The following is a 144,179-nucleotide window of genomic DNA, read 5'->3' as shown; positions in this document are numbered from 1 at the left end:
TTAAGGTTCGGTGACGCTAGGGTTATAGAGATATTAGTATGCGGTAACCCGAAAGTTGTTCGAAGTCCCGGATGAGATCCCGGACGTCACGAGGAGTTCCAGAATGGTCCGGAGGTAAAGAATTATATATAGGAAGTGCTATTTCGGCCATCGGGACAAGTTTCGGGGTCGCCGGTATTGTACCGGGACCACCGGAAGGGTCCCGAGGGTCCACCGGGTGGGGCCACCTGCCCCGGGGGCCACATGGGCTGTAGGGGTGTGCGCCTTGGCCTATATGGGCCAAGGGCACCAGCCCCAAGAGGCCCATGCGCCAAGAGATAAGGAAAGGGAGAGTCCTAAAGGGGGAAGGCACCTCCGAGGTGCCTTGGGGAGGAGGGACTCCTCCCTAGCCGCACCCTTCCTTGGAGGAAGGGCCAAGGCTACGCCCCCCCTCTCCCTTGGCCCTATATATAGTGGGGGGAAAGGAGGGCAGCATCACCTGAGCCCTGGCGCCTCCCTCTCCCTCCCGTGACACATCTCCCTCCTCCCGCAGCGCTTGGCGAAGCCCTGTTGGAATCCCGCTACTTCCACCACCACGCCGTCGTGCTGCTGGATCTCCATCAACCTCTCCTTTCCCCTTGCTGGATCAAGAAGGAGGAGACGTCGCTGCTCCGTACGTGTGTTGAACGCGGAGGTGCCGTCCGCTCGGCGCTTGGATCATCGGTGATTTGAATCACGACGAGTACGACTCCATCAACCCCGTTCTCTTGAATGCTTCCGCGCGCGATCTACAAGGGTATGTAGATCCACTCCTCCCTCGTTGCTAGATGACTCCATAGATAGATCTTGGCGACACGTAGGAAAATTTTGAATTTCTGCTACGTTCCCCAACACATCCAAGGAGGAAGGTTATACATACATAGAGTCACGGGCCAGGTGCTGTGATTGCTGCTCTGCTCCTCGAAAGGATTAATGCCATCCGCGCTTAAAGCAAACCATACGTTTCTTGGGTCCTTTGCAAACTCATCCCAGTACTTTCTCTCGATTTTTCTCCACTGCGACCCGTCAGCGGGTGTCGCAACTTCCCGTCTTTCTTACGGTCCTCGCTGTGCCATCGCATCAACTTGGCATGCTCTCCGTTTCTGAACAGACGTTTCAACCGTGGTATTATAGGAGCATACCACATCACCTTCACAGGAACCCTCTTCCTGGGGGCTCGCCGTTAACATCACCAGGGTCATCTCGTCTGATCTTATACCGCAATGCACCGCATACCGGGCATGCGTTCAGATCCTTGTATGCACCGCGGTATAGGATGCAGTCATTAGGGCATGCATGTATCTTCTCCACCTCCAATCCTAGAGGGCATACGACCTTCTTTGCTGCGTATGTACTGTCAGGCAATTTGTTATCCTTTGGAAGCTTCTTCTTCAATATTTTCAGTAGCTTCTCAAATCCTTTGTCAGGCACAACATTCTCTGCCTTCCACTGCATCAATTCCAGTACGGTACCGAGCTTTGTGTTGCCATCTTCGCAATTGGGGTACAACCCTTTTTTTGTGATCCTCTAACATGTGATCGAATTTCAGCTTCTTCTTTTGACTTCTGCATTGCGTCCTTGCATCGACAATGACCCGGCGGAGATCATCATCATCGGGCACATCGTCTGGTTCCTCTTGATCTTCAGCAGCTTCACCCATTGCAGCATCATTGGGCACATCGTCTGGTTCCTCTTGATCTTCACCAGCTCCCCCCGTTGCAGCATCGTACTCTTCTTCTTCGCCGTCTTCCATCATAACCCCTATTCCTCCGTGCCTCGTCCAAACATTATAGTGTGGCATGAAACCCTTGTAAAGCAGGTGGGTGTGAAGGATTTTCCGGTTAGAGTAAGACATCGTATTTCCACATTTAGTGCATGGACAACACATAAAACCATTCTGCTTGTTTGCCTCAGCCGCTTCGAGAAACTCATGCACGCCCTTAATGTACTCGGAGGTGTGTCTGTCACCGTACATCCATTGCCGGTTCATCTGCGTGCATTATATATAATTAAGTGTGTCAAAAACCATTACAGAACATCATGAATAGATAATTAAGTGACCAAATTAATAGAAGTTCATCATCACATTAAAACCAAAGTACATACATAGTTCTCATCTAACAACATATAGCTCTCCAGAGCATCTAATTAATTAAACCATACATTGAAACTATGTAAAACATTTTAATGCGAAAACAAATGCGATCATAATCGCAACCAAGGTAACAATTGATCCAACGGCATAATGATACCAAGCCTTGGTATGAATGGCATATTTTCTAATCTTTCTAATCTTCAAGTGCATTGCATCCATCTTGATCTTGTGATCATCGACGACATCCGCAACATGCAACTCCAATATCATCTTCTCCTCCTTAATTTTTTTATTTGTTCCTTCAAGAAATTGTTTTCTTCTTCAACTAAATTTAACCTCTCGACAATAGGGTCGGTTGGAATTTCCGGTTCACATACCTCCTAGATAAAAAAATCTATGTCACGTTGGTCGGCATAATTTTCATAAACAATAAATGAACCAATAGTTATAAAGATAATATATACCACATCCGAATCATAGACATGACGAGGGCCGACGGGGGCGGATACCAAAACCATCGCACTATATAAGATGCAATAATAAAAGGTATAAAATAATACAAGTATCTATCTAAACATACAAGTAAGAATATTTTTCCTTTCAGAAAGAAGATAAGAACAAGAGGCTCACCACGGTGGTGCCGGCGATGAGATCGGCGCGGGTGATCGACGGCGGTGAAGACGGGGATGGGGCGTGATGGACCGTTAAACGTAGACAAATATTGAGAAAAATGGAGCTTGGAGGTCGAGCTTGGAGAGGAGAAAGCTTAAGTAGTGTGGCTCGGGCATTCCATCAAACACCTTGTGTGCATAGGAGGTGAGCTAGAGCACCACCAAGCCCTCTCCCCTCGGCGGCCAGAAAATACAGAGCAGTGTGCTCGACTCTTACGCGAGGGGGTATATATAGGCACCTCATTGGTCTCGGTTGGTGGCTTGAACCGGGACCAAAGGGCAGCCTTTGGTCCCGGTTCAAGCCACCAACCGGGACCAATGGTGGTGGGCCAGGAGCGAGGCCCATTGGTCCCGGTTCGTCCCACCAACCGGGACCAAAAGTTCCAGACGAACCGGGACCAATGGCCCACGTGGCCCGGCCGGCCCCCTAGGCTCACGAACCGGGTCCAATGCCCCCATGGGTCCCGGTTCTGGACTAAACGGGGACTAATGGGCTGACTCGGCCTGAACCTTTGCCCCCTTTTCTACTAGTGATAGTCTCCGCCAAGCCACACGACCCGGTACGCACTGCAGCGACGTCCTCGAGCTCTTCTTCAACCTCGGACGGCCGAGATCTTCGGTGCCCGTTCGACACCTCCGACACCTCCCCCAAGCCGCTAAGCTGCTGTGATGAACCACGGTGAGCTCCTACGTAGTTCTCCTCTCTCACCTGCGTCTAATTCGTCCTCTAACCGTGCTAGCCACCGGAGCCGAAATCTCACCGCCGCCGGCCATGTCGCCGCTGTCGTTTTAGCCACTGGAGCTTGCATCTGAGCGCGTCATCGTATTGAGACCATCTCTAGGAACTCGTAGCACCCACGGATTCGCCCTACCGTGGCCTGTAGTGTTCCTCCGAGCATGCCCGAACTTCGGCCGCCGCATCGCTCGCCGCCGTCATCACTGTAGGCTGCGCCAGCTTCCCTCGCTTGCTCCTCTGGACGCGGATCAACTCCAGCTACCAAACGCGTCTGCCCGTGGATCAACTAGTGTTATTTGCAAAAAGGTAGGCTCATAATTAGTGGTTTTTGGCACAAAATTGTAGAATTGTGGCTTTTGCAACCCTAGCCTTTAATGTCTATGTTTTTGCAATTCACTTCTTTGGTTGCAAACTGATTACCATGCTCTGCTGTAGCACTGCTATTCCTTTTAATACTCATCAAAGATGCCACTTCTGGGCCTTTTTTGACTGCCTTTTTAATTTAATTTAATTTTTGAGGCATTTTTATTTAGTTTAATAGAAACCAGCTTACGTTGTCAATTGTACACAACCTGTTTTCATCACACTCGGCCTGTTATCATCTCAAAAAATGCCACTTCTGGATACTTTCGACTCCTTTTTTCATTTTCATTTATTTATTTTGGCATGTTTAGTTTGTTTTAATTTTTTGAGGTGATTTTAGTTTAATTTAATGTTAAAACCATCTTACATTATAAACCATACATAGCCTGTTTTTTTTAGGGGTACCATACATAGCCTGTTCAAATAACATTTTCATCACACTCGGCCTGTTTTCCTTGATGGACCTGAATAACTGCTTAAGAAACAAAACTGGCCCAGTAACGGTGAGCTTTTACAAGGTCTGGCCCGTCATATATGCCGGTGAGAGCCAGTTGATTGTGAACTCGGTTCTCGCCGCCGCCTCCTCGGGCGCCCGCGCAGCGCCGCCTCATCGGACGCGTTGATCGGGTCAGTACGCCTTCCTTCTTTCTTAGTTTCTTCTCAGTCATAGTAATGGGAATTGGAGGGTAAACCCTAGCTAGCTAGCTACTTAAAAGGGCACCAGATCGAGCTAACAACTAACTGATTCCATCGGATCATGCCAAGATGTGGTGTTAATTGTGGATGATTCCCACCAAGACGCTGCTCTGTGCGTGATTCGATCGGCCAATCGGTTGTTAGATTGAAATCTTGTCTTGTACACAGAAATGGCTCGATTTGTATGTGATTTCTGCATTGATATCTTGAAGTATTGACCGATGCACCTCCCTGGATTAATGCAGCTAACCTGTTTGGCGAAATGTCGGCGCCAGCATCTACTCCCTGTGGTTCCAAGAGCGCGCGAGGCACCTACAGTGGTGTTGACAGGCTCAGCAGCCTTCCCAGTGAGCTGCTCCACCGCGTGATGTCCTTCCTACCCATGCCGGAGGCCGTGCGCACAAGTCTGCTCTCGCCGAGCTGGCGCTATTTCTGGGCATCTACGCCAAACATCCGCATCGACCACCACAACTTCATGGATGACAACGAAAAGATGGAGAAGTTCGGGGACCACCTGCTGCTCTTGCGCGACAGCACTGCTTCCTTGGATGAAGCCCGGATCATTGACCACACGGTTGCTAGTACCACATGTACTGTGTGGATTCGTCATGTCATCATGCACAAAGTTCGTCACCTCCATGTTTCCGGATTGGGCCATCTGGATAGCTCAGCCATGCCTCCTTCTAACCACCTCAAAACAATCAGGCTCCAATTTGTCATATTGGGACATGGGCTCTTTAGGCCGCTCAACTACGACTGCCGAGTGCTTCAACTTCTACAGCTGGAGGATTGCGTTTTGGTTGACCTGAAGGAGATCTCATCCAGGTCACTCAAGGTTCTGCATATCATTAACTGCCTTATCACCGGGAGTCTCCTGATTTGTGCTAGCAATCTTACCCATCTCTCTATCCTAGACATGCATAGTCATTCCGGAGCTATATTAGTTAGGGATCTGTCTTCTCTAGTAGCAGGCTTTGTTAGTGTAAGGACAATAGAGGGCCATGGTCTACTTGATGGCCTCTCACAGGCCACAAACTTGGAGTTGCATGCACCATTACTTGAGGTACGAACTAGTTCTTTTTCTTTTCACATTCATAAACGTTTAGATGAATATATTTCATTCCTTAGTTAGATTTTCTTATGTAGTTGCTTCTCGGGGTCTAAACCTTAACCTTTTCAGCTTACTTATTTCCCCTCCTACGAGCGGGTATTATTTTAATAAGCTAGCATGGAAAAAACATGAAATGGTCAAACTATTTGATCATTTTGATTTCATCTGGGATGAATATGAAGCTTCTGTTGCAGAGAGGTTTGTGGATATGCCCAATGTTCAGCAACCTGACAAGCCTAGTGCTGGGCAATTGGTGCATGGCTGCTGATTTCGACGCGCTGCTTCGCATTCTCCAGCGCTCGCCCAAGCTGAAGGAGTTGACCTTTAAGCTCGAAAGGGTACTCACTCGAAACCATCTCTAAATACGAGTTGATCTGCCATAACAGTGGAACCCCTTACTGATCCTTCCACCTTAATGTTGACACTCTACAGGTGCAATGTATAAGGTGCATGCATTCTGGATCTACTTTGCCACCATCAGGAGCAGCGTTAAGCTTGGGCTCCCACCCTTGCATTGAGAGGATCAAGATCTGCTGCTCGAAAGAAGATCCAAGTGTCGGCGTGCTGGTGGAGGCGTTGCAACCGATTGTTGGTGATGTGAAAATCAGCATCAAGCATCTCTATTAATCAAGACATTGTTTTGTTTTGGGCACCTGCCACCTTAGACCAGTGCTAAGTTAATGTGCTAAGATGAAGTGTTCCTGAGGTAAACTTTCAGTAAACCAGAATAGTCAGTTGACTCCGGCCTACGGCCGCGGAGGAGGCTGGGTCAAGCTCCCTGCTCCTGTATCTCTCGGAATGGATTGGGTAATTAATCTGTAATTTAGCTCCCGAGCCCTCACAAAGACACTATGTGTTGAATTGGGCTTACTACCTCTCTCTCGGTTTACAAGGCATGCGTGTACCCCTAGGTCGTCAATTTGACCAACCTAATACAAGTCATATATTACAAAAAATATACCAACATAAACTTCGAAGTTTCTACTTTCAAAAGGTATAATTTTTGTGTTATATAGTTTATATTAGGGTGATAAAATTGACAACCTAGGTATACGCGTAGGACTTGTAAAGTGAAACGGAGGTAGTAAATTCATGCGTAGTTTACCTCTTGAATGTCAATATCTTATGCCTGAAATAGTTTACATGTTTCCATTGGCAAGCCTAGCATGATTGCCCTTAGAGATTCTGAACATGCCAGGCTAATGAATATATTCCTATATATGCCCCTGATGCTAGATAAATCATATTTGGCACAAAAAATTTCGACAATGGCTAATCACAGTTCAGAATGCAATCATCCGATTGAACAATAGGGTGCACCATCTTAACTTGAGGAACAAAACAATGCGCTGGTGCCCAACATAACAGTTACTCTTGTATCATACTACAACACATTCCTTCAGCTGCAGACTGACAACATGTTTTCTCCCACGCTTTTATCAGAGTGTGTCTTTGTTGGAAATATGCCCTAGAGGCAATAATAAATTAGTTATTATTATATTTCCTTGTTCATGATAATCGTTTATTATCCATGCTAGAATTGTATTGATAGGAAACTCAGATACATGTGTGGATACATATACAACACCATGTCCCTAGTAAGCCTCTAGTTGACTAGCTCGTTGATCAAGAGATGGTTATGGTTTCCTGACCATGGACATTGGATGTCATTGATAACGGGATCACATCATTAGGAGAATGATGTGATGGACAAGACCCAATCCTAAGCCTAGCACAAGATCGTATAGTTCGTATGCTAAAGCTTTTCTAATGTCAAGTATCATTTCCTTAGACCATGAGATTGTGCAACTACCGGATACCGTAGGAATGCTTTGGGTGTGCCAAACGTCACAACGTAACTAGGTGGCTATAAAGGTACACTACGGGTATCTCCGAATTTGTCACTCCGTGTGACGGAGAGGTATCTCTGGGCCCACTCGGTAGGACATCATCATAATGTGCACAATGTGACCAAGGAGTTGATCACAGGATGATGTGTTACGGAACGAGTAAAGAGACTTGCCGGTAACGAGATTGAACAAGGTATCTGGATACCAACGATCGAATCTCGGGCAAGTAATATACCGGTAGACAAAGGGAATTGAATACGGGATTGATTGAATCCTCGACATCGTGGTTCATCCGATGAGATCATCGTGGAACATGTGGGAGCCAATATGGGTATCCAGATCCCGCTATTGGTTATTGGCCGGAGAGGTGTCTCGGTCATGTCTGCATGGTTTCCGAACCCGTAGGGTCTACACACTTAAGGTTCGGTGACGCTAGAGTTGTTATGGGAAATAGTATGTGGTTACCGAAGGTAGTTCGGAGTCCCGGATGAGATCCCGGACGTCACGAGGAGTTCCGGAATGGTCCGGCGGTGAAGATCGATATATTAGACGAAGGGTATTGGAGCCCGGAAGTGTTCCGAAGGTACCAGGCTATGGCCAGCATGACCGAAAGGTGTTTCGGGAACCCCGGCAAGTGTTGGAGGGCCTCATGGGCCAAAGGGGAAGGGGCAAACCAGCCCACTAAGGGTTGGTGCGCCCCCCACACCCTTTCCCACGTTATTTGGGGAGGTAGGGCGCCTCCACCTGGCTTGGGAGGCAAGCCTCCACCTGCTTGGCTTGGGGGGCAAGTCTCCCTAGGATTTTCCCTAGGGAGATCCAATCTGCCTAGCCGCCCCCCCCTAGGGCGCCTCCCTCTCTCCCCTTGCCCCTATATATAGTGGAGGGGTGGGAGGGCAGCCGTGACCTCTCCCTGGCGCAGCCCTCCCTCCTCCTACCTTCTCCTCCTCCTCCATGGTGCTTGGCGAAGCCCTGCCGAAGAACCACGAGCTCCACCACCACCACGCCGTCGTGCTGACGGAGCTCTCCCTCAACTTCTCCTCTCCCCTTGCTGGATCAAGAAGGAGGAGACGTCCCCGGGCTGTACGTGTGTTGAACGCGGAGGTGCCGTCCGTTCGGCACTAGGATCATCGGTGATTTGGATCACGACGAGTACGACTCCATCAACCCCGTTCACTTGAACGCTTCCGCTTAGCGATCTACAAGGGTATGTAGATGCACTCTCCTTCCTCTCGTTGCTAGATTACTCTATAGATTGATCTTGGTGATGCGTAGAAAATTTTGAATTTCTGCTACGTTCCCCAACAGTGGCATCATGAGCTAGGTCTATGCGTAGTTTCTATGCACGAGTAGAACACAAAGTAGTTGTGGGCGTCGATTTTGTCAATTTACTTGCCGTTACTAGTCTTATCTTGATTCGGCGGCATTGTGGGATGAAGCGGCCCGGACCAACCTTACACGTACGCTTACGTGAGACCAGTTCCACCGACTGACATGCACTAGTTGCATAAGGTGGCTGGCGGGTGTCTGTCTCTCCCACTTTAGTCGGATCGGATTCGATGAACAGGGTTCTTATGAAGGGTAAATAGAAATTGGCAATTCACGTTGTGGTTTTGGCGTAGGTAAGAAACGTTCTTGCTAGAAACCTATAGCAGCCACGTAAAAACTTGCAACAACAATTAGAGGACGTATAACTTTTTTTTGCAGCAAGTGTTTTGTGATTTGATATGGCCAAAGGATGTGATGAATGATATATGTGATGTATGAGATGATCATGTTCTTGTAATAGGAATCACGACTTGCATGTCGTTGAATATGACAACCGGCAGGAGCCATAGGAGTTGTCTTAATTTATTTATGACCTGCGTGTCAACATAAACGTCATGTAATTACTTTACTTTATTGCTAACCGTTAGCCATAGTAGTAGAAGTAATAGTTGGCAAGACAACTTCACGAAGACACGATGATGGAGATCATGGTGTTGGAGCCCCGAAGATGGAGATCGAAAGGAGCAAAGTGATGATGGCCATATCATGTCACTATTTGATTGCATGTGATGTTTATCATGTTATTACATCTTATTTGCTTAGAACGACGGTAGCTAAAATAAGATGATCCCTCGCAATAATTTCAAGAAAAGTGTTCCCCCTAACTGTGCACCATTGCAAAGGTTCGTCGTTTCGAAGCACCACGTGATGATCGGGTGTGATAGATTCTTACGTTCGAATACAACGGGTGTTGACGAGCCTAGCATGTACAGACATGGCCTCGGAACACATGCAGAACACTTAGGTTGACTTGACGAGTCTAGCATGTACAGACATGGCCTCGGAACACGGAGGACCGAAAGGTCGAACATGAGTCGTATAGAAGATGCGATCAACATGAGATGTTCACCGATGATGACTAGTCCGTCTCACGTGATGATCGGACACGGCCTAGTTGATTCAGATCATGTATCACTTAGATGACCAGAGGGATGTCTATCTGAGTGGGAGTTCATGAAATAATAAGATGAACTCAATTATCATGAACATAGTCAAAAGGACTTTGCAAATTATGTCGTAGCTTACGCTTTAGTTCTACTGTTTGATATGTTCCTAGAGAAAATTTAGTTGAAAGTTGATAGTAGCAATTATGCGGACTAGGTCCGTAAACTGAGGATTGTCATCATTGCTTCATAGAAGGCTTATGTCCTTAATGCACCGCTCAGTGTGATGAACCTCGAACGTCGTTTGTGGATGTTGCGAACATCTGACATACACGTTTTGATGACTACATGATAGTTCAGTGCGTAATGCTAACCGGTTTAGAATTGAGGCACCAAAGAAGTTTTGAAACATCGCAGAACATATGAGATGTTCCAAGGACTGAAATTGGGATTTCAGGCTAGTGCCCACGTCAAGAGGTATGAGACCTTTGACAAGTTTCCTAAGCCTGTAAACTAAGGAGAAAAGCTCAATCGTTGAGCATGTGCTCAGATTGTATGAGTACAGCAATCACTTGAATCGAGTGGGAGTTAATCTTCCAGATGAGATAGTGAAGGTTCTCCAAAGTCACTGCCACCAAGCTACTAGAGCTTCGTGATGAACTATAACATATCAGGGATAGACATGATGATCCTTGAGCGATTCGCGATGTTTGACACCGCGAAAGTAGAAATCAAGAAGGAGCATCAATTGTTGATGGTTAGTGAAACCACTAGTTTCAAGAAGGGCAAGGGCAATAAGGGATACTTCATGAAACGGCAAATCAGCTGCTGCTCTAGTGAAGAAACCCAAGGTTGAACCCAAACCCGAGACTAAGTGCTTCTGTAATAAGGGGAACGGTCACTAGAGCAGAATTACCCTAGATACTTGGTAGATAAGAAGGCAGGCAAGGTCGACAGAAGTATATTGGATATACATTATATTAGTGTGTACTCTACTAGTACTCCTAGTAGCACCATGGTGATAGATACCGGTTCGGTTGCTAAGTGTTAGTAACTCGAAATAAAAGGCTACGAAATAAACGGAGACTAGCTAAAGGCGAGGTGACGATATGTGTTGGAAGTATTTCCAAGGTTGATGTGATCAAACATCGCACGCTCCCTCTACCATCGGGATTGGTGTTAAACCTAAATAATTGTTATTTGGTGTTTGCGTTGGGCATAGACATGATTGGATTATGTTTATCGCAATACAGTTATTCATTTAAGGAGAATAATGGTTGCTCTGTTTATTTGAATAATACCATCCCGATCGTAGTGATACACATGTTCATGCCAAAAGATATAAGATAGTAATGATAGTACCACATACTTGTGGCACTGCAATTTGAGTCATATTGGTATAAAACGCATGAAGAAGCTCCATTTTGATGGATCTTTGGACGCACTCGTTTTGAAAAGATTGAGACATGCGAACCATGTTTATTGATAGATATGCATGAAGAAACTCCATACAGATGGATCGTTTGGACTCACTTGATTTTGAATCACTTGAGACATACAAATCATACCACATGGGCAAGATGACTGAAAGGCCTCATTCTCAGTAAGATGGAACAAGAAAGCAACTTGTTGGAAGTAACACATCTTGATGTGTGCAATCCAATGAGTGCAGAGGCATGTAGTGGATATCGTTATGTTCTTACTTCACAGATGATTTGAGTATATTTACTTGATGAATCACGAGTCTGAATTATTGAAAGGTTCAAGTAATTTCAGAGTGAAGTTGAAGATCATCGTGACAAGAGGATAAAATGTCTATGATATGATCATAGAGAAGAATATCTGAATTACGAGTTTGGCACAGAATTAAGACATTGTGGAAATTGTTTCACAACTAATACAGCCTGGAACACCATAGTGTGATGGTGTGTCCGAACATCATAACTGCACCCTATTGGATATGATGCATACCATGATGTCTCTTATCGGATTACCATGATAGTTTATGGGATAGGCATTAGAGACAACCACATTCACTTTAAATAGGGCACCACGTAATTCCGTTGAGATGACACCGTATGAACTATGGTTTAGAGAAACCTAAGCTGTCGTTTCTTGAAAGTTTGGGGCTGCGACGCTTATGTGAAAAGGTTTCAGGCTGATAAGCTCGAACCCAAAGCGGATGAATGCATCTTCATAGAATACCCAAAAATAGTTGGGTATACCTCCTATTTCAGATCCGGAAGCAAAAGTGATTGTTTCTAGAAACGGGTCCTTTCTCGAGGAAAAGTTTCTCTCGAAAGAATTAAGTGGGAGTATGGTGGAGACTTGATGAGGTTCTTGAACCGTCACTTCAACTAGTGTATAGCAGGGCACAAAGAGTTGTTCCTGTGGCACCTACACCAATTGAAGTGGAAGCTTATGATAGTGATCATGAGACTTCGGATCAAGTCACTCCTAAACCTCGTAGGACGACAAGGATGCGTACTACTTCAGAGTGGTACGTGATCCTGTCTTGGAAGTCATGTTGCTAGACAACAATGAACCTACGAGCTATGAAGAAGCGATGGTGGGCCCGGATTCCGAAAAATGGCTCGAGGCCATAAAACCTGAGAGAGGATCCATGTATGAAAACAAAGTGTAGACTTTGGAAGAACTACTTGATAGTCGTAAGGGCTGTTGGGTACAGATGGATTTTAAAAGGAAGACAGACAATGATGGTAAGTATCACCATTGAGAAAGCTCGACTTGTTGTTAAGATGTTTCCCGACAAGTTTAAGGAGTTGACTACGATGAGACTTTCTCACACGTAGCGATGCTAAAAGTCTGTTGAAATTATGTTAGTAGTTACTGCATTATTTATGAAATCTTGCAGATAGGATGTCAAAACATTGTTTCCTCGACGATTTTCTTGAGGAAAGGTTGTATGTGATACAACCAGAAAGTTTTTGTCAATCCTAAAAGATGCTAACAAGTATGCAAAGCTCAGGACTGGAGTATGCATCTCGGAGTTGGAATATACGCTTTGATGATGATCAAAGGTTTTAGGTTTATACAAAGTTTATGAGAAACTTGTATTTCCAAAGAAGTGAGTGGGAGCACTATAGAATTTCTGATGAGTATATGTTGTTGACATATTGTTGATCGGAAATGATGTAGAATTTCTGGAAAGCATGCAGATTTATTTGAAAAGTGTTTTTCAATGGAAAACCTGGATTAGGCTACTTGAGTATTGAGCATTAAGATCTATAAGGATAGATCAAAACGCTTAATAGTACTTTCATAAGAATACATACCGTGACAGGATTTTGAAGGAGTTCAAAATGGATCGGCAAAGAAGGAATTCTTGGCTGTGTTATAAGGTGTGAACATTGAGTAAGACTCGAAACCTGACCGCGGCAGAATAGAGAGAAAGGACGAAGGTCGTACCCTATGCTTGAGACGTAGGCTCTACAGTATGCTATGATGTGTGCCGCACCTGAAGTGTGCCTTGCCATGAGCCAGTCAAGGGGTACAAGAGTGATCCAAGAATGGATCACAGGACAGCGGTCAAAGTTATCCTTAGTAACTAGTGGACTAAGGAATTTTCTAGATTATGGAGGTGGTAAAAGAGTTCGTCGTAAAGGGTTACGCCGATGCAAACTTTGACACTAATCCAGATTATTCTGAGTAGTAAACTGGATTCGTATAGTAGAACAGTTATTTGGAATAGCTCCAAATAGAGCGTGGTAGCTGCATCTAGGAGATGACATAGAGATTTGTAAAGCACACACGGATCTGAAAGATTCAGACCCGTTGACTAATAACCTCTCTCACAAGCGAGATATGATCAAACCCCATGGGTGTTGGAATCATTGCAATCACATAACGATGTGAACTGGATTATTGACTCTAGTGCAAGTGGGAGACTGTTGGAAATATGCCCTAGAGGCAATAATAAATTAGTTATTATTATATTTCCTTGTTCATGATAACCGTTTATTATCCATGCTAGAATTGTATTGATAGGAAACTCAGATACATGTGTGGATACATAGACAACACCATGTCCCTAGTAAGCCTCTAGTTGACTAGCTCGTTGATCAAGAGATGGTTATGGTTTCCTGACCATGGACATTGGATGTCATTGATAACGGGATCACATCATTAGGAGAATGATGTGATGGACAAGACCCAATCCTAAGCCTAGCACAAGATCGTATAGTTCGTATGCTAAAGCTTTTCTAATGTCAAGTATCATTTCCTTAGACCATGAGATTGTGCAACTACCGGATACCGTAGGAATGCTTTGGGTGTGCCAAACGTCACAACATAACTGGGTGGCTATAAAGGTACACTACGGGTATCTCCGAATTTGTCACTCCGTGTGACGGAGAGGTATCTCCGGGCCCACTCGGTAGGACATCATCATAATGTGCACAATGTGACCAAGGAGTTGATCACATGATGATGTGTTACGGAACGAGTAAAGAGACTTGCCGGTAACGAGATTGAACAAGGTATCTGGATACCGACGATCGAATCTCGGGCAAGCAATGATTCTAACATCCGAAGGTACCAGGCTATGGCCAGCATGACCGAAAGGTGTTTCGGGAGCCCCGGCAAGTGTTGGAGGGCCTCATGGGCCAAAGGGGAAGGGGCAAACCAGCCAACTAAGGGTTGGTGCGCCCCCCACACCCTTTCCCACATTACTTGGGGAGGTAGGGCGCCTCCACCTGGCTTGGGAGGCAAGCCTCCACCTGCTTGGCTTGGGGGGCAAGTCTCCCTAGGATTTTCCCTAGGGAGATCCAATCTGCCTAGCCGCCGCCCCCTAGGGGAAACCCTAGGGCGCCTCCCCCTCTCCTCTTGCCCCTATATATAGTGGAGGGGTGGGAGGGCAGTCGTGACCTCTCCCCTGGCGCAGCCCTCCCTCCTCCTACCTTCTCCTCCTCCTCCATGGTGCTTGGCGAAGCCCTGCCGGAGAACCACGAGCTCCACCACCACCACGCCGTCGTGCTGACGGAGCTCTCCCTCAACTTCTCCTCTTCCCTTGCTGGATCAAGAAGGAGGAGACGTCCCCGGGCTGTACGTGTGTTGAACGCGGAGGTGCCGTCCGTTCGGCACTAGGATCATCGATGATTTGGATCACGACGAGTACGACTCCATCAACCCCGTTCATTTGAACGCTTCGGCTTAGCGATCTACAAGGATATGTAGATGCACTCTCCTTCCTCTCGTTGCTAGATTACTCCATAGATTGATCTTGGTGATGCGTAAAAAATTTTAAATTTCTGCTACGTTCCCCAACAGTCTTGGCATTTCTCTCAATGACGTATCAGCAGATCATTTTTGTTTTTGAAGAACACCAACATAGAGGCCTCTCAGGAAGATATCTGCCAACATACTCGTAGCATACACGCGAACAAAACAAAAGCATTCCATTCCTTGATGCGCAGCGCTGAATATTCTTGTTTGATTGCAGAGACTTCTGTGTAGACGTCCGGCATTGTTGGTTGATCTTTTGGTGTATCCGTGGAGCGTGAGAGACCAGCTTCAGGGCATCCTCTGCTTATGAAAGCATGAGAGGAAGCGGCCTCCGCTTCGGGGCGGTAGGGTGAACACATACATACCGATAAACAAGGGCTGGAACATGTAGCACGGCATAACTTATGATGTGGCCCATTGTTCACTAAGAGAGCACATTGCTTTCTCCGGTGTTTCCTCCTTTGCAGAACATACAACAGCGCAAGCGTTAACACAAGACTAGTCTGACATCAAACATTTGAGTACATAAGTCAACAGTAGTCTCGACTATGAAGAAAGCAACACTAACCTTCCTTGATATCTACTGATAAATTCGGTAAAAAGATATCGAACGCTTTCATTAACGCAGAGCCCATACGGCCATACGTTCTAGATCGTAGTAGGCAGAGATGGACAATTTTATCATTTTGCAGCCTGAATCCTGCACATTTATTTTTGTACTTTTTAGATTCTGGGAGACAATTGGCTAAATAACACCAGTTTTTTTTTTGATCAACAAACTAGGCTTTATTCAATCGTTGGTATTGCTACCGGTATTACAGAAGTATCATGTGGTAGCCCCAACCAAATATGGCGGCCATGATTTAACTTTACAGCATGCCTAGCTAGTTTATGAGGCTCGAAATTTGAGGCTCTAGATTCAAACTTAAAACAGCAAGAATTAAAAGAAGATTGCCATGAAATAATCTTTTTTACAACTGCACCATAGTTTCCGCCTGACTTATCTTTAATATGCTTCACCACCTCTTGACAGTCCGACGCAATCATGAGGTTCTGGAGCCCCAGATCTTCCACTAGCGATAATCCTTCTCTGCATGCCATAGCTTCGAGAGTAGGCGGATCAACCAGCCCTCTAGTAACAAGCACCAAGGACCCCAGGTATTGTCCGTTATTGTTCCTGCACGCCGCAGCAGCTGCACCAACTCCACGAAAGACAACAGCGTCAACATTGATCTTAGCAGAATCACCAGTGGCCGGAATCCATTTCCTTGGTGGTGCAGTAACTGGGATGTTCATATGGCACGCTATTGGATTCTTCTCCTCATCCAACTCTGATATGAAATGAGTGATGAACATGCATGTGGATAAAGGGCTTTGATTCAGCCCTTCATGGATCAGCTTCCGCCTCGCCCACCATATGGCCCATAGGGTAACTGCTACCTTGGTGAACTTGTCATGTGGAAGTTGTTCGATCATAGTAAATAACCACTTCTTTGCGTCATTTTCATTGTTACTCCGCAGATCATCAATTAGCTCCTGATCCACCAATGACCAAACACACCGAGCAGCAGTACACTCAAGCAAACTATGCTTCCAAGAGTCCGGAGTTCCACAAATGGCACAAGAGCTGCTTGTGGTCATGTTCCGATGCATTCTGACATCTTCCGTTGGGATAGATTGACGTGCAAGTCTCCACAAAAACCCTAGCTGAAAGCTATGTGATTTGGAATTTGCACGTGTTCTAAATTTTTGGAGAGAGGCTGAAATATGGTTTTTCTTACCCTAAACATGACACGTTTCAGATTAGGCCCAAGGCCCAGCCCAGCAGTAGCCCAACAAGGTCCCAAGGCCGAAGCCAGGCAGGCTCCTTGTTGGATCAGCGCCATGTCTCCCGAGACATAGGGTGCTATCCCGTAAGGCGCCTCCCTAAATGGGCCGGCCTAGGCGCGCAGAGGACACGACCTCGTCTTTTTGTTTTCACTTTTTTCTTTACTTTCATTTGTACTTATAAATATTCTAAATAAAATATGTTATGATCTCATGCAGAAGATCGGCACCCACGACACCCCTCGAGTCGCTCCCTTGGGCAACCTCAGGGAAACCCTAGCTGTTGGGCGAGCCCTTCCCCAACCCTCCTCCCTCCCTAGCCGCCGCCAGCATCGTCATCGGGCGAAGCCCGGCTGGCAGGGGCGGTGGCGGGGCTCCTCTTCCCTCTGTTGTTTTGCCTGGCACGGAACGACCGGATCGAATGAAGGCGCTAGGCTAGCGTGGGGTGCGGCGCCGTGGCGATGTGCACTCCTGGCGACAGCATGCGGTCGACGCGTCGACGACGTACTAGCGGCGCGGACTGGTGGCGGCGTGCTATGCAAGATCTGGAGGTTGCGTGCGTCGACGATTTTAGGTCGGATCCCTCTGAATCCTGTGCTTGGAAGCCGGAGGCCAGCGCAGGGTGCTGGCGTCTGTCGTTGGCTTCAGGTCAGATCTTCTGGATCTGGCTTGGCGGCCTAGTTTGGGTGATCCGACGTCTCGGTTGAGTTGTTGCTCTAATCCGGATGACCTTCTCGATCCTCCTCTTTGGAGGGTTGAGCACCCATGGCACTCTCGTCTGAGTATGTTTTGGTTGACGGCTCGTTGCCGGATTCGGTGAAGACGGAGGTTCGTGGCATAGGATGGGGACCAGAGGAAACTTTGGTTGACTGGTTCGGCCCAGCACCGGCGATGTATCTCCACGTTGTTACCCTCCTTGAAGGGCAAGCCGAGGTCCCTCCTATCCACCCTCGACACACTCCTAGACGAAAGTCCAAAATCTGTCTGGCGGCGGCGCCTTGCGCATCATACCCTCCATGGAGGTGCCATCTTGGGAGGCTTAGGTGTTCGAGGGAGGGTTGCGGTGGGCGGCAGGCTCCGCGTGCAAGAGCTACAACGGCCGCGATAGTGTGGAGGTTGGCAAGTGGAGTGGCGTCACATTCATCACTGTTGGGGAACGTGGTAATTTCAAAAAAATTCCTACGCACACGCAAGATCATGGTGATGCATAGCAACGAGAAGGGAGAGTGTTGTCCACGTACCCTCGTAGACCGAAAGCGGAAGCTTTAGCACAACGCGGTTGATGTAGTTGTATGTCTTCACGATCCGACTGATCAAGTACCGAACGCACGGCACCTCCGAGTTCAGCACACGTTCAGCCTGATGACGTCCCTTGAACTCCGATCCAGCCGAGTGTTGAGGGAGAGTTTCGTCAGCACGACGGCGTGGTGACAATGATGATGTTCTACTGACGCTGGGCTTCGCCTAAGCACCGCTACAGTATTATTGAGGTGGACTATGGTGGAGGGGGGCACCGCACACGGCTAAAAGATCAAACGATCAATTGTTGTGTCTTGGGTGCCCCCCTGCCCCCGTATATAAAGGAGCAAGGGGGGAGGTGCGGCCGGCCAAGAGGGGGCACGCCAGGAGGAGTCCTACTCCTACCGGGAGTAGGACTCCCTCCCTTTTCCTTGTTGGACTAGGAGTGGAGGGGGAAAGATGAGGGAGAGAGGAAGGAAAGGGGGGGCGACGCCCCCATCTCCTTGTCCTATTCGGACTATGGGGGGAGGGGCACGCGGCCCTGCCCTGGCCGCCTCTCCTCTTCTCCACAAAGGCCCACTATGGCCCATTAAGCTCCCGGGGGGTTCCGGTAACCTCCCGGTACTTTGGTAAAATCCCGATTTCACCCGGAACACTTCCGATATCCAAACATAGGCTTCCAATATATCAATCTTCATGTCTCGACCATTTTGAGACTCCTCGTCATGTCCGTGATCACATCCGGGACTCCGAACAACCTTCGGTACATCAAAACATATAAACTCATAATATAACTGTCATCAAAACGTTAAGCGTGCGGACCCTACGGGTTCGAGAACTATGTAGACATGACCGAGACACGTCTCCGGTCAATAACCAATGCTTGCAAGGCTTAAGTGATGTGCATTACCGAGAGGGCCCAGAGATACCTCTCCGACAATCGGAGTGACAAATCCTAATCTCGAAATACGCCAACCCAACAAGTACCATCGGAGACACCTGTAGAACACCTTTATAATCACCCAGTTACGTTGTGACGTTTGGTAGCACACAAAGTGTTCCTCCGGTAAACGGGAGTTGCATAATTTCATAGTCATAGGAACATGTATATGTCATGAAGAAAGCAATAGCAACATACTAAACGATCGAGTGCTAAGCTAACGGAATGGGTCAAGTCAATCATATCATTCTCCTAATGATGTGATCCCGTTAATCAAATGACAACCCATGTCAATGGCTAGGAAACTTAACCATATTTGATCAACGAGCTAGTCAAGTAGAGGCATACTAGTGACACTCTGTTTGTCTATGTATTCACACATGTATTATGTTTCCGGTTAATACAATTCTAGCATGAATAATAAACATTTATCATGATATAAGGAAATAAATAATAACTTTATTATTGTCTCTAGGGCATATTTCCTTCAGTCTCCCACTTGCACTAGAGTCAATAATCTAGATTACACAGTAATGATTCTAACACCCATGGAGCCTTGGTGCTGATCATGTTTTGCTCGTGGAAGAGGCTTAGTCAATGGGTCTGCAACATTCAGATCCGTATGTATCTTGCAAATTTCTATGTCTCCCACCTGGACTAAATCCCGGATGGAATTGAAGCGTCTCTTGATGTGCTTGGTTCTCTTGTGAAATCTGGATTCCTTCGCCAAGGCGATTGCACCAGTATTGTCACAAAATATTTTCATTGGACCCGATGCAGTAGGTATGACACCTAGATCGGATATGAACTCCTTCATCCAGACTCCTTCATTTGCTGCTTCCGAAGCAGCTATGTACTCTACTTCACACGTAGGTCCCGCCACGACGCTTTGTTTAGAACTGCACCAACTGACAGCTCCACCGTTCAATGTAAACACGTATCCGGTTTGCGATTTAGAATCGTCCAGATCAGTGTCAAAGCTTGCATCAACGTAACCATTTATGATGAGCTCTTTGTCACCTCCATAAACGAGAAACATATCATTAGTACTTTTCAGGTATTTCAGGATGTTCTTGACCGCTGTCCAGTGATCCACCCCTGGATTACTTTGGTACCTCCCTGCTAGACTTATAGAAAGGCACACATCAGGTCTGGTACACAGCATTGCATACATGATAGAGCCTATGGCTGAAGCATAGGGAACATCTTTCATTTTCTCTCTATCTTCTGCAGTGGTCGGGCATTGAGTCTTACTCAACTTCACACCTTGTAACACAGGCAAGAACCCTTTCTTTGCCTGATCCATTTTGAACTTCTTCAAAACTTTGTCAAGGTATGTGCTTTGTGAAAGTCCAATTAAGCATCTTGATCTATCTCTATAGATCTTGATGCCCAATATATAAGCAGATTCACCGAGGTCTTTCATTGAAAAACACTTATTCAAGTATCCCTTTATGCTATCCAGAAATTCTATATCATTTCCAATCAGTAATATGTCATCCACATATAATATCAGAAATGCTACAGAGCTCCCACTCACTTTCTTGTAAATACAGGCTTATTCAAAAGTTTGAATAAAACCAAATGCTTTGATCACACTATCAAAGCGTTTATTCCAACTCCGAGAGGCTTGCACCAGTCCATAAATGGATCGCTGGAGCTTGCATACTTTGTTAGCTCCCTTTGGATCGACAAAACCTTCCAGTTACATCATATACAACTCTTCGTCCAGAAATCCATTCAGGAATGCAGTTTTGACATCCATTTGCCAAATTTCATAATCATAAAATGCGGCAATTGCTAACATGATTCGGACAGACTTAAGCATCGCTACGGGTGAGAAGGTCTCATCATAGTCAATCCCTTGAACTTGTCGAAAACCTTTCGCAATAAGTCGAGCTTTATAGACAGCAACATTACCGTCAGCGTCAGTCTTCTTCTTGAAGATCTATTTATTCTCAATTGCTTGCCGATCATCGGGCAAGTCAACCAAAGTCCACACTTTGTTCTCATACATGGATCCCATCTCAGATTTCATGGCCTCAAGCCATTTCACGGAATCTGAGCTCACCATCACTTCTTCATAGTTCGTAGGTTCGTCATGGTCTAGTAACATAACTTCCAGAACAGGATTACCGTACCACTCTGGTTGACCTACGAGGTTCAGTAACAACTTGATCTGAAGTTTCATGACCATGATCATTGACTTCCTCACTAATTGGTGTAGGTGTCGCAGAAACTGGTTTCTGCGATGAACTACTTTCCAATAGGGGAGCATGTACAGTTACCTCATCAATTTCTAGTTTCCTCCCACTCACTTCTTTTGAGAGAAACTCCTTCTCCAGAAAGATTCCGAATTTAGCAACAAAAGTCTTGCCTTTAGATCTGTGATAGAAGGTGTACCCAACAGTCTCCTTTGGGTATCCTATGAAGACACATTTCTCCGATTTGGTTTCGAGCTTATCAGGTTGAAGCTTTTTCACATAAGCATCGTAGCCCCAAACTTTAAGAAATGACAACTTTGGTTTCTTGCCAAACCACAGTTCATAAGGCATCGTCTCAACGGATTTCTATGGTGCCCTATTTAACGTGAATGCGGCCGTCTCTAAAACATAACCCCAAAACGATAGCGGTAAATCAGTAAGAGACATCATAGATTGCACCATATCTAGTAAAGTACGATTACGATGTTCGGACACAGCATTACGCTGTGGTGTTCCGGGTGGCGTGAGTTGCGAAACTATTCCGCATTGTTTCAAATAAAGACCAAACTCATAACTCAAATATTCTCCTCCACGATCAGATCGTAGAAACTTTATTTTCTTGTTACGATGATTTTCAACTTCACTCTGAAATTCTTTGAACTTTTCAAACGTTTCAGACTTATGTTTCATTAAGTAGATATACCCATATCTGCTTAAATCATCTGTGAAGGTGAGAAAATAACGATATCCGCCACGAGCCTCAATATTCACCGGACCACATACATCTGTATGTATGATTTCCAACAAATCTGTTGCTCTCTCCATAGTTCCGAAGAACGGCGTTTTAGTCATCTTGCCCATGAGGCACGGTTCGCAAGTACCAACTGATTAATAATCAAGTGGTTCCAAAAGTCCATCAGTATGGAGTTTCTTCATGCGCTTTACACCGATATGACCTAAACGGCAGTGCCACAAATAAGTTGCACTATCATTATCAACTCTGCATCTTTTGGCTTCAATATTATGAATATGTGTATCACTAATATCGAGATTCAACAAAAATAGACCACTCTTCAAGGGTGCATGACCATAAAAGATATTACTCATATAAATAGAACAACCATTATTCTCTGATTTAAATGAATAACCGTCTCGCATCAAACAAGATCCAGATATAATGTTCATGCTCAACGCTAGCACCAAATAACAATTATTTAGGTCTAATACTAATCCCGAAGGTAGATGTAGAGGTAGCGTGCCGACCACGATCACATCGACTTTGGAACCATTTCCCACGCGCATCGTGACCTCGTCCTTAGCCAATCTTCGCTTAATCCGTAGCCCCTGTTTCGAGTTGCAAATATTAGCAACAGAACCAGTATCAAATACCCAGGTGCTACTGCGAGCATTAGTAAGGTACACATCAATAACATATATATCACATATACCTTTGTTCACCTTGCCATCCTTCTTATCCGCCAAATACTTGGGGCAGTTCCGCTTCCAGTGACCAGTCTGCTTGCAGTAGAAGCACTCAGTCTCAGGCTTAGGTCCAGACTTGGGTTTCTTCTCCTAAGCAGCAACTTGTTTGTCGTTCTTCTTGAAGTTCCCCTTCTTCTTCCCTTTACCTTTTTTCTTGAAACTGGTGTTCTTATTCTCCTCCATCTTGCAGCTATAGAACTTATTGGAGACTTCATATCTCTCAATCCGGGCATTCTTTTGAAATATTAACTTCAAATCCTGGAACATCTCATATGCTCCATGACGTTCAAAACGTCGTTGAAGTCCCGGTTCTAATCCGTAAAGCATGGCACACTGAACTATCGAGTAGTCATCAACTTTGCTCTGCTAGACGTTCTTAACGTCGTCAGTTGCATCTGTAGCAGGCCTGGCACCCAGCCGTGCTTCCAGGATGTAATTCTTCTGTGCAGCAATGAGGATAATCCTCAAGTTACGGACCTAGTCCATGTAATTGCTACCATCATCTTTCAACTTTGCTTTCTCAAGGAACGCATTAAAATTCAATGGAACAACAGCACGGGCCATCTATCTACAATCAACATAGACAAGCAAGATACTATCAGGTACTAAGTTCATGATAAATTTAAGTTTAATTAATCATATTACTTAAGAACTCCCACTTAGATAGACATCCCTCTAATCCTCTAAGTGATCACGTGATCCATATCAACTAAACCATGTCCGATCATCACGTGAGATGGAGTAGTTTCAACGGTGAACATCAATATGTTGATCATATCTACTATATGATTCACGCTCGACCTTTCGGTCTCCGTGTTCCGAGGCCATATCTGTTATATGCTAGGCTCGTCAAGTTTAACCTGAGTATTCCGCGTGTGCAACTGTTTTGCACTCGTTGTATTTGAACGTAGAGCCTATCACACCCGATCATCACGTGGTGTCTCAGCACGAAGAACTTTCGCAACGGTGCATACTCAGGGAGAACACTTATACTTTGATAATTTAGTGAGGGATCATCTTATAATGCTACCGTCAATCAAAGCAAGATAAGATGCATAAAAGATAAACATCACATGCAATCAATATAAGTGATATGATATGGCCATCATCATCTTGTGCTTGTGATCTCCATCTCCGAAGCACCGTCATGATCACCATCGTCACCGGCGCGACACCTTGATCTCCATCATAGCATCGTTGTCGTCTCGCCAATCTTATGCTTCTACGACTATCGCTACCGCTTAGTGATAAAGTAAAGCATTACAGGGCGATTGCATTGCATACAATAAAGCAACAACCATACGGCTCCTGCCAGTTGCCGATAACTCAGTTACAAAACATGATCATCTCATACAATAAAATTTAGCATCATGTCTTGACCATATCACATAACAACATGCCCTGCAAAAACAAGTTAGACGTCCTCTACTTTGTTCTTGCAAATTTTACGTGGCTGCTACGGGCTTAGCAAGAACCGTTCTTACCTACGCATAAAAACCACAACAATAGTTTTTCAAGTTGGTGCTGTTTTAACCTTCGCAAGGACCGGGCGTAGCCACACTCGGTTCAACTAAATTTGGAGAAACTGACACCCGCCAGCCACCTATGTGCAAAGCACGTCGGTAGAACCAGTCTCGCATAAGCGTACGCGTAATGTCGGTCTGTGCCGCTTCATCCAACAATACCGCCGAACCAAAGTATGACATGCTGGTGAGCAGTATGACTTATATCGCCCACAACTCACTTGTGTTCTACACGTGCATATGACATCTACGCATAAAACCTGGCTCGGATGCCACTGTTGGGGAACGTAGTAATTTCAAAAAAATTCCTACGCACACGCAAGATCATGGTGATGCATATCAACGAGAGGAGAGAGTGTTGTCCACGTACCCTCGTAGACCGAAAGCGGAAGCGTTAGCACAACGCGGTTGATGTAGTCGTACGTCTTCACGATCCGACCGATCAAGTACCGAACGCACGGCACCTCCAAGTTCAGCACACGTTCAGCCCGATGACTTCCCTCGAACTCCGATCCAGCCGAGTGTTGAGGCAGAGTTTCGTCAGCACGACGGCATGGTGACGATGATGATGTTCTATTGACGCAGGGCTTCGCCTAAGCACCGCTACAGTATTATCGAGGTGGACTATGATGGAGGGGGGCACTGCACACGGCTAAAAGATGAAACGATCAATTATTGTGTCTAGGCTGCCCCTTGTCCCCGTATATAAAGGTGCAAGGGGGAAAGTGCGGCCGGCCAAGAGGGGGCGCGCCAGGAGGAGTCCTACTCCTACCGGGGGTAGGACTCCCTCCCTTTTCCTTATTGGACTAGGAGTGGAGGGGGAAAGATGAGGGAGAGAGGAAGGAAAGGGGGGCGCCGCCCCCCTCTCCTTGTCCTATTAGGACTAGGGGGAGGGGCGTGTGGCCCTGCCCTGGCCGCCTCTCCTTTTCTCCACAAAGGCCCACTATGGCCCATTAAGCTCCCGGAGGGTTCCGGTAACCTCCCGGTACTCCGGTAAAATCCCGATTTCACCCAGAACATTTTCGATATCCAAGCATAGACTTCCAATATATCAATCTTCATGTCTCGACCATTTCGAGACTCCTCGAATTGTTAAGCGTGCGGACCCTACGGGTTCGAGAACTATGTAGACATGACCGAGACACGTCTCCGGTCAATAACCAATAGCGGAACCTGGATGCTCATATTGGCTCCCACATATTCTACGAAGAACTTTATCGGTCAGACCGCATAACAACATACGTTGTTCCCTTTGTCATCGGTATGTTACTTGCCCGAGATTCGATCGTCGGTATCTCAATACCTAGTTCAATCTCGTTACCGGCAAGTCTCTTTACTCGTTCCGTAATACGTCATCCCGCAACTAACTCATTAGTTGTAATGCTTGCAAGACTTAAGTGATGTGCATTACCGAGAGGGCCCAGAGATACCTCTCCGACAATCGGAGTGACAAATCCTAATCTCGAAATACGCCAACCCAACAAGTACCTTCGGAGACACCTGTAGAGCACCTTTATAATCACCTAGTTACGTTGTGACGTTTGGTAGCACACAAAGTGTTCCTCCGGTAAACGAGAGTTGCATAATTTCATAGTCATACGAACATGTATATGTCATGAAGAAAGCAATAGCAACATACTAAACGATCGAGTGCTAAGCTAACGGAATGGGTCAAGTCAATCACATCATTCTCCTAATGATGTGATCCCATTAATCAAATGACAACTCATGTCAATGGCTAGGAAACTTAACCATTTTTGATCAACGAGCTAGTCAAGTAGAGGCATACTAGTGACACTCTGTTTGTCTATCTATTCACACATGTATTATGTTTCCGGTTAATACAATTCTAGCATGAATAATAAACATTTATCATGATATAAGGAAATAAATAATAACTTTATTATTGCCTCTAGGGCATATTTCCTTCAATCATGTCGATGACAGTGGATCTTGGCGGCAAGGTGCAACTGAGTCTCGGCGATAGATGTGACGGGATGGACAAGCGAAGGGCAATGGTGCTCTTTGATGCCATGGCGACGGCGACGGATGGCCGGCCTGGCAAGGATGATGCGGATCTCCTTCCTAAAGATGGGTTAAGGGTCTGATGGTGGTGGCGGCTTCTAAAACGTGTGCATACGGTACATGCTTTATGTTTGTTGCACCGGGTGTAGACTCCTGATACGTTATGCAGATGGATCGGTGGTGCCTCCGGATCTAGGTGATGGGGAGTGAGGACACTACACATTATTGAATTTGTAGGTGTGAGTGGCGGCTTTAGGTGGTTTGATGTATGTTTTTTGTCGGATTTTTGTTAAATAATTAATAAAAATGGTTGCATGCATCGATTGATGCAGAGGCTGGGGGTTCAACCTCCTTTTAAAAAATATATAAAAAGATTTTCCAACAATATTTTTGAAAAAAAAATAACCAAGTATTTGAAAAATGTTAAATGTGTATAAAGATTTTTTTTCTCATGTATGCACAAAATATACAATGTGTGTGAAAGAGGTTGATCATGAAATTTAGAAATGTTCATCAAGCATTTGAAAAAAATTAAACAAATATTCAAAAAAGGTTGATGGCATTTAAAAATGCTAAAAGTGTATAAATGTTTTTGACCATGTATACAATCTTTTTAACGTGTATTTGGAGAATATTAATCAAGCATTTGAAAAAATGTTGAACATGTATAGAAAAAATATAGGCCATGTATTAAAAAAAATTAAAATTTAATTGTATTCAGAAAATGTGAAACTTGTATTTGAACTATGCTAATCATACTTTAAAAACAAATGCTAAATCTATATAGAAAAAATATTGACTATGTAATAAAAAATAGTTAATCTTGCATTTGAAAAAGTTTTAAATGTTAATCAAGCATTTGAAAAATATTTAAAATAGGTATATAAAAATGTTTAACATGTATTCAAAAACTGAGAAAGAAACAAAGAAAAAGAAGAAAACCAATGAAAACCATGAGAAAAAAGAAAAGCGGAGAAAGGAAACCGAAAAAGAAAAAAACATGAAACCGAGAAAGAAAGAACGAAAGACAAAGAAAAAAGAAAAACAGTGAAACCCGTGGAAGAAACAAATAAATATGAAAAAAAACCCTATCAAAACCTTGTAAGAAAGAAAGAGAACTGGTGAAAAAAGAAACCATAAAGCTGAAGAAAAGCACTGAAGAAATAGAGAAAGCCATAAGAAAGAATTAAAGAAAACGACAAAAAGAAAAAGAAAATGCCGGAAGAAACCAGTACGTCAACCACCATTGGCTATCTTATCATATCGGAAACAACGAACAGAGAAAACAGACGAAAAATAGGGCGACCCATTGCTGTGGCGGGGTTGAAAATGATTCAAGAGGAAAACTGGCTGTAAGCCAGATATAGCCTCTGTGTCCTTGCTGCTCTTACCCTGAGCCTGCGCGGCGACTATTTCTCGCTTTAAGCGAGCCGGTAGTTTACTCATTTGTGCGTGCGTATCTAATAAAAATAGCACATGAAAATGGGAGAAAATGAAGCGCAGCCGGGAATCAAACCCAGATCTCCTCGTAGGAGATGGGGACGCTAGCTACTCTGCTGTGTGTTGAGTTCATGATGTAATGTAGGACGCAACCTAATTAATGTAATAAAAGAGCCAATTTTCTCCACCGTTTTATCTGGGTTTTTTTGCGGGTTTCTCCATTTTTTCTTTTATTTTTGCTTCTCCTATGTTTCATGTTTTTGCATTTGTTTCTTCAGTTTTTTTGTTCTTTGTTTTTATTTTAATTCTTTTTTGTTTTTCATTTCTCTTGTTTTTTGGGTTTTAATTCTACATTTTTTGTATATGTCAATAACATTTTTAGTTAGTTGTTCAATAGTTTTCAAATACTCTTTCAACATTTTTTAAATAGTTGTTCAAATTTTTTTAAATATTTTTATATACATGATCAACATCTGCTCAAATGCTTTTTTAGCATTTTACAAATACTTGTTCGACATTTTTATAGACATGATCAACATTTTCTAAAATAGTTGCTTAAGATTTTTCAAAATCTTTGTTTAATATTTTTCAAATACCTGAAAAACATTATTCAATACATAATCGACATTTTTTCAAATATAAGTTCAACATTTTTATATATATGATCAACATTCTTTCAAATACTTGTTCTACATTTTTATATACGTGATCAACATTGTTTCAAATACTGGTTTAATATTTTTTGAATACTTGTTCAACAATTTTTAAATGTTTTTTGAAGATTGTTTTTTTAATATATATATTTAGAATATTGTAAAGTATAAAGAAAAGTACAAAAAAGGTAAAACAGAAAACGTAAAAAACAACAGGAAAAAGAGGCTGTGGCATCCCGTGCTCGTGGGCCTGCCCAGGTTGCTCGCCCGCTTCAGCGAATCTGGTTTCAGCGAGTCCGAAGCCAGACTCGCTGAAGGCGAGATATAGGCGCGCCCCCGTGCCTGCCGAGTCCCCGACCGCCGCCCAGCCGCACGGCCAGGCCGCCGCGGCGCCGCCCTGCCCCTCCCACATGTCTGCTGTTGGCCTGCCCGGCCTCCGCGCCACCGCGCCGTCCAGGGCACCTCTCCCCCGTCGGCGGTGCGAGCAGGCGTGAGTGCCCTCCCCATCCGACCTGCGGCCCCTGCCCGAGCTGCGTCCGCCGTTCCGCTGAGGAGCGCCGGGTCGAGCTCCCTGCTCGCACTGCTCAGCTGCTCCGGTGCTTCTCTTCCTCTCCGAATTGATCGGGTAACCTTTAATTTTAGCTCCCGGGTCCTGAAAAATGTCCGTGTTGAATTGAACTTAAATTGACAGAGTGCTTAGCGATACTCTACTCCTAGTTTGTCTCTTGAATTTCATAGAGTGCCTGACATTCTTCAATGCTAAGATCTGGATTCAGTTATGCGCTGCACCTATGACACACTGCTCCTGCCACTGCCACACACTACCCATTTAAGCTGTTGGAATATTAGGCAAGTTCATGATTAATTCCAGTAAATAATTCATGACTAGAAGAGATACTAGCATGCAAAAATCTAGCAAACTAGAAGAACAGCAAGACATGCATAACAGCAGCAAACACGTAACAGTAGCTGTAGAAACAGACATGAACAGAGGATGTTGGACGTACTGATCGTTAGCTATTATGGGTGCGATAGTGTTGATGACGATGTTGGCGACGATCTGCTGCTGACGGCGATGAATACGACGATGAGTAGCACCGCCCGACTTGGACGGAAAACGACCCGTGATGACGAATTTGAGCAGTCGCGCACAGCGCTTCCCAAAAACCTAATTCGTCCTCTCCCGATGCAGGATCGCAAAGACAAACGGTTCCGGAGACCTGCTCTCCCACGCGCCGATGCACGCCGGCGTTTGGGATGGAGTAGACTACGATGGCGGCGCAAGTTGTGAGATGAGGCAAAAACCCTAGGTGTTTTTCGGTGTATCTCTGGCCGCAGCCGGTAGCTGTATATATATTAGGACCAGAGGCGGTATTGTGTCGCGACCACAATCCCAAACCGACTCGGTTTCTAATTCGTATACTTACCGGACAAGAAATTAAAAACTTGTCTGCCAAGACATAAAAATAAAACGGCAAAAGGAAGCTGCGCTCCTGCAAGGAGACGGACCGGACTTCGGCGGACCATTCACGCGCATATCGCATGTACGCGCCGCCTCGCCTCGCCTCGCCTCGCCACGGCCCGGCCAGGCCAGGCGAGGCGAGGCGAGCGAGCGCGCGCGTGTGGTTTTTCCCTTTCTCTTCTCACACACCACTTAGAGTGGTAGAGAGAACCCACTATATAAAGAGGTCCAACTCTTCTTCAACTTCCAAGGTGGGACTAAACTTAGCACCACCACTTGCCATTTTACACATGGGCTTTGAGATTTCAGAAATTGCTATGGGCCTAGCCCATCAATTCTAACAATCCCCCACCAGATCTCAAATACCCATTTAGAGATTTGCCTTCTCTCACCACTTGTTTAATATACCAGTGTTTCAGCAGAGACTGTTAAGTTGAACTTCTGCCTAGAACTTTAAGCTACATCCATTCACAACTTGACAATGGACTATGCCTTGAATTGCTAGTTTTGTGTGAACAGGTTTCACTCAAAGTCTTAACCAGTACCTGACCGCCAGTAGGCTACCCCGCGGTTTGGAGCTTATACGTCATACTCCCTGGTCTCTTCGTGAGTTTACTAGAGATCACCCAAATCTCATAGACTGCGACGTTTACAGTCAGAACTCATATAGGTGTGTTCTTTCAAGACTGCTCTGTAGGACAGCATCTTTGCTAATTATAGCCAATAGAACCACATTAAGGCATGTTGCCGACCTGCCTTACAGATCTGAGCCTTACAGTTCTGAGAGTTTTGCATCTTCACTTGGAGACGATCATAAGTTATTACTCTCCTCAGTTAACCAATAGCTTGTTCTTCCCAGATCCTAATTCACGGGATCTCCGATCACGAAGGTTGGGTTACTACTATGGTGTAACATCTATGGGTCTCATGCCCATCTCCCTCGATGCAATATCTATCACATTTCGTGATAGTCCCTTTGTAAAGGGATCTGCCAGGTTTTTGTCTGTTTGTATATACGTAACAGTTATTACTCCGGAGTTTCTCAACTTCCTGACAGACTTCAAACGTCTTTTCACGTGTCTTGATGACTTTGCATTATCTTTAGAATTGTTCACTTTAGTGATAACCGTTTGGTTATCACAATTCATAAGAATAGCCGGTACAGGTTTTTCAACAACCGGCAAGTCCATCAAGAGCTCACGCAGCCATTCTGCCTCAACAGTAGCTGTGTCCAATGCAGTTAATTCTGCTTCCATAGTTGACCTCGTCAATATGGTTTGCTTGCAAGACCTCCATGACACTGCACCACCACCATGAGTAAATACATACCCACTTGTTGCGTAAAGTACATCAACATCGGAGATCCAATTTGAATCACTATATCCTTCTAGCACAGCAGGATGCCCTGAATAAGTAATTCCGTAACTCATAGTACCTCTCAGATAGCGCAAGACCCTTTCTAGTGCATGCCAATGATCATCACCCGGGTTGGACATGAACCTACTTAGTTTGCTCATAGCAAAAGAGATATCTGGTCTTGTAGCGCTAGCTAAGTACATGAGTGAACCGACAATTTGAGAGTATCTTAATTGATCTCTCGTTTCTTTCTTGTTCTTTCTGAGTGTCATGCTGGGATCATAAGGTGTTGGAGAAGGCTTGCTATCCATAAAACCGAATCGGTTCAAGACCTTCTCAACATAGTGAGATTGCGTTAATGTAATCCCACTCTCATCCTTAATAAGTTTGGTGTTTAGAATTACATCGGCTTCTCCCAGATCTTTCATGTCAAAACTTTTTGATAGAAAAGACTTGACCTCATTAATTGCATTAATGTTTGTACCAAATATCAGTATGTCGTCCACATACAAACATAATATGACACTATTGCCCCCACCATGGCGATAGTAAACACACCTATCAGCCTCGTTAATGACAAATCCTACAGAAGTCAAAGTTCTTTCAAACTTCTCATGCCATTGCTTAGGTGCCTGTTTTAGACCATACAAAGATTTTAACAACTTGCACACCTTTCTCTCTTCACCCTTTACCACAAACCCGTCAGGCTGATCCATATAGATCTCCTCTTCCAACTCTCCATTGAGAAAAGCTGTCTTTACATCCATTTGATGAATGATAAGACCATAAGAGGCAGCCAAGGAAAGTAACACTCGAATGGTGGTCATTCTAGCAACGGGTGAATAGGTGTCAAAGTAATCTTCGCCTTCTTTCTGAGTGTAGCCCTTGGCCACTAGCCGCGCCTTGTATTTATCAATAGTACCATCAGGCTTTAGCTTCTTTTTGAACACCCACTTACAGCCCACAGGTTTACAACCATATGGTCTATCAGTTAGTTCCCAAGTTCCATTAGAAAGAATTGAGTCCATCTCATTATGAACAGCTTCTTTCCAATCATCTACATCAGGAGATGCATATGCTTCTGCAATCGTCTTGGGTGTGTCGTCCACAAGGTATACAATGAAATCATTACCAAAGGATTTTGCAATCCTTTGTCTCTTGTTCCTTCTAGGAACTTCATTGTTATCCTTCTCAAGGACTTCCTCATGTGATTGTTCGAAATATTCATCAGTTGTACTAGATTCAGGAATTATCTCAGAAGAAAATCTAGCAATGCTATGCATATCTTTCATAGGAAATATGTTCTCAAAAAATGTTGCATCACGAGATTCCATTATAGTATCAACATGCATATCAGGTACTTCAGACTTTACCACTAAAAACCTATAAGCAATGCTCCGTTGAGCATACCCTAGAAAGACACAATCCATTGTCTTTGGTCCAAGTTTGCGTTTCTTAGGAATAGGAATATTGACCTTTGCCAAACATCCCCAAGTGCGCAAATAAGAAAGTGATGGTTTTCTCCCAACCCACTCCTCATAAGGGGTTTTCTCTTTATTATTGTTGGGAACTCTATTCAGGACATGACATGAAGTCAATAGAGCCTCCCCCCACCATGCCTTAGATAAACCAGCAGTGTCTAACATGGCATTCACCAAGTCAGTCAATGTGCGGTTTTTCCTCTCGGCCACTCCATTTGATTGAGGTGAATAGGGAGGCGTCCTCTCATGAATAATACCATGTTCCTCACAAAATTCATCAAAAACTTTTGGAAAATACTCTCCACCACGATCGGACCTAAGACGCTTGATCTTTCTCTCTAGTTGATTTTCAACTTCAGCTTTATAGACTTTAAAATAGTCTAATGCTTCATCTTTAGTTTGCAACAAATAAACATAGCAAAATCTAGTCGCATCATCAATCAAAGTCATGAAATATCTCTTTCCACCTTTTGTCAACACACCATTCATCTCACAAAGATCAGAATGTATGAGTTCTAGAGGTGCCAAGTTTCTCTCCTCGGCAGCCTTATGAGGCTTTCGAGGTTGCTTAGATTGCACACAACTATGGCACTTAGAACCTTTGGCAACTGTGAAGTTCGGAATTAAACTCATGCTGGATAGCCGAGACATTAAACCAAAATTAATATGACATAAACGAGAGTGCCAAATACTTGCATCATCATTAACACTAGCACAAATTTGGTTTATTGACTTATTGCAAAAATCTGAAAGAGAAAAGCGGAACAAGCCTCCGCACTCATAGCCTTTTCCTATAAATTGTCCAAATCTTGACACGATTACTTTATTGGACTCTAAAACTACCTTAAATCCATCTCGACATAGAAGGGAGCCGCTAACTAGATTCTTGTTCATAGTAGGGACATGCTGCATGTTCCTTAGTTGCACGATCTTTCCTAAAGTAAACTTCAGATCCACCGTGCCAATGCCACGAACAGAAGCATGTGACCCATTCCCCATTAGGACGGAAGAATCCCTTGCGACCTGATAAGAAGTAAACAGGGAGATGTCAGCACACACATGAACGTTAGCACCCGAATCAATCCACCACAAAGATGATTGAAATACTGAAAGCACAATAGGTAAATTACCATACCCATCAGTATTGCTAGCGGTCACCATGTTGACAGTCTTGGAGCTTGTTTTCCCTCTGCGGTCTGCACGTTCAGGGCATTCCTTGGAAAAGTGTCCAGGCTTCCCACAGGCGTAGCACTCTAGCTCAGCCTTGTTGAACTTTTTCTTCTTGAAGGTAGTAGTCTTGGTAGGCTTGTTGAAAACAGGTTTGTTCTTCCCTTTGTTCTTGTTCTGTGGGTACCTCTGCACCATGTTAGCAGTAGGCTGAACCTCACCTCCTTTTTCAGTGGTATCTTTAGCCCGAGCTTTTTCTTCAACATCAAGAGATGCAATCAGATTTTCAACTGATATCTCCTGTCTGTTATGCTTCAGAGTTGTGGCGAAATTCCTCCATGAAGGAGGCAACTTTGCAATCATGCACCCAGCCACGAATTTGTCGGGTAGAACACATTTAAGGAGTTCAAGTTCCTTCACAATGCACTGTATCTCATGAGCTTGTTCAACCACAGAACGGTTATTCACCATCTTGTAGTCATGAAAACTCTCCATGATGTACAGTTCACTGCCTGCATCTGTTGCACCGAATTTTGCATTCAGTGCATCCCACAGAATTTTTCCGTCGTTTATGTGCATGTACACATCACACAGACGGTCAGCAAGAACACTCAGAATGCATCCCACAAACATAGTATTGGCTTCCTGGAATTTTCTCCGATCTTCGTCGGTCATTCCCTCTGGAGCACCAACACTAGCGTGGAAAACTTTCAAAGCAGTAAGCCAGAGCGTGGTCTTCACCTGCCACCTCTTAAAGTGCACACCGGTAAACTTATCCGGCCTCAGCGCATCAGCGAATCCAGCCATAGTTAACTCAGGAAATTGCCTATAATTAGGTTTTTGGATTGTTGGAATATTAGGCAAGTTCATGATTAATTCCAGTAAATAATTCATGACTAGAAGAGATACTAGCATGCAAAAATCTAGCAAACTAGAAGAACAGCAAGACATGCATAACAGCAGCAAACACGTAACAGTAGCTGTAGAAACAGACATGAACAGAGGATGTTGGACGTACTGATCGTTAGCTATTATGGGTGCGATAGTGTTGATGACGATGTTGGCGATGATCTGCTGCTGACGGCGATGAATACGACGATGAGTAGCACCGCCCGACTTGGACGGAAGACGACCCGTGATGACGAATTTGAGCAGTCGCGCACAGCGCTTCCCAAAAACCTAATTCGTCCTCTCCCGATGCAGGATCGCAAAGACAAACGGTTCCGGAGACCTGCTCTCCCACGCGCCGATGCACGCCGGCGTTTGGGATGGAGTAGACTACGATGGCGGCGCAAGTTGTGAGATGAGGCAAAAACCCTAGGTGTTTTTCGGTGTATCTCTGGCCGCAGCCGGTAGCTGTATATATATTAGGACCAGAGGCGGTATTGTGTCGCGACCACAATCCCAAACCGACTCGGTTTCTAATTCGTATACTTACCGGACAAGAAATTAAAAACTTGTCTGCCAAGACATAAAAATAAAACGGCAAAAGGAAGCTGCGCTCCTGCAAGGAGACGGACCGGACTTCGGCAGACCATTCACGCGCATATCGCATGTACGCCTCGCCACGGCCCGGCGAGGCGAGGCGAGCGAGCGCGCGCGTGTGGTTTTTCCCTTTCTCTTCTCACACACCACTTAGAGTGGTAGAGAGAACCCACTATATAAAGAGGTCCAACTCTTTTTCAACTTCCAAGATGAGACTAAACTTAGCACCACCACTTGCCATTTTACACATGGGCTTTGAGATTTCAGAAATTGCTATGGGCCTAGCCCATTAATTCTAACATAAGCCACAGGCAACACTGGTGAATCTGGCCTCTAGCATGTTCAAATCTTATGCCTGAAACGGCAGCATGTTTCCATTTGCCAAATCTACCATCATTGCCCTCAGAAATTCAGAGCATTCCAGGCTAATGAATATATTCCTATGCCCGGATGCCAGACAAAACAGATTCCTCACAGAGCGATTCACACTGTAATATCATGACTGTAATTAGAGGAAAGCTGCCAATGACAATTATCATTCCAGCGGACGGGTCAAAAATAGCACTCCAGCGGACGGGTCAAAAATAGCACTCCAGCGGACGCTGCATAATAGAGCACGCTGTAAAAAATGTTCAGCGCGCCAGAAGAAACTGGACTGGAAGCTGTATATTTGAGGCGTGAGCTCCGGCGTGCTGAACTTCCCACGCGCGCTGAAAAGTGTCTCGTGCGCCTTGGCCTCCGTCGGCCTCCTCGCGTGCGCCAGCCACTAGCCTTCTCGCGTGTGCCCGCTGCCGGCCTCCTCACGTGCGCATGCCAGCCGGCCATGGGCGGCGGGGCGCGGGTGCGGCCACAACCACGACGGCGGCGTGGGCGGGGAGGAGCGCAGCCACGGCGGGGCGGCGCTGCCACGGCCACGGGCGGCGGCGGGCAGGGGAGGAGCGCGGGCGGCGCCACGGCGGGGCGAGCAGGGGAGAAGCAGGCCAGAACGACGCGAGCAGGGGAGGAGTGCGGCCACGGCGAGGCGGGCTCTGGCACGGCCATGGCGGGGCGGGCTCGGGCGCGACCACGGCGGGGCGGGCTTTGGCACGGCCATGGCGGGGCGGGCTCGGGCACGGCCATGGCGGGGCGGGCTCGGGCGCGACCACGGCGGGGCGGGCGCTGGCGCGGCCACGGCGGGGCAGGCGCGGGCGCGACCACGGCGGGGCGAGCAGGTGAGGAGCGCGGCCACGGCGGGGCGGGCGCTGGCGTGGCCGGCTCGGGCGCGGCCACGGCTGGGCGGGCGCGGCCACGGCGGGGCGGGCACGGGCGTGGCCATGGCGGGGCGGGCTCGGGTGTGGCCACGGCGGGGCGAGCAGGTGAGGAGCGCGGCCACAGCCACGGCCACAGCCACGGCCACGGCGGCGAGCAGGCCACGTGCGGCGGCGCGTGGCCATGACCATGGCGGGGAGCATGCCACGGGCGGCGAGTTGGGCACGAGCGCGTGTGGTTAATTTTAGGCGTCTGTTGGAGATGTAGCTGGGCACTATATTTTTGGGCGTCTGCTGGAGATGCTCGATCATCCGGCGCGCTAAAACGCTACTTTGGCACTGTAAAATTTTTTTAGCGCGCGGCTTCGTAGGGTGTCTGTTGGAGATGCTCTTATGCTGCAGACTGAGAACATGTTTTTTCAGTCCGCACTTTATCACGCAGTGGATCGGTATTTCTCTTGATGAAGTATCAGCGGTACAACAAAAATTCGAAGAAGCCCAACATAAAGGCCTCTCAGGAAGATATCTTCCAGTCACCTGAGAAAACTAAGCATAGACTACAACTCACTTGTAACATACAAACGAACAAAACAAAAGTGTCCTATTCCTTGACACGCAACGCTGAATATTCTCGTTTGATTGCGGAGACTTCTGCATAAACTTCCGGCATTGTCGGTCGATCTTTTGGTGTCTCCGTGGAGCATGAGAGCCCAAGCTGAACAAGCTGCATAATGCAGCTCAGCATCCCCACCATTGCATGGTTTCCATGGTCCACACCTTCGTCTCCTAAACTCGGGATGTTGAAATTAGGATCAAGTATCTCACGGATCTTTTCGGGGAATGCATTTCCCACAAATTTCTGAAGGCTCAGGCCATTATTGAACAACACATCTGTTGGGCGTTTCCCCGTGAGCATTTCTAGGATGATAATTCCATAGCTATACACATCACCCGCCGTTGAGATCTTGTTCCCGATGCCATACTCTGCATTGTTTAAATTTCAGTTATCTTAGAACAATGATTATTGAAAACTATATAAGGTTCCTTTTGAATAAATGAAAAGGGAAACTTGAATCATATTAGGGAGTAAAGATAATAATAATAATGTAGTAAATGTTTACCTGGTGCAATGTATCCAATTGATCCTCTTGGCCCTGCTAAGCTCGTAGAAGTAATAGTACTGGAAGAGTTATGACTTTGAAGGAACTTAGCTAACCCAAAGTCACTGAGACGGGCACCCATGGCATCATCTAGTAGCACATTGCTAGGCTTCAAATCACAGTGGACTATAGGGGGCACGCAACTGTTATGTAAATAATCCAATGCAGCAGCTATGTCCACTGCTATTGTTACTCTGGAGCCCAAACTCAACGGTCTTCTTGTTTCTGAATAAATCCAGCTCTCTAGGGTGCCGTTAGCCATAAATTCAATAATAAGAGCCTTGAAATCATTCCCTTTGTTGTCCCATGTTGAGCATGCAGAAATCACCCTTACAAGATTATGATGACGAGTGTTTCTGAAGGCCTCACACTCGGCAACAAAGCTTTTTGGTGCTCCAAGTTGGTCAAGCTTGAAAACTTTGACAGCAATCATCCCATTTGTTTCAGACTCAAGTACACCCTTGCATACTGATCCGTATGCCCCTGAGCCAACCAAGTTGTTTGGACAGAAACCATTTGTCGCTTTGGCTAAATCAGCATATGAGAAGCTCTTCATCTCCGTGTATGATGGATGATCTGACTGTTTAGATCTCTTACTCCTCCTCTTCAAGAGAATAAATACTACACATGACAAACAGACCAAAGCAAGAGCCGTCACACTGATCCCAGTTATCTTTAGAGTTCGCCAAGTGCGCCGGTGTCTGGATGATGCAAAGCAAAGTGGCAGCTGTAGCATTGGGGAACTAGAACATAACATACTGTTCCCTTGGACAGACACCTCACTAGAATTTTGAAACATCCCCCCTTGTGGCATTTGACCCTCGAGGTTGTTGAAGGACAAGTTGAGATGCTTCAGAGAATTGAAGGACTGGAAAAAGTTTGGGATTTCACCGCTCAAGTTGTTTCGAGAAAGATCACCAGAAATACCTTCCAAATTCACGAAAGACTAAGGAATTCGGCCAGCAAGCGTGTTACCCTCCAGGTAAAGGGACTCTAAGCGGACACAAGCACCTAAAGCAGTTGGAATGTGCCCGGAAAGATGGTTGTTGGATAAACAACAACCATTGATTCATTTTATTATATCGATTTTCATTCCATCTTGTACTAGTAATACAAGATGTGATGCTTTTCATCGGCACCCGCAACCATGGAAGATTTAGCGTGCTTCTGGAGCATAGACAGAGTGCCTGACTCTGACTGCAGCTATGACATATTGACACTGCCAGATACACTCTTTAAACCACAAGCAACACTGGTGTATCTTGCCTTCAACCTGATCAGACTCAGAACATATTCAGACATAACACATTCATAGTAAATCAGGCAACGTCCTCCTTGACGTCCTTCTACTGCAGACTGAGAACATATTTTCTTCCACACTTTATCGCAGAGTGTGGCTGGTATTTCTCTTGATGGCATATTAGCAATACAACAAAATTTTGAACATACCCAACATAAAGGCCTCTCAGGAAGATATCTTTCAGTCACTTCAGCAAAGTAACTCACCGGCAAACAAAAACAAAAGTGTCCTATTATTGATGCGCAGCACTGCATATTCTCGTTTGATTGCAGAGACTTCTGCGTAAACGTCCGGCATTGTTGGTCGATCTCTTGGTGTCTCTGCAGAGCACACGACCAAGCTGAAGAAGCTGCATAATGCAACTCAGTATCCATGCGACCGCACCGTCAAGGGCATCTTCCCCCCTGCCTGAGTTGCATCGGCTGCGCTGCCTGCTCAGCTGCTCCGGTGCTCCTGCTACTCTCGAAATGGATATGGTTAACTTCTAATTTAGCTATCACAAGTACCTACACATATGTGTTGAATTAGACTTAAAATTAATGCCTAGATGGACAGAGCACCTGACTCTGACTGCACTCCACTCCTAGTTCATCTCTTGAATGTGAAGGCCTGAACTAATTTACCGGATGCAGTATGGCACATTGACACTGCCACATCCCCTTTAAGCCTTCAACCGTCCGGCCTGATCAAATCTTATGCCTGTAACAGCTGCTTGTTTCCACTTGCCAAATCTGCCATCATCGCCCTTAGAGATCTCGTGTCTGAATCATTACATGTCTCCATTGCGCCTCTTAGAGGCATCGGAGGCAGCCGAGCAACAAGCAGCGTTCAGCGTGGCACATTTTACATATGCCTTTCTATTGCTTGTACTGATCCAAAATAGGTTAAGCTTATCAGTAAGGTGCAGTTTTTTTCAACCAGTTTTTGTTTATTATTCTTTTTGCCAGCTAGCTTTTCTATACACTTGTGGCTATTTTCATACTAGAACAGATTATGAAACAACTTCAGCAACATCAGACTGATTCCATGGAAGTCGTTGGGGGAGGGAGCCTCTATCGGTTCCCATGTCACATTTGATATTAAATCCGAATCGCATTGTCCTTAATAATATATATAATAATGTCACAGCATCTGATGCCTCCACATGGATCCATCTCATCTCCTCTCCTCTCAATGCCAAAAATAAAAAATAAAAAACTGCATCTCTTGACTAATATAAACTCGCTCCATCTCCACTCATGCCTCCACATGGATCTCATCTCTGCCATGTTTCCCTTTCTTCTCAAAAATAAAAATAAAAAATGGACCGTGTCCTCGGACTTACGATAAAAGCTGGACCAACTCCTCCCGCTGGACTAGTCAATCGATTTGCTAAGTGCTCCTCTCTCCTCTGGCCAGTTCCTCAGCAAATCCATCGACCTCTAGCGTTGACTTCACCAATCCCTAAGCAAGCAGCAGCGACGGCGGAATCGCTAGCGGGAGGCAGCGGCGCCGGCGGCCAGGCGGACGGCAGCCGCGAGCAAAGGTGCGCCGTGCGCGGCACTGCTCCAGCCTCCAGTAACCGTTGCTGGTTGGGAACCGGATCCTCTGACTTAGCACGAGGAAAGTCAGGAAGCTACAATGTCCCCCGCCGGTTGGTTCCTTTTGTTTAAACTGGCCAAGGTAAGTTAGAGATTTTATGCAAATCATGAAGCACTGTAGATAATTACTCTTTATATCGCTGTATTAAATCGTACTCTCTCCGTAAATAAATATAAGCGTGTTTGGGTCACTAAAATAGTGATCTGTTGGAGCGGGTCGTGCGCGCAAATTTTTTCAGCCGCTGCTGGACCTAGCGCCCTACCGCACGCAAAAAACTATTTTAACGCACCGCTCGTTGCGCAGTTATTGAAGATGCTCTAAACACTCTTATATTTCTTTATAAATGGAGTATTAGTTATGTAGCGAAGGGAAGTCAGGGTGCGGTAGCTTCCTAACGTCCCTCCCTACGTTAGACGATTTGGATCGTGCCGGTTAGGGGTGGCCATGAAGAGGAAAGGTAGAACAAGTGAAACGCGTCGCATCAGTCCATTAACTCGAACTGAATGTACTCTTTAGGCCTACAACTTATGAGATGATCAGATTTAGTCCATCAAATTATTTATTTGATCAAATAAGGCCAAATTCGATTCCGAAGTAAAAAAGAAAACCAGGTCATGTCGCTGTCACGTCAGCCTAATTTTGACAGCTTGCAAACCGACTAATTTTTACAAGGAGCTTTTTGCAACAACGCCAATCTAATCCGATAAAGAAAATTATATTAAAATCACACATTGTGTGAGACTTGAAACCGAGATTTGAGGGCAAATCAACATCCAGTGACCATTATGCTGCTAAGCGATTTGTGTACTATTTAGGTTACATAGTACGGAGCATATATATCTATACTCCTATATAATATACCAGTAGTAAGTCGTATGCATCGCTGGATCTTTCTAATCAGACAGCTCAAATTTATTGGCCTGTGTTTCATGTTTACGTGGCTGTATATGAACCGTTAGATATATCAATCTGATGGCCTAAGTTGAAGGGATTCGCGCTGCGGCCTTTCCCTGTGCTGTCAGCCATCTCAGATGTAGTACTTTCTAGGATGCACATGTGAACCTGGGAGAATATCGGGTACTCCCATCACTAGAGTGCTCCTGGTGCTCCAAACTCGGTAGCACATTTTTAAATGTTCAAAACATTCTGAAAAAAATCTAGCACATTGACACAACATCAATGTATGTAGTCAAAAAAATTCAAAACATTACTCGAGATACAAAAATGGCAAAATCAACATCAATGTGATAATGGGTCAAATCTAAAGCCCAACTTATGTTGTGTACTATTTGTTGTCGAATTTATCATTTATGTTTCTCAAGCTATGATTCGAATTTAGATTTCAAATTTTATGACAACATACAGTGATGTTGTGTCGATGTGCTGGATTTTTTTCAGAACTTTTCAAACATTTTAAAATGTGCTACTGAGTTCGGAGCACCGGGAGCACCCTAGGGTTGGGAGTACATGATATTCTCCCATGTGAACCCGCCGTCACTCTCGAGAAATATCTAGCCACTCCCGTGATGCATGCAATAGTAGAGCAGAATTGTAGTACAAGCAACCACAGTAGCAAGCAACCAAGTATGCATCAGGACGAGAGAGAGAGAAAAAACATGTGACGGTGCAGCCTGGGTATAGATGCACAAGCCTGAACTGATTATAGAATGAAAAACAAAATAAAAATGTTACTATATGTGTTACAACTAGATAGCTTTTATTTTCTCTTACAATTTTTTACATGTATTATTATCCTTGTTTTCTTTATTTTTACTAATAAACTCTGTGAAAAAATATGATCAACAAAAAGACGTAATCAATATTAATTATTATTTTATTGTAATGATAATTAACTTGCAAATAGTACTTTTTTCCATCGCTCAATCTAGGATGACTTAAATTTTATTAAGCCAAACCTTTGAGGATGAAGTGGGTATCTTTTTCTCTTGGTATAAATTGTGTGAATTCGATATTACACAAATACAATATTAAATTATATATATATAATTAATGATTAATTAGTTAACAATGCGAGTCCTCCTATGGTACTTCAAACCATGATACTTAAAATTACCCACAAGTATGTGTGTTTATGTCCCGTAAAAAAAGTATGTGTGTTTATAACTACCTCTACACGTGCATGGCACGTACCATTAACTAGTTCTGTGGTAAGCTATATATATAATGATAAAAACTGACGTCGGCCTTTCAAGATTTGGGGCCAAACGTCATTTTCACCGCTGGATTTGAGCATGCATCTTAAAACAGAGGATCACAACCACGTCAGCAAATGAGATTGTTCGGTAAAAATGATCCCCAACGCGAACACATCTTTCCTCCCCCTCCACACCTCTCTCCGCTTTGCATATCCATTCCTCCCACCACATCGCGACCACTCTATTTGCTCAATCCAGAGAGGGAAGAGGAGGCTGAACACCGCACGCTCGCCGCGACGCACCTGGCCGGCATGCTCCGGGTCTGTGCCAACCGGCTCGAACTGCCGTCGTGGGCGGAGGTCGAAGGCCGCATCGGCCCTTGAGGCCACCTCCATCTGTGCGCTCCTTGCCGCCGTCACCAAGCTGACCATTCTCGCCGCCATCCGAGGCCGTGTCACCGAGTAGACCATCCTCGCCGCCATCCGAGCCCGTCATCGCGGGCTGCTCAAATCCCCTCGATTCGGCTACCTCATGCCCGATGCGTATGCTCGTCCTCATTCGAGAAATTGGATCCCCCTCCTCGAGATTGACGGGTGCGGCCGGGGCCACTAGCCATTGACACAACCCTAGGGCAAATCATCAAACCCCATGTGAAGTGGGGCAAATGATCCAAATCCCCCGTAATGTTCTGTGGCCGCCGTCGTAGGCTGATAAACTCCCGTCGATGCACCTTCCCTCCCCTTGGATGTGGGCTCTCGTCCTCGCCATCATCCATGGACGCTGTTGCAGGCTGTTTTGTTTCCTCTCGATGTGGCTTCTTATCATCCCTGCCATCCGTTGCATGAGCTAGGGGCTGGTCATCCTTGTCTCCTCTGATGCTGGGTGTTCAACCTCGCCTCTCTCCAGTCGCTTATGCTGCCGTCGACTGCTCAACGTTGACTCCCCTCCCTGCCTCATGTAGTATGTCGCAAATGGCGCCCAATTTGGAGGTAAGAATTTTGGATCCCAATTTCTAGCAATTTGCGTGAGTAGGCTAATGCTAAAATTTTCTTGTAAAGCACAATGACAAACATGAACCTTATGTACCTAGACTCTAGTATCACCAATCCACAAACATGGCAATTTTTTGTTCACATGGTTTGTTCCAACAAGTTTTTGCCATGTGTTTTCCCCCTCAATCCCCATCCAATTTGCCATGTGTAGCTACAAAAGAACATGGCAATTTTCTGACAATGGTTTAATAAGCAAATTTAAGATAAGATCTTTATCATAGACATAGGCATTTTTTAACATTAACATGACAATTTTCATCAAACCGATATGGCAACATTCAGAAAGCTATGGTTTCCTCAAACCATGGCAAAATTTTGATAAGCTCGGGCATGTTTTATAGATTTTTTTGTAATAGTTTTGCCATGTCAATCGCGCCATTTCTTTGACCAGTCGCAAGTTAGTATTCAATGAGTGTGTCTGCATTTTCTTTTTCTTTTTTAAGTATCTAGATGAGTAATGTGATGCTGTATGGAATTTTCCATATGAACAAATACCGAACAGAACATTTGTCAATCCGTGCCACCACAAAGTTAATAAGCAATATTTTTGTAACGACACGACAAAACCTAATGATGATTTTTGCCATGGAAAATTTGTGCTCTACTTTAGTTTCTTTCACCCATGGCATTATTGCTATGATTTTCTTAGGCTTTCATACAAGTTTGCCATGTATAATGGTAAATTATTCTTCCGGTGTCTTGGTATCATGGCAATTCATTTTTGTTCATACAAAAATTCCATTATTGTCACATGGCATATTCTTAAAAACTTTTCATTTTATAGGTTTTTTGGTCATAACTTGACAAATTAATTCATTAATGGTCACATGGGAAATCCATTACCAAACTATTTCACATACATGGAAATTTTCTATTATAAAGCATCAATATACTGCTTCTTTTACACATTCAATCCATAACATCCCTTATTCAATATCTAATCAAGAATAATTAGGATTTCTAAAAAAGGAAAAAATAAAGGGTCCATTCATAGGAAAACCCAACCTTTCCCCGCATCCGACACTAATCTATTTTTAACGTCTAATTAGAGCGGGGAATCATTAAAATTTTGATAAAAATACCACGACAAATTTGAATATCATTTTCCTTGACAATTTTGATCAATTTTTTGTGTTATTTCACATACACGACAATTTGATCACACAAAAGATGGCAAATTTGGTAAAAATACCATGTCAAGTTTGAACATGCATTTGCCGTCACAAGTTTTGATCAATTTTTTGTGTTATTTCACATACATGGCAGATTTCTTTGATCATGCCAGTTTTGATAAAAATACCATGGCAAATTTGAATATGCATTTGCCATGGCAATTTTGATCAATTTCTTGTGTTATTTCATATACACTGCAATTTTATTACACAAAGATGGCAATTTTGATATAATATACTATGGCAAATTTGAATATGCATTTGCCATGTAATATTTGATCAATTTTTGTGTTAGTTGACATATATGGCAAATTTCGTATACAAAAGCATGGCAATTTTCATTAACGTACTATGGAAAATTCTAATATACTTCTGTCATGGCAATTTTCGTCTCAAGTACTGCTATTTTACATAAATGACAAATTTATTATGCAAAGCATGTGAGTTTTAACTAAAAATCATGGCAAAATTTGACATACATCTGCCATGGTAAATGTGGTCATAATTAGTGTTATTTTTACATATATACCAAATTTCATATACAAATCATGGCAGTTTTAATTAAAATACCATGACAAATTTTGAACATATACTTGTCGTGGCAAATTTAGTCATAGTTTGTTTTGCCACTGTTAATTTTTTCCATGGTAATTTCCGAACATAAATTTTGGGTAGATTTTTACCATGGCAATTCTATAAAATTTCCATGTAAGCATTATCAGAGTTTTTTGTTAGATCATTTTGCCATGCTTTTTATAGGAATCAAATTGTTTGTAAACTTTTCAATTTGTAAAAAATAACATCATGGTAAATTTTAAACAAGTTTATTCTACTCAAATTACTTATTATGAAAAATCATGGCAATTTTATTTACTAAATGGGTGTAATATAGTCACGTGGCCAAAAATTCTCATTATTTCTATACATGCCTTGGCATTTTTATGGCTCACGACATGCCAAATTTTCCCTAGTAAGTCATGGAAATTTTGTTTCAAATGTGTTATCTTAACCACACAATTTTCTCATACATTACATGGCATTTTTATTATCTCTACGATGGCTAATTTATTTTTTACCACATGCATGACATATATGTTATCTTAAAGAAAATTTAGAGCAACTGTGCGATGTACACTGAAATTTAGGTGTCTTGGCAAATTTACTTATAGAGTTATGGCAAACTATTTTGCTGGACATTGGCAAGTTTTCATCTGTACACACATGGGCAAGTTACTTTTTAGGTTTTTTGTAAGGGTTTGTGTGTTCTAGTGATAAAGCCGGGACATATTTTTGGTTTTTTATTCCTTTGCCACATGTTGTTTTAATATCTTCTTGGATTTTCGTTCGGGTTGGCTTCCATATGGGGGTCCACATTTTATTCCTTTGCCACATGTTGTTTTAATATAGCATGGCGACCTGATCTGATCTATGGAAAAATTAAAACCCGGGTCGAATCAATATATACTGTGTAATGAAAGTGATTTGTTCCTTTTTTTTCGTTTCTTACACAGTAAGGGCCAAATCACAAGACAAGGAAAGTGATCCTAATCAATATAAGGGACAAAACACAATGCAAGCAATGTGATCTTAGTCAATATATATTTTGCTAGAGACTATTTTGCTTATGTTCTTTACAAAGTAAGGGACCAACTGCAACGTAAGCAAAATGATTGCTCGACCGGATCAATTTGGCACCCTTGCCAAAAAAACTCCAAAAGGTTGTGTACCAGATTAAAACATACACTATGTAATCTAATCAATGAACGAGTCACTTAGTCTCTACTACTAGGGGGAGTTGGTAGCGTCACCTCACCTCCCACCAACCCGATATTATGCGCACAACGTCTCATAGGCGACCTTTCATTCAAGCGCACCTAATTTGGGCCAGCCCATTTGACGCACACATTAACTCAATCCGATCAACGCTTCTCCAAAATAACGTCATGCATTAACTCATTCAAATCAAATCATTAAAAAAATCTCAAGTAAATCCAAGCATTTGTTCCTTCCACTACTCATACCCAAATCAAATCAAATCAGATCTTACCAAAACATCAACTATAATCAAAGTTGGCTGACCCACTCGACGCGTGCAAGCGCTTTTATTTTTCCAGTGTTTTTTTGTTTCCTTTTTCCATTTCATTTTTCTATGACCAACCTATTATTTTGTACTCGGCATACTATCAGAATCGACAAAGACTTGGGCAGAAAAAGTGATTAGTAGGCTAACGATAAGTTAATCATTAATCACTTAGCGGTGTAGTAGTCATTGATGTTTTGTTTTTGCCCTTGGATCATGGGTTCAAGTCCCACCACTGTTGAGGATATCGTGGTTGGCTAGTGGGTAGGGGACTAATAGGCTAACGACAAGTTAATCGGCCAGCTAATTAATTAATCGGACGATTTATTAGTTCATTGGCTACTCGTTCAATCGACAAGTTAACACATTAATCGGCCGAATTCTTGAACAGGGAGTCCCACACAGGATGAGGCATTTCAATTTTATTTCCTACATCTGATTAGGTCAGCATTGTCGCTGAAAGACCCTTGTAAAAATTCGTCACTTTGCGAGCGGTCAAAGATAGGCTGACATGGTAGCTACATGGCCAGTTTTTCCCCGAACAATTTTGGCCTTATTTAATCAAACAAACGAGTTTATGGATCAGATCTAATCACTTCTTTAAGTTGTTCGCCTCAATCACGCATTCAATTTGAGTTGATGAACTAATGACGCATTTCACTCAAGATAGAACGGTAGAAGATTGATAGGAAGGAGCATTTGTGTAGTACAATTGTATATTGTGAATTTGTATTGTAGACTGCTTTATAGTTCGCTCTCGCTCAATATTTTTCCGTCCTACCTCTCCGCAGTTCCATGAAAAATCATCTAGTTGTATTGTTAACTGGATATCATCTATTCACAAAAAATAAAATAAAAATAAAAATTGGATATCCTAACACCACTTGCCCACTGTTCCTCCTTGTTATTTATCTTGTCCAAATAAAGGATGATGCAGTTTTTGCCATAAGCTAATGTACTCGATTAATTGCATGATTCCTCTGTTCTTCTGTAGATAAGCCTGTCTGACCCAAAGAGGGTGATCCAGGTTTACCCCAGTGAGCTCCGCTTCCCCTTTCTGCCAAACACGATGTTGTCAGCTTCGTCCTCAATCAAGCTAATCAACCCCACGGATAACTATGTCGTTTTTCTTCCTATGTGTATGAGGAACAATGAGGCATTGTACACGTCCCGTCCGGACGGTGGAGTAATCCTGCCACCAAGGTCCACACAGGAATTTTTTGTAACAAGGGTGGCGAAGAAGTCCGTTGCACAGAGCATCGAGTGTGATGACAAGTACCTTCTGTTCATCACCACTGTGAACGAGAGCTTCAGTAACTCCGAATATGGCAGTGATTTACTCAAATTTTACAACGAAAAACAGGGTGGTCAAATATGGCATAGGAAAGAGTTGAGCGTCGTTCTTTACCCAGTAGATCAACAAGAGTCCCCTGACGGTATGCCACATACTAAGGTGAGTTCCCCATAGTACATTTTATTTTACATGTGTTCGTATTATATTAGCGGCTCAATTGAATTTATAGCATGTCCTGCCCTCTTATTTTTAGAGAAAGCAATCATGGCAATCGATGTTTATTGATAAAATATTTTGGAAAAAGGGTATATTTCTCCCGGCATCTAGATCAACAGATGCATACACGCCTTTTTTTTTACATCAATGCACACCGGATAGGAACTGCCGCACACTAGGCTGAATTGATTTATTTGTACGTTAAAATGAATGCTTATTTTTGGGTCTGTAGAACATGTTGGCTGTGTGCATGTCGCTATGTAGAGACCGGGCATTCTTTCGATGCGGTGGTATCACCTTGATGTATCAATTCAATTAAATGTCCTTTATTAAAAAAAGGCACACACGATACTAAAAGGAAAAAAAGGGAAAAATGAAAATCTTCTTGTAATGAAAGAAAATACTCCCTCCGTCCCAAAAATAAGTATCTCAACTTTGTACTAGCTCTAGTACAAATTTGTATTAAGCTCGAGACACTTATTTTGGGACGAAGGGAGTAAGAGTGTAGCTAGTGATTGGGTAAGGAGTTACTAATCAAGCATCACCGATCCTATTACTGAGCTACCACCAGTTCTTGAAATAGACAACCCTGGTAAAAACCTCCAACGAAGTACGTGCCAAGGTGATATTTTTCCGAACCTCTGTTCGCTGCAGCACACCAAGATAAAATATATTCGCCCAATAGCTCTCAAAAGAAAACTTACGGGTTCTTTCCACCCAATTACAAATCTAGGTAGGTCAAGACCACGCTATTGACGTCTCTAGAAAAATGAGCACACTCAACCATCCCAATTGACGTCGCTAACTCACTGAGCAATCCCAGTAGATTGCAGCCGCAACATTCCACCATTGGTCTTAACCCAGTAAAAGCTTATGGGCATTGGTTTGGTTTGCACATGAGGACTGGGGGGGGGGGGGGGGGGGGGGGGGCACGGCTCGTCTGCATGAGGCAGGGTTCACGGATTTTTCAATTCTGGCAACTGACTACTTTTTTTGGATTAACTTTCTTTTTGTTAAAACTATACCCATAGGCATACACACACGCTTGTCGCCTGAACATGACTTGTCATCCTAATTGACAATATCTTTCAAAGCTGGTGTCCCCCAGATATAAGTGCACAAATACAAGATGCAAAGTACAATGTATACTCCAACTAATTAATAATTGAGTTTGCTTGATGTGAGAAATGCCTATCTATTTAATAAGTAAGAGTTAAAAGAGATGACCATGGTACATTACATGCACGTTTTGCAAAACTGAGTATTAGAAAAAGTCGTACATATTTGCAATCCTTCAATGAGAAAAACAAGAGTATGCCCTCATGTACTCCGGCGAGCTTTTATTGTAGTATTGTACTTTGCTGAACCGAAGAATAATATTACGTTGTCAACTGACGGGGTCAATCAATCCATTACTTTCTGCTTTCCTGTAGGAGCTGATCCAAGTCAACCCCCATTGGCTCCGCTTTCCATTTGTTCCAGACGCGAGTAATTCAGTTAAATCTTTAATTAAGGTAGTTAACAATACAGACGACTACATCGCTTTCCTTGGAAGGTACACTTCGACCAATGTGGCAGAATACACCATGAGACCCAGCAACGGAATCCTGCCACCAAGGTGCACACAAAATCTCGTGGTAATGAGGACAACAAAGGAGGGGCTTCTACGGAGCACCGAATGCAATGATATGGTCTTTCTGTTCAGCACCATTGTGAGCGAGGATTTCCAAACCAACGATCTTCCAGAATTCTATGAAACAAAGGCCGGAGTTATATGGCATAAGGTGGAGTTGCGCGTTCATCTTGAAGTCGGCGCCCAGTTGCAGCCTACAGATTTTATGCCAGATACTGAGGTGAGTTCCTTGACACTCAATCTACAGAATGTCATTTAAAAGCCATTATAGAAAATTTCTCTGTGTAAGGAATTATCAAAGTGACGGGTTCCACTGAATCTTAAATTCCATGACACTATATACATGACTTTGCACATACAGTTTCCTATCTTACCATATATTAGATGATGACGTCGACTTCGATGACCCATGCAATTGCCCCACTACACGTCAAAACCATGTCACGACTTGGGATACAAACTATTAAGCGCACTAGGGACATGTATTACCCCAGACTAAAGCTTGTTTGGATGAGAAATACATATGCCATATATGTTGCCATACAATTTTATCTTCTTTCGCCAAACTTATTGTTTTGTCCAGTGCACAAAAGGCACACACTTAACATGACTAAAAGTATATATAGCTTTTTCACAATATATAAGCATGTAGAGCTCAAAAGGAATCTTGCATAAATTTATATGACAGAAGGACAAAATGCATACCGAAAAGGATTTCCATGGAGTAGGTATGTAATTTTGCTAGAAACAATATATCGAGCTACAGATTCAACTAACAAGATGGGAAGCAGAATTTGAAAACATAGCTGACGTGTGCCAAAAGCCTCCATGTTTGGGAAAAGCGGCTTTCTTATGCCATTTCTAATCGATCCCTTAAAAATAAAAGAGGATCAGGTGGAGTAAACCCTTAGTGAAGTATTTTTACTCCACTAAATTTTGGTCGGACCTAGCCGATCCCCTATATATAACGGAGTAATTTTTTTTTCTAAACTTATGCAATTCTAGTATACACTGCAACTACATATTAGCACACATATAGAAACTAAACATAAATATGAATATTCAACCAAATCACGAATATAGTTGACAAATCAAATTCAAAGTTTACAAACTAAACATAAATATGAATATTCCCAACAAACTGGATGCAAATCCGAGGGAGGTTTGCGGGAGTCCGGACCTCCTCCATGTTGGACTCCGACACCCCCGGCCCACCTGAAACCCCATTTGATTCCCGAGTCTTTCTCACTTTGTCCCCTCTTCTTTGTATCATCTCCATCCCAGGCCGACGTCACTGATGTACCACCCCAGCAGCCCGGTCCAGGCCTTGCCGGACCTCCACCACTTCATCCAGGCACCAACTCCGCTTTGCCTATGTCGTTGTTACCCCTCGTCCAGCCACGGCTGAGGTACCCCCAGCCCTTGCGGTTGCCGTCCACAGCGGACACCACGCCTAACAAGTGTTTGTCGAAAAGCCATCGCCAAATTGTTGATGTTTGAGGGGTTTGTCCAAATGCAAGAGATTCAGAATCGAACAACTCAGGATCAGCTAAAGAATGATTTAATTGAGCATCTATGGGAGCTTAAAAGGGGACAACTAGAACATAAGTTGAATTCAAGTTTGACTATTTATTTGGAAACTTAATGTTTGAATATTTAATTTTTAATTTAAACTAGTGTTGAATTTGAATATTTTCACTACTCAAAGAATCATGCTCATCTATAGTTATTTTGAAGTGTTGCGGGCATTGAAAAATGAAAATAGGAGTGGATGTTTGATGAATAGGGTTGGATGGCTGGCTCCTGTAACTGTGTCCGTGGACACGTACATGGACTCGTCCACGGACAGATAGTGAGTCTGTTTGTGGTACCACGTTCTTCCGTGAGAAAACAAGAGTACGAGCTGATGTACTCCAGCGAGCTTTTATTATACGGGATTACCAAATTTCAGTCAACTGAGACTTAACCAAGTCTCGGTCAATGCTATATTTGTGGGATATTATGTGACGATCCATGCAAAAATTTATTTTAATTTTTTATTTCTTTTTTCTATATGTTCTATATAAAAAAAGACCAACCGGGGCTAGACTAGCCTGTTGGCATTTTTTATAGAAGGAAACTCCATGAGCACCAAGTGCTCGAGTCAAGACTTAAACACTGGTGGGCTGGCTGTGTACCCCTGCCTTGCCAACTGAGCTACGCTCCATTCTCTTTTATATGTTCTATCACTGAAGCGAGACTTGGTTAAATCTTAGTTGACTAAGATCTAGCTACATCCTTTATTATTTTGTATTACATTGGTACGAGATAAAGAAGCTAGCTAGAGATAGACGTTCATGGAGAAAACACCTATCGACTCCGGACCGGAAGACACCCCGCCGTCGGCCCTAACTCCATCGCCATCTTGCCCCCGCCATCGCCATAGGAGGAGGCCATCGTTGCTGATAGCGGCGGCGGGTGCACTCGTCCAGCTCTCTCCTTCTCTCCTCACCCGGGTTGACCGGTCTCCTGTCACCGATCGGCGACGTGCGTGCCTGGAGCAAGTGCTCTACGCTACTGAAGCAAAAATTCTAGATCAACGGGGTAATACGGGGGCTTTACGAGATTCCTTAACTAACTAAACTTCACCCCCCTGATTTTCAGGGGGCGTGGGCCCTCCAGTCCCTATTCTTCCAAACAGTTTATCCCATCTAAGCACCTCCGTTTGTGTCCTCTATGCTGTGTGACATGGGTGGTGCTGTGGCGTGGTGGTTGGCACGGGCTTGGCCCAGATCTGGCTGGGTGTGTCGCGGCAGGCTGGATCCGACGGGATCTGGCATATGGTTTCTTGCAAGCGGCTGGCAGTGTGCTCCCAAGGTGCTTGATACGGTAGAAGGTTGAATGCAACTCTGATCCACTCGGCAACTTTGGGGGTGCGTGCCACCATTGAGAGCAAGTACAATAGTGGTCTATAAGCCCGCTTATATGACATTTTTGTCTATGTGAAGGAGAGAGACAAGAAAAAAAATAAAGGAGTGGGCTCTAATGCAAGAGAAAGGCTCTATGCGTGCTCCTAGGCAAAAACATTTAATGAGAGAAAGAGAGAGAGAGAAAGTGAAAAATATATGAGCTTATAGCCAACCTTATAGCCCACTCTATTGTATGACCAATTAATAATGCTAACTCTTGGTGACATGGCATGTTCATATAGCCAGCAGTTGGCTATACTATTAACCATGCTCTGATGTGTTCGGGCGGTGATCCGCACCGTGTCTCATCTCGGTTGGATGATCCGGTGGCGGTGACTGCTCGGTGGTGGTGCATGCGACTTGTCCGTCGAGCTTCGCATGCCAGGCAACCTCATGCCTCCCGCCCTCACGACAGATTGTCTTCACTGGAAATTCATTGTGCTCCGGTGATAGTTGGGGTGTGCCGCGCATCTGCGTATAGGTAGTAAATAACTGTTTTTATTCTTCGTGGAAAATGTCAGAGTTTTTGAAATAACTATGACATTTAAAAGCCATAACAGAAAATTTCTCTATAGTAAGGAAATCGTATAAAAGTGACGGGTTCCATCAAATCTTTAATTCCATAACACTACTTACATGATTTTGCACATATGCTTTCTTATTTTACCATATTAGATGATGATATCGACTCCCATGCCCTATTGAACTGCCCCACTACACATCAAAAACATGTTGCAACTTGAGATAACACCTAGATATCCCCACATGGGAGTGGGACATGTATCATCCCAGACTAAGCTTGTCTGGATGAGAAATACATATGCCATATGCTGCCATATTGTTTTTTGCAAACTTGCTGAAGGTCGGGTTGACAGATGGTCCCGCATACCCTAACATGACAAAAAGAATATTGCATCACCTTTTCAGTATATAAGCATGTAGATCTGAAAGGGAATCTTTCATAACTTTATATGCAACAGAAAAATTTGGTTGCTAAAAAGGATTTTCATGCAGTAGGTACATTATTTTGGGAAAACAATCCAGCTACAGATTCAACAAACAAGATGTGAAGCAGAATTTGAAAACATACCTTTCCTACAGCTCACCCGCACCGCTGAGTCCTCTAGCTTGATTTGCCATGGAGGTGCCCTCTCCCCCAGACACTGAAACTCCCCCCTTCTCTTGAAATCCACATCAATGACAGTAATATGGCGGTATAAAATAATGGCATTGTAGCACATCATTAAAAAAAAGATGGCAATTCACTGGGATCTGACTTTGTTGTTGTAATAAAAGGTCTACATAATAATTAATTTTTTGTCAATAGCTCCAAAATAACTTTGATATTTTTGTTTGATAGAAATCTCCAAGTTAACCCAAAAGTTCTATTGAACCAATATAAGTGAAATTCTTTGCTAAACCAGGGACTTCTTTATGCAGGCAGGATCCACAGATGACCATATGGCGTTACAATATTTTAAACACATCACAAACAACTTCTGCACTGAGAGAATAATTGGTAGAGGTGGTTTTGGTGTGGTATATAAGGTAAGGTTAAAGCATATATGTTTTTGTTTTCTCAAAATGTAAACCTTAATTGACTGAAAAATACATACTCATATTAATAAGAGACTTCAAACAGGGAGTGCTAGGAAATGGGAAAATGGTCGCGGTGAAGAAGCTTGTGCAGTCCATGTCAAGCTCGCAGGAGCAATTTGAGAATGAGGTTAATCTTCTGATGAAAGTAAAACACCCAAATATAGTTCAACTAGTAGGCTACTGTTATGAAACACAACATTTACGCAACCATCACGAAGGAAAATTCATTTTTGCCGGGAGCACTGAATGTTTGCTTTCCTTGGAGTTTTTACCAAAGGGAAGTCTTGATAAGTACATTTCAGGTATGAAATTTTGATTTTGTTTCTCTACTTTTGATCTCTATTTAAGATTACATTTTTTGTGGTTTGATTATACGTCCTGAATACCACATTCTTATGAGTGAAAAAAAAGAATATATACAACACAATTTTCAAAGTCTTTCTATGTAGAGCATGCCAATAATAATAGGTTTAAAGACATTATCTATAGAATTATCTTCTTTTACTTACAACGCAGATGCATCCACTGGACTTGACTGGCCCACACGCCTCAAAATAATCGAGGGAATTTCCTATGGTCTACAGTACCTCCACGAGCAATCCGATGGTCCCATTATTCACTTGGACCTAAAACCCGGGAACATATTGCTTGATGAAAATATGATACCAAAAATCACAGACTTTGGTCTGTCAAGACTGTTTGATCAAAAACAAACTTTTCACACTGTCCTTATTAGTGGAACACTGTAAGTTAGCCTCCTCTTGATAATCCCTTGCTTTTAATAAGCAACGAAATGCATTTTCGTTAACATTCTCTTGAAACTTTATATTCACCCACTCATGTTAATTAATGCAGAGGTTATATGCCACCAGAATACCTACGAGGTACAATCACACCTATGTCAGACATATTTGGTTTGGGTGTGATTATCATGGAGGTGATAACGGGGCATAGGGACTACCCATATGATATCAAAACATCTTCCAGCGAATTCATCGAACTTGTAAGGAAATTTCTTATAAACTTTTGAGTCCCCCTTTCATAGAGACCATGTGACATTTTACTATCTTATAGTAACATTACATATTTGTGTTCTGAACTTGTGATTTCACAGGAACTTCAAAAATGGAGAAATGTGATGCAAAAAGAATCAGGGTATACATCGCTCGAAATAAATTGCCAACAAATAACAAGATGCATCCAAGTAGGTCTAATATGTGTGAATCCTGAACGGACGAAAAGACCTACAATGAAGAAAATTATTGATCTGCTTCAAGGTTTGGAAAGTATGGATTGGTATATTAGCAACGAGGTAACATCACTAGCATACGGTGTATTAAAGTGCCAGGGTATTGTGTAGCATATAGTGTATTAGTCTCCTTTTCCTAACCTAGAGAATACAAAACATTGCATTTATATATTTGTAACTACTATAACACTGAAAATGCTATAACTTATTCTACATATGGATTGACATTGGAAGTAGTAACCTAGGTTCTAGGACTAAGCTATGTGCTTAATGCATACCTTGTATGCACTATCAAAACAGTCGATGATCAGGTGAATGTTTTGGTACGTGCAATGTTCGTTTTTTGTGGGTTTGAAAGTTTTTGGACCAAACTTGGACTTTAGGCAAAGTTCTAGAATTGGAGAACACGTCGACGCTCAAAACCAGTAACGTTAGGGAAGAGTACAGATCAAGCAAAATTTAACCAACTATCTTGTCCATTCCAGTTATCAATACAGCCACAACATACATGCGGATCTGCCGTTATTTAGCGAAGGAGACTGCCACAACATCCGTTGCTTCCGTCTTAATTTCTGGTATGCCACTTTGAATGTGTAACAATGGTTCTATAAAATTATGGATGCATATCTAATTTAAGCTGGATTCAGTTGTTACACAGGGCTTTGGATCAACGCCCTCTTTAACAAGCAAGTGAATGACACACACCTGTCGTTCTCTATGTTCTTGTTTGGCCGATTCTCTATGGCTGGTGTCGTACATAATATGACTTGTGTGTAAATATTGATCCTTTGGCTTGAGACTAGCACTGTTGGTTGCAATTGCAACACTACTACATGGATAGATATCCTGCTTCCCCTACTGTTGGAAGATTCTGGTCAATGCTTGCAATTCCCAGCAAATCTGGTTGTTTTTTCACATAAACTTGTTCAGAAAATTGCGAAATGTGATGGACTATTAACTGTTTTCCTGGTTGTTCTTGCTCATTTAATAAAACTGGGCAAAGTTTTTGCCTTTCTTTCAGAAACAAAAATGCACTGTAGGAAATAGAACCAAGCTAGGCAGAGAGACACAGTTCAGTCAGGTTGTCCATCCCATCAGTAGCCCACCAAGGTTCGAAGGCCGAAGCCAGGCAGGCGCAGAGCCAGCCACCGAGGCGACACCTGCCCCCACCCCCAGCACCGCCTGCCCGTCACGACAACTCTGCCGCTGGCCTGCTCTGTCACCACGAGCAGGCGCAAGTGCCCTCCCACTCAATGGCGGAGCCAGGATTGAAACAAAGCCTGGGCCAAGTTGTTTTTTCTGGCAACATGGGAAAACATTCGCACTTATATTGTTATAACTACCCAAAAGCGTAATGTCCTGTTTGTATGGGCGGGGCGGAAGATATGAAGCATCTGAGTTTTAACCGAAAAAAACTTTTGCCCCGCTTTATAAATAAAGCAAACCGCCAGAGCATCCATACACGGACTAGTTTAAGCATACACACCAGAGTTACACGGAGGAGTACAGAGGTTGCTTCATAACGCAGTTAATAGATTGGGCTGTGTAGTTCTGGAAGCAACTGCTCGACCAGGTTCAATGTTGCTCTTTGTTTCTTTCGTCCGCCTAGGCATAACATTGGTCTTTTACGGCTTTGCTATTTGCCGGTGTGATTTTTTGCGTCTGTGCATTAATGATGGCTGCGTGAATCCTAACCATACAGAGACCAAGTGTAATACTCATGAATCTTTTATTCCCTTAATACTTTATTATGAGTTTTCTTCTAAAATGTAATTTCCTGAGAGGGAGATCCTTGGTTTTCTTCTAGCTAGCTAAACTGATCGAGGATGTAACTATGGTTTGATTTTAATAAAGTGTGCCACATTTCTCAAAATAAATAAATAAAGTGTGCCACAACTTTAAAGAAAACTACGTGCCTGGGATTTTTCATGCGCCCTGATTTGTTTTTGACAGGCTTCCTGTGCAGCCGCGAGCGTGCGTCCCCCGCAGACGCCGACGCCGGCGCCAAGCCGCCCTCCCCCTCCCCTCCCTCCCTGCCCGCCACGTCTGCTGCTGGCCTGCTCGGCCCCTCGAGACCGCGCCGTCCAGGGCGCCTCTCCCCTCCTCGGCAGTGCGAGCAGGGGCGAGTGCCCTCCCCCCTCCGGCCTCCGTCCTCTGCCTGAGCTGCCTCGCCGCGCCGCGGAGGGACGCTGGGTCGAGCTCGCTGCTCGCCTGCTAATCTGCTCCGGTGCTCCTGTTCCTCTCGAGTCCTCAAAAATTGCATGTGCTTGACTGAACCTGAATGATGCATTTTGTAACAGAAGATGACAGAGATGCTTTTCGTGGACAAATATTTAGCATAGACAGAGTGCCTGGCTCTGAGTATGATGACACTGCCATACCCGACTTCAAACTGATCAAGTGTAACGCCTGAAACAGGCTGTGCGTTTTTCCACTTGCCAAATCTATCATCAATTCATCATCACCCTCGGAAATTCAGATCATGCCAGACTACCGAATGTATTCCTAATCCCTGGTGCTAGACAACACAAATTTCTCACGGGCCAATCCACACTGCAATACCACGCGTGTCTACTTCAACAAAGAGCCCAAGAAAACTTTGAACCGTAGTCGGGGGAGAATGAAAGGCGGAGAGCATATATATATACACACCAGGTGAGACAATTGCTAATGTCAGTTTAGAAAGTATCTTCAGAGTTACAGACAGGGTGCCGACTATTTTAACTTGAGGAACAATGAGCAGCAGGTGTCCAACATAATATAACACATTCAGAGTAAGTCGGACAACGTCATCCTTGACATCCTTCTACTGCAGACTGAAAGCATGTTTTCTTCTGCACTTTCTCACACGGTGGACTGGTATTTCTCTTGACGGAATATTAGCAGTACAACAAAATTTTGTAGAACCCCAACACAAGCATAGACTTCAACTCACTCGTAACATACATGCAAACAAAAACAGTGTGTCCTATTCCTTGGCACGCGATGCTGAATATTCTCGTTTGGTTGCAGAGACTTCTGTGTAGACGTCTGGCATTGTCGGTCGATCTTTTGGTGTCTCTGTGGAGCATGAGAGACCAAGCTGAACAAGCTGCATAATGCAGCTCAGCATTCCCACCATTGCATGGTCCAGGCCTTCGTCTCCGGAGCTCAGGATTATGAAGGTAGGATCAAGTATATCACGGATCTTTTTGGGGAATGCATTTCCAACAAATTTCTGAAGGGTCAGGCCATTCTTGAACAACACATCTGTTGGGCGTCTCCCTGTGAGCATTTCTAGGATGATAATTCCATAGCTATAGACATCGCCTGCTCTTGAGATCTTGTTCCCGATGCCATACTCTGCATTATTTAACATTGAGTTATCTTACTACATTGATTATTGAAAACCATACAAGTTTCCTTTTAAAGAATGGAAAAGTAAAACTTGAATGATACTAGGGAGTGAGGAAAGCTAATAATAATATAGTGAATGTTTACCTGGTGCAATGTTTCCAATTGATCCTCTTGGTCCTTGTAAGCTCGCGGAAGTAATAGTACTTGAAAGAGTTATGACTTTGAAGGAACTTAGCTAACCCAAAGTCACTGAGACGGACACCCATGTCATCATCTAGAAGCACATTGCTATAGGCTTGAAATCATAATGGACTACAGGGGGCTGTGGAAATTGTAGGATGATAATATTATGTTGTTGTATTGATCTGACCAGGTGTGGGATATATATAGAGTACAATATGTGAGAGAGATTTGGAGTAGGGGACAAGTCGTACATGGTTTAAACCAATCCCATCTCTAACTCCTAATCTCTAACTTAAACATAATTATACTTCTAACATTCCCCCTCAGTCGTAGCGGGAGTGAAGCGGACGATGACGACTGAATTTGAACTCTTGTGCTTTCGTCGTATTCTTCGCCGCGCCATCATCAACTGCGTCTCTGATGGGTCGGCACCTAAGGCGGTGACTGCGTCCCCTTCTGGTGCCTTCCTGCCTTCTCCTCTATTCCCTCCCGCAGTCACATCGGGAGTGGCGTGGACGCTAGTGACGACGCGGACGCTGTTGACTGGAGTTGTTGCCGATGAGTTGCTGTAGACGTAGCCATTAATGTCAATGTCGAGGTAGCCGATCATGTGATGTAGCCGTGGTCGAGATAGTCGTGGATGATCAAGTCGCACAAAGCCAGAGGCACAAAAAATTGCGCAATGTTGTAGATGACGGAGCTGCAGCCGTGGACGATGCACCTTGCGGATGTCAGAGGGTGCCGTCGGCGATGAGTCCACCAGTTTTGCCAAGACCGGAGGAAACCTATCGAGCACACGTCGGTTTTGCCAGAACCGTATGGCCGTGTAGGGGTCGTCACTATAGTGACGCCATGTCGACGCAGTCGTGCCGTCATGGATGACGCGGTCGATGCCGTCGTCGTGACGCGGTCATTGCCGTCGTCGAGGTTGCGTCTTGCAGAAAAGTCTGTCAGAGGACGCTAGGTGCCCATCTTGTGAACGAGGCGTCGGCGATGTGTTGACGAAGATGTTGGTGAAGACAATGTTGATGAAGACCTTGACGATGAAGTGTCGGCGATGATGTTGCAGCGGCATGTCGATGATGTAAACTCGATGATGTGTCATCCGTTGAGGTCGGACGCGGTGGAGATCCTCGAAGCGTTGCTGGCTCCGGCGACCAGCGTCTCAGGCGAGATCTACATGCACAGCCGCTGATCCCGCACGTAGCCGCCAAAGAGTCGATGGAGAGTGCTCGATGCCCCTGCTGCGATTTCTGCACCGATTTCACCGGATTTTGAGCACCGTGGTATTTATTTGTGGCTAAAGAAAAAACAATCTACTTGAGTTTCAAAATTTGAAGTTGATCTAATTTAAGGAATCAATCTAATGATGATGAACTTGAAAATTGGATCTAAAACTACGAGACCGATCAAATCTTTGACTGATCGGGTGCCGCGCCCCCAGGAGAGAAGATTAATCTCCCCGGGGGCGGCGCGCTGCGGAAGTGGTAGAGGAACCTAGGATCGGCGTCGTAAGACTAACCGCTTTAATACCATGTGAGAGAATATAGAACCCTGGAATTATATGTTGTATTGATCTGACCCTCGTAGGGGTATATATAGAGTACAACGTAGAAGAGGCTTGGAGTAGGGGACAAGTCGTACATGGTTTAAACCAATCCCATTTTTAACTCCTAATCTCTAACTTAAACATAATTATACTTATAACAGGGGCCACACAGCTGTTATGCAAATATCCAATGCAGCAGCTATGTCCTGCTATGGTTACTCTAAATCTGCCAATCAATGTGAAGATCGACACCTATTGTATGGTGCTGCATTGTAAAGTTGTCAAACTGAAACATTTTTGTCCAGGATGTAAAGAACCTTAGCTACTGGAGATGCTAGGAGTATAATGGATGCCAAGCAGGTGATAATCATGACGACAAATGCTGTATCGGACTTCACCCTCTGTTGGCCTTTAACTTGATAAACCAATTCATGCTTTTAGGTTCTTTCCCACATCGACCATGTTCCATCATTTTCAGAATTCTTTCAATCAACACCTTACTAATAGTCTATCATAGTTTCTCAAACGATATGTCCAGTGTTTATTCCAAAAAAAAGAGAAAGAAAATTGCCTTCGACAAAGGAAAGCAGAAAGCAACAGAGTGTCTGACTCTGACTGCACTCCACTCCTAGTTTATCTCTTGAATGTGAAGTTCTGAGCTAATTTACCTAATGCAGCTTCGACACATTGACACTGCCACATACCTGTTAAGCCACAAGCAACACCAATGTATCTTGCCTTCAACCTGATAAAATCTTATGCCTGTAACAGCTACATGTTGCATTGCAAAACAATTCACACTGCATGTAGGATAGCAAAAATTCTTAAACATTAAACCGTAATATTTGGAGAAGGAAAGGCAGAGAACATATATACATACCGATAGTGATGTCGCACATTACAACTGCACGCCGAAGAACTTACCGTCAATGTAGAACTTCAGGAAGGTGAGCCAGCCGGAGTACATCTTGAGCCCCTGGTGGAGCGCTTCGTTGACGAGCATCTCATCCAGCGACAACAGGATTTGCACAGTGCTGTGGGAGAAGCCGCACCGTGGGAAGCCGTAAGGAAGAATGCAGAGTGCGTCTTGCTCTCCGTACTCCGCGAGACACTTGCGGATGAGGACATCGGCAATTTAGAATATATCATTTGTGTAATCACAGGACAACTGCTAATGCCAATTCAGAATCATTCTTGATAAATTTTTTTAACAATTCAGAATGTATCATCAGACGTAACAACAGGGTGCCACTGTTCTAACTTTAGGAACAACGAGCAGCAGGTGTCCAACATAGTTCCTCTTGTATAACGTAACAAATTCAGAATAAATCATACAATGTCACTACAAGTCTACAATTACCAAAAAGATCATTGACATCCTTATGCCGCAGACTGAGAACGCTTTTTTCTTCCGCAGTTTATCACTCAGTGGATTGGCATTTTTCTTGATGAAGTATCATTGGTGCAATAAAATGTAAAGGGCACGCATACCCTGTAACTTGATAGAGGAATGCAGTTCACCTAGAATGTAATGTGGTGCTTAGTGACAAAAAGTGACCCTTGGGATTAGGCTTGGATACCATTCAGTGACTTGTCGGACAAACAAATTTATTCCTCCTTGCACGTCATCCTCAGTGACCACTATTTTTCCTTGGAGTAGCCCAAAACTGATTCTGCAATTTAAAGAGAGCCAGTGTAAGATCTAGCACCACTAGAATATGGGACATTAGTAACTATACTATTTTCTTCTAATAAAATCACATGATGAATGATGAATCTGATAACTGGTCATTTATTTCCATGGCATATATATTTAAAGAAGCAAGGTATCACGGAATTGTGAAAAATCTGGCCACATCATATATAAAGACTGAGCAGTAACAAACCTTGAGCAATACATCAGCACTGGCTACAGCTGCAGAGACAACAAATTAATGCCAAGGACATCATAACCGCTGGCTTCATTTCCTTGAAGTAGAAATGCTACAAGACTAGTTCCAAGAATAGCATTCCTGAATCAGTAAACAGTGAAAGAACATCAATTCCACGAAAGTGCTCTATCAATGAATTCTATTCAAGCAATAAATTCACTGTCATACATGAGTAAGAGATACAGAAAATATACTACAATGTAACACATGAGCTACATTACTGATGACGTTGTAGGTCAAAATTCACATGCATGAGAGAAGGAATTGCTCGTTCAGTTATCCCTTAGATCGATAGCATTACTCAACACATATACCTGAGATCTGGATGTAATTACTAGGCCAATTAGTGTGCACTGTCCAGTCAAACAATCTGAATCCAATACCAGGCTATTGTGTAGTTGTTCACAGTTCTGCTAATAACTAATTGCCAGCTTCGATCAAAACTCGACACACTCACAGTTGCAAAATTGAAACACCAAAAGGCAAAACGTATGTACTCAAAACAAAGCTATCTGATGACAAGTCAACCTAACTTGTGTCCATTTATTCTACTTCCCATGCAAACATTAACAAGCATACAAAGGTTGCAGTGTTTGTTAAGACTTAGGGCCTGCTTAGATTGGGGAATTTTTTGTGTGTGCTCCACAGTACTTAGCTCAGTTCTGGCGACGGATGTTTTGGGGCTTGCCGTTGCCCTTTGTGGCGATGGCGTTGGTGATCTGCGAAGGATGGCTGTGCTGGAGTTTGGTTCGAGGATGAAGGCAGGCGGTCCCGGTGTTCTCTCTCGACGGCGTCGACGGACGACGGGCGACAGCGGGGCTGTGGTCGGAGAGGTTCGGGGTGCATCCCCGGCTGACGAACCACATCGACATGAGCTTTGCCGTTCGCGGCGAGCCTTTCTTGAGGTCCATAAAGCAGCGTTGCTGCGAGGAAAGCTTCTCCGGCCTTAGGTGTGGTGGTGCTTCGTTTCCGTCTCTGGCAGGCGCTCCGGTGCTGCCGGATTCGGGCGACGATCGACGGTGGCTTGCACAAGGATCTCCAGGGTGCTGTTTGTGTTTTTGTTTTTGTTTTATGAGGCTCTTTGTTTCCGTTTGCGCCTCCAAGAGGCATCGGAGCTGTGTGTCGGAGGCAACCCAGCAACAAGCAGTAGTTCAGCGTGGCATACATAGTACATGCCTTTCTATTGGCCATACCACTGAGGTCTTGCTTGCATAGCCATTGCATTGCTGGAGGAAAGACTGAGCAGAGACAATGCAAAACGAGACTGAAGTTCTGATGAATTTTGGTTGCTTTTTGTCTGCAAAATTGCAAAAATACATGTTCGGCAGGTAAGAAACAGTGCGAGAGGTTGTACTATAAAACCGGCTCAGCGCAATATATGAAATTGAAGTGCTCTGGTTACACGACAGCGCTAGGCACTGGCCGGCCGGCCGGCTGCGCGGGAGCCGTCTGATGCGAGCCGTGTGGGCCGTTGGATCCGGCAGAAACGGTCCGCCCCAAGCTTCTTCCTTGCGCAGCTCCCGCATCTCGCACAACTCGTCGGGTGCACAGTGCCGTGCCTCGTCTCGCCCTCAGTCGGAGCACCGCGCCGCCCGCCGCTCCACGCTAGATCATTTTCATGCTCGTCGCTGGCGTCGTGGTTCGCAGCAAACCTACCACCAACATCTCGCCGTGCTCATGCCGCGCTTGAAGCGCCATGGTAGTCCCTGAATGGATGCAGCTCCCTCAAACGCCATCGGTTGCAGCTCCGCCGTTGAAAAACATCGCGGCATGGTTGTTTGATTGCAGCTCGCCGGCGTTCGTGTGGGCCTGTTCGTAGCAGTGCGCGGCAACGCTCGCAGAACCACGATTGCAGCTCCGTGCACCACCATTTGCAGCCTCCCCAACGGACGGTTGCAGCTTTTTTCCCAGGTCACCTGTGGTAGCTTAGCTCGCCGCCATGCCCCAACCCAGCATCGAGCATTTTGTTTAGCTCTAGCAATCCTTATCACCGATTGCAGCAAAAAAATGTCGTCGGTTCCAGCACCTTGGCGACTGCTCACCACCATGGATGTAGCATCCCGGTTCGCTGGTTCCAGCACAGGTGTCGGTTTCAGCAAAACAAAATTGGCGCCTTCGGTTACTCCTGCTGGTTGTAGCAAGAATGACGGCCGGTTCCAGCATCTGATGGGGTCGATTGTAGCAACGAACTTTGGCGCTGAGTGGTGCGTGGGTCAATTCTGATCGAGCGTGTGCTGTTCAATCAGTTCTGATCGAGCGGCACGTGTGCGGCCAGCCCAAGCTTCAGCCGGCTGGCCGGTAGGAATCATTTGCCTTGTTATATCCGTTGTCATGCCACGATCTATTAAATCCGAATGGCATCATCCCCAATATAATAGACAAGACAGCTAGAGATTCCATCGACATCGATCTCATCTCTCCCATGTTTCCCCGTTCTTCTCAACAACATCAATATAATAGACCGTTCATCCCCAAAAATTGGACCAAGTCTTCCTTCCACTTACAATAAAAGCTGGACTAATTCCTCCCGGTTGACTGGTTAATCGATTTGCTAGCTGCTCCTCTCTTCTGCCAGTTCCTCGGCGAATCGATCGACCTCTAGCGCTGACCTCCCCTATTCCTCAGCAAGCAGCGGCGGCGCGAGCAAAGGTGCGATGTGTGCGGCACTGCTCTAGCCTCCGGTGTCCAGCGGATTGTTGCCGGTGGGGCCGGTGGCAGGAAGGGTAAAGGTAGAACCGTAGAAGATGGATTGGTTGAATAAGAAGTTCCAACAGAAGGTACAATTCTCTGGATTTCTGATGTTGGATTTTAGAGGTCAGACAACGTTGTAGTTCCATGAAAATTCATCCCGTTGTACCATTCTTATTAATAACTGGATAGCCTCACACCACTTTGCCCTCTGTTTCTCCTTGCTTTTTATCTTGTCCAAATAGATGATGATGCAGTTTTTACCTTGAGCTAACGGTACCGGATCGCATGGTTCCTCTGTTCTTGTGTAGATAAGCTCCTCTGTCCGTAACCACGTCGACCCCAGAGAGTTGGCTGTTGTTCTTGAACCAGCAGAGGAGCTGATCCAGGTCGACCCTAGTGAGCTCCGCTTCCCCTTTCTGCCAAATGAGATGATGTCAGCTTTGTGCTCAATTAAGGTTGTCAACGTCACGGATAACTACGTCGTTTTTATTACAATGTCTCGGGCTGCAAATGTAGCAGGGCACCCAACCTCTCCGAATAGAGGAATCCTGCCACCAAGGTCCACACAAGAATTGTTTGTGAGAAGGATAGCGAAGAAGTCCGTTGCACAAAGCATCGAGTGCGATGACAAGTACATTATTTGCAGCACAACTGTGAGTGAGAGCTTCAGTAACTCTCAATATGGCAGCGATTTAGATAAATTCTATTATGAACAGGCGGGTCAAATATGGCATAGGAGAGAGTTGGCTGTTGTTCTTTACCCAGCATATCAACAAGGGTCCCCCGATGGTATGCCACATACTGAGGTGAGTTCCCCATACTCCTCTATGGGCAACGTTCTAAACCAATTTTATTTTCATTCCATTTTATTTACATGTGTTCGTATTGGTGGATCATCAAAATTAGTAGCATCTCCTGCATGCCCTCCTTTTTTTAGGAAAGCAATCATGACAATGGATCTTTATTGATAAAAAATTCAGAAAAATATAATATATCTTTTCTGGTCTCTGCATCAATAGATGTGCACAGCTATCTAAAAAAGCATACATCCCTAAATCAGCAACAATTAACGCACTCTGCACACGACAGTGCATGGACGAAATCTGGACGATGTCCATCTTAAACGGTGCTGATTTGCTAAAAGATACAATCCAACGGAAGATTTGATGCATCGTCCAGATTTCGGCTGGAAATATGTCGTCCCTGTAGCACTGCTCAGCAATTAATGGGAAAAGATTTCTAATCTATCGGCTGATTCTAACCACGGATAAACCGTCTCCACCAACTGCCATGCGTCCCTTGGTCATCGGCCACGTGTGCTCCTCTCGATAACCATCTCTAGCAAACCGATCACGCGCAGCCTTCTGCCACCCATCCAGCCGTTGGATCCCATCTGATCCAACCGCACACGTTCACATCCATTTTTGCTAGCTCCAACCAGCAACGTGATCTCATCTGCTGCACCATGTGGCGACGTTTATACAACAAGAACTATGTTGCAAAAACAAATCTGCAATGCAAGAAAAAGCTAACAAGACATGTGTTGGAAGAAATTTCTCAAAAAAAATTCTACAACAAGACCTCCGTTGCAAATAAAAACTGCAACACAACCTTTGTTGCAGGTGTTTCTGCAACAAGACCTGTGTTGCAAAAGAGTTCTCACAACATGACTTCTATTGCAAAAGTGAGAACGATGCTCGGCCACAAGATCATGTCAGATCTAACAGCTCCAAACTCGGCAGATCTTTTAAATAGATCCGTTCGCCGATGTATAACACGCTCCTTCTCTCTTCACTGTCACTTAATCCCTTTTTTAGTCTCTCCATCCGCGCCGCAAAACAGAGAAGAAACACCATGGCTGCATGTGTCCTCGTAGCATCGGCACACCAGCCTGCGTTCCCCCACATCTTTATCCCTGCCATCTCTCACTTCCTGCCGGAGAGCCGCCACGACATTGCTTGCGGGGCCGATGACCGTTGTTGCCAAGGGCCGACAACGTTACTATGAAGACGACGACCCTGTGGATGGCCGACGGGGCCCTCCGCTGGTGTGCTAGTGCAGCGTGCAGGAGCTATTATGCACAGCAGCTACGCACGCGACAACATGACGACAGTGTTTGGTGTCGCAAGCGCCCCTACTGGGGAGCTGCAAGGTTGCGAGGAAAGGTCACCGGGGCGACGCTGCTGTGAAGGGCTCGTCGATGCAGCGACCATGATGCAACGCATCCAGCCGAAGCAGCCGTTGTGCTGCAGGCTAGGTCATCGCAACAGCCGTCATGTTGCGTTCTACTTATACCTCGTCGCAGCAGCGACCGTGCTACAACCAATCCGCCCGAAGCATCCGTCGTGATGCAGTCTAGCTCGTCTCAGTAGCCGTTGTGTTGCGTCCTAGCTCGATCATCGTAGCAGCGGTCTTGCTGCAACCCATCCGGCCAAAGCGGTCGTTTCGCTGCAAACTAGCTCGTCACAGCAGACGTTGTACTGCAACCTCACGCTGAAGCAGTGTCCGTGCCACGGGGCTACATCGTCGCAGCAAGGGGGCGGTGCCACTAGCCAGGTGAAGCTGCTGCTGCGGGACAAATAGGTACTGGAGGTATATAGGGTTACACATGGTCGGTTGCTAGCTGGAGAAATATGGGCCAGTCCTCAGTGTAATCCTTGGGGTACACTCCAAGTCTTCGGTAGAGTCCATCTTCACCACGCCTTGGTTTGGAGCTTCCAGAGTCCTTCCTTATGAGATCGGTGGGCCATAAGCTTGGCCCGTGGACTGGGGGCCAACTAGGTTGGTACCCCTTAGTCCAGGACATCTCACACGGCTATTGGAACGAGGCTTTGATACCAATTGTTAGCCCAAACTACTATGGTAGGGGTGTACTATGGGTGGTAGGGTTCTACATTATGTGGTAGGGGTCCTGATTTGGAGTGCTAGGGGTATTTTCTTAGTGGTAGGGGTCCTGCACTAAGAGTGGTAGGGGTTCCCTATTTGTGTTAGGGGTGCTACACTATGAGTGCTAGGGGTGCCTAGAACTAGTAGTACTCACCCCCACACACACTTGCACAAAGTAGTATTAAGCTTGAAGCTAAATATTTTCTCTAGAGGAGTAGCTTGATTACAACGAAGGGATTGCAAGTCTTTTTATAGGTCAAATGAACCGACTATGCTGCACATTGCGTGCGCTATAAACTAGCACTACTGTGTGAACATGGACTTCTAAGTCCAGCCGCACTGTCCACTACTCCCTGCATTCCACAATATACTGCGCATAGTTTTTTCGTAAAGTCCAATATCACAAAGTTTGACCAAGTTTATGGAGAAAAATATCGACAATAATGATACAAAATTAATATAATATGAAAGTATATCTTGTGTTTTATGTAGTGATATGAATTTGATATTATATATGCAGATATTTTTCTGTAAAAAATTGATCAAAGTTGAAGAAGTTTGACTTCCTATATAATCTATTGACACTATATTATGGAATGGAGGGAGTACTATTCAATCCTAACATGCATTTAATGCGATGCAAATTATCTTATCCTGACACATACCCTAGAGATAAGCCCCTTTATTTGAATTCTAGGATGCTTGGAGACGGGGCTGCTCCTTTTACTTGGAGACGGGGTTGAAACCCAACAAATACTAGTATAGATGATGATGCAGCTTTTACCTTGAGCTATAACATTACTCGATTAATTGCATGATTGCTCCGTTCTTCTGTCCCGACAGGAGCTGATCCAGGTCGACCCCAATGAGCTCCGCTTCCCCTTTCTGCCAAATGAGATGCTGTCAGCTTCCTCCTCAATTAAGGTTGTCAACGTCACGGATAACTACGTTGTTTTTATTACAACGTCTCCAGGTGCAAATGTAGCAGAGCACCCAACCTCTCCGTATAGAGGAATCCTGCTACCAAGGTCCACAAAGGAATTGTTTGTAAGAAGGACAGCGAAGAAGTCCGTTGCACAAAGCATCGAGTGTGATGACAAGTACATTATTTGCAGCACAACTGTGAGCGAGAGCTTTAGTAACTCTCAATATGGCAGCAATTTAGATAAATTCTACAGTGAACAGGTTGGTCAAATTTGGCATATCAGAGAGTTGGGCGTCGTTCTTTACCCAGCATATCAACAAGGGTCCCCCGACGGTATGCCACATACTGAGGTGACTTCCCCATACTCCTCTATGCACAACGTTCTAAACCAGTTTTATTTCCAGTCCATTTTATTTACATGTGTTCGTATTGGTAGATCATCAAAATTAGTAGCATCTCCTGCATGCCCTCCTTTTTTAGGGAAAGCAATCGTGGCAATGGATCTTTATTGATAAAAAATCAGAAAAACTTAATATATCTTTTCTAGTCTCTGCATCAATAGATGCGCACAACTATCTAAAAAAGCGCACATCCCTAAATCAGCAACAATTAATGGGAAAAGATTTCTAATCTATTCGGCTGATTCTGACCACGGATAAACAGTTTCCACCTACTGCCATGCGTCCCATGGTCATCGGCCATGTGTGCTCCTCTCGGTAACCATCTCTAGCCACTCGTCCCTCTCTCTCTCTCTCTCTCTCTCTCTTAGGAAATTACTCTGTTCAGCCGACCGATCACGCGCAGCCTTCTGCCACCCACGCAGCCATTGGATCCCATCTAATCCAACCACACACGTTCACATCTATTTTTGCTACCTCCAACCAGCCACGTGATCCCATCTGCTGCACCATGTGGCGACGTTTATGCAACAAGAACTACGTTGCAAAAACAAATCTGCAAAGCAAAAAAAAGACGCTAACAAGAGATGTGTTGCAAGAAATTTCTTAAAAAAATTCTACAACAAGACCTCTGTTGCAAATAAAAACTGCAACACAGCCTTTGTTGCACATGTTTCTGCAACAAGACCTGTGGTGCAAAAGAGTTCTCGCAACATGACTTCCATTGCAAAAGTGAGAACGATGCTCGGCCGAGAGATCATGTCAGATCTAACGGCTCCAAACTCGGCGGATCTTTTAAAAAGATCTGTTCACCGATGTGTAACACGCTCCTTCTCTCTCCGCTATCTCTTAATCCCTTTTTTAGTCCCTCCATCTGCGCCGCAAAGCAGAGAAGAAACACCATGGCTGCATGTGTCGTCATAGAAGCTGCATAACAGCCTGCGTGCCCCCACCTCTTTATCACTGCCATCTCTCACATCCTGCCGGAGAGCCGCCACGACAGTGCTTGCGGGGCCGATGAACGATGTTGCCAAGGGCCGACAACTTTGCTATGAAGACGATGACCGTGTGGATGGCCAGCGGGGCCCTGCACTGGTGCGCTAGTGCAGCGTGCAGGAGCTATTAGGCACAGCTGCTACGCACGCGATAACACGACGATAGTGTCTGGTGTCGCAAGCGCCAACTCGGGAGCTGTAAGGTTGGGAGGAAAGTCACCGGGGCGACACTGCTGCAAAGGGCTGGTCGATGCAGCGACCATGCTGCAACCCATCCGGCCAAAGCAGCCATTGTGCTGCAGGCTAGGTCATCACAGCAGCCGTCGTGTTGCGTTCTACTTATACCTCGTCGTAGCAGCGACCGTGCTACAACCAATTTGGTCGAAGCATCCGTCGTGATGTAGTCTAGCTCGTCTCAGCAGCCGTTGTGCTGCGTCCTAGCTCGATTGTCGTAGTACAGGTCGTGCTACAACCCATCCGGCCAAAGCGGCTGTCGCGCTGCAAACTAGCTCGTCACAGCAGATGTTGTACTGCAACCTCACGCTGAAGCAGCGGCCGTGCTACAGGGCTACATCATCGCAACGAGGAGGGGGGGGGGGGAGGGGAGCGGTGCCGCCAGCCAGGCGAAGCTGCTACTGTATGTCAAAGAGGTACTAGGGGTATATAGGGTTACACATGGTCGGGTGCTAGCTGGAGAAATACATGCCAGCCCTAAGTGCAATCCTTTGGGGTACACTCCAAGTCTTCAGTAGAGTCCATCTTCACCGTGCCTTGGTTCAGAGCTTCCAGAATCCTTCCTTATGAGATTGATGGGCCATAAGCTTGGCCCGTGGACTATGGGCCAACTAGCTAGGTTAGTACCCCTTTAGTCCAGGAGACCTCACATGGCTATCGGAACGAGGTTCTGATGCCAATTGTTAGCCCAAACTACTATGGTGCACTACGGGTGGTACGGGTCCCGATTTGGAGTGCTAGGAGTATTTTCTTAGTGGTAGGGGTCCTGCACTAAGAATGGTAGAGGTTCCCTATTTGTGGTAGATGTGCTACACTATGAGTGCTAGGGGTGCCTAGAACTAGTAGTACTCACCCCACGCACACACTTGCACACAGCAGTATTAAGCTTGAAGTAGAATATTTTCTCTGGAGGAGTAGCTTGATTACAACGATGGGATTGCAAGCCTTTTTACAGGACAAATGAACCGACTATGCTTCATTACTACAAACTAGCACTACTCTGTGAACATGGACTTCTAAGTCCAGCTGCACTATCCACTAGTACTATTCAATCCCTACATGCATTTAATGCGATGCAAGTTATCTTATCCTGCCACATGCCACAGAGATAAGCCCCTTTATTTGAATTCTAGGTTGCTTGGAGATGGGGCTGCTCCTTTTACTTGGAGACAGGGTTGAAACCCAACAAATACTAGTATAGATGATGATGCAGCTTTTACCTTGAGCTATAACATTACTCGATTAATTGCATGATTGCTCTTCTTCTGTCCCGACAGGAGCTGATCCAGGTCGACCCCAATGAGCTACGCTTCCCCTTTCTGCCAAATGAGATGTTGTCAGCTTCCTCCTCAATTAAGGTTGTCAACGTCACGGATAACTACGTCGTTTTTATTACAAAGTCTACGTCTGCAAATGTAGCAGAGTACCCAACCTCTCCGAATAGAGGAATCCTGCCACCAAGGTCCACACAGGAATTGTTCGTAAGAAGGACATCGAAGAAGTCCATTGCACAAAGCATGGAGTGTGATGACAAGTTCATTCTGTACAGCACAACTGTGAGCGAGAGCTTCAGTAACTCCAAATATGGCTGCGATTTAGATAAATTCTATCATGAAGAGGCAGGACAAATATGGCATAGAAGAGACTTGGGCGTTGTTCTTTACCCAGCATATCAACAAGAATCCCCTGATAGTGTGCCACATACTGAGGTGAGTTCCCCTACTCTTCTATGGACAACATTCTAAATCAATTTTGTTTTGTGCTCGCATTAGTGGCTCATCGGTATTAGTAGCATGTCCTGCCACCTATTTTCTAGGGAAAGCAATCATTTGCAATTTATTATTTATTTATAAAACTATAAAAAAAGAAAATATGTTTCACCCAGCCTCTACGTCAACAGATGCACACACCTTTTGCGATTTTATATTTATATATAAAAGTATGCACACATGACACTAAAATACGAAAACATCAAAAACTTCTTGTGAATCCAAGAAAATAAGTGTAGCTAGTGACCAGATATGAAGACTATAAGAATTCGCATGTTTAATTTTGAGCGACCTACATTGGGCAAATAATATATTTCATCTTGGTGCGAACGGAGGTTCAGGAGAATGTCATGTCGGCATGTACGTCGTCGGATGTTAGATCTACTTCAAGCACTCCTGGTAGCTTAGTAATAGGATATGGGATGCTTTTTAGTGTACTAGTAGGGAGAAGCCTAGTAATGACGTGGGTTAACAGGCTAGTAGTAGGGCAGGGGCCATGTCACTACTACTATGCCACAACTAACTGTTGGGGAACGCAATAATTTCAAAAAATTTCCTACGCACATGCAAGATCATGGTGATGCATAGCAACGAGAGGGATAGTGTTATCTACGTACCCTCGTAGATCGCAACGGAAGCGTTGACGCAACGTAGAGGAAGTAGTCGTACGTCTTCCCGATCCGACCGATCCAAGCACCGTTACTCCGGCACCTCCGAGTTCTTAGCACACGTACAGCTCGATGACGCTCCCCGGGCTCCGATCCAGCAAAGCTTCGGGGATGAGTTCCGTCAGCACAACGGCGTGGTGACGATGATGATGTTCTACCGACGCAGGGCTCCGCCTAAGCACTACAACGATATGATCGAGGTGGAATATGGTGGCAGGGGGCACCGCACACGGCTAAGGAACGATCACGTGGATCAACTTGTGTCTATGGGGTGCCCCCTGCCCCTGTATATAAAGGATGGAGGAGGAGGAGGTCGGCCAAGGCTAGGTGCGGCCAGGATGTGGAGTCCTATTAGGACTCCAAGTCCTAGTAGGAGTCCACCAAGAGGGGAGGAAGGGAGAAGGAAGTGGAGGAGAAGGAAAGGTGGCCGGCCCCCTTTTCCCTAGTCCAATTTGGACTAGAGGGGAGGGGGGGCGCAGCAGGCCCTTTCTCCTCTTCCCACTAAAGCCCATCAAGGCCCAATACTTCTCCCGGCGAATTCCCGTAACTCTCCGGTACTCCGAAAAATACCCGAATCACTCGGAACCTTTCCGAAGTCTGAATATAGTCGTCCAATATATCGATCTTTACGTCTCGACCATTTCGAGACTCCTCGTCATGTCCCCGATCTCATCCGGGACTCCGAACTCCTTCGGTACATCAAAACTCATAATATAACTGTCATCGAAACCTTAAGCGTGCGGACCCTACGGTTCGAGAACAATATAGACATGACCGAGACACGTCTCCGGTTAATAACCAATAGCGGGACCTGGATGCCCATATTGGCTCCTACATATTCTATGAAGATCTTTATCGATCAGACCGCATAACAACATACGTTGTTCCCTTTGTCATCGGTATGTTACTTGCCCGAGATTCGATCGTCGGTATCCAATACCTAGTTCAATCTCGTTACCGGCAAGTCTCTTTACTCGTTCTGTAATACATCATCCCGCAACTAACTCATTAGTTGCAATGCTTGCAAGGCTTATGTGATGTGCATTACCGAGAGGGCCCAGAGATACCTCTCCGACAATCGGAGTGACAAATCCTAATCTCGAAATACGCCAACCCAACATCTACCTTTGGAGACACCTGTAGAGCTCCTTTATAATCACCCAGTTACGTTGTGACGTTTGGTAGCACACAAAGTGTTCCTCCGGTAAACGGGACTTGCATAATCTCATAGTCATAGGAACATGTATAAGTCATGAAGAAAGCAATAGCAACATACTAAACGATCGGGTGTTAAGCTAATGGAATGGGTCATGTCAATCAGATCATTCAACTAATGATGTGACCTCGTTAATCAAGTAACAACTCTTTGTTCATGGTTAGGAAACATAACCATCTTTGATTAACGAGCTAGTCAAGTAGAGGCATACTAGTGACACTCTGTTTGTCTATGTATTCACACATGTATTATGTTTCCGGTTAATACAATTCTAGCATGAATAATAAACATTTATCATGATATAAGGAAATAAATAATAACTTTATTATTGCCTCTAGGGCATATTTCCTTCAGTCTCCCACTTGCACTAGAGTCAATAATCTAGTTCACATCGCCATGTGATTTAACAGCAATAGTTCACATCACCATGTGATTAACACCCATAGTTCACATCGTCATGTGACCAACACTCAAAGGGTTACTAGAGTCAGTAATCTAGTTCACATATCTATGTGATTAACACCCAAAGAGTACTATGGTGTGATCATGTTTTGCTTGTGAGAGAAGTTTAGTCAACGGGTCTGCCACATTCAGATCCGCATGTATTTTGCAAATTTCTATGTCAACAATGCTCTGCATGGAGCTACTCTAGCTAATTGATCCCACTTTCAATATGTATCCAGATTGAGACTTAGAGTCATCTGGATCAGTGTCAAAACTTGCATCGACGTAACCCTTTACGACGAACCTTTTGTCACCTCCATAATCGAGAAACATATCCTTATTTCACTAAGGATAATTCTGACCGCTGTCCAGTGATCTACTCCTAGATCACTATTGTACTCCCTTGCCAAATTAGTGCAGGGTATACAATAGATCTGGTATACAACATGACATACTTTATAGAACCTATGGCCAAGGCATAGGGAATGACTTTCATTCTCTTTCTATCTTCTGCCGTGGTCGGGCTTTGAGTCTTACTCAACTTCACACCTTGTAATACAGGCAAGAACTCTTTCTTTGACTGCTCCATTTTGAACTACTTCAAAATCTTGTCAAGGTATGTACTCATTGAAAAAACTTATCAAGCGTCTTGATCTATCTCTATAGATCTTGATACTCAATATGTAAGTAGCTTCACCGAGGTCTTTCTTTGAAAAACTCCTTTCAAACACTCCTTTATGCTTTGCAGAATAATTCTACATTATTTCCGATCAACAATATGTCATTCACATATACTTATCAGAAATGTTGTAGTGCTCCCACTCACTTTCTTGTAAATACAGCCTTCACCGCAAGTCTGTATAAAACTATATGCTTTGATCAACTTATCAAAGCGTATATTCCAACTCCGAGATGCTTGCACCAGTCCATAAATGGATCGCTGGAGCTTGCATATTTTGTTAGCACCTTTAGGATTGACAAAACCGTCTTGTTGCATCACATACAACTCTTCTTTTTAATAAATCCATTAAGGAATGCAGTTTTTGCTTATCCATTTGCCAGATTTCATAAAATGCGGCAATTGCTAACATGATTCGGACAGCCTTAAGCATAGATATGAGTGAGAAACTCTCATCGTAGTCAACACCTTGAACTTGTCGAAAACCTTTTGCGACAATTCTAGCTTTGTAGATAGTAACACTACTATCCGTGTCCGTCTTCCTCTTGAAGATCCATTTATTATCAATGGCTTGCCGATCCTTGGGCAAGTCCATCAAAGTCCACACTTTGTTCTCATACATGGATCCTATCTCAGATTTCATGGCCTCAAGCCATTTATCGGAATCTGGGCTCATCATCGCTTCCTCATAGTTCGTAGGTTCGTCATGGTCAAGTAACATGACCTCCAGAATAGGATTACCGTACCACTCTGGTGCGGATCTCACTCTGGTTTACCTACGAGATTCGGTAGTAACTTGATCTGAAGTTACATGATCATCATCATTAGCTTCCTCACTAATTGGTGTAGTAGTCACAAGAACAGATTTTTGTGATGAACTACTTTCCAATAAGGGAGAAGGTACAATTACCTTATCAAGTTTTCTACTTTCCTCCCACTCACTTCTTTCGAGAGAAACTCCTTCTCTAGAAAGGATCCATTCTTAGCAACGAATGTCTTGCCTTCGGATCTGTGATAGAAGGTGTACCCAACTGTCTCCTTTGGGTATCCTATGAAGACATATTTCTCTGATTTGAGTTTGAGCTTATCGAGATGAAACTTTTTCACATAAGCATCGCAACTCCAAACTTTAAGAAATGACAGCTTAGGTTTCTTGCCAAACCATAGTTTACACGGTGTCGTCTCAACGGATTTAGATGGTGCCCTATTTAACGTGAATGCAGCTGTCTCTAATGCATAACCCCAAAACGATAGTGGTAGATCGGTAAGAGACATCATAGATCGCACTATATCTAATAAAGTACGGTTATGATGTTCAGACACACCATTACACTATGGTGTTCCAGGTGGTGTGAGTAGTGAAACTATTTCACATTGTTTTAATTGAAGGCCAAACTCGTAACTCAAATATTTTACCTCTGCGATCATATCGTAGAAACTTTTATTTTCTTGTCACGATGATTTTCCACTTCACTCTGAAATTCTTTGAACTGTTCAAATGTTTCAGACTTATGTTCATCAAGTAGATATCCCCATATCTGCTCAAATCATCTGTGAAGGTCAGAAAATAATAATACCTGCTGCAAGCCTTAATATTCATCGGACCACATACATCAGTATGTATGATTTCCAACAAATCTATTGCTTGCTTCATTGTTCCGGAGAACGGCGTTTTAGTCATCTTGCCCATAAGGCATGGTTCGCAAGCATCAAGTGATTCATAATCAAGTGATTCCAAAAGCCCATCAGCATGGAGTTTCTTCATGCGCTTTACACCAATATGACTTAAACGGCAGTGCCACAAATAAGTTGCACTATCATTATTAACTTTGCATCTTTTGGTTTCAATATTATGAATATGTGTATCACTACGATCGAGATCCAACGAACTTGTTTCATTGGGTGTATGACCATCGAAGGTTTTATTCATGTAAACAGAACAACAATTATTCTCTGAATTTAATGAATAACCGTATTGCAATAAACATGATCAAATCATATTCATGCTCAACGCAAAAACCAATAACACTTATTTAGGTTCAACACTAATCCCGAAAGTATAGGGGAGTGTGCGATGATGATCATATCAATCTTGGAACTACTTCCAACACACATCGTCACTTCACCCTTAACTAGTCTCTGTTTATTCTGCAACTCCTGTTTCGAGTTACTACTCTTAGCAACTGAACTAGTATCAAATACTGAGGGGTTGCTATAAACACTAGTAAAGTACACGCCAATAACATGTATATCAAATATACTTATGTTCACTTTGCCATCCTTCTTAGCTGCCAATCACTTGGGGTAGTTCTGCTTCCAGTGACCAGTCCCTTTGCAGTAGAAGCACTTAGTCTCAGGCTTAGGATCAGACTTGGGCTTCTTCACTTGAGCAGCAACTTGCTTGCTGTTCTTTTTGAAGTTCCCCTTCTTCCCTCTGCCCTTTTCTTGAAACTAGTGGTCTTGTCTACCATCAACACTTGATGTTTTTCTCGATTTCTACCTTCATCAATTTCCGCATTACGAAGAGCTTGGGAATCGTTTCCGTTATCCCTTGCATATCATAGTTCATCATGAAGTTCTACTAACTTGGTGATGGTGACTAGAGAATTCTGTCAATCTCTATCTTATCTAGAAGATTAACTCCCACTTGATTCAAGCGATTGTAGTACTCAGACAATCTGGGCACATGCTCACTAGTTGAGCGATTCTCCTGCATCTTTTAGCTATAGAACTTGTTGGAGACTTCATATATCTCAACTCGGGTATTTGCTTGAAATATTAACTTCAACTCCTGGAACATCTCATATGTTCCATGACGTTCAAAACGTCTTTGAAGTCCCGATTCTAAGCCATTAAGCATGGTGCACTAAACTATCAAGTAGTCATCATATTGAGCTATCCAAACGTTCATAACGTCTGCATCTGCTCCTGCAATAGGTCCGTCACCTAGCGGTGCATCAAGGACATAATTCTTCTGTGCAGCAATGAGGATAAACCTCAGATCACGGATCCAATCCGCATCATTGCTAATAACATCTTTCAACACAATTTTCTCTAGGAACATATCAAAATAAACACAGGGAAGCAACAGCGCGAGCTATTGATCTACAACATAATTTGCAAAATACTACCAGGACTAAGTTCATGATAAATTTAAGTTCAATTAATCATATTACTTAAGAACTCCCACTTAGATAGACATCCCTCTAATCCTCTAAGTGATCACGTGATCCAAATCAACTAAACCATGTCCGATCATCACGTGAGATGGAGCAGTTTCATTGGTGAACATCACTATGTTGATCATATCTACTATATGATTCACGCTCGACCTTTCGGTCTCCGTGTTTCGAGGCCATATCTGTATATGCTTGGCTCGTCAAGTATAACCTGAGTATTCTGCGTGTGCAACTATTTTGCACCCGTTGTATTTGAACGTAGAGCCTATCACACCCGATCATCACGTGGTGTCTCAGCACGAAGAACTTTCGCAACGGTGCATACTCAGGGAGAACACTTCTTGATAATTAGTGAGAGATCATCTTAAAATGCTACCGTCAAACTAAGCAAAATAAGATGTATAAAAGATAAACATCATATGCAATCAAAATATGTGACATGATATGGCCATCATCATCTTGCTTCTTTGATCTCCATCTCCAAAGTACTGTCATGATCTATATCGTCACCGGCATGACACCACGATCTCCATCATCTTGATCTATATCAATGTGTCGTCACGTGGTCGTCTCGCCAACACTTGCTCTTGCAACTATTGCTATCGCATAGCGATAAAGTAAAGCAATTATTGGGCGCTTGCATCTTATGCAATAGACAGACAACCATAAGGCTTTTGCCAGTTGCCGATAACTTCAACAAAACATGATCATCTTATACAACAACTTATAACTCATCACGTTTTGACCATATCACATCACAACATGCCCTGCAAAAACAAGTTAGACGTCCTCTACTTTGTTGTTGCAAATTTTACGTGGCTGCTACGGGCTTAGCAAGAACCAATCTTACCTACGCATCAAAACCACAACGATAGTTTGTCAAGTTGGTGTTGTTTTAACCTTCGCAAGGACCGGGCGTAGCCACACTCGGTTCAACTAAAGTTGGAGAAACTGACACCCGCCAGCCACCTGTGTGCAAAGCACGGCGGTAGAACCAGTCTCACGTAAGCGTACGCGTAATGTCGGTCCGGGCCGCTTCATCCAACAATACCGCCGAACCAAAGTATGATATGCTGGTAAGTAGTATGACTTATATCGCCCACAACTCACTTGTGTTCTACTCCTGCATATAACATCAAACCATAAAACCTAGGCTCGGATGCCACTGTTGGGGAACGCAGTAATTTCAAAAAAATTCCTACGCACACGCAAGATCATGGTGATGCATAGCAACGAGAGGGGATAGTGTTATCTACGTACCCTCGTAGATCGCAACGGAAGCGTTGACGCAACATAGAGGAAGTAGTCGTACGTCTTCCCGATCCGACCGATCCAAGCACCGTTACTCCGGCACCTCCGAGTTCTTAGCACACGTACAGCTCGATGACGCTCCCCAGGCTCCGATCCAGCAAAGCTTCGGGGATGAGTTCCATTAGCACAACGGCGTGGTGACGATGATGATGTTCTACCGACGCAGGGCTTCGCCTAAGCACTACAACGATATGATCGAGGTGGAATATGGTGGCAGGGGGCACCGCACACGGCCAAGGAACGATCACGTGGATCAACTTGTGCCCCCTGCCCCTGTATATAAAGGATGGAGGAGGAGGCCGACCAAGGCTAGGTGCGGCCAGGATGTGGAGTCCTACTAGGACTCCAAGTCCTAGTAGGAGTCCACCAAGAGGGGAGGAAGGGAGAAGGAAGTGGAGGAGAAGGAAAGGTGTCCGGCCCCCTTTTCCCTAGTCCAATTCAGACTAGAGGGGAGGGGGGGGCACAGCAGGCCCTTTCTCCTCTTCCCACTAAAGCCCATCAAGGCCCAATACTTCTCCCGGCGAATTCCCGTAACTCTCCGGTACTCCGGAAAATACCCGAATCTCTCGAAACCTTTCCGAAGTCCGAATATAGTCGTCCAATATATCGATCTTTACGTCTCGACCATTTCGAGACTCCTCGTCATGTCCCCGATCTCATCCGGGACTCCGAACTCCTTCGGTACATCAAAACTCATAATATAACTGTCATCGAAACCTTAAGCGTGCGGACCCTATGGTTCGAGAACAATGTAGACATGACCGAGACACGTCTCCGGTCAATAACCAATAGCGGGACCTGGATGCCCATATTGGCTCCTACGTATTCTACGAAGATCTTTATCGGTCAGACCGCATAACAACATACGTTGTTCCCTTTGTCATCGGTATGTTACTTGCCCGAGATTCGATCGTCAGTATCCAATACCTAGTTCAATCTCGTTACCGGCAAGTCTCTTTACTCGTTCTGTAATACATCATCCCGCAACTAACTTATTAGTTGCAATGCTTACAAGGCTTATGTGATGTGCATTACCGAGAGGGCCCAGAGATACCTCTCCGACAATCGGAGTGACAAATCCTAATCTTGAAATACGCCAACCCAACATCTACCTTTGGAGACACGTGTAGAGCTCCTTTATAATCACCCAGTTACGTTGTGACGTTTGGTAGCACACAAAGTGTTCCTCCGGTAAACGGGAGTTGCATAATCTCATAGTCATAGGAACATGTATAAGTCATGAAGAAAGCAATAGCAACATACTAAATGATCGGGTGCTAAGCTAATGGAATGGGTCATGTCAATCAGATCATTCAACTAATGATGTGACCTCGTTAATCAAATAACAACTCTTTGTTCATGGTTAGGAAACATAACCATCTTTGATGAACGAGCTAGTCAAGTAGAGGCATACTAGTGACACTCTGTTTGTCTATGTATTCACACATTTATTATGTTTCCGGTTAATACAATTCTAGCATGAATAATAAACATTTATCATGATATAAGGAAATAAATAATAACTTTATTATTGCCTCTAGGGCATATTTCCTTCACTAACAGGGTAGGAGTAGCACATGTGCTTCCATGCACTACTAATACTTATGTTAGTAGTAGAGTTGGGGCCACCTACGCTACACTACTTAGCTGTATTGCATGTGTGGACCCGCGCTACTGTTGCTTATGTGTACTAGTAGCGTGTTCCCTTCGCTACTACTACCTTAAACGGTATGCTACTACATTTAAGTTTAACATTTTTTCCTGTGCATTTACGCGGTATTTATACAGTCCAACATATACAACATTAAAACTATATGATACAACAATGTCTCATCATCATCATTATTATAGTGATACAATAATGTCTCATCATCATCGAAATAGTGACACAGTTCATTACAAGTCTCTAATACAACTATATGATCACATACGCATGTTTCATCATCGATCTAAACTATGATCACATACAACAGAAAAGTGATCACGATGAGCAAGAAAGGGGTTATGAATTAGTTCTTCAACCGGTTCTTCTTCCTCTCTCCCGCTAGCATGAACTTCAAGTACCTAGCTTCCGCTTCACTTTTACTTTCAAACACTTTGTGGTTGTTGCCCTTGAAGCCATTTACTTGGGCCTGACACTCTGACCACTCCGCGTAGACTCCTAGAACCCTCCCTTGTACACGTCATACCACTTCTTCATCTATATCTCTAACACAGATACATCATAAGCAAATTCATAGATAATATGCAACGTAATACTTAAGCAACACCAAGAGAAAGAGTTAAAATGTTAGCAAATAGAAGCAACATAGTAATTCATCGTACCAAACTAGAGCGCTACACAAGCTTAGGAAGACCGTTTACATCACAAAATTTCATTGTACACAAATTCAATGTTCGCCATTCACAAATTACTAAACATACATCGTCATGGTCAATCAATTCTTACATGTCTCCTTCGGTCATGGAGAATGTCACCTAGCATTGTGAAAGGCGCGTGGTCAGCATCTTGCAGCTCTATGCGAGTGTTTATGGCAACCCACAGTTGTGGGCCGCCAAAGAACATCCCATCATCTGGGACGACATCTCTGTAGATGATTGGCACAATCGACTGCTGGATGCTATAGAACTCAAGTCTGAGTTTTTCATCGGGTTTGGATGCTAAGTTTGCAGCCCATTCGAGGACATGGGAATTGGCTCTAGTTGGCATGCAAAGTCTTTGCGATCTCTTCTGAACTCACACATGTGATGGATGACATAGAAGGCATCCCTCGTACTATTTTCTGGTTGCTTGACGCATCAGAAGTTGTGTTATGGCCAAAACGCATCACGTTGTCCTGTTTTTTGTGCCTGGGGTGGCCTCCCCTAGCATTGAAGCCTAAGAGAGCAACATCCAGAACACTCTTGATGCGGGTGTAGTATTTCTTGTGCGTGTTGCTAGACGATTCCAACTAAAAAGCCTGGGATACTTGAGGGTACAGAGCGATAAGGATGCAGTGCTCGTTGCACAAAATAAATTAAACTCAAATTAACCTCCACACGTGCAAATGAATCATTGAAATGTATGAAAGGATGTGCTATAGTGGCTAGCGAATGACTTATGTGGGATGATAAGGCACGAGAATCATTTCCTTGTCCTTATTTGCCACCATGAAGTCTTCAATGTACTTCCTCGCAGCGTCAAGTTCCGCAGGGCCGGCCTTCAAGAAGTTTGTTATCATGTAGTAGGGGTCCGCTACCGCGATGGCCGAGATTTGCTCTTTTCGTACCATGAATGATAAATGGAGCGCAAAAGGTGGACGAACTGTAAATTGAGCCGCCTCATGTGATACATGTCGAAGATGTGATCAAATCGCAAGAAGAACATGTCCGCGGGGGATCTGTCGACGAAGCCTAAGTACTTCGGCACCTTAACTGCGAAAAGCGGTTATGTTGAATCATTCGATTGGAGAAGACTCATCTCTGCCAACAGCATATGGTCATGCAGTCTCCTAAAATCCCCAATTGTGCAGTCGAGCATATCCGGCAGTAGAATCGTCTGACCCGTGATATGGACATGCGACGCATTTGGGGTCGGTACCCTGTCTTGAACCCGGATCGCCTTGGGAGATGACTGGCTGCTGGAAGTTTTGGCAGTAGCGCCTTTCTTCATTCTCTTCCCTTTCTTGTTCTTTGTGGGCACAAGTATTGAGCCTATAATACCCCAAAAATCAGACATTTTTTATTTTTTTGTTGTTACTAACTTTGGACACTCTTCCAAACTTATTCGACTGAACTTTGTAATTCAAGTTCACCTCACCCTAGTTATGTCTGGATCACATTACAGCCAAGACCAAACCAACTCAATTCTCAGTCAACTGGAAATTGAAGCCCTAGCTCTGTCTGCCACAAAGGAACTTCACTTTCTTTGTTGAGCTAGATCACCCCAAATATTTGAGGAGGCTCTCCACTCCATCTGGATGAAAGGAGTGACGAAATATTGCGAAGCCCAATGCAATATTTCTCTTCCAGAAGCAATTCAAGTTTCTACCACTTTGGGGAAATAAATTCAAAAGAATACTTAGGCATGTCAACAAATGATGAAATTAATTTAAGATTATCAATAGGCCTATAGTAAGTTGTATTAAAAATATTGGCTCAATTTGGGCAAGGATAGATCAAATTTTAATTGCTAGAGCCAGTATGCCCTAGATTGCTGTTGTGAAGGAACCTCCATTTTGGGAGCTTAAAAATTTACCAAATTATTTGGGCAGCATCTAGTAGTCACACATGACCTAAATACATCACAATTGTGGTCATTCACATCCACACAACAACACATGAACAAGTTTGGTTTTCTGCCCTAAATATCTAGTTGTGTGATAACCCACAAGTATAGGGGAGAAGAGGTGTTACACCGCTGCATATGGGGGGAGAGAGTTGATGTTGATGGTAGCAAGATTGTTGATGTAGATCGTCGTCACGATCCTTGCTGCGACGGCACTCCGGCGCCACCGGGAGAGAGGGGGAGAGAGCCCCCTCCTTATTCCTCTGCTTCCTTGGCCTCCCCCTAGATGGGAGGAGAGTTCCCCCTCTAGTCCATGGCCTCCATGGCAGCGGAGGGGCGGGAGCCCCTCCAACATTGGATCTCCCTCTCTGTTCCCTTCTGTTTTGTGTTCCCCAGATCTGACCCTTCCCGGTTTCTTAAATTCCCGGAGATCCATACCTCCGATTGCGCTGAAATTTTTACATTATTTTTTCCATAAATTTTCTTTCTTGTGCCAGAAGAAGGGCCCCAACCGACCTTCGAGGAGGGCACAAGATACCTGGGTGCGCCTGGCACCCCCAGGTGTGCCCTGGTGGCTTGTGGGCACTGTGGGCCGCTTTTTGCGTTGATTCCACATCCCAAAAATCACATATATTCCAAAATAATTCTCTGTAAATTTTTATCGCGTTTGGACTTCGTTTGATATGGATTTTCTGTGAAACAAAAAACATGCAACAAACAGGAACTCGCACTGGGCACTGGATCAATAGGTTAGTCCAATTAAATCATATAAATCGTTAGCAAAAATATGTAAAAGTTGTATAATATTGGCATGAAACCATAAAAATAATAGATATGACGGAGACATATCAGCATCCCCAAGCTTAATTCCTACTCGTCCTCGAGTAGGTAAATGATAAAAAGATAATTTTTGATGTGGAATGCTACCTAGCATAAACTTGATCATATACCTAATCATGGCAAGAATATTAAGACATAAGTGATACAAAGCAATAGTCTATAATTTGACATAAATACATCAATACTCAGGCATCCCAACAAACAATCATGTCTTTAAAAATATCAACGCTAAAGAAATCTATCCCTACAAAATCTTATAGTATTGTCATGCTCTGTCTTCTTAACACAATGTATTTATCATGCACAACCCCGATGACAAGCCGAGAAATCCGTTCATACTTTTTAATGCGCTTCAGATTTTTCAACCCTCACGCAATACATGAGTGTGAGCCATGGATATTGCACTACGGGTGGAATAGAGTATGATGATAGGGGTAAATATAGAGAAGACAAAAAAGTAAGAAAGTCTCACAACGATGCAGCTAACCAACGGGCTACGGAGATGCCCATCAATTGATATCAATGCGAGGAGTAGGGATTGCCATGCAATGAATGCACTAAGAGTTATAAGTGTATGAAAGCTCAATATGAAACTAAGTGGGTGTGCATCTAATCCTATAATGAAAAATTCCCACTAGTATATGAAAGTGACAACATAGGAGACTCTCCATATGAAAAACATGGTGCTACTTTGAAGTAGAAGTGTGGAACTAGCATGCCCCTTCTCTCTTTTTTTATTTTCTTTTTTTCTTTTTTAATATTTTTTTCTCTCAATGTCCAGAGTCTCATCCCGACTTATGGGGGAGTCATAGTCGCCATCATCCTTTCCTCACTGGGGCAATGCTCTAAAAATGAATAATGATGATCATCACACTTCTATTTACTTATAACTCAAAAGAAATAAAAATTACAACTCGATACCTATAACAAAGTATGACTCTATATGAATGCCTCTGACAGTGTAGCAGGATGTGCAATGATCAAGCATAACAACGATATCAAAAAACGGACAAGCCATGGAAATATCATGCTAGCTATCTTATGTTCATGCAAAGCAATATGACAATGAATGCTCAAGTCATCAAAACGGAAGCGATGGAAGTTGCATGGCAATATATCTAGGAATGGCTATGGAAAGGCCATAATGGGTAGGTATGGTGGTTGTTTTGAGGAAGATATAATAAGTCTTATGTGTGATAGAGCGTATCATATCACGGGGTTTGGATGCACTGGCGAAGTTTGCACTGACTTTCGAGATGAGAAAGGGCAATGCACGGTACCATAGAGGCTAGCAAATTGCGGAAAGATAAGAGTGCGTATAATTCATGGACTCACATTAGTCATAAAGAACTCATATACTTATTGCAAAAGTTTATTAGCCCTCGAAGCAAAGTACTACTACGCATGCCCCTAGGGGGATAGATTGGTAGGAAAAGACCATCGCTCGTCCCCGACTGCCACTCATAAGGAAGACAATCAATAATAAATCATGCTCCAACTTCATAGCATAATAAGAGACTATACGTGCATGCTTCGGGAATCACACACCTTAACACCAATATTCTTACTAGCCACAACCATTTACTAGTACCTCCCACATATTCCATCTCTACATCGCAAAACTATTGCAAGGAATCAAACATATCATATTCAGTGATCCAGAAGTTTTATATAGGATTTTATGACTAACCATGCAAATGACCAATTTCTGTTGACTCTCTAAATCGATATAAGTGAAGCATGAGAGTTTAATTCATTTGTACAAAAGATCATGCTCTAACAAATACTCCCTCCGTTCCTAAATATAGGGCGTATAGTTTTTGGCACGGAAATTAAAGAACACACGTGGAGGAAAAATTTCACAAGTTTTGGGTGAGATTACACCTGACTAATTGACATGAAAAAATAGAGGAGCTTACCTGGTATAAAGAAATGTAATCAAATCCCTAAAAAATATCCAAACAAGTGGTGCAATGCAATACACCTTATATTTTGGACTTTTTCTGAAAAATCTATACACCTTATATCAAGGAACAGAGGGAGTATAAGTGAAGCAAAAGAGAATTCTTCAAATAACGGGTTTCTAAGTGAAGAGAAACAAGCAATCCAAACTTCAAATTATATAAGTGAAGCACATGAAGCATTCCATAAAGCCACACTCAAAATATATAAGTTAAGTGCAATGAGCATTCTATAAATCAACCATGGACTATCTCATACCAGCATGGTGCATAAAAGAAAAGTAAAAACAAAGCGCAAAAGACGCTCCAAGATTTACACATATCACGTGAACGAAACAAGATGAAAACATACCGATACTCGTTGAAGAAAGATGGGATGCCTTCCGGGGCATCCCCAAGCTTAGACGCTTGAGTCTCCTTGAATATTTACTTGGGGTGCCTTGGGCATCCCCAAGCTTGAGCTCTTGCTTCTCCACCTTCTCCTCATATCGAGACCTCCTCGATCTGTGATCACTTCATCCACACAAAACTCAACAGAAAGCTCGGTAAGATTCGTTAGTACAATAAAGCAAATCACTACTCTAAGTACTGTTGCAAACCAATTCATATTTTGTTTTTTCATTTTAGCTACTGTAATATAACTTTTCCATGGCTTATACCACCGATAAAAATCGACAGTTTCATCAAAACAAGCAAACAATGCATTAAAAACAGAATTTGTCTTAAACAGGACAGTCTGTAGGATTATGAACATCTACCATACTTCTGTACTCCAAAAATTCTGAAACATTAGGACAAAATAACATATTTGTATAGAAAAAATGGGCAAAAAGTTTCAGAAACTTTCGACGTTCCCGTAAAAAATGTAAAATCGCGCACTACGGCTAAAGTTTCTGTTTTTGCACCACACATACCAACAAGAAATCTACTCATCCTAAAGGCAAATCTTGGCATATTATTTTTATATAATACAATGTAATTGTACAAGGGGATAATTATTTTTGTGAGAATCTTCATGAAAAATTCTACATTGTTTCCATAAGCATGAACACAAGTGTTCAAGGTCGACCCTCACTTCTCCAATGCATAACTTCCAATCACTTCTCTTTTTGTGAAGTTTTAAGTTCCCTCTATATTTTTTTTTGTTTTTAAACTTTATAAAAGCACTGAACTTAAATAAATTACTCTCTAAAACTTCCGGGTTGTCTCCCTGGCAGCGCTTTCTTTAAAGCTATCAAGCTAGGTATAAAGTGCTCAAGTAATGGATCCACCCCGATTCCAAGGTATATCAAAGCCAATTTTAATTAACAATGATTTGGCATTTAATAGTGAGCACAAAGCAACATATATCATGCAATGACAAAGTCTAACTCTCTTCCTATGCATCGGCATGTCATAAAAGAACAATTCATGCACATCAAGTAAAGGCCAATACATAGCATAAACAGTTGCTTGCAATTCTATCGTGTTGGAAACATAGAGAGGCGGAGATGTAGTTCCTCTCTCATAATAATTGCAAGTAGGAGCAGCAAGTACATGCATATTATATTCATCAAAATTATCATGTGCAATGGTAAAAGGCAGCCCATCAATGTAATCCTTAATAAGTGCAAACTTCTCCGATATAGTGTAGTTGGGAGAATTCAAAAAGATAATAGGACTATCATGTGTGGGTGCAATAGCAACAATTTCATTATTAATATAAGGAACTATAGCAAGTTCATCTCCATAAGCATAATTCATATTGGCATCTTGGCACAAGCATAGCAAGCATCGGTTTCGTCAAAAAGGGATATTTCAAAAGAATCAACGGGATCATAGCAATTATAATAGCATTCATCCTTTGGTAAGCATGAAAGGGACATTAAAAAATGTATGAGTTGAAGAGTTACTCTCATTAGAAGGTGGGCACGGGTAGCTAATCCACTCTTCCTCCTTTTGTTCTTCGCTCTCCTCGTCATCTTTTTCATCCAATGAGCTCACAGTTTCATCAGTTCCTTTTTCCATAGACTCCTGCAAAATATTAATCTCTTCCTGGACAGCGGAGATTTTCTCAATAAATTCATCAATATCGAAATTATATTTATAATTATCATAGCAATATTTAAGGATGGCAAAATTTTCAGGTCTATAAACATCATCAACAAAAGCTTCATACCTTAGAAACAAAGATTCAATTTCATAAGCACCCTTAAAAGCAACAAATTCTTCTATTTGTTCCACATCATAATAATCATATATACCATTGGCATAAGAAGTTTCATTATCATTAAATTTTCATGAAAACGGAAGGTGTGGAGCATTCATCCTAGAGCAACAAGTAAAATCATATCTCTGACATAAATTCCAAGCATACCAATGCAACATATTAATTTGATTCCATAAAAGTTTCCCTTTTTCTGTCAAGCGATAATCCCTACAGTATTCACGTTGATCCAACGTTACTACCATTATCAAGTTGAATGGGATTTTCTTAGGATTATCAAAGTAGTGCATAATATTTTTCACATAACGACCATCAAGGGTTTTAGGAGGTTCCCCATCTCCATGAGTAGGAAGTAGAACTACATTTTTTGGTATTTCGTGTTCCATATCCATAACTAAAGATAGTGAACAACTTATAAGAGAAAATAAAAAGTACTTAGTGATAAAGCAAACAAGCACACACGAGAATATTCACCCCACGCTATTGCTCCCCGGCAACGGCGCTAGAAAAAGGTATTGATAACCCACAAGTATAGGGGATCATTTGTAGACTTCTTCGATAAATAAGAGTGTCGAATCCAACGAGGAGCTAAAGGCAGAACAAATATTCCCTCAAGTTCTATCGACCACCGATACAACTCTATGCACACTTGACGTTTGATTTACCTAAAACAAGTATAAAACTATTTTGCAAGAATAAAACTACGAGTACTTTGCGAGAATAAAACTACAAATAAATTGCAAGGTAATAAAAGTGGATAGCTTTTGTCAATAAGAAAGTCATTTGTCCCAAGGCAATCGATAACAAGTACCAGTAATCATTAATTCTTGCAATTCTACATGAGGGAGAGGCATGAGCTAACATACTTTCTCTACTTGTATCATATGCACTTATGATTAGACCCCTAGAAAGCATCCGCAACTACTAAAGATCATTAAGGTCGTGAAACCCAACCATAGCATTAAGTATCAAGTCCTATTTATCCCATATGCAACAACCCACTTACTCGGGTATAAGCTTCTGTCACTCTCGCAACCCACCATAAGCGAATCATGAACATATTGCAACACCCTACAGCTGGGACCACACACGTTTGCGCGAGACGGAGGGCAGTGTAGGACAGCACCATAAATAAAATATACAATCATACCAACCAAGATCACGATTAACCCATAGGACAAAGCGGATCTACTCAAACATCATAGGATAACAATAGATCATTGGGAAATAATATATGGAGTTGAGCACCATGTTTAAGTAGAGATTACAGCGAGGAGAAGAGCTGTTACACCACTGCATAGAGGGGGAGAGAGTTGCTATTGACGGTAGCAAGATTGTTGATGTAGATCGCCATCACAATCCTTGCCCCGGCAGAACTCCGGCGCCACCGGGAGAGAGGGGTAGAGAGCCCCCTCCTTCTTCTTCTTACTTTGCCTCCCCCTTAGATGGGAGGAGAGTTCCCCCTCTAGTCCATGGCCTCCATGGCGGCTGAGGGACGGGAGCCCCTCCTAGATTGGATCTCCCTCTCTGTTCTCTTCTGTTTCGCATTCCCCAGATCTCGCCCTTCACGGTTTCTTAAACTCCCGGAGATCCGTAACTTCGATTGCGCTAAAAAATTTACACAATTTTTTTTCCTTAGATTATCTTCCTTGCACCAGAAGAAGGGCCCCAACCGATCTTCGAGGAGGGCACAAGATACCTGGGCGTGCCTGGCACCCCCAGGCGCGCCCTGGTGGGTTGTGGGCAGTGTGGGCCCCTGTTTGCGTTGATTCCACCTCCCAAAAATCACATATATTCCAAAATAATTCTCCGTAAATTTTTATCGCGTTTGGACTTCGTTTGATATGGATTTTCTGCGAAACAAAAAACATGCAACAAACAGGGACTGGCACCGGGCACTGGATTAATAGTTTAGTCCAATAAATCATATAAATTGTTACCAAAAATATGTAAAAGTTGTATAATATTGGCATGAAACAATCAAAAATTATAGATACGACGGAGACGTATCATTGTGAAACAAGTGCATTAATCCCTCGCCCACTTGAGCTTAAATTTTGCATAAATAAGCATACACCCATATCATGATCATCCACAAGATTCCAGTCATGTAGAACCACAACAACCCCCCTGCATGATCATCCCAAAGATTGCATCCACCTGGCCAGCTTGTGAAGGATGTACTAGCTAAACTCATCCAATTGGGCTCAAAATTTGCATACACCTTGGACAGCATGCAAGACCACCCTACACAAAAATCCAACCTTATCCACTACAACATTTGAGCGCAACATCTTCCCCAAGTTTCTGACAGAGATTCTGTTTGTACATGAAGTACACGCTGCTCCTTAATAAGTGATCAATACCAGACATGAATTCACTGCTTTCCTCACGACACACCTAACTGCATCAAGCCCACATGTTTGCTGTCGGAATGGAAAATCATATGATGCACTCCACTGTTTCACCATGGGTTAGATCCAACCACACACACACACACTCTAATTGAGCATCAACACACACACATAGGACATGGTTTGCCCCCCTGTAGCACCCTAGTTCATACCATGCTAGTGGTGACCACGGACAGAGTGCACCATTTGCACGCTCCACTAATGCGCCCATGATGACTACCCGGGCCCCCAACGCGTCCCGAGCCCCAACACCGTGTCGCACGCGCAGCCCAGACCGCCACTGCCTTCTAGAAGCCCAGCGCACGCCCAGCTCTGCCCCCAGCCGGCCGTCAGTGCTAAGTCCGGCGATGCCTGGACCCCTGTTGCTCGCTTCGGCTATAAAAGAGAACCCCGCCTCCTCTAAGACAGGCACCTCACTTCTTTCCCCCTAGAACTCTACTGGCCAACGCCCTCGAGCTATCGTGCCCCCGTCTTCTCTCCATGGCCGCCATGGCCTCACCTTGGCCGCGCTAAAATTTATGCGCCTCTGGCCTCCCCAGCTCCGTCCGAGCCCACCATGAGGCTCACCACACTCCGGAGACCTCGCCCGTGCCCTCGCTCGGTCGATTCCGTCACCAGAATCCCTTCATTACCCGAGACCACCGCCGTCTGCCACGGCTAGTCGCCGCACCTCCAGCCATCCCCGGCACCCGTGAGCATCCCTTGGATGCGGGGCTCACTGTCGACCCCAACCACACCCTCTCCCAGCCCAAAGACCCACCGAAGCCCTCCCTGGTCGGAGTAACCGCCTCGGCCATGACTCGCCGCCGCTTACCCAGCCCACCCCGACAGCCGTAGACCCCACCCCTGGATTTCGTGCACACCGGCGACCGCATCCATGGCCTCGGTCGCCCCTAGAACCCACCCAGTCGATGGAGCCCAACCGGAGCCGAGCCTCCTGTAGCAACGTCGGGCAGAAGAGGAGAGGAGGATGGAGGGAGGAGGAGAGAGAAGACCCGACAAGTGGGGTCCGGATCCACCTGTCGGCGACTGAGGCCCCTGCCACGCTAGATAAGTGGAAATGCCCCGGCCATGCCTACGTTTCCCCCAAAGGAAAGCGTATTCCGCTTGAGTGCGCGATCGGCCAAGCTGCCCAGGGACCCAAATGCTAATAATTATTTTACAGATAGTTCCCTAACAGAAAAACACTTGTAACTTTTTTATCGTAGCTCCGATCGACGTAAACTCAATGCTCACGGTTTCCTCTTTGCGAGCCCGTTCTACTAGTATTGTTTGTTTTCCTTGTTTGTGCTCATTGTTTGGACCACCTTTTATTTAACTCAAGTAGGCCGTTACCGAGACCCCCTCTGTCGACGCACTCCATCGGATGGATCCCCATACCACTTCACGAAGACTCATTGACCGGCGGGAAGCCAGCTCCTTATCATGAGCAACCGACAACCAGTGACATTGCTTGACTTTGTTTGAGTGTTATTTTTTATGTTTATCTGTTTAACATTTTATTAGTCAGTATTACTTTTAGCAGTAGTATTACATGGCTGCATTATTATTCAGTGTTTTACCGTCTTACTACAAGTAGATGCATTGCATAGTTATTCTGTAGTCTTTAATGGATGCCCGTAGTTTACTTTACTATTAAAAATGTTAGTAGTCGTATTTCATTTAGTAGCAAAGCGGGATGCCACTAGTACCGACGGAGGGAACAATAGTGCAGAGTCACACCCCCATTCTCCGTCGATGATCACATGACAAATCACGGTGCCACAAGCCAAACTAATGTGTACAACCATATTTGCCTAAGTGGGAAGGCCTTAGCCTGGGTTATAGTTATGTCTCTTTCATGTGTCGACACATAGGGAGGCTCAGAGTGTAGTATCTCCTTTGGCCGGGAGATTTGCATCCAGAGCTAGAGGGCCTGGGATAGTTAGGACGTCCGAAAGTATAGAAATTCCTTCAGAGGAATAAAAGGGCCACCGGGTGGCCAGGTTCCAGATCTCCTCGACCGAGACTAGCCTACGGGAGGTTATCGATATGGTTAGAGTGCCAAGCTGTAGACGGGGTATTGCTACTTGTAGACTACGTTAGTATTTCCCTAAAGAGGAAAGGATGATGCAGTATAGTAGAGATAAGTATTTCCCTCAGTTAGGAACCAAGGTTATCAATTCAGTAGGAGAATCACGCAAAATCCCTTTAGCAGCACATGCACAGACAAAAGCAAACACTTGAACCCAACACAAATAAGAGGGTTGTCAATCCTCTTAGTGGTTATTCGCAAGGATTAATTATGATAGTGATAGATAGAAATATGAATTACACAATAAAATAAATGTAAATAAATTGCAGCAAGGTATTTTTGGGTTTTAATATATGATAAAGATAGACCCGGGGGGCATAGTTTTCACTAGAGGCTTCTCTCTCGAGCGCAGAACATACGATGGGTAAACAAATTACTGTTGGGCAATTGATAGCAAAGCAAATAATTATGACGGATTCATGGCAATGATCATGTATATAAGCATCACGTCCGAGACAAGTAGACCGACTCCTACCTTCATCTACTACTATTACTCCACACATCGACCGCTATCTAGCATGCATCAAGGGTATTAAGTATAAGACAGAGTAACGCGTTAAGCAAGACGACATGATGTAGACAAAGTAAACTCAAGCAATATGATTAAACCCCATCTTTTTTATCATTAATGGCAACAATACAAATACGTGTCATGTCCCTTTCTGTCACTGGGATTGAGCATCGCAAGATTGAACCCATCACAAAGCAACTCTCCCATTGCAAGAAAAACAAATCTAGTTAGCCAAACCAAATCGATGGATCGGAGAGAAATACAAAGCTATAATAATCATGCATAAATGACTTCAGAGAAGACTTAAATATTTATCATTAATAATCTGATCATAAACTCACAATTCATCGGATCCCAACAAACACACCGCAAAAAAAATTTACATCGGATAGAATTCCAAGATCATCGAGGAGAACATGGTATTGAAGATCAAAGAAAGAGAAGAAGCCAATTAGCTACTAGCTATGGACCCATAGGTCTGTGGTAAACTACTCACACATCATCGGAAGGGCAACAAGGTTGATGTAGAAGCCCTCCGTGATCGATTCCCCTTCCGGCAGAGTACCAGAAAAGGCCTTCCAATGGAATCACGGAAGAACAAAGGCTTGCAGTGGCGTAAACATTATTCGGGGCGGCTCTCTGTTGTTTTACGAATATTTGAGAATTTATAGAGGTGGAATTAGGTCAAAAGGAGCCACGAGGGCCCCACAAGGCATCAGAGCGCGCCCTCGGGGCCGCACCCTGTTGCCTTGTGGAGGCCTCATGAAGGTTCTTGCCTCCTCTCCTAGTCTCCAGGGTCTTTTTTGTCTAGAAAAAAAATCTTCAAAAAGTTTCGTGGAATTTGGACTTCATTTGGTACTGGTTTCCTGGAAAACCAAAAACAAGCAGAAAACAAAAACTTGCACTGGGCACTAGGTTAATAGGTTAGTCCTAAAAAATGATATATAATTGCATTTAAAAACATCCAAGATTGATACTATAATAGCATGGAACAATAAAAAATTATAGATACATTAGATACGTACCAAGCATCCCCAAGCTTAATTCCCGCTCGTCCTCGAGTAGGTAAATGATAAAAATAGAATTTTTGATGTGGAATGCTACCTAACATGTTTCAACATGTAATCTCTCTTACTGTATAACTAATATAATCCGAATGATTCAAAGCGATAGCCTATAATTTGCTATAAAACATCAATACTCAGGAATACTAATAAAAAATCATGTCTTTCAAAAAAAATGCTCAAGAAAGTTATCCCTACAAAATCATTTAATCCTGTCTTGCTCCATCTTCTTAACACAGAGTATTTTATCATGCACAACCCTGGTTTTAGCCAAGCAATTGGTTCATACTTTTGAACGCGCTTCAGCTTTTTCATCCCGGCGCAATGCATGAGCGCAAGCCATGGATATAACAATATGGGTGTAATAGAGTGTGGTTGTAGAGATTAATAAGGGGAGGTCAAAAATAAGAAGATGGTCTCACATCAACATGGCTAATCAACAGGCTATGGAGATGCCCATCAATTGATGTCAATGCGAGGAGTAGGGATTGCCATGCAACGGATGCACTAAGAGCTATAAATATATGAAATCTCAACATGAAACTAAGTGGATGTTCATCCAACTTGCTTGCTCATGAAGACCTCGGGCATTTGACGAAGCCCATCCTCGGAATATATAAGACAAGTTCTATAATGAAAAATTCCCACTAGTATATGAAAGTGACTAAACAGGAGACTCTTTATATGAAAACTATGGTGCTACTTTGAAGGACAAGTATGGAAAAAGACAATAACACTGCCCCTTCTCTCTTTTCTCTAATTTTTTATTTTACTTTTTCTTCCTGGACTCTTTTTGGCCTTTTTTTCTTTTTTTATTTCCTCACTGGGGCAATGCTCTAATGATGATCATCATACTTCTATTTACTTATAACTCAAAAGAAAGTTACAACTCAAAAATAGAACAAAATATGACTCCATATGAATGCCTCTGGCGGTGTACTAGAATGTGCAATGATACTAGCGTAACATGTATAAAGATGATGAATGATGGTTGAGCCATAAATACTATGTCAACTACATGATCATGCAAAGCAATATGACAATGACGATGTCTGTCATAAAAATGGAACAGTGAAAGTTGCATGTTAATATATCTCGGAATGGCTATGGAAATGCCATAATAGGTAGGTATGGTGGTTGTTTCGAGGAAGATATAATGAGGCTTATGTGTGATGGAGCGTATCATATCATAGGATTTGGATGCACCAAGGAAGTTTGCACCAACTCTCGGTGTGAGAAAGTACAATGTATGGTAGCAAAGAGGATAGCAAATTGCGAAAAGGTGAGAGTACGTATAATCCATGTACTCACATTAGTCATCATTATCTTTACCTAATTTAATATTAAAGGGAGGAGTGTTTCTCCATCTTTTTTTGCCTTACAAATCTTTCGTACATTGTAATCTTATGAGTTTCGTATATGTAGTACGTTTTAAAAAAAGAAAAAAAAATTACAAAGAAAGACAGATTCAAACCGTGGTCTCATGGAAAGAACCCCACATGCACAACCATCTAGCCAAGCAAACAACTTTGCTGGAAAAGCGGAAGTTCTCTTATTATTGAGGCCGAAGGTAGATGGCCTCGCTGCAGGCAGCAGTTTCATGGGCCGGCCCATTTGAAAGCACGGCGTCGCACATAATTTTACACTTTTTTGTAGTTTTCTGTGTCAATTTTTTGTCTTACATTTTTTTTCATTTCCTTTTTTCCTATTTAGGTTTTTATAGTATTTGTCACACTTTAAATAAATCATGTATTTGAAAAATGTTAAACATGTATAAAAAATGTTTATGATGTACAAGAAAAACATAGAGTATGTATTAAAAAAAAATACTGACCGAAACATGTATTTGAACAAAATGTTAATCATGTATTTAAATAATATTAAACATATATGAAAAATGTTTCAGATGTATATGAAAAAAGTGGACATCAAAACATATATTTCATGAAATGTTAACCATGTATTTTTACAAAAATTAACCTGTATAATCAAATATTTCATAAGTACACAAAAGATGTACAATGTGTAGAAAAAACTAGACATCAAAACATATATCTGAAAAGATGTTAATCATAGATTATAAAAATGCTAAACATGTATAAAAGTATGTACAATGTGTATTACAAAATGTAGACATGTGTTGAAAAAACGTAGACATCAAACATTTATTTAAAGAATGTAATTATCTATTCGAAAAATATTAAACAGATATAAAGACATGTTTCTGATATATACAAACAAATGTAAAATGTGTAAGAAAAAACATAGACAGTAAAACCTATATTAAAATAATGTTAACCATGTCTCTACTCCTGTAAAAGAGTCAGTTGCTGATGATGGTGTGTCTGCCATCTGTCATTTTTGACCATCAGATCTGCATCTAACGACTGTGATGTAAGCTGTGGCATTCTTGCAACAAGACCCCCACTTCTCTGCTCCAATTTGTGGAAACCCCTTAGTATCTTGAAACCAACCACATCCCTCCCCCACCTCATGAAAACAACCACGAGGAATATATTTTGAGTGAAACCTAATACGAGGATATTTTTAGTGATATATATACTAAAACTAGAGTGTTTTTCTTTCAAATTTGTGAACATGTATTGTTCTACTTCGGATCCGTTGCAACGCGCGGGCACATTGCTAGTAAAGTACTTATATACTTACTGCGAAAGTTTATTAGCCCTCGAAGCAAAGTAAAACTACGCATACCCTAGGGGGGAGGTTGGTAGGAGTTAACCATCGCGCACCCCCGATCGCCACACAATGAAAGCAATCAATAATAAATCATGCTCCAACTTCTTAGTATAACGACAGACCATACATGCATGCTTTGGGAATCACAAACCTTAACACCAATATTCTTACTAAAACACAATTATCTACTAGCACATCCCATATATTACCATCTTAATATCGTAAAACAATTATAAGGAATCAAACTTACCATATTCAGTGATCTACATGAAAGTTTTTATTATATCCTTTTTCAATACCTATCATATTTGGACCAAATTCTTAACTCATGCATATTACCGTTGCTATTCATTAGACTCTCAAAAATATATAAGTGAAGTATGAGAGTACAACTATTTCTTTGAAATATAACAACCGCCGTAATCTAAAAGACATAAGTGAAGCACTACAGTAACTAGCCAGCTCAAAATATATATGTGAAGCACATATAGTATTCTAACAAATCACAAATAATGTGTCCCTCTCAAAAAGGTGTGTTCCGTAAATATGATTGTGACAAACTAAAAATCAAACAAACTATATCACTAGAAGTTCCAAGTAAAATACAAATCATGTGACGAATAAAAATATATCTCCAAATGAGTTACCGATAGATTGTAGATAAAAGAGGGGACGCCTTTCGGGCCATCCCAAAGTTTAGACACTTGAGTCTTCCTTGAATATTATCTTGTGGTGCCTTGGACATCCCCAAGCTTAGTCTCTTGCCGCTCCTTATTCCTTTATCCATCGATTTTTGTAGTCTCACCCAAAACTTGAAAACCTCAGTACACAAAACTCAACAGAAACCTCATGAGATCCGTTAGTATAACTAATAGATCTTAAACTTTAGGTACTTTTGTAAATTGATTCATATTTAATATTGGCATAATGCTACTGTACTCCAACTTCTACATGACTCATACCCCCAGATACAATTCATAGATTCATCAAAATAAGCAAAATGTGCAACAAAAACAGAATCTGTTTAAAACAGAACAGTCTGTAAAGATCTGAATTAACGTCACACTTCTGAACTTTAAACATTATGAAACATTAGGACAACGTGGGGAATTCATATATAAAGATTGTGTAAATAATTCAGAAGGTTCTGATGCTCCAGCGAAAAATCAAAATTCCAGCACTGGACACAAAAGTTTCTATTTTCAAAAAGCATCAATTATACTATCTTCCAAATCATCCCGAAGGCATTACTTGGCACAAACACTAATTAAAAGATAAAAACATAATCATAACAGAGGCTATAATTGTGTAAACACACACAAACATAAGGTAAAACAAAAAATTATTTTATTCATTGGGTTGCCTCCCAATAATCACTATTGTTTTATGCCCCTAACTAGGCATAATGCATAGTTTCAAGTGTTATCATCCTTCGTTCCCTCATCCTGAGAAGGATGTTTGTCGGGAGGTTTTTCAAAAACAATGTAGAACACATCATCAATCAAGATTGTATCATCATTAAGGCTCTTTTCATCATAACCTTGTTGGTTCCCTTTCACAATCCAAGTATATTTCCGATTAATACCATTGAAAATTTGTTGAATAATATGTAATGGAGGGACTTCCTTCTTATAGTATGCTCATCAAGAGTATGATCATCCCTAAACATAAATCTTAACATATAATCTTCATTATATAAAATTTCGTCTACCACAGGATGTTCTTGACTCATGTTATAAAAATCAAAGATCTCCCTAGCCTCTCGAACTATGTAATCAAACTCATTTATAAGGACAAGAGTGGCTATCTTTTTAACTTTAGGGTTTTTTATAACTGTAACTCATAGAATAATCTTTGCAAAGTAGGGTGAGTGCGAATAAATCTTCTTTCAAGTTTAAGAACAAGGGCAGAAATTAAATTGCCTCAGCATAACTATTGGTTCTCTTAAGAATGGGAATGTCATTATGAGCCAAAGTTCCAGTGCAAGTAAAGAACTCTTGAATAATACTCTTTTCGATAATATTTCCACTTCCCCTCACAAAAATTTTAGTATCCAAATTTTCGGGAATTTCTATCTTAGGAATTTTACCATACTTACTCCTTTCAATAACAAACTCTGAGATTTGTGGCTCCCGTATTGTTTGTTTGGCTCTTGCCCCCACTAGTGCCTTTTGGTCGCCTATGATGGCGTTGGCGCTTGGGGGATCTTTGGGCGTGTCAACCATGTATCCATCGTAGGTGGCTGCCGCGGCCCAGTTGCATGTGCGGGGGATAGCCATGGGCGATGACATTTCTGTTATGCCTTGATCGTCGTCATCCATGTCTGTAGCCTCTTCTGAGGCATAGTCCAACACGTCGGTTAAATCTTCGACGGTCTCGACTAGGTGGGTGGTGGGTGGGACTTAAATTTCTCTGGTATTCTGAATCTAGCGATCTCATCCTCGGATGATCATAAACCGAGGATGAGATCGCTAGATTCTGAATTCGGTCCAGCATCTCGTTTATCTAAGAAAGATCCTCTGTGCCCATAGCCTGGCTGTAGGCCGGATCGATGTGGAATATGTTCTGGGGTCTGCTTGACACGACTCCAGAGCCTTGGCCGGCCAAGGTTGACCCTGATCGGCTGGCGAAGAGATCGGATCCAAACTGGGTGCCGATTTGGAGTCCGGACTCGGCTTGAGGTTAAGATCTGGCGAGATCGCAGTCGGGTCCGCGCTTAAGATCGCGTCTGTTGCAGCGAATGTTAGGTCCATGCTCAGAGCCAACACTGGAAGGAGATCCGTCCCGAGGATTGGGTCAGGGTTCGACTCCGGGTCATAGCAACGGCATCCAAGGAGTTCTCGAGCCGATCTGGCATCTAGCCGGAGAGGGCAAGATCACCACGAGCGTCGGTGGTGTACTCCAAGCTTCCAAACATGATTACCTAGTTCGGGGCCAGGCTTTCGACGTGGTCAAGCTGACCAGATGAGTTGGCGTGCCAGACCAAGCTGCCGAAGGCAAATAGCTGGCCGGGGACAAATGAGTCACCGTAGCTGATGTCGCAGTTGATCAAGGCGAGCCATCAATCTTTTTTCGACCAAACTGTGGGGCTCTCAATGAAAGCACCAGTGTCAGTACTAAAACCAGAAGACCTCGGGTAGGAGGCCACGAGCTGTAGATCTCGGGTCGATGGGTAACAGGAGACTTAGGGGACATTATTTACCCAGGTTCGGGCCCTCTTGAGGAGGTAAAACCTTACGTCCTGCTTTGATTGTATTGATGATGATGTATCAAGTATAAGGTTTGATCTACTTCAAGACCGGATGTTGTGTTCTTACCCTAAGGTGGGTAGTTGTGGATCCTCCCTACGAACTAAACCCCCCAGCTTATATAGGTACTGGGGGTATATAGGGTTACACATGGTCAGTTGCTAGCTGGAGAAATATGTGCCGGCCCTTAGTGCAATCCTTGGGGTACACTCAAAGTCTTCGGTAGAGTCCATCTTCACCACGCCTTGGTTCAAAGCTTCTGAAGTCCTTCCTTATGAGATCGGTGGGCCATAAGCTTGGCCCGTGGACTGTGGGCCAACTAGGTTGGTACGCCTTAGTTACACCTCACATGGCTATCGGAACGAGGCTCTGATACCAATTGTTAGCCCAAACTACTATGGTAGGGGTGTACTACAGATGGTAGGGGTTCTACATTATGTGGTAGGGGTCCCAATTTGGAGTGCTAGGGGTATTTTCTTAGTGGTAGGGTTCCTGCACTAAGAGTAGTAGGGGTTCCCTATTTGTGGTAGGGTTGCTACACTATGAGTGCTAGGGGTGCCTAGAACTAGTAGTACTCACACCCGCACACACACTTGCACAAAGTAGTATTAAGCTTGAAGCTGAATATTTTCTCTGGAGGAGTAGCTTGATTACAACGGAGGGATTGCTAGTCTTTTTATAGGACAAATGAACCGACTATGTTGCACATTACATGCACTACAAACTAGCACTAGTGTGTGAACATGGACTTCTAAGTCCAGACGCACTGTCCACTACTCCCTCCATTCCACAATGTAGTACGCATAGTTTTTTCTGTAAGTCAAATATCACAAAGTTTGACCAAGTTTATTCAGAAAAATATCAACAACAATAATACAAAATTAATATAATATGAAAGTATTTCTTGTGTTTCATGTAGTGATATGAATTTGAAATTATATATGTAGATATTTTTCTCTAAAAATTTCGTCAAAGTTGATGAAGTTTGTCTTCCTAAATAATCTATAGGCACTACATTATGGAATGAAGGAAGTACTATATAATTCTGACATGCATTTAATGCGATGCATGTTATCTTATCATGCCACATCCCATAGAGATAAGCCCCTTTATTTGACTTCTAGGTTGCTTGGAGACGGGGCTGCTCCTTTTACTTGGAGACGGGGTTGAAACCCAACAAATACTAGTATAGATGATGTTGCAGCTTTTACCTTGAGCTATAACATTACTCGATTAATTGCATGATTGCTCTGTTCTTCTGTCCCGACAGGAGCTGATCCAGGTTGACCCCAATGAGCTCCGCTTCCCCTTTCTGCCAAATGAAATGCTGTCAGCTTTATCCTCAATTAAGGTTGTCAACGTCACGGATAACTACGTCGTTTTTATTACAAAGTCTCCAGCTACAAATGTAGCAGAGCACCCAACCTCTCCGAATAGAGGAATCCTGCCACCAAGGTCCACACAGGAATTGTTTGTAAGAAGGATAGCGAAGAAGTCCGTTGCACAAAGCATCAAGTGCGATGACAAGTTCATTCTGTACAGCACAACTGTGAGCGAGAGCTTCAGTAACTCCAAATATGGCTGCGATTTTGGTAAATTTTATCATGAACAGGCAGGTCAAATATGGCATAGAAGAGACTTGGGCGTTGTTCTTTACCCAGCATATCAACAAGAATCCCCTGACAGTGTGCCACATACTGAGGTGAGTTCCCCTACTCTTCTATGGACAACGTTCTAAATCAATTTTGTTTTGTGCTCGCATTAGTGGCTCATCGGAATTAGTAGCACTAGTCATCAACCCGTGCGCCTGCACGGGCTAGTTCTTGCATTAGCCCCCTAGTCATCAAAGTATCCCTTGTTCGTCCAGGTAGGTAACGCCCTCATAGACTTGAGTATACAAACATATGGTAAGAAACACTAATTATAATGGAGTAGTGAATCTATTATACAACATAATGATGGAATTGGATTTGCATCCAGTTTTGTTAACAGGATAACAAAAGATTGAAGAATGATTTTTGTATTAGTAGTCCGCACCATACAAAAATTATGAAGCATGTTATGGTGATAAGGTTTCTTTCCACATGCACAAATGAAAGCACCTAAAAAGTCCCCACTATAATATTAACTTGTTCAAGTTAAAGAGGTGTGCTTCGGTACAACCCCCCCCCCCCCCCCCCAAACGTATAAGGGGCAGGGGTCATTTCACTAGGCATACACATAACCGCCGCCCGCGTACGGCCACCCTGTACATGTAAAAAAAGCTTCCCTCACCCAGCCGCCGCACCCCACCCGAAACCCTAGCAGCCATTGCTGTCCCTGTGCGCCCCGCCGTCATCACGAACGTCGTCGTCGCACCAAAAAAAATCCCTCGCCCTGCCGCCATAACCTAGCAGAAACCCTAGCGGCCATTGCCATCCCCGTGCGCCCGGCCGTCGTCGCACACACGGCGTTGTCGCTCGCGTCATCGTCCTCACTCCCTGGCCGCCAGCAACGCTGAATATTGTCATCATTTCTCTAGCAAAAAATAACGCACCGTCGTGGCCCACACACCCCGCCGTTGTCGTCACCCCGACGCTGTCCTCGTCGCCCTCACGTCCTGATCGCCCTTGCTTGTTCGTCACCGGTGAACATCGACACTTTTGTCCTTTCTGACAGCGGCTACGAGGTATGCGAGCACTGGTCACCGTGAATGTTTTTTAGGGTCTTTTATGCATTTTTAACCTTACATTATATCCTCATTGAAATGAGCTGAACAAAATTTATGTATTAGTTTAGTCCATGAAAGCGTGCGACCTACAGTTAAGCAATTGACCGAGAAACTGAATTTATTTGCGATGATGTTATGCATATAGATGGATGAAGAGACCCGTTATTACGGAGACGACTGTGGTAGTGACAATGGATCCTTGTCATTGAATGTAGACCAACAAGCCGAGGAGAACTATATGAGTTTGGATGAATCTTACAGTGGCAACGTAAGTGTCGTGAACATTGACAAAAACATGAAATACAAACAACCACACTGACATTTGCATGTATTTCTTTGACTATGTACAGGTAAATGACGATGATGACAATGAGGATATGAAGATAGATGATTCATATGGTGAAAGCGCTAGCCAAGTAAGATTAAAATTAACCAGTGTATGGAATGACATAACAACCGCATTAACACTTACATGTCTTATTTTAAATGTGGTAGATGGATGCGGATGGGTATTATGAGCGGAATATATTAGATGATGACGGTGACGAAAGCGATGTCAATGCATCTTATAATGAGAGCTCTAGCAAAGTAAGTTTTCGAAAGAGGTTATTTTGTAGAGTTGCCATATAATAAATGACTGACATACATGGTAATATATTTTTTGTTGCAGGGACCCGTTGATGGCCCCAGCGGGAACGATGAGCATACCGATGGTGATGAGTGTAATTTTGACATTGGCTATGATGAATATCAGCAAGACTCACTGGACAGGCACTGGAAGGTGATGGCCGCGACGTTCAGTTCAGAGGAGGAGGCATACAATTTCTATAACCAGTACGCGAAAGATCGTGGGTTCAGCATTAGGAGGGATCTGCTAAAGCAGGGGAAGGGTGCTGAGGGAACACTGCGCTTGAGGAGGTATCTGTGTTCGAGGGCTGGTAAACGACTGGCCAAGTTTTGTACCCTGGAAGGGAAGACCCGTAGGCTGAGACCGGAAAGTCGATGCTTGTGCGAAGCCCATTTGACGGTGAAGCTTCATAAAGAGCGTGCACTTTGGTATGTCAGCAGTTTCAACGATGATCATAGTCACGTTCTTGCAAGGCCTGACGAAGTTACGTATCTCCGGTCTCATAATCAGATCAAGGACTTTCAGAGGCTTGAGATCTTAGCCATGGCTGGAGATGGGATCAGAAAACATATTATTTTTGACAACTTCGTCAGCAGGTACGGGTCGTATGCTAAGGCTGGTTTTGGGAGGAGAAAGCTTTATAACATGTGCTACAGAGAGAAGATGAAATTGCTTGCAAAAGGTGATGCTGACACTGCCATTGGGATCATGATGACCAGAAAGGATAGGGATCCAGATTTTTACTTTGAGCACACTGTTGACGCGGAAGGCGGACTGAAAAACCTGTTCTGGTGTGATTCGCAGTCACGTCGGGATTACCTTGACTTCGGTGATGTGACAGTATTCGACAACACGTACAAGATGAATAGATATGGAATGCCATTCATACCTTTCGTCGGTCTGAACAATCATCGTTGCACCACGGTATTCGGTTGTGCTATTGTGTCCGACGAGACTGAAGATACGTATGTTTGGCTGCTTCAGACGTTCCTGAGAGCTCACTGTCAGAAGAAGCCCAGGTCCGTAATTACTGATGGAGATGTAGCCATGATAAGGGCCGTCAGGAAGGTCCTTGCGGACGCGTGGCATCGACTTTGTTCGTGGCATATCGAGAAGAACATGCAGAAACACCTTCACCACAAGTCACTGAAGGAGTTCAGGTCTCTTCTTTACTATGCTACTACACATAATGTCTTTGAGGAGAGATGGGCAGCGTTTACAGCTAAATGGCAGTCAGAGAAAACTAAAACATGGTTGCATAGGATGTACAGGAAGAAGAGGCTATGGGCTGCTTCATATATGTCTGGTGGGTTCTTCCTTGGTATGCGGAATAATCAGAGGAGCGAGAGTCTGAACTCATGCCTTCATATGCATCTGGACTCTGGTATGACCATTGTTGACATGGTTGTGCACTACGAGAACTGTATAGTTCGGCTCCGTGAAAATGAGGTGTACGATGACTGCATGGCCACAAAGACACTCCCAGTAGCAATACTCGATGAATTTAAACACATTGAGAAATCCGCTGCCCGTGAGTTCACTGCGGCCAACTTTTACATGTTGCAGCAAGATATGAAGAAGGCAGGGGAGCTTCAGATCCTTGAAAGACTGAGAGGAGCAGCCAGTCAGAGATTTATAGTGGCATTGAAAAATAATAGCCATCTTAGATTCAAGGTGGACTATACACCGGGTAACTCTGAAGAAACAGTAAAGTGCAGTTGCAAAAGTATGAATCGCAAAGGTCTCCCTTGCAAACATATTCTTTACGTTTTGACTCGGCTGGACTTACGTGACATACCTAAGTGCTTAGTACTGCGAAGATTCACCAAAAATGCTAGAGGTGGACTGCCCGTGAAGCGCACTAGTGATCTTTTTTCCTGGGGTTGGGCAGGTACTGACGAGAGAGCTAAGTACAGTGACTTGACTATCCTATTTGCAGAAGCATCTCATGCCGCATGTCATAAACCATTCTTATTCAACAAGTTAAAGGCTGCTCTGCAGGATATAATAGTGAACAAAGATGTTGAGGAGAATGAGTATGTGAGTCAGCATAGGGTTACGAATGATGATGCATTTGAGCCGAATCGAGATCATGTGTTGGTTGGTGATCCAGTGAAAGTTTCTACCAAAGGGGCACCTAAGCAGAATAGTAAAGGACAGAGCAAGAATGGGACTGACGTCAGTAAAAATGGTAGACCAAAAGCTTTCGACGAGAGAACCGAACGCTTATGCAGCGTATGCAGAACAAAAGGTCATTTTAAGAACAATTGTCCTCAAAATCACAAGTACGTGTTTTCGTTTGTTTAACTTAGTTCTATTGCTTATTTTAGCGTTTATGTATTTTTCACATATATTTATGTATTCACATGCAGGAACATGGCATGACAACGAAGGCATGGACCATTGATGTGAGATTGTTTGTGTTGATGTAAGCCAGTGAATTGTTTCGTTGTAATAAAGAATCTTAGATGCAAATTTGTTTGTGTTGACGTTGAGACATGCTACAAATTTGTTTGTGTTTATGTCAGACATCCTTACTCTGTGTTATTTGTGTATAATATTGTCGGCACTGTTATTTATGCGATTTATGTACTTTTACTACATGCTATTTCATTAAATATAGCCATGAGTGGCGTGTTTTGGCTGCGGCAGGTTAAAAAATTAAACAAAAAATTTGCCCGCCAGGGCCGCTGGCTTGGTTTACTTCGCCGTCACTATCTAGCCTGAACTGGCGACTGTGAAGGCGTTTCGGCTCTTTGCATCGGCGGCGACCGGGCCCCACAGGGCGGTCAAGTCTGGTCGGAGGCGGTATAAGAGAGGAGTTCGATCCCGCTGCGGGCGCCGGGTATATAAGTAGGTCCACGGCGCCCTCACTTGGCGAGGTGGGACTAAACATCGGCGCCACAACGTGTACGGGGCGGCGCCATCGCCCCACAACCCCGCCAGGCCGTTTATTGGGCCGGCCCAGCGTGTGTCGCCCGAACCTCCGAGCCGGCCCAGATACGCTCAAGCGGCAACATGCAGCACGCGTCAACCCGCACAAGTTCAGTACCACCTCGCCAAGCGAGGGCGCCGTCAACCTGCTTATATACCCGGCGCCCACAGCGGGATCGAACTCTTCTCCTATACCACCTCTGAGCCGACTAGGCCGCCCTGTGGGGCCCGGTCGCCGCCGATGTAAAGAGCCGAAACGCCATCACAGTTGCTTGTTGGGCTAGATAGTGACGGCGAAGTAAGCCAAGCCGTCGGCGGCCCGGGCGGGCAATTCTTTTAAATCTTTTTTTAACATGCCGCGGCTGAAACACGCCGCTGATTGCCCCATTTAATGAAATAGCATATAGTAACAATACATATATCGCAGAAATAACAGTGCTGATAATATTACACAAATAACACACTATTATATATTGAACCAATATTTCACTCTTCATATCAATACTGAATATAAGTAGCGGAAGCGTTATAATCTTAAAAAATCAAGATGCATTGGTTTGGTGTCCGAATTAACTTAAATCTTGTGTGGTGTCGTACATTGGGCATGCCGACTGTTTTTGTACAAATTGGATACTATATAAATAAATAAAAATATTATATCGTACCACCAGTATACTTACTCAGATGGGATTGTGTAGGTGTTGCTCTGCTTGTTGATAAATTCAACGAGCAAAGCAACACCTACATCATAAGATAATGTAATAATAACTGTCCATTGTAATCTTATGGAACTATTTAAAGCAGTAAAGGGACGTCTCCATAAACAATGCGGTACTAAAACCTTTAAAAAAACGTGGTTAGCCTACGGCCGCCACACGTGGCGCACACGGGCCGGCCATGAAGGCGAGCAATGGTGACCAGGCGGGCGGCCACCGTACGTGTCCTGCCTTTAGGCTAGTCATTGTGGGTAGTAACTTAGACTAGTAACTTGCATATGTTATTAGTCTATATTACTATCATCATAGTGAGTAGTAAAATAAGTGTAGTGTCATGCAAGCCTTCATTTATTATTTTATAGACTCATTTTACATTGGGGTGCGTTATGTTGCAGTAACATATTAGGCTGGTTATAGTGGGGAGTAACTTAGACTAATAACATGCATATGTTAGTAGTATATGTTACTACCTCTATAGTGCATAGTATCATACATTATTATCATAGGTGGTCTCATTTATTGCCATGCATGACATATATAGTAACATCACATTTATTATGTTACGGTATCTATCTATGTTACTACTACCTCCGTTTCAGTTTACAAGTCCTACGCGTATATCTAGGTTGCTAATTTTATCACCCTAATATAAACTATATAACACAAAAATTATACCTTTTGAAAGTAGAAACTCTGAAGTTTATGTTGGTATATTTTTTGTAATATATGACTTATATTAGGTTGATCAAATTGACAACCTAGGGGTACGCGCACGCCCTGTAAACAGAGAGAGAGGTAGTACTATAACCATCTCTCTCTTCTTTAATTGTCTGCCACATAAGCATGTTTGCGAGTCCCAAGTACATGATACTACTTATGTTACCCCCACTATGGCCAGCCTTATGTTACCACAAGCATCTCTCTTCTCATTAACCCCATGCCACATAAGGCTGGTCATAGTGTGCGTAACTTAGTAAATAACATAACACACCCAAAGAAAAGTTTGATTACATGGCATGTATTTTATGAGGGGACGGATGGTTGGAGTAACATAATATGTTACTATAACATAACATATCTCAAGGCAAAATGAGTCTACATCTTAATAAATGATTACATATTACCCCCCAATATGAAGGTAGTAACATATGCATGTTACTAGTCTAATTTAGTCCCCACTATGACTAGCCTAAGCACATATATGTTTTGGGATGCGTTATGTTACTACCTAAGTTACTCCCACTATAGCTAGCCTTACGCGCCGCGTGCGGCCTCAACCACCTACAGTGGTTTATGTTTAGTGCCACATTGCTTATATTGGCGCTTAATCATCAGTTTAAATAGCCTCATCCACGGACGATATTAATTCCTTGAGCATGGCAGCCCTACCTCCCAGGGGCGGAGCTAGGTTTGGGCCAAGCCCCGGGCCCCAGGTGCCACATTGTCGCCACAGTTAACGGTGGGTTAGATCTGTCCACGATCAAAGAATTTTTACATGTCTTTGTTTTACATTCATAAAATGGACCCATAATAATAATGAATACTAGACGGACGTGACATCACGTGCTTGCGTTGTCAGAAATCGATAAAATAATTCCAAATTTTTATGTCATCATTGCACATGTCTCGAAATATTATGTTTAATCTATATGACTTGACCTCACACTGTCCGGACAGCGGCGGCAGAGGACCACCGATGTGATGTTTTTTAACTCCCCCAAATAACCCCAAACTTTTATGTCATCATTGCACATGTCTCGAAGTGTCATGTCTAATCTATATGACTTGACCTAACACTGTCCGGGCAGCGGTGGCAGATGACTGCCGACGTTACTTTTTTTTAACTCCCCCAAATAACACAAAACTTTTATGTCATCATTGCACATGTCTCGAAATGTTATGTCTAATCTGTATGACTTGACTTTACACTGTCCGGGCAGCGGCGGCAGAGGACCGCCGACGTGATGTCTTTTTTAACTCCTCCAAATAAGCCCGAACTTTTATGTAATTATTGCACATGTCTCAAAGTGTCATATCTAATCTATATGACTTGACCTTACACTGCCCGGGCAACGTCGGCAGATGACCGCCGACGTGACTTTTTTTGGAACTCCCGAATATAACCCCAAACTTTTATGTCATCAAATCCCAAACTTTTATATCATCATTGCACATGTCTTGAAGTGTCATGTTTAATCTATATGACTTGACCTTACACTGTCCGGGCAGCGGCGGTAGATGACGCCGACATGACGTTTTTTTAACTCCATCAAATAACCCCAAACTTTTATGTCATCATTGCACATGTCTCGAAGTGCCATGTGTAATCTATATGACTTGATCTTACACTGTTTGGGTAGGAGTGAAGGGCCCGTCTTGAAGGACTTTTTTTTCGACATCCTTCAGACGGACCCAAAAAAATTTCGTAGGATTGCACCATCATGACAAGCATGCATGCCAAGTTTCTGAGCTTTTCGACGCTCCATGAATTTTCTATGGTTTTTCTGGCCGTAAAACCCTAAAACATTGGCCGGACGTGACTCCACGTGCTTATGTTGTCGGAAATCGATGAAATTTTGCGTTGGGTCCTAAGGTGGGCATGCCCACCCTCTTGCAAAATTTAGGTCATTCTGAAAATGACCCAAAAATGACCTTGTTTTGCGCACGCCGTTCGGGTAGGAGCGAAGGACGGGTCCCGATGGACTTTTTTTCGACATTCTTTAAACAGACCCAATTTTCTTTCATAGCCTTGTACCATCATGAGAATCATGCATGCCAACTTTCATAGCTTTTCGACGCTCCACGAATTCTTTATGGTTTTCCCGGCCGTAATACCCTAAAACATTGCCCAGACGTGATGCAACATGTGTACGTCGTCGGAATTCGATGAAATTTTACGTGGGGTCCAAGAGTATGTCGTTCAAGAGTACGTGTGAATTATTTTTTTCATATACTACACATATAAAAATAATTCATTTTTTAAAACAAACTATAAATACTACTAACGTAAAGAAACTGTAAAAAACAAATGTTAATATCAAATATATCATTTTAATTTAATTGGATAACTTTTTTTAGACAAAAAGATTTTATAAAATTGTTGTTGCATTTTTTAATTCGAAAGACAAAAGTAAATACTACTAACGTAGACAAAGAAATGGCGTTGTATAATATATAAAACATAAAAATATTTTATTGCCATTTTTTAATTTTAAAAACAAATACGTTTTTAAAATTAAATCTTTTTTATCTATTCGAAAAACATATGCTAAATTTTATCTATTTGAATGCAAAATAAGAAATCAAAGCAGAAAAACAAAATAAAAAAATTGCGGCGTACCATCTTGGTTTGATCGGGGTTCGCCTAGTAGGCCTCACTCGGCTCCGGGCTGGCTCCTTTTTTTTAACTTGTCATATTTATTTTTTTGTTCCTAATTTCGCTTACATTTTTATTTTCTTTTGATTTTGTTTATTTATTTTAACAATTTTCAAATTTATATATTTTTTATTTTTTTTATTTTCAATTTTATTTTCCATTTATATTTTCCTTCATCTTAATTTAAAATAAGACACTTGTCCTTTTGTCTTAACTTGTAATTTTTCTATTCTTTTGTTCCCAATTTTGTTTACATTTTTATTTTCTTTTGGTTTTGTTTCTTCACAATTGTCAAATTTATATTTTTATATTTTTGTTTCTTTTAAATTTTATTTTCCATTTATATTTTACTTCATTTTAATTTAAAATAATACACTTGTCCTTTTTTCAATTTTTCATATTTTTATTTTTTTTCCTCATTTCATTTACATTTATATTTTCTTTTGGTTTTCTTTCTTTACTTTTACAATTTTCAAATTTAGATATTATTATTTTTGTTTCTTTTCAATTTTATTTTCTATTTCTATTTTCCTTCATTTTAATTTGAAATGAGACACTTGTCGTTTTATTAACTTGTCAGATTTATATATTTGTTGTTCCTATTGTCGATTACATTTTTATTTTATTTTGGTTTTCTTTCTTTACTCTCACAATTTTCAAATTTTTATTTATTATTTTTGTTTCTTTTCAATTTTATTTTTCATTTCTATTTTCCTGCATTTTGAATTAAAATAGAACACTTGTCCTTTTTTCGACTTGTCATTTTTCTATTTTTTCCTAATTTTTATTTTCTTTCTTTACTTTCACAATTTTCAAATTTATAATTTTTTATTTTTGTTTCTTTTCAATTTTATTTTCCATTTCTATTTTGCTTCATTTTAATTGAAAATAAGACACTTGTCCAAATTGGTCAAACAAATTTAAACAAATATTTAACAATATTAATTCAAACAAATGATATTTCATTCAACTCTTAGGATACATTTTACATTCTAGATGAACGAAATTAAATCGAAAATAGTTAAACTTAACTAAATGACATTACTCAAACGAAAAAAAAATCCTACACTACTCGTCCTCCACCCCGCCGAAGTCCTCTTCGTCGAACATCACCTCATCGTCGTCGCTGCTGCTGGCGACATGTACGACGGGCGCCGCCATGGAGTCCGCCACCGCGGCGTGGTACCCGGGGAAGTCCGGTGGGTCCTCGGGGTGGCTGGCGACAGGGGCGACCTGCATGTATTCTTGGACGAGCGGGGGCGGCACCGGCACATTCTCCGACTCGCGGATAGCCGTCAGATACCCCGGTATGTTATCCGGGTCGCCGGCCTCCGCCGCCAGCCGCCTGTACTCCGCCAGGAGAGGCGACTCCGGCTCCGGCTCGGGCGGAGGGGCGCGGCTGGACCCAGCACCGTCCCGCGCGCCGCAGGACGCCACAGAGCGGCGATCGACGCTGCCAAGGCGGACACAGCCTCGCTCGCCGCGTCCGTCGCCGTGGTCGCCGCGTGTGCCGCCACAGGCAGGGCGCGCAGCGCTGCCGACGCCCACGCCGGTGAAGCGCGCATCACCGTGGCGGAACAGCCCGTAGCCGGCGCTGGTTGGGGCTGGCAGGGCACCAGCGGCCGCCTGCGCGCGGTAAGGGCCGACGACGTCCTCGAAGTTGCAGCCGTCCCAAATCTGGTGCCGCCAGGCACGGTTGTGCTTCACCGGCGGCCGTGGGCCGGCGTACGCGTGGAGGCGCTGCTCGTGGTCCTCGGTGAGCATGACTGGCCAGGCGGGGTTGTTGGTGGCGTAGCGGGGGTCCTGCAGCTCCTCCGCCGGCAGCCGCGCCCGATACAGGCCGACGGCGCGCGCGAACAGGTGGGTCCTTACTGCGCCATCGGCACTCCGTCGACGCTCAGCCGCCACCTCAACGGTAGTCGCACGTTCGGCGCGGCGGGGATGCCGAAGTGGGCGAGCTCCTCCGCCTCCTCCAGCGTCAGGTTAGGGCGCGCCATCGCCGGAGAGAGAGAGAGGGGGGATCGTCGGGGAAGGAAGGCAAGGGAGGGCGGGTGCTTCGAGGTCCGGCGCTGGGGGGAGAAGTTATAGCGGCGAGCGAGGGGTGGGGTGGGTGGACGGCGATTAATGGTGGCCCTACGCGCGTGCGAAGGTGAGAGGGCGGCGCGCATGCGGTCAAGACGTCTGAATCAACGCCGCACGCGGATCCACGCGTCGGTCAAGAGCGGCGCTGCTGTTTCTGTGCCGGAGTAAATGAGGGGCTCGGTGCACGTGGGCGACCGCCAAGTTTTAGGAGGCTCGGCGCATGGCGACCGCCGGGGTACGGGGCCGCATACCGGCGCGTATTAGGGGAAACCAGGCGCGTACACGGCACGTGTACAGGCATACTCTACAGAGGCCATGCCTGCTCGCGTACGGCGCGCTGCGGCGTGCAACGCCCCCCGACATGGTTTTCCCATCCTGTCCTTTTTTACGAAGGGTCATCAGACCGTTTATATGTTTAGAGGGTTGTAATGAAGCGGAAGTGCAAGTTAAATTATGTGCACCATTTTGTTATTTATATACTGTATTTAATTTGAAGTAACAAATTTTTTTACGATGTACTACTTTGTAATCAAACCATACTCTGGACATAAAGGGCATGCGATCCAAAGAAAATGAGGTGCAACCATCTTGCTGATGGAAGCAATCAGCATAATCCTAGGCCTAATTAATTCTGGAAGAGAGCTTACATTCTGCTCCAGCATACGTATCTCTTTTTTTTAAGCATACGTTTCTTCCTTGAACCATATATAACCGCTTCTCTGCTCCTGACCCCTGGGCGATCGTGTAGCTCGGCGTGATTCAGTTACGGAATTGCCTATTGGAATAGGCAGCTCTGAGCCTCCAACACCTACACGGGAACAATGAAGAAACAATTTTTTTTTCAATTTGTATGCCACAAAATAATCAATGATATGAACCTCCATCGCTGATTAAAGCAACGATTCCATGTGAGGGTCTCACATGAAAATAACTAAGTTTATCCAGAAACTTTGCAAGAACATCAAATCTTTGATCATCTTTGACCCTGAAAGTTTAAGATTTTTTGAATTTTTTTATGAATTTACTGTTCATGAGGGTGTAGGGGCACCCGGGAGCTGTTACACCTTTCTCATGTACTTGGTGGGAGCTGAAGTAGAAAAACTTGTATCTGTGGAAGTAGTTGATGCAGGCACTTGAGAGGAGGTGGGAGACGAATCCAAGCAGAATCATTAGAAGCTCTTCGCCTCTAGGTGCTAGACGTGGCCTTCTCCACTCCGCGGACCTAGCTACGTGCACTACCGCCGCTTTTGTTGCGCTCAACCTCAGTAAGTTAGATGTATCGGTTGGTTGCTTTATAATATAAAGTGGAGGGAAATCCTTTATCGATTTTGTTGCGTTCAAAAGGTTGCCTCTACTCTTGCAGCAGGAGTCCGCAACTTGGAGCCAGAGCCATCTGCTATCTAATTCTCCACGGTAAAAAGGCTGGAGAAGATAGGAGCCGACAGCAAACCTTGAGAGACGACATTGATGGGGTAAAAGCAATCTTTGGAGTGTGGGATGTAGAAGATGTGGAGCAGTGCTGCACGCAGCAGCGTCGACGGCGACCGGATCACGCATGGCTGCACGTGCACTGATGGAGGCGATGGCGACTGCTCGATCAGGCGTGGATGTACGTGCAGTGTTGGAGAAAAATTTCATGGCGGTTGAGAGGACGACAGCGGCGCGTGGTGGAAGATCGAGGGAAGAGCGGCCGGGGTCTATTGGAGAGATTTTTTTCGGTCGTCTTGCCGAAGGACTGATAAGAAGTAGTAATTCTACGGGCAAGATGCACGTGTGCTCTGCACGTTAAGAATTATATCGATCAAGATGCTTATTAGGCTAGCTTTGCACAGCAACGTACGCATACAGAACTCCTGGAGAAACCTATGCGACACATTTCATATGAATTGGAAGGAGTGCGACGTAGTTGCCAGAAATAGCTCCTGTGCACCGTCTTACATGGCAATAATAGCCCCAATACGACCAGGTGGTTAAAACACGGGTCCGGTCGTCAATGGGACTACGATTAAGGTAAAAACAGGGGGCAAACTAATCGGTGGTGGGTCTCACTTGACAGTGCATCGATTCCCCGCCTGACTGAACACGTGCTTCTCCCCTGCTTCTAGTTGCTGCTCTCTTTTTCGTTCTCGGCGGCGGTGGCGGAGGCCGTGGCTGCGCATGTGGTGAGTGTATTCGGCACCATTTCCCTCCGTCTTGAGTTAGATCTGACCAAGTGAGCCTCTTTTTGCCCCTGTTTTCCACGAGATCCAGATTGTGGAGGTGGGTGAGACTGAGGAGCGACGGCGGGGTGGCGTTGGGCTGAACGAGATGGAGCCAGGAGAGACTAGGTCGACTAGGTAATCACCCTGTCCAACCTCTTCAACCCTGCGATGTGTGCCTTGTTTGCTTCCGCTGCCTCACAGTGTCAGCCATTGATAAACAGGGGGAATGTTGCTCGTACCTTCGAATTTAGTGTTGAATTCTTACCATCTAAAGCAAAGCTAGTTGATGGTGGCGTGCGAGACATAGAGACACATACAATTGTGAAATGGGAGGTTGAATTTGAAGAGATTGATCCACAGGAAATACATAGCATGGAAAAGAGGGTCGTGAGGAATGTTGTGGAGAAAATTGGGGAACGTATTTTTTGGGGTCCAGAGCAAGAGGTGGCATTGTTACAGTTCGATAACTGGAAGGGTGAGTATGTGAGAATTGAGAATGGTGAAGAGATGGTTGATGAAATCGATCGGCAAGACGGCTGGGCAAGCAAACATACTACCTTTCATGCAGAGCTCATTGATATGAAATCAGATTCTAAGGTTGGATATGTGCCCTCAAAGTTGGCTTCGCAGATGGTAGATGATGATTGGGCTTCACAGAGACAGATAATGCCCATGTTTACGGGTGAAGTGACAATAATAGAGGGGGCTAAGCAAGATGCAGAAGAGGGATGTGATGGTGCTTCAAGGGCTATTTGTGTTGATTGGAATTCAGTACTATTAGAAGACACTACTGATTTGGTCATTGCATCAATAGCTGACACTGAGATGGCCACAAATTTTGGCATTCCAGTAGATCTAGTAGATGATCAAGATGGGGAAGAGAGGGATGAATCGAGTTTGCCTAATGATGCTAACATAGATGCTTGTGAAGATGTGGATGGAAAGCTGATGAAAAATGCTGCAGATGATGTAGATGATGCACACGATGATGAGCTTGTAAGTGTGTATGACAAAGAAAATCCTGTTATTGAAGTAGGCAAGTTGTTCCCAAGCATGAAGGAGTTTAGGATGTGTTTCAAGACTTATGTAGTCAAACATGAGTTTGATGCCAAGACTATATGGACTGACAGAAAGAAATTTTATGCAAGGTGCAGAGGTTTCGATGGAAGCGTCAGGCCTTGCAAGTGGTACATATCTGCTAGAATTCAACCTGATGGAAGTACCATTAGGGTTAATCAAATCCCAAATCCACATACTTGTATTACAAGTTCACAGAGAGTATCAACCATGACATCACAGCTTTGGATTGGAGAAAAGATCACTCCAATTTTAGCCAAGAAACCAAACACTACAACAAAGAAACTTAAAGTGGACTTGGAAAAGCAGTACCCCATTAAGGTGAAGTATACCACAGTGTGGAAAGAAAAATAGAGGGCAATGAAAGAATTATATGGTGATTGGGAAAATACTTTTAGGGTGCTTTATAACTTCAAAGCAGAGGTGGAAAAGAGGTCACCTAGCAGTATTGTGGAGATAGATACTGAGGTAACAGAGGATGGTAGAGTTCTTTTCTCCAAGTTCTTTATGGCTTTAAAGCCTTGCATAGATGGCTTCAAAGTAGGGCCCCGTTCATATTTGAGCATAGACTCATCTTTTTTGACAGGCAAATGAAATGGTCAATTGGCAGCATGCAATGCTTTAGATGGACACAACTGGATGTTCCCTGTTGCTATTGGTTTGTTTCAGTCAGAGACAGAGGTTTCATGGACATGGTTCATGATGTAGTTGAAAAGATGCATAGGGCAAGTGTCACCTTTAGTAGTACACACAAATGCATGTAAAGGGCTAGAAAATGCAGTGAAGAATGTTTTTCCTCATTGTGAGCAGAGGGAGTGCTTTGGCCATATGTGGATGAATTTGATCAAAAAATTCAGAGGGGAAGAATTTGGGAGAATGTGGCCAGCAGCAAGATCTCACACCAAACAAACACATTCATATCATCTTGATAAGATAAAAGCAGCATGCGGTGAGTTTGGTCCATGGTTGAACACCTATCATTCTCTATTGTGGTACAGGTCAGGATTTACCACTGCCATCAAATGTGATCATATCAACAATAACTTGGCAGAAAGTTTTAACAACAAGATAAAACAGTTGAAGAACTTGCCTGTGCATGACATGGTTGACCAAATCAGGATCATGATCATGCGCATTGGTGATTGTCTACAAGGGGATAAGCTTCCTATAGTGGTACAACAGGTCGTGAACCGGAGCAGAAATCTTACACATTTGTCTGTGGAAAAATCTTCATTATGGGGTGCTGAAGTTAGAGATACCAAGAGTGGGAGGAGGCATGTTGTTAACACTGAGTTGCATGACTGCACTTGCCTCGAGTGGCAACACACCGCGAAACCATGTGACCATTCCAGTCTTTTCTTGGCCTCCCAACCCAATATAAACATGCACCCATATTTGCATGAATATTACTCAGTGGCAAGATTCATGGCTGCATATGCAACTCCAATTCCAGCACTTACAGATCAGTCTCAATGGCCTGAAGTGGAAATTAAATTTTCCATGTGTCCTCCCCTCACAAAAAGAAAGCCTGGCAGGCCTAAAGAGAGTAGATTCAAGGCATGGTTTGAGAAAGGTGGGAGTAGTAAAAAGGAGAAGGGGAAGAAGGATGCAAAGCCAAAAAGGTCACAAAAAGGTAACAAAGATAGGTGCAAGCTGTGCCAGGAACTTGGGCACCAAAAAGGATCTCCAAAATGTCGTTACACTCCTGAAAGGCCAAAGTATGTTTACGTTTGTGTTTTTTTATTTGGGTGTTGTTTTTAATTACTAGCAAAATTACAAGCTTTGTTTTCCAGGAGGAAGCGTGGAGGTCAACCCCTTGTTGTTGAAGATTGCTGGGCAATCAAAAAGGCAAGAATCAATGGCTGTAGAAAAAAGAGAAATTTTGGTGATGAACCAGAGTTGGATGATGCTGCGGTGCAAAATGAGCAAGAGTTGGATGATGTTGTGATGCAAAATGATCAAGATTTGGATGATGTTGTGCAAAATGAGGTAGTCTTTGATCTTGTGATGCATAATGAGCAACATTTGGCTGAAGATGTGCTGTACAATGTGGTGCAAACTGAAGCTGTTGCGGCAGATGTTCTGCAAACTGAAGATGTTGCGGCAGATGTTCCGCAAACTGAGCCTATATTGCAAGTTGTATTACCTATTGAAGCTACTGGAGTTGATGTTGTGCAAACTGAGCCTCATGTAGATGTAGTGGTGCCAACTGAAGCTGTCCCAGCTAGTGCAGTTAAGAAAACCAATACTTTGAGTGAACTAGGTGTGGTAGGATCAAAAAGTGGTAAGAAGAAGAAGAAATCGAGTGGTAAGAAGAAGAAGTGAAAACTTCTTTTGTCAAACTTGTTTAATGGTGATGTGTGTTGTTGAATAACAAACTTGACTTAATTTGTGTACAATGGTATTTGTGTAATGCTATTGAAATTCTGGTCGAATTTCAAATTTGACCCAAAATTCAAATTTGAAATTGTTTAGTATGTGGTATTAATGTTACAATGCTTTCTCAAATATTAGTCATATATAAGCATGTTAAGCGATCAATCCGTTCACTTATTGTAGATGTGAAACACTAGTCACGAAAAATGGGCTCCAATTGAGCTCCAAAGCTAGGCTAAACACCCCATTTGTAAGTAAGCAAATTTTTTCGACCTTTTCTAAATGGTCCAAAAATCAAAACTTGACATCTAGTGTGCAAATATAGCACTACTAGGGAAAAGCCTATACACAGAAGCTTACCAGTAGCGCACTTTAAAATCAGGCGCTGCTGCTAAGTAGCAGTAGCGCGGGTTTTTAACCCTGGCTACTACTAAGTTGATAGTAGTAGCGCTGGTTTTTAACCATCGCTACTACTAAGCGGTCTCTACCATGCCCCCCGGGACATGCCATAGTAGTAGCGCGGGTTTTTATCCCTCGCTACTACTAAGTTGATAGCAGTAGCGCTGGTTTTTACCCCTCGCTACTACTAAGCGGTCTCTATCGTGCCCCTGGGCCATGCCATAGTAGTAGCGAGGGTTATAAACCCGCGCTACTACTAAGTTTTTACCCCTCACTACTACTAAGAGGTCTCTACCGTGCCCCTCACTACTACTAAGGGGTAAAATCCCTCGCTACTACTAAAGGTCCCATTTTGAAACTCTACCCCCCCCCCCCCCCCCCCCCGTGGATTGCCTTTTCGGTTTTGTAAAAAGCAAAAGAAAATGATAAAAACTTCAAAAATTAAAATCCTTCAAGATGTAGTTATGTTACTACATCTACTAGTTAGGAAAATTTAAAAACTTAAATTTGGACATGTTTTGCAAAAAAGTGTAGGGAAAATGTAAAACGGCTATAACTTTTGCATACGATGTTAGAAAAAAACGTATAATATATCAAAATGTTTCAAAAATTAAAATCCTTTGAGATGTAGTTATGTTCTTACATCTACTAGTTAGGAAAATTTAAAAACTTAAATTTGGACATGTTTTGCAAAAACTGTAGGGAAAATGTAAAACAGCTATAACTTTTGCATACGATGTTAGAAAAAAACGTATAATATATCAAAATGTTCAGCACAAAAATACGCATACGATGGATACTGCCTACGGCTTGTTTGGAAATTTTTAGAATCCTCAAATTCTAAAAGGAAAAAAAAGTTATGCTCAAATTTCAATTTTTTTTAATTTTGGTCGAATCTGGTCAAATTATGGTCAAACTACTTATTCAAGACGTATTAGTGTTACTAAATAATTATTCAAGAATATTAGTGTTACTAAATAACTATTTCAGTTTTTTGGAATTTCGGTCAAATCTGGTCAAACTGTGGTCAAACTTTGGTCAAAATGTGGTCAAACTCCTTATTCAAGAAATATTAGTGTTACTAAATAATTATTGTGGTTTAGAACAATAGTTTTAAACTCAAACAGCGAAATGTGTGACTTCATGCTCAAGCTAAACTCCCGAGGGTTAATAGGATTGACATCTTACTATTGTCAAGAAAACAACAAGTGCAGACTTGGAATCGAGGGAGAATAGAACCCGGAAGTTGAGCGTGCTCAGGCTGGAGTAGTGAGAGGATGGGTGACCGTCCGGGAAGTTATATGATTTGGAATGATGAGGGGTGATTAGAAATTAAATTGAGCAGCGATGAGGGTGATTAGAGATTAGAGGTTAAAATAATTCATAAATTTGAAAATTCGGGCAAAAAATTCGAAAAAAAAATTCCGCGGGTTAGTAGTAGCGCGGGTTTTTACCCACGCTACTACTAACGGACGTAGTAGTAGCGCGAGTGCGCCCGCGCTACTGCTATACGTTAGCTGTAGCGCCTTATTAGTAGCGCCGGCCCCCGCGCTGCTAATAGGCCCAAAACCCGCGCTGCTGCTAGGCTTTTCCCTAGTAGTGTAGGGTCCATGCCAAATATGAGATCGTTTGGATAAATTATGACATGCTTAGCCCTAAACCCTACCTTGAATCCCATGCAACCTCGTTCATGATAGCTATGTTTTGTGAAGGGTTTTTCATGAAAATACCCATAGACCAAGTTTCTTATTTTTTCCAGCAACTCACTCACATAAAACGATGATGAGTGCAAGTTTCATATTTTTTTGATTTTTTTGAATTAGTTATGCTCAACCCTAGCCCTCAAAACCCCCTCAAGACCCCATTTGAAACCCCGCACCCTTCCGCGCCGCTTGATCTCTGTTAATGGACGGCCTAGATCAGGCGCTAGGGCTACGTCACTGATCCACATGAGGCTCTGTGATTGGCTGCAGTCGACAACGCTGGATCGCTGGATAACCCCCCGCCCCAACTCTAGATCGCTGGATCACTGCGCGTTCTATGGTGTGGATCAGCATGCAATGCTACACGTCAGTGATCCGCGCGCTATGCTCTGATTTGCTGGATTAATAAACACATTTTTTGCGCTGCGGCGAGTGGGCTTGCCATTGGGCTCTCATGAAAGAAGCCCACCCTTTGGACCTTTGGACCGAACCACGCCTCCTCTAGCCAGGCCCTAGCCAGCAGGCTACGTTGCCATGCTCGATCGGAGCCTACGATGCATGCATGCACGGGTGGCACACACACAGAAAACGGGTCAACGTGACCCCTTGACCCCCGACCGATGGCACAGACACGTGCACCTGTGTGAAACGTTGCAGCGGGGCTATTGATGCAGGGGCACCCCCCATTGATGCATGAAACCTTTGGTTTCCCATCCATGTGTACACACTCCCGATGCCACCAAACACCGCCCGGTCATTACTTCCACCCGGTGAAACCATTCAAAAAAAAAAAATCAAAAAACACGTCGCACTAGGGCTATTTGAGCCATACTTATCGTCTTCCTCTCCCTCCTCATCCATACTCCAACCCCATCCTCTCACATCTGGCCCCATCTGCACTCCTTCTTCCTTCTTCTCCACAAAGTAGAGGGTCCCAAAGCCACCATGCAGTACAACGGCCCGACCTACCGCTACCCCCCCACCGTGCGGGAGAGGCTCTATCCAGCCGGCGTCTATGTAGAGAACACCCTTAGGGTGTGGGCGATCTCAAGGTGGAGGGGCACAAGGGAGTTCACGCAGTTCTTCCTTTCGGCCGGCTACCGCCACCTCCCCCGGGCTCTTCAACCATGTTCCATGTTGAGGAGGTCAATCACAATGGCGTTGTGGTTGGGCTCCTCGCTACATTCACCAACCCCTTCAATGCCTTCCACCTCTTCGGCTGAGTGTTTTGGTGTGGGTGTGAGTTTATTGCTTTCACCACCCACAACATCTTCACCGACTTCAACAACATCTTCCCCACCCACAACGGCATGCACACCCTCCCGTACCCCGTTGACAACCAGCAGTGAAGGGCGCCCGGAGGAGCGAGGTGGCGTTCGCCAAGAGGAGAAGGAGAAGAACCCCGTTTCGTGCCCATTATCTAGCTATCTATCTATCATTTTCGTATTTTAAGTTGTAATAGTTTATGTTTGTGTGCTACTATTATTAAGTTGTAAGGCTATGTTATCTATGTCGTGGAACTATTGGTTGTGCTACCGTTTATATCGTTGTTGGTTTTCTTATTTTTATATTTTTGTTTCGTGCTATTATTTGTGGGTTGCTATGGGTTGTACCCGTTTTGTGCTATTATTTGTGTGTTGCCTTGTGTTGCTACACCCCATTCACCACTCCGCACAAATGTTCTTCACAATGTTGGCCAAATCATGAGTCATGACCCACATACTCACAAAGCGTTCTATCTAGTTTTTGTTTTTTTCTATCTAGTTGACACTACTAGGGAAAACCTTATACACAGAATCTTAGCAGCAGCGCGGCATAAAAAGAGGCACTGCTGCTAAGTAGTAGCAGCGTGGCTACGGAAAGCTCGCTACTGGTGCAAACTTAGCAGTAGCGCGTGACGCTTAAACCGCGCTGCTACAAAAATCCACCGACAGTACACAACGACATAAGTTTACCAGTACCGCGCCGTCAGGAAGCGCGCTGCTGCTAGTGCCATAGTAGTAGCGCGCTTTTTTTTCACCTCGCTGCTGCTAATTTTGAAATTGTGCACAGGGTTGGCCCATTTAGCAGTAGCGCATGACAGGAAAGCGCGCTGCTGCTATGCTCTTAGCAGCAACGCGCTTTTTCTCCCGCGCTACTGCTAAGACGCAGCACCCACCACCTTTTTCCACCTCCCCCTCCCCATCTCCTCTCCTCCCTTTCCCCTACCTCCCACATCCTCCCTCTCTCACTCTTCTTCTTCCTCAATACTTCTCCCCCATTACTCTCCCTCTTCTACCAACCTTTCTCTCTCTTCATTACTCCTAGCTATAACTACACCACCTCCATTAATTCATCTCCTTTCTCTTTTTCCTCCCCCCTCCACTAGTTGAAGTTGTCTCCTCCCAAATTAGCTAGCTAGGTAGATGTAGTATTTAGTTAAGTGACCTATTTTCCCCCTAACTAGATCTTTCTTTGTCAGGAAGAGCTTTGTGCACTTTTGACCTCCCTACATCATCATCTCCACCGTGTGCTCGATCTCGAGATAGAGGTGTGATTAATATTTCATGCTTTTGCAAAATGGAAATATGTTTATGTGTGTGATATGTTTATGGAAATTGTGTGTGTGGCATGAGTTGACGCCAAATTGTGCTTTTGAGTTGCCTATGTTTTGCCGAAATGTCGATTTATTTCTGTTTCGGCGAATTCCGGGCAAACTCTAGATCTATATATGTCCTATTTTTAAGGAAGGTCATGCCGAATTTTTGTATGACTTTGATGAATGCACGCATTTTTATAATCAATTTGTTTATTATTATCATGCAGAGTTGACGATGGTCAGTGGAACGATGGTGGACAGGTGGTTGCGGTCGGTGGTGCAGGACATGAAGGAAAATAACCTGACAGAGGTTTTATGTCCGTGTCGAAAATGCAAAGGAATAGTTTGGCTTGACCCCCACGACGATGGTCGTGTCGAAGCGCACCTGCTCATGACTAGTTTCATGGATGGCTATACTCGATGGATAATTGAAGATGAGGATGACGATGTTGAGGATGCCGACGGGGCAGACAATGATGACACGGGGCAAGACGAAGAGATGATCGATAATGGCGGCGGGGAAGAGGCTGGACATGGCGGCAGAGAAGGGGCCGGACATGGCGGGGGAGAGAACGACATGGACTCCATGCAGCAGAGTTCGTCGGTACTAAGTTCAATCATGCGGGACCCTCATGTTCAAGCATTGCTTCGCAAGGAGACGAGTACTGAGAGAGCTGCTTCTAGAGAGGAGGCTAAGCTGGAGCAACTGGTGGTAGACTCGAACACTCCATTGTATGATGGTTGCAATCCTGAGGTGACCCGCTTGAGTTTCACGCTCCAACTCCTGAAGACGAAGGCTAAAAACAAATGGACTGACACTAGCCTCGATGAGCATCTCAAGTACCTAAAGGATGTTCTTCCCGAGGGTAATCTATGTCCTAGTAGTGTTGATGAGGCCAAGAAGATCGTGTGCCCTCTTGATCTGCCACACGTTAGATACCATGCATGCATCAACAATTGCATAATTTATCGGAAGGAGCACGCGGAAAAAACAAGTTATCCGGTGTGCAATGCTTCTCGATACAAGAAGGCCGGGAAGAAATGTCCCCAGAAAGTGGTATGGTACTTACCGATCACTCCCCGTCTCCAGAGGTATTTTGTAGATCCCAAGGAAGCAAAGCTAATGCGCTGGCACGCGGAGAGGAAGAAGCCCGGCGATGGAGATGATCCGAAGCTGAGACACGTCAAGGATGGAAGCCAGTGGAGTGCGTTGAACAACTTCTATCGGTATTTTGAATGTGATGCAAGGAACATCGTGCTCGGCGCGTGTACCGATGGCATGAATCCGTTTGGCAACCAGAGCACTAACCATAGCACATGGCCCGTGTTTGTATGGATGTACAACCTCCCCCCTGGTTGTGCATGAAATCAAAGTACATTCACATGAGCATGCTTATTCAAGGGCCGAAACAACCAGGAAATAATATTAATTTGTATCTGGGGCTACTTCAGGAGGAGTTAGACACGTTATGGAAAACACCGGCCAAGACATGGGACGCCAGCAAAGGCGAGTATTTCAACATGAGAGCCGTGCTGATCACGACAGTGCACGACTATCTCGGTTACGGATATGTGGCAGGCCAGGTGTGCCATGGATATTGCGGATGCACGCGGTGCATGGATGATACGACGTCTCAGCAGCTAACGTCAAGGAAAGATGGCGGGTCTGGGAAAATCGTGTACATGGGGCATCGAAGATGGCTCGAACAGGACGACCCGTGGAGAAACCGTGGAGATCTATTCAATGGTCACGCTGAGCATCGAGGACCTCCACGTAAGCGGAGCAGTGCCGAAATCGATGAGCTGTTAAAAAACTGGAAGGAGTGCCCCGCACCGGGAAAGATGATGAGAAAGGCGCCGGAGCCGCTGCTGAAGGTATGGAAGACGAGGTCTGTGTTCTGGGACTTGGAGTACTGGCACAAACTCGATACACCTCATTGCCTTGATCAAATGCATATCTGTAAGAATGTCCTTGAGAGCTTGCTCGCAACACTGATGAACATGCCGGATAAGACCAAGGATGGGCCGAAGGCAAGAAAAGACTTGCAAGATTTGAAAATCAGGGAAGATCTGCACATGCCGCCCCGTAAAATGTCAGACGAGACAGAGACGGAGACAGAGGCACGGGAGAAGAAGGGCAAGAAAATAAAGAATGAGGATTATTGCCCCCCTTCTTGCTTCACCTTAAGTCAGGCTAAGATCAATCAATTCTTTAAGTGCCTTATCGGAGTCAAAGTTAGTTCCGGTTACTGTGGCAAGATAAGTAGATATCTAGACACGGACAAGAAAAGGTTCAGCGGGATGAAGTCTCATGACTGTCATGTGATGATGACGCAGATATTACCTGTTGCCCTTAGAGGGATAATGGACAAGCACGTCCGTGACACGCTTATTGGTCTCTACAACTTTTTCGACGTCATCTCTCGAAAGTCGATCAGTGTGAAGCATCTCCGAAGGCTACATGAAGAGATCGTTGTGATACTGAATGAGCTTGAGATGTACTTCCCGCCTGCGTTCTTTGACGTGATGGTGCATCTGTGTGTCCATATTGTGGATGACATAATAGACCTGGGGCCGTCATTCCTGCACAACATGATGCCGTTTGAGAGGATGAATGGGATCATCAAAGGATTCGTTCGTAACATGTCCCGTCCGGATGGAAGCATCGTCCAGGGCTATTTGACACAAGAGTGCATCTCTTTCTGTGAGAATTTTTTATATGGCGCAGACCAGCCGCCTGGTGTTAGTGTTGGTTTGCCCATTAACAAGCACGATGGGAGGCTCGAAGGAGAAGGTCACTGCAACGGTCGCAGGGGACTACACGTGGCATACTCAGATCGACGCAGGGACTTTGACAGAGCAAACTTGGTAGTGCTACAACACCTAGACGAGGTAGATCCTTTCGTGGCACTGCACAAAGAAATTATCGCAAAGAAGTATCGTGACCGGGGGGTATGCAGGACGGACGCCGAAGTTACTAGAGAGCACAACTCCACTTTCCTGCATTGGTTCAAAGAGCATATTATTGCTAATCCCCCGGAGGAGGGCTCTAAGGACGGATTGCTCATATACGCCTTAGCACATGGCCCCTCGCCCAACCTCGTAACCTATCAGGCATATGATATCAACGGATACACGTTCTACATGGAGGCCAAAGATATGGACAGTGATGATCAGAACTCAGGGGTGACGATGGAATGCATGACCGGCAGCGACAACGGCGCAACTAAACGATTTTATGGAAGAGTCGAGGAGATCTGGGAGCTTGACTACTCTGTACTGCACAACACGACGATGTTCCGTGTCAGATGGGCTAAGAATGTCGAAAGAGAAAGCCGGATTTTCACTACCATGACTATACCCGACGCCAAGAGCGCTACCGTGAACGCTATCGCAAAACACGAGCCATGGGTACACGCTAAGCATGTGACACAATGCTTCTTCATAACCAACCCATGCAATCCCAGTCGTGTTGTCGTGAGGAAAGGCAAAAGATGAAGGAAATATGCCCTAGAGGCAATAATAAAGTTATTATTTATTTCCTTATATCATGATAAATGTTTATTATTCATGCTAGAATTGTATTAACCGGAAACATAATACATGTGTGAATACATAGACAAACAAAGTGTCACTAGTATGCCTCTACTTGACTAGCTCATTAATCAAAGATGGTTATGTTTCCTAACCATGAACAAAGAGTTGTTATTTGATTAATGGGATCACATCATTAGGTGAATGATCTGATTAACATGACCCATTCCATTAGCTTAGCACCCGATCGTTTAGTATGTTGCTATTGCTTTCTTCATGACTTATACATGTTCCTACGACTATGAGATTATGCAACTCCCGTCTGCCGGAGGAACACTTTGTGTGCAACCAAACGTCACAACGTAAATGGGTGATTATAAAGGTGCTCTACAGGTGTCTCCAAAGGTAGATGTTGGGTTGGCGTATTTCGAGATTAGGATTTGTCACTCTGATTGTCGGAGAGGTATCTCTGGGCCCTGTCAGTAATGCACATAACATAAGCCTTGCAAGCATTACAACTAATGAGTTAGTTGTGAGATGATGTATTACGGAACGAGTAAAGAGACTGGCCGATAACGAGATTGAACTAGGTATTGGATACCGACGATCGAATCTCGGGCAAGTAACATACCGATGACAAAGGGAACAACGTATGTTGTTATGCGGTCTGACCGATAAAGATCTTCGTAGAATATGTAGGAGCCAATATGGGCATCCAGGTCCCGCTATTGGTTATTGACTGGAGGTTTGTCTCAGTCATGTCTACATTGTTCTCGAACCGTAGGGTCCGCACGCTTAACGTTACGATGATAGTTATTACGAGTTTATGCATTTTGATGTACCGAAGTTAGTTCGGAGTCCCAGATGTGATCACGGACATGACGAAGAGTCTCGAAATGGTCGAGACGTAAAGATCGATATATTGGAAGCCTATATTTGGACACCGGAATCGTTCCGGATAAAATCGGCATTTTTCCGGAGTACCGGGGGGTTACCGGAACCCCCCAGGGGGTTATTGGGCCTACATGGGCCTTGAGGGAGAAGAGAGAAGGAGGCAAGAGGTGGCCGCGCGCCCCTCCCCTTCCTAGTCCGAATAGGACAAGGGAAGGGGGGCGGCGCCCCCCCTTTCCTTCCTCTCTTCCACATCTTTCCCCCTCTCTCCTTGTCCAACTAGGAAAGAAGGGAGTCCTACTCCCGGTGGGAGTAGGACTCCCCCTTGGCGCGCCACACCTTGGCCGGCCACCCCCTCCCCTTGGCTCCTTTATATACGGGGGCAGGGGGGCACCCCTAGACACACAAGTTGATCCTCGTGATCGTTCCTTAGCCGTGTGCGGTGCCCCCCTCCACCATATTCCACCTCGGTCATATCGTTGCAGTGCTTAGGCGAAGCCCTGCGTCAGTAGAACATCATCATCGTCACCACGCCGTCGTGCTGACGGAACTCATCCCCGAAGCTTTGCTGGATCGGAGCCCGGGGAGCGTCATCGAGCTGTACGTGTGCTAAGAACTCGGAGGTGCCGGAGTAACGGTGCTTGGATCGGTCGGATCGGGAAGACGTACGACTACTTCCTCTATGTTGCGTTAACGCTTCCGTTGTTGATCTACAAGGGTACGTAGATCACACTCTCCCCTCTCGTTGCTATGCATCACCATGATCTTGCGTGTGCGTAGGAATTTTTTTGAAATTACTATGTTCCCCAACAGTGGTATCAGAGCCTAGGTTTTATATGTTGATGTTATATGCACGAGTAGAACACAAGTGAGTTGTGGGCGATATAATTAGTCATACTACTTAGCAGCATGTCATACTTTGGTTCGGCGGTATTGTTGGACGAAGCGGCCCGGACCAACATTACGCGTACGCTTACGCGAGACCGGTTCTCCCGACGTGCTTTGCACAGAGGTGGCTTGTGGGTGACAGTTTCTCCAACTTTAGTTGAACCGAGTGTGGCTACGCCCGGTCCTTGCGAAGGTTAAAACAGCACCAACTTGACAAACTATCGTTGTGGTTTTGATGCGTAGGTGAGATTGGTTCTTACTTAAGCCTGTAGCAGCCACGTAAAACATGCAACAACAAAAGTAGATGACGTCTAACTTGTTTTTGCAGGGCATGTTGTGATGTGATATGGTCAAGACATGATGCTAAATTTGATTGTATGAGATGATCATGTTTTGTAACCGAGTTATCGGCAACTGGCAGGAGCCATATGGTTGTCGCTTTATTGTATGCAATGCAAACGCGCTGTAATGCTTTACTTTATCACTAAGCGGTAGCGATAGTCGTGGAAGCATAAGATCGGCGAGACGACAACGATGCTATGATGGAGATCAAGGTGTCGCGCCGGTGACGATGGTGATCATGACGGTGCTTCGGAGATGGAGATCACAGGCACAAGATGATGATGGCCATATCATATCACTTATATTGATTGCATGTGATGTTTATATTTTATGCATCTTATCTTGCTTTGATTGACGGTAGCATTATAAGATGATCTCTCACTAAAATTATCAAGAAGTGTTCTCCCTGAGTATGCACCGTTGCGAAAGTTCTTCGTGCTGAGACACCGCATGATGATCGGGTGTGATAGGCTCTACGTTCAAATACAACGGGTGCAAAACAGTTGCACACGCGGAATACTCAGGTTATACTTGACGAGCCAAGCATATACAGATATGGCCTCGGAACACGGAGACCGAAAGGTCGAGCGTGAATCATATAGTAGATATGATCAACATAGTGATGTTCACCAATGAAACTACTCCATCTCACGTGATGATCGGACATGGTTTAGTTGATTTGGATCACGTAATCACTTAGAGGATTAGAGGGATGTCTATCTAAGTGGGAGTTCTTTTAAGTAAATTAATTGAACCTAAATTTATCATGAAACTTAGTACCTGATAGTATCTTGCTTGTTTATGTTTGATTGTAGATAGATGGCTCGTGCTGTTGTTCCGTTGAATTTTAATGCGTTCCTTGAGAAAGCAAAGTTGAAAGATGATGGTAGCAATTACACGGATTGGGTCCGTAACTTGAGGATTATCCTCATTGCTGCACAGAAGAATTACGTCCTGGAAGCACCGCTGGGTGCCAGGCCTGCTGCTGGAGCAACACCAGATGTTATGAACGTCTAGCAGAGCAAAGCTGATGACTACTCGATAGTTCAGTGTGCCATGCTTTACGGCTTAGAATCGGGACTTCAACGACGTTTTGAACGTCATGGAGCATATGAGATGTTCCAGGAGTTGAAGTTAATATTTCAAGCAAATGCCCGGATTGAGAGATATGAAGTCTCCAATAAGTTCTATAGCCGCAAGATGGAGGAGAACAGTTCTGTCAGTGAGCATATACTCAAAATTTCTGGGTATAATAATCACTTGATTCAATTGGGAGTTAATCCTCCAGACGATTGCGTCATTGACAGAATTCTCCAATCACTGCCACCAAGCTACAAGAGCTTCGTGATGAACTATAATATGCAAGGGATGAATAAGACTATTCCCGAGCTCTTCGCAATGCTGAAAGCTGCGGAGGTAGAAATCAAGAAGGAGCATCAAGTGTTGATGGTCAACAAGACCACTAGTTTCAAGAAAAAGGGCAAAGGGAAGAAGAAGGGGAACTTCAAGAAGAACGGCAAGCAAGTTGCTGCTCAAGAGAAGAAACCCAAGTCTGGACCTAAGCCTGAAACTGAGTGCTTCTACTGCAAGCAGACTAGTCACTGAAAGCGAAACTGCCCCAAGTATTTGGCGGATAAGAAGGATGGCAAGGTGAACAAAGGTATATGTGATATACATGTTATTGATGTGTACCTTACTAATGCTCGCAGTAGCACCTGGGTATTTGATACTGGTTCTGTTGCTAATATTTGCAACTCGAAACAGGGACTACGGATTAAGCAAAGATTGGCTAAGGACGAGGTGACGATGCGCGTGGGAAACGGTTCCAAAGTCGATGTGATCGCGGTCGGCACGCTACCTCTACATCTACCTTCGGGATTAGTATTAGACCTAAATAATTGTTATTTGGTGCCAGCGTTGAGCATGAACATTATATCTGGATCTTGTTTAATGCGAGACAGTTATTCATTTAAATCAGAGAATAATGGTTGTTCTATTTATATGAGTAATATCTTTTATGGTCATGCACCCTTGAAGAGTGGTCTATTCTTATTGAATCTCGATATTAGTGATACACATATTCATAATGTTGAAGCCAAAAGATGCAGAGTTGATAATGATGGTGCAACTTATTTGTGGCACTGCCGTTTAGGTCATATCGGTGTAAAGCGCATGAAGAAACTCCATACTGATGGACTTTTGGAACCACTTGATTATGAATCACTTGGTACTTGCGAACCGTGCCTCATGGGCAAGATGACCAAAACACCGTTCTCCGGTACTATGGAGAGAGCAACAGATTTGTTGGAAATCATACATACAGATGTATGTGGTCTGATGAATATTGAGGCTCGTGGCGGATATCGTTATTTTCTCACTTCACAGATGACTTAAGCAGATATGGGTATATCTACTTAATGAAACATAAGTCTGAAACATTTGAAAAGTTCAAAGAGTTTCAGAGTGAAGTTGAAAATCATCGTAACAAGAAAATAAAGTTTCTACGATCTGATCGTGGAGGAGAATATTTGAGTTACGAGTTTGGTGTACATTTGAAAAATTGTGGAATAGTTTCGCAACTCACTCCACCCAGAACACCACAGCATAATGGTGTGTCCAAACGTCGTAATCGTACATTACTAGACATGGTGCGATCTATGATGTCTCTTACTGATTTACCGCTATCGTTTTGGGGATATGCTCTAGAGACGGCCGCATTCACGTTAAATAGGGCACCATCAAAATCCGTTGAGACGACGCCTTATGAACTGTGGTTTGGCAAGAAACCAAAGTTGTCGTTTCTGAAAGTTTGGGGCTGCGATTCTTATGTGAAAAAGCTTCAACCTGATAAGCTCGAACCCAAATCGGAGAAATGTGTCTTCATAGGATATCCAAAGGAAACTATTGGATACACCTTCTATCACAGATCCGAAGGCAAGACTTTTGTTGCTAAATTCGGAAACTTTTTGGAGAAGGAGTTTATCTCGAAAGAAGTGAGTGGGAGGAAAGTAGAACTTGACGAGGTAACTGTACCTGCTCCCTTATTGGAAAATAGTACATCACAGAAAACTGTTTCAGTGACACCTACACCAGTTAGTGAGGAAGCTAATGATGATGATCATGAAACTTCAGATCAAGATACTACTGAACCTCGTAGATCAACCAGAGTGAGATCTGTGCCAGAGTGGTACGGTAATCCTGTGCTGGAAGTCATGCTACTAGATCATGATGAACCTATGAACTATGAAGAAGCGATGGTGAGCCCAGATTCCGCAAAATGGCTTGAAGCCATGAAATCTGTGATGGGATCCATGTATGAGAACAAAGTATGGACTTTGGTTGACTTGCCCGATGATTGTCAAGCAATTGAGAATAAATGGATCTTCAAGAAGAAGACTGACGCTGACGGTAATATTACTGTCTACAAAGCTCGACTTGTCGCAAAAGGTTTTCGGCAAGTTCAAGGGATTGACTACGATGAGACCTTCTCACCCGTAGCGATGCTTAAGTCTGTCCGAATCATGTTAGCAATTGCCGCATTTTATGATTATGAAATTTGGCAGATGGATGTCAAAACTGCATTCCTGAATGGATTTCTGGAAGAAGAGTTGTATATGATGCAACCATAAGGTTTTGTCGATCCAAAGGGAGCTAACAAAGTGTGCAAGCTCCAGCGATCCATTTATGGACTGGTGCAAGCCTCTCGGAGTTGGAATAAACGCTTTGATAGTGTGATCAAAGCATTTGGTTTTATACAGACTTTTGGAGAAGCCTGTATTTACAAGAAAGTGAGTGGGAGCTCTGTAGCATTTCTGATATTATATGTGGATGACATATTACTGATTGGAAATGATATAGAATTTCTGGATAGCATAAAGGGATACTTGAATAAGAGTTTTTCAATGAAAGACCTCGGTGAAGCTGCTTACATATTGGGCATAAAGATCAATAGAGATAGATCAAGACGGTTAATTGGACTTTCACAAAGCACATACCTTGACAAGATTTTGAAAAAGTTCAAAATGGATCAAGCAAAGAAAGGGTTCTTGCCTGTGTTACAAGGTGTGAAGTTGAGTCAGACTCAATGCCCGACCACTGCAGAAGATAGAGAGAAAATGAAAGATGTTCCCTATGCTTCAGCCATAGGCTCTATCATGTATGCAATGCTGTGTACCAGACCTGATGTGTGCCTTGCCATAAGTTTAGCAGGAAGGTACCAAAGTAATCCAGGAGTGGATCACTGGACAGCGGTCAAGAACATCCTGAAGTACCTGAAAAGGACTAAGGATATGTTTCTCGTATATGGAGGTGACAAAGAGCTCATTGTAAACAGTTACTTTGATGCGAGCTTTGACACCGATCCGGACGATTCTAAATCACAAACCGGATACGTGTTTACATTAAACGGTGGAGCTGTCAGTTGGTGCAGTTCTAAACAAAGCATCGTAGCGGGATCTACATGTGAAGCGGAGCACATAGCTGCTTCGGAAGCAGCAAATGAAGGAGTCTGGATGAAGGAGTTCATATCCGATCTAGGTGTCATACCTAGTGCATCGGGTCCAATGAAAATCTTTTGTGACAATACTGGTGCAATTGCCTTGGCAAAGGAATCCAGATTTCACAAAAGAACCAAGCACATCAAGAGACACTTCAATTCCATCCGGGATCTAGTCCAGGTGGGAGACATAGAGATTTGCAAGATACATACGGATCTGAATGTTGCAGACCCGTTGACTAAGCCTCTTCCACGAGAAAAACATGATCAGCACCAAGGCTCCATGGGTGTTAGAATCATTACTGTGTAATCTAGATTATTGACTCTAGTGCAAGTGGGAGACTGAAGGAAATATGCCCTAGAGGCAATAATAAAGTTATTATTTATTTCCTTATATCATGATAAATGTTTATTATTCATGCTAGAATTGTATTAACCGGAAACATAATACATGTGTGAATACATAGACAAACAAAGTGTCACTAGTATGCCTCTACTTGACTAGCTCATTAATCAAAGATGGTTATGTTTCCTAACCATGAACAAAGAGTTGTTATTTGATTAATGGGATCACATCATTAGGTGAATGATCTGATTGACATGACCCATTCCATTAGCTTAGCACCCGATCGTTTAGTATGTTGCTATTGCTTTCTTCATGACTTATACATGTTCCTACGACTATGAGATTATGCAACTCCCGTCTGCCGGAGGAATACTTTGTGTGCAACCAAACGTCACAACGTAAATGGGTGATTATAAAGGTGCTCTACAGGTGTCTCCAAAGGTAGATGTTGGGTTGGCGTATTTCGAGATTAGGATTTGTCACTCCGATTGTCGGAGAGGTATCTCTGGGGCCCTCTCGGTAATGCACATCACATAAGCCTTGCAAGCATTACAACTAATGAGTTAGTTGTGAGATGATGTATTACGGAACGAGTAAAGAGACTGGCCGATAACGAGATTGAACTAGGTATTGGATACCGACGATCGAATCTTGGGCAAGTAACATACCGATGACAAAGGGAACAACATATGTTGTTATGTGGTCTGACCGATAAAGATCTTCGTAGAATATGTAGGAGCCAATATGGGCATCCAGGTCCCGCTATTGGTTATTGACTGGAGGTTTGTCTCAGTCATGTCTACATTGTTCTCGAACCGTAGGGTCCGCACGCTTAACGTTAGGATGATAGTTATTATGAGTTTATGCATTTTGATGTACCGAAGTTAGTTCGGAGTCCCAGATGTGATCACGGACATGACGAGGAGTCTCGAAATGGTCGAGACGTAAAGATCGATATATTGGAAGCCTATATTTGGACACCGGAATCGTTCCGGATAAAATCGGCATTTTTCCGGAGTACCGGGGGGTTACCGGAACCCCCCGGGGGGTTATTGGGCCTACATGGGCCTTGAGGGAGAAGAGAGAAGGAGGCAAGAGGTGGCCGCGCGCCCCTCCCCTTCCTAGTCCGAATAGGACAAGGGAAGGGGGGCGGCGCCCCCCCCTTTCCTTCCTCTCTTCCACATCTTTCCCCCTCTCTCCTTGTCCAACTAGGAAAGAAGGGAGTCCTACTCCCGGTGGGAGTAGGACTCCCCCTTGGCGCGCCACACCTTGGCCGGCCACCCCCTCCCCTTGGCTCCTTTATATACGGGGGCAGGGGGGCACCCCTAGACACACAAGTTGATCCTCGTGATCGTTCCTTGGCCGTGTGCGGTGCCCCCCTCCACCATATTCCACCTCGGTCATATCGTTGCAGTGCTTAGGCGAAGCCCTGCGTCGGTAGAACATCATCATCGTCACCACGCCGTCGTGCTGACGGAACTCATCCCCGAAGCTTTGTTGGATCGGAGCCCGGGGAGCGTCATCGAGCTGTACGTGTGCTAAGAACTTGGAGGTGCCGGAGTAACGGTGCTTGGATCGGTCGGATCGGGAAGACGTACGACTACTTCCTCTACGTTGTGTTAACGCTTCCGTTGTTGATCTAGAAGGGTACGTAGATCACACTCTCCCCTGTCGTTGCTATGCATCACCATGATCTTGCATGTGCGTAGGAATTTTTTTGAAATTACTACGTTCCCCAACAAAAGAAACATCATTGGAATGGATGGAGTCGCCAACGAGGAAGACTATGATCAGTACGGCAACCCAATGAGGGAAGATGGCGACGATGATGAAGTATACGTCAAAAGAAGAATCAATACTACATTACCAAAGAAAAATCGTACTCCATGGAAAAGGCAAAGTCACAATGAGGGGCTCAATTATTCTTCGACGAACAAGAAGGGAAAGAAGCTAACTCAAAAACGAAAACGTCAGCGCTGAGGAATCGGTCAAATGATGTAATATACATATATATATATATATATATATATATATATATATATATATGTTCCTATTATGTATACACACTTAGCCATTATTATGCATGGGTCCAATGATGTAATATATATATGTTCCTATTTTGTATACACACTTAGCCATTATTATGCAAGGGTCCAATGATGTAATATATATGTTCCTATTTTGCATACATATTTAACCGTCAAATGATGCAATATATATCGCCTTCCCTTCGTTCAGCGCCGAGGAAAAGAAAAAGGGAAACTGGTTATAGCAGTAGCGCTTTAGTGAAAAAGAGCTACAGCTAGTCAAGGTAGCAGTAGCGGTTTCTGTAGAAAACCGCCATAGCTACACGTAATAGTAGTAGCGCGCTTCGTGTAAACGCGCTACTGCTACGTCCACTTAACCCAAAATTCTCCCTCTCCCTGCTTCATCCCGCCTCTTTTCCCCCAAATCCTCACTCTCTTCCCCGGCCCCGTCGCACCGCCGCGCCCGCCCCCAACCCCGGCGCGCTCACCCCCGACCCCGGCGCGCTCGCCCCTGACCCCACCGCGCCCGACCCAGGTGCGCTCGCCCCCGACCCCGGCGCGCTCGCCCCCGACCCCAACGCGCCCGACCCAGGCGCGCTCGCCCCCGGCGCCGGCGCTCGCCCCGACCCCGGCGCGCTCGCCCCAGACCCGTCAGCCCTCACCTCCCTCCTCTGCTTCCTCCCCTCCCAACCTCGGCCGTCGTCGGGCCTGCCTCCTCGCCCCTGCACCCTCTGTAAACCACCCCCCTCTCTCTATCTCTCTGCTAGCTAGGGTTAATTTACTTAGGTTTTATTTATGTTAATTAGGTTATCTATTTAGTTATGAATTTAGATAGGTTTCAAAATTAGCCGAATTTATATGCAAATTTGAACTGGACATGTGATATGTGGATATGTCATGTTTTGGACATGTCATGTTTTGGTAAATGATCTGAGTGGCCTATGTTACGCCGGAATGTTGATTCATTTCCGTTCCGGTGAATTTCAGGCGCTCGATATGTCCATTTTTTAGCAAAGGTCATGCCAAAATTTCCCGTGAATAAAGGCATGATTTGTGCTACATAGTTGGCATATCGAGTGCTGGCACATAGATTTCTTTTTTATGTCATTTCTCATTTGTTCATACTTTTAGAAATAAATGAGGACACCTAATCATAGGAAACATGCCGAACAACGAAGAAACTGGGCCTTCTGACCAAGATGCAGACGAAATGGATTATGGGGGTGAACAAGACTACCTCGACTTTTTGACTGCTAAGCAAGGTTTGCAGGTCCGCCTCGATGATGGTACTAACGCCGACAATGACACCGACGGCGCCGGCACCGATGGCGGCGCCGAGACTGGTGGGGAAGGTACCGGCGGGGAAGATACCGGCGGGGAAGGTACCGGCGCCGATGCCGGTACCGAAAAGAGGAAGCATAAGAAGAAGAGGAGACGAAAACCTAACAAACTAGGGATTGGACGACTTGTGATCACAAAGATGGCACCTGGCAAGTTTGAGCCGTTAGAGCCGGAAGAACCTCGCAAGTGCTATGGGAACCAAGTAGGATGCATCCTACAGGAATGCGCGAGCATCAACGACGATGACTTAAGGAGTAAAGAACATTTGACGCAGTTGCTCCTAACGAAGTTGCACAAGAGGTTCAAGTTCCCCGACCGGGATGATAACATAGAACAACCGTGGGATGATCCGAAGATGAAAAAGATTAACAATCACGCCATGGGCATGTTCAGCAATGATTTGGCCTCCTGGAAAGGGAGGGTGAAATGAGCTATTGAGGCTGAGGAACCCCTGTCCAAGATTCTGGAGGAAAATCTGACACTTACGGAAGAGGAGCTCGAAAAGTTCAAGGACACTTGCGCTACCGAGGACGCTAAGGCTAAGGGTGCGAAATTCAAGAGCCTTCAGCAAAGGAACACGGGGAAGCATCGCCTCGGAAGCCGTGGCTACCTCGGTAAAAGGCCCATATGGGATAAGGAGGACGCAGAATGTGAAGCCGCGGGTCTCCCAGACCCCTTCGCGAAGTTCACCAACCCCTTGGAGCGTGACTTCATCAGGGCCCGCTACAAGTGGGACAAGGAGAAAAAGGTTTTTTACACGGACGAGATCACGAGGAAATTGATTAGACTACTGGAGAAGCAACACCAGCTTGCAGCCAAAAGCCCTACTTCTCCGATGAGGCCCAAGTGGGACACCCCTCTCAACCGGGCCTTGAACGAACTTAAGGGACTCCCTTTGGGCCAGCGGCCGCAATATGGTGGTGTGCACGGCGCTGGAGACGTCGCCACGTGGAAGGTGTTTTACAACGAGGGCCCGGAGGCCAAGAAGCAGAAAAAGAAGTTTAGCAGGCGGACATCGACGCGAAGGTGAAGCTTGCGGTCGAGAAAAAAGTAGCTGAGGACGCGAAAAAAGCAGCCGAGGACAAATATGAGTTGTTACAGCAGGCAGTCAATGCAGCTGTAACTGCCTGCAGAAATGATTTCGCTACTAACTTGGTTCCAGTTATCATCAACTGGATGAAGGAAAATCCAAACAAGACGGTACATGATTTCCCGTTGCCCAGTTTCGTCGGGAGCAACTCCATGAACAACAACATCATCGCACCATCACTTGCCCACGCAACTGGGCCTCCTCTCGCAGTCGCTCCCGCTCATAGCAGCCCGTCCTCAGTCTCTGGCGCGCTTGGTGGGCCTTCGTCTTTGGCTGAGCTCGATGCCATCACGATAATTACATGTCGCACCACCATATATATATATATAATATTCCATTTTTTTTGCCTTTCGGATGTTTTACGCCACAGACATATGTGTTTGCAGGCGAAAGAAACCCCGTGCACCATACTCTACTTGATCAAAGGCCAGAAGGTGGACGTGGGAAAGGGGATGATAATGGACCCCTTGCAACCCACGTTCCACAACCAGCCGATCCCTGCTGGGCACTTCAGGGTTAGCTTGTCCAGTGTGAAATCGGGGCACGAGGATTTGCCTCCACCAGTACAGCATGTGGGAGGGGACGACGAGACCCCGTCGCGGATTGGAAGCTGCAAGGGTTGGGTGCTGCTATGGCCGAAGAATCTTATTCGTTTGGAGCCGGCCGAGAGCACACCAATAACCACACATCAACAAGCATGTGCAGAGACCACCACCCCGCCTATGCAATTACCCGCTCCTGTAGTGCCGTGTGAGAGCGGCGGACGACATGATGAAGGGGGTGCAATAGTGGCCGCTGATGTAATTTGTCCTGTAGAACAGAGAATGGATGATGAGACGGAGGTCGACCCTATGGATTTCCTCAATACAAACGTGTATGACTGTGACATAGAATTGATGAGTCAACCATATGACGAATCGGGCTATCATCTTGCTAATGAGGATATGGATGATATGCCCGGGCAGGAAGGTCGTAGCAGGGATTGCAAAAAGTCTCTCTTCATGAAATCCTCACAGGACACGCCTGAAGATGCCGCCTCAACACAGGCCCAACTATCCCGGCGCGAGGGTCGTACAGTACTTAGCCCGGGAACACTAGGGAAGGGGTTAAGGAAGGGTCTAGACGGTGTGCCCAAGAAAAAGGAGAGGAAGAGATCGGGGAAGATAGCTGCCTCCAAACAAGCCAGAGCACATAGTAGCGAGACGATGCATTCTGAAGAGCGTGTACCCGTGAAAGGTGCGGCCATGTTCCATCTCACGGGCGAGCCGATGCTACCGTCGAAACCGCTGGAGGCACTATCAGGGGATCTCAGGAGACTGCACGACCATGTGCTGTCGACTGAGAAAAGCCTACTAGCCTCAAAGGATCCAGGATATCCGACATACGCGGCTCGCGTGCCTGCGGGAAAGTGCTACGTCAAGACACGGCCCACGGAGGTGTTCTTCCTGCGGTTTGACCATATCTTTGAGATGTTTCTGACAAGGCGGCTCGATTTTACAATCGTCCGCCTTTTTGCGCTACATATGAGCTCCGTCATGAACAGTGAAGAGGTCTCGCAAATCTGTGTGGCGGATCCGTACTACATGCACGAGTCTTTCTTGAGTCTCGGCGACTTTGAGCGTGAAACTGCTAGGGAGTACCTCCAAAACTTCATGGTACAGAATAAGGACCGGGAAATTGTCCCTGTGCCTTATCATCCAAAGTAAGTCAGTTTCGAACAACCCTTTCATACATTTCAATCATTCCTTCTCACTCTATGGGGAATAATTTGAGGTGTCTTTTCCCCGCAGCAATGGGCGCGCCGTCCTTATCGTTCTTTATTCGCAAGTCTCCCACGTCGTGTATTTTGACCCTTCCAGAGACTACGAGAAAAAAGACTACACCCAGATAATGAATATTATAGATGATGCTCTCCAAGGCTTCAGCTTTAGAGGTGGCCACATGCAGATCAGGAAACAAAGAAACAAGAAGATGGGTTTCGCGCATAAAACTAACTTCTCCTGCATCCATGTCCCAAAACCAAGCAAGAAGGATGGATTCTACATCCTCCATCTCATGATTCAGTTCAACACGGATCACCAAAAGCTTCGCATGAGAAGCAGAAATGATGATCATATCCACAAGTGGCTAGAATCTCATGGAGAAGTGGGTTATAAACTTAGAGATGACTTCTTTCGCATGCAAAGCGACATTGCGACGATCATCATGAAAGAAGTCGTCGATGAGAAGGGGATGTTCCACCACGGCCCTATATCGCGAGCTGACGTCCGAACTCGCATAGGCATGCAACGTCTAGACCTCACGCCGTTCAAGAAGCTAGGGTCCATCCTCGATGATATGGAAGGATGGAACTTCTAGTGATTTATGATGTCGATGATGATGATATGTGTCGGTTGAACTTGTATACTATTTGTAGCGATGAAACTTTGTGATGTCCACGATCCCTGCCAAACTTGCGTAACGCTACTTTGTTAGTTTGCGTACGATGACCTGCGTACCTCTAGTTAATTAATTTGCATACTATATGTTGCATCTAGTTGCTAACCCTTTATTTTCGGTGTTCTCTAGTATATTTTGTTGCATATATATGATTGTACATCCTCTTCATGAACATGCATCTCTAACAGGTACCTAGTTTCATGATGGTGAGATGGAACTGCTATGTCGTGTACAAAGGGAAGGTTCCGGGGGTGTACAACGAGTGGCATGAGTGTCAGGCGCAAGTGAATGGGCTCTCGGACGCCAGCCATAAAGGCTTAAAAAGCAGACAAGAAGGAGAAGCTAGTTACTTGAGGTTCACGCTAGCGCGAGTGAGGACTCGTAACCGCCATCTCATGTACTGCATAGTTCCGCTCTCACTCATAGTGATAGCTCTTCTCGCGTATACCTTTGTTTAGATGGATGACGTTGTAGTTGCAAGTATTCGAGACTTGGATGTATCGCTATTTTCGAGATGATGACAAGATACCACTTTGTGTTGTATGATGATTATGATGAGACTATTTGTATGTATATGCTATGATTACATATGTGGTCTCGCCGGCATTTGTATGTGTATCATGATGACATTTGTATGTGCTACAGATTCTTCTATAAAGCCTATTCAAATACAAAACAAATATGCCGAAAAAAACAAAAAACTACTAAAATTAGCAGTAGCAAGTGGAGAAAAGTTAGCAGCAGCGCGGTTGTAGCAGTAGCGCGCACAGGGGAAGCGCGCTATAGCTATTAGCAGCAACGATCTTACTTTAAGCGCGCTGCTGCTACACTTGTGTAGCAATAGCACGGGTGAACCCGCGCTACTGCTATACGTTAGCTGTAGCGCCTTATTAGTAGCGCCGGCCCCCGCGCTACTAATAGGCCCAAAACCCGCGCTGCTGCTAGGCTTTTCCCTAGTAGTGTGATATTGGTTAATTGATATATGTGCTTGATGTTCTATCTAGTTGATCTATGTGTTACTAATACAAAGAAGATTCCACTATGGACATGCAAGTGTATGGATACCCAATTGTTTTTGTGAAAAGAAAAAACAATCATATATTGGTGTGCTACATGTGGGCATGCATATATCTAGGCCCAGGCTATTTAGGGTCACCCTAGCTAGCCAATATTTGTTTGAATTTTACCCCTAGCCAATATTTTCAGAGCAAAATAGGAACATTTTCTTAGACCTATTTCAATCAAATTTTAACATGATCATTTCCAAAAATGGTTTCTGAGGCTTTCACATATCCCCATTTAATTTGGGTTTCATGGACATACGACCCAACATTTATTCGACGGAAAAATTTGGCTAAAGAAAAAACAAGTAAAGAAGTACATGTTTGTTAAAGGTTTATTTGCCGAAGCAACATTTTATTTTGATTTAGTCGAAGCATTTTTTTAACATGGATGCCTCTATGCTATAAAAATGGGCTGGTGCCCCTACGCGGGTGGGCTTTTCTCAATTTGGGCCTGGTTATTTTCTCACGGCCCAACATCTATTCGGCAGCAAGATTTGTTGTTTCTTAATTTGGGGGATGTGCACTCTGTTAACTGAAGAATAAGAACAGAGCATGAACACTGAATATTTCTGCTTCGATTCAGTTATAAGAACTTGGCATGGCGCACATATCGCATCCTATGCCCTGAGAGACCTAAATGCCCCCTCTAATGACGGATGAATAGCAAGTAAAACATAAAAAGAGCAATGACACAACAATAAAACTCCCCTGCCATGATATTTGCTTGTTTGTGCAAATTGATCATTTCCATTTGATTTTTCTTGATCTTCTTCAGTTCCTCGGTCAGTTGAGACTCCAAATGGGGTTCAGCATGGGTAGCATTACGCGCATAGATCGCCATCGGCACGACTCTACCCGCCCCTCTGTCCGAGCTCCCGAAATTCTCCATCTGCGGCACCACGCCCAAATTGGGGTCCAAATTGAGCTCCCAGGTTGCGGCCCCGCTCGAATCAACGTAGCCCTCGAACTGAATCCTCTCAACATAATCATCCATCCAATCAAAATGTGTGCATTTCTTCAGGATCTGAAAACAACAACATGAACCCTAAATTCAAAATTTGAGGGGAAAAACAAAATATGGA

At 44.0% G+C, this 144,179-nt stretch overlaps 5 protein-coding genes and 1 pseudogene across 5 annotated transcripts; 4 read left to right on the top strand and 2 right to left on the bottom strand.

Annotated features, from left to right (window-relative positions):
• The first annotated feature begins 4,431 nt into the window (after nucleotides 1–4,431).
• On the top strand, nucleotides 4,432–6,493 carry LOC125554416 (F-box/FBD/LRR-repeat protein At5g22700-like). Its single transcript, XM_048717980.2, has 4 exons — nucleotides 4,432–4,510; nucleotides 4,825–5,642; nucleotides 5,885–6,028; nucleotides 6,123–6,493. The coding sequence occupies exons 2-4, from the start codon at nucleotides 4,842–4,844 to the stop codon at nucleotides 6,315–6,317; spliced, it is 1,140 nt and encodes a 379-aa protein (XP_048573937.2). The 5' UTR covers nucleotides 4,432–4,510; nucleotides 4,825–4,841; the 3' UTR covers nucleotides 6,318–6,493.
• A 30,821-nt stretch (nucleotides 6,494–37,314) lies between these two features.
• On the bottom strand, nucleotides 37,315–38,475 carry LOC125554417 (receptor kinase-like protein Xa21). Its single transcript, XM_048717981.2, has 2 exons — nucleotides 37,866–38,475; nucleotides 37,315–37,728 (listed from the first exon to the last, which is right to left on the bottom strand). Exons 1-2 carry the CDS (start codon nucleotides 38,458–38,460, stop codon nucleotides 37,346–37,348), a joined length of 978 nt encoding a protein of 325 aa, XP_048573938.2. The 5' UTR covers nucleotides 38,461–38,475; the 3' UTR covers nucleotides 37,315–37,345.
• Nucleotides 38,476–40,556: 2,081 nt separating this feature from the next.
• On the top strand, nucleotides 40,557–57,071 carry LOC125554991 (uncharacterized). The gene is made up of 10 exons (XM_087519218.1): nucleotides 40,557–40,866; nucleotides 48,240–48,698; nucleotides 50,189–50,608; nucleotides 54,777–54,884; nucleotides 54,979–55,237; nucleotides 55,452–55,680; nucleotides 55,791–55,938; nucleotides 56,050–56,247; nucleotides 56,670–56,759; nucleotides 56,832–57,071. The coding sequence occupies exons 1-9, from the start codon at nucleotides 40,825–40,827 to the stop codon at nucleotides 56,712–56,714; spliced, it is 1,908 nt and encodes a 635-aa protein (XP_087375344.1). The 5' UTR covers nucleotides 40,557–40,824; the 3' UTR covers nucleotides 56,715–56,759; nucleotides 56,832–57,071.
• A 2,081-nt stretch (nucleotides 57,072–59,152) lies between these two features.
• Nucleotides 59,153–62,255, bottom strand: LOC125554992 (putative LRR receptor-like serine/threonine-protein kinase At3g47570; annotated as a pseudogene).
• Nucleotides 62,256–65,927: 3,672 nt separating this feature from the next.
• On the top strand, nucleotides 65,928–103,700 carry LOC125554993 (uncharacterized). Its single transcript, XM_087521108.1, has 6 exons — nucleotides 65,928–65,960; nucleotides 66,183–66,710; nucleotides 69,604–70,035; nucleotides 72,590–73,021; nucleotides 103,131–103,562; nucleotides 103,626–103,700. The coding sequence occupies exons 1-6, from the start codon at nucleotides 65,928–65,930 to the stop codon at nucleotides 103,698–103,700; spliced, it is 1,932 nt and encodes a 643-aa protein (XP_087377234.1).
• A 1,015-nt stretch (nucleotides 103,701–104,715) lies between these two features.
• Nucleotides 104,716–107,583, top strand: LOC147977244 (protein FAR1-RELATED SEQUENCE 5-like). Its single transcript, XM_087521107.1, has 5 exons — nucleotides 104,716–104,838; nucleotides 104,921–104,986; nucleotides 105,066–105,158; nucleotides 105,241–107,483; nucleotides 107,571–107,583. The coding sequence occupies exons 1-5, from the start codon at nucleotides 104,716–104,718 to the stop codon at nucleotides 107,581–107,583; spliced, it is 2,538 nt and encodes an 845-aa protein (XP_087377233.1).
• The last annotated feature ends 36,596 nt before the right edge of the window (nucleotides 107,584–144,179 follow it).

Source organism: Triticum urartu, chromosome 4A (genome assembly GCF_056163025.1).
Source record: "Triticum urartu cultivar PI428250 chromosome 4A, HENAU_Tu73, whole genome shotgun sequence".
Classification (NCBI taxonomy): domain Eukaryota; kingdom Viridiplantae; phylum Streptophyta; class Magnoliopsida; order Poales; family Poaceae; genus Triticum; species Triticum urartu.
This window is presented reverse-complemented; position numbering and strand designations above follow the sequence as displayed.

What these genes read in the sequence shown, in the direction of transcription:
- LOC125554416 (XM_048717980.2), top strand. Translation starts at nt 4,842, where the DNA reads ATGTCGGCGCCAGCATCTACTCCCTGTGGTTCCAAGAGCGCGCGAGGC. An exon ending in TGCATGCACCATTACTTGAG is followed by an intron (nt 5,643 to 5,884) that starts GTACGAACTAGT and finishes CTTCTGTTGCAG; the next exon opens with AGAGGTTTGTGGATATGCCC. An exon ending in TGACCTTTAAGCTCGAAAGG is followed by an intron (nt 6,029 to 6,122) that starts GTACTCACTCGA and finishes GACACTCTACAG; the next exon opens with GTGCAATGTATAAGGTGCAT.
- LOC125554417 (XM_048717981.2), bottom strand. Translation starts at nt 38,460, where the DNA reads ATGAAGAGCTTCTCATATGCTGATTTAGCCAAAGCGACAAATGGTTTC. An exon ending in AATTGGATACATTGCACCAG is followed by an intron (nt 37,729 to 37,865) that starts GTAAACATTTAC and finishes TAAACAATGCAG; the next exon opens with AGTATGGCATCGGGAACAAG.
- LOC125554991 (XM_087519218.1), top strand. Translation starts at nt 40,825, where the DNA reads ATGTCCCCCGCCGGTTGGTTCCTTTTGTTTAAACTGGCCAAG. An exon ending in ATTTTATGCCAGATACTGAG is followed by an intron (nt 50,609 to 54,776) that starts GTGAGTTCCTTG and finishes TTCTTTATGCAG; the next exon opens with GCAGGATCCACAGATGACCA. An exon ending in GTCCTTATTAGTGGAACACT is followed by an intron (nt 55,681 to 55,790) that starts GTAAGTTAGCCT and finishes TAATTAATGCAG; the next exon opens with AGGTTATATGCCACCAGAAT.
- LOC125554993 (XM_087521108.1), top strand. Translation starts at nt 65,928, where the DNA reads ATGGATTGGTTGAATAAGAAGTTCCAACAGAAG. An exon ending in CATACTCCTCTATGGGCAAC is followed by an intron (nt 66,711 to 69,603) that starts GTTCTAAACCAA and finishes CTGTCCCGACAG; the next exon opens with GAGCTGATCCAGGTCGACCC. An exon ending in ATAGTGTGCCACATACTGAG is followed by an intron (nt 73,022 to 103,130) that starts GTGAGTTCCCCT and finishes CTGTCCCGACAG; the next exon opens with GAGCTGATCCAGGTTGACCC.
- LOC147977244 (XM_087521107.1), top strand. Translation starts at nt 104,716, where the DNA reads ATGGATGAAGAGACCCGTTATTACGGAGACGACTGTGGTAGTGACAAT. An exon ending in ATGAATCTTACAGTGGCAAC is followed by an intron (nt 104,839 to 104,920) that starts GTAAGTGTCGTG and finishes GACTATGTACAG; the next exon opens with GTAAATGACGATGATGACAA. An exon ending in ATGGTGAAAGCGCTAGCCAA is followed by an intron (nt 104,987 to 105,065) that starts GTAAGATTAAAA and finishes TAAATGTGGTAG; the next exon opens with ATGGATGCGGATGGGTATTA.